Raw genomic sequence first — 118,478 nt, 5'->3', positions numbered from 1 at the left:
GAGGAGCCCCACCAATGCTCCCACAAATATTTCAAGTTCAAGGCAAAACAACTTTGGAGCTACTACTGAATTGTGTCACCTTTGAGGAAGAATTAGCTGCAGACGCCCTTTAAAGTGCTTTACAGGTATTACCTCATTCAATTTTCAAAACAATCTTCTCCGGTAGGCATCAGAATTTCCCCCATGGTACAAATGAAACGGAGACACCAAGGTTAAGTAGCTTGCCCAATGTCACATTAGAAAGTGGCTGAGCTGGGATTTGAATCCAGGAGTCCCTACTTTTATCTACCTGCTCTACTGCTCCTGAAATTACAGTGATAGTGGCAGTAGAAAATAATGACTGTCATTTATCAATCCCTAACTGTGTCCCGGCACCCTACTTAGTTCTTTTTACATATTACCTAATTAAATTCTCACTACAAATTATATGAGGTATGATAGATCCCCATTTCACAGAGGAGGAAACGGAGGCATAGAGAGGTAAGATAATCTGCCTTAGGTCACAAAGGTAGGAAGGATTGCAAGGACCCCCCCCCAAAAAAAAAAAAAATTCCAGGGTCCTGATTCATAAGAGCAAATCCCGAATGCACACCCCGGACTACCACTAAGCTCGCCTATTCCCCATGTCACCGTGAAGGAACCTGGGGAGGGGTGAGAAATTTGCTCCATGTCTTGGGCAGGGTTGGTTCGCAGAACTTGGAAGCCACCAGGGACCTAAGCTGATGCGCGCCCCTGCTGTCGCGCTGCAAGGAGATCCCCTGAGCCTCGGACCCGTCCGGAGCCGCTGCAAATCCTGCCCGCCCTTGCGCGGAGCGACTGGGCGCTGTCCTGTGGCCAAAGCCCCCTCTGTCCCCCGGCTGCTCCAGGACAGCTCAGGCCGAGTCCGCCCGCTCAAGAGAGCAGCCAGCCGGCTTCAAGTGTTTGCTTCTTTCTGCAACAAGAGTCCACCTCCGAAGAAAGCATTCCAGAGCGTAAAAGGAGCAGCCGCGGTCCAGTCCACGCGCTTCACCGAGGCGGGGAAGGGGGATCGGGGGAGGGTAGCCCAGGAATGACCATCGCCCAGCGCTGTGACCCGAGCCACGGCGCGAATAGACTAGAGAGCCGCATCGATCGCCCCGGGAAAGGTGTCCCTGCATCCTGGTCACCGGCTAGCAGCCGCAGTGATGCCGGCCGGGCCACCCACCCACCGGGCGATCCGCGCGTCCGGGAGGCCACCGCGTACCGCGGCACTCTGGTGTCTGAAACCCTGGCCGGTCCGACCCAGCCCGGCTAGCTCACCTCTCGGCTCCGAAGGATGGGGGTTCGCGTGTGCACCATCCGGGTACGCTCCTTTTCTGCTCTCCTCACCAGGCAAGCATCCCCAGTTGGCGCGCCCCAGGGCTCTTGTGGGAGGGCCTGGGCCCCGCCTCTAGAGCCCAGCCCCCTCAGGTTCTGCCCCCTCCTACCTGTCCAGGTGTGTTCCCCAGCCCGCCGAGAACTGGCGACCAGCCCAGAGCGGGCCACAACTCCGCAGCGCCACCTGCCGTCCCGAGGCAAGCTCTGCGCCCCAGCTGGGCTGGTCCTGAGCCGTTCTATGTGGCAAAGCGAGTGCCTGCTGCCGCCCGGAGGCCACCCTGCACCTTGCATTTCCCTGGGTCTCGGTAGCACAAGGCACCTCGCAATTCCTCCTGCTGCTCTGTTACTGACCAGGGGCCTTTCCTTCTGCTCCAGATCACAGGTGCCTTCCTGCCCCAGGCCACCCATCGTTTGGTCTGTTCAAGTGCCTTTTTGTAAGGGACTCAGGCAGATAACCAGCAGAAATGAGTTTGAAAATTGCAACTGGGAGGAACCACATTGAGACCCCTCCGCCACTGTCCCTTTTGAGTCGAGAAGAATTGCAGACCCCAGGAGGGAAAGGGGTCTATTCTCACTCAGAGCTTCTCAGATGCACGGTCACCTACTGACATCTTGTTAAAATGCAGGGGTAGGGTGGTTCTTGAGAGTCTGGGTGTCTGCCTTCCCTGGAGATGCCTCTGTTGATGGCCCAAGATGACACTTGGAGCCGCAAGGGTTACTTACTGGCCCCGGTGGTGGAAACAAGCCCAGCATTACTGGAGGGCAGCTTAAAGAAAATCTTTAAAAAAACTCCACCGTTTTTTCTTACAATATATGCTCATTGTGAAGAATTTAAATGGTAATCACATCCCCCACTAAATAAGCACTGTTAACAGTAAGGTTATTATTTTGTATATATACCTACACACATGTCTACTACATACATATATGAATGTGTGTGTGTGTGTGTGAATGATAGGATTTTGAAATATATGCTGTTCCTAAATTTCTGAAGTGTGTTTTGATGATTATACATCATATTTTTCCTCATTGTAAAATGAAGTCTGTTTTTTCACCTCATGATACATTATAGGCAACTTTTCCTTACTTAAAATATACATTTGCTTGAGTATTCCATTCACATAATTGAATCGATTTATTAATACATGGATTGCCTCCAGTTTTCACTAATATATTCTCTGTATAAAATCTTCATTTATATCTCTAATTATTTTCTTGGGATACATTCTCACGGGTGGGATTTTTTTTCCCCCTGTCAGTATACTTACTCAGTTTGATCGGCAAAACAAAAAAGTACAGTTGAGAAAAAGGCCCAACAGTATATAATCTAGAAAATAATAGATTATGTATGTGGTGTCTTTCTCTATATGCTTACATACAGTTTTTAAAGAGGTCAACTCTTGGGGTGGGTTTACATGGGATTTTTACTGATCTCTGTTGTTTTTGTTGAACACGTTATGTTCTGTACCATAAAAATGATGTTTTGGAAAGGTAACAAGCTAGCTGATACATTATAGGATACAGTGAACTTAGGCTTGACCAATCTCTTTTTAAAAATCCACTTAAAATTGACATAGTGAAATGTTTGAAGGGTACAATCCAATGAGTTCTGGAAATTGTATATTCTTATATGACCATCCCCATAACAGACACAGAGACGGGCAACATCCCAGCACGTTTCCTTAGCCCCTTTCTACTCCGTTCTGGTTCTTGGGTACAGAATGGTGTCGTGTCTACACCACCTCTGCCATCGTAAACCTCTTCTCAGCGCCACATCTTACCAGGATCACCTGAAACACTCCACTTTTGGTACCTAGTTCTAATTCAGGCAGGACCATGTTTATTTCAAGAATGGGAAATAACCTTGAACTAGCTTAGCTAAACTGAAGAATGAAACAGTTCAGCTTACGCATTGGGAAGTTTGACCTCAGGCTCTGCTTTGAGCTGGAGTTCCAAAGGTAACCAGGATCTAATTTCTCTATGCTTGAGTCTCTGCTTTGCTTCCTTGGTGTTTATGTCATTCTCTGACCCATGAAGTCATAAGATGGTTCTGCTGGTTCCAGCCTGTGCATGTACTGAGCTCAGAGTCTAGTAGGACTGATGGATCAAGTGTAGCCTGTAGGATTCAGTCTGAGCAACACTTATTGAGTTTTACTGTGTTGCTCGAGGCTTGTTCTAACCCCTAATTGAATAACACCATGAGAGAGGGGGGATGTGTTGACCTGTATCTTAGCCCATATTTTACTGCTATAAGAAAATACCATATCTGGGTAATTAATACAGAGAATGAATTTACTTCTCACAGTTCTGGAGGTTGGAAAATCTGATAACCAGGAGGTCAAGATCTGCTTTTGTACTCCATCATCCCATGGCAGAAAGGCAAAGCATGCCTGAACAGAGTTTGTCTGACACACATATTTTCATAGGAAGACACATAGTAAGGCAGAGGGGAAAAAGAGATAAAACTCACAGCTTCAAGCCCTTTTATTTAGCATTCTCCATGCATGAGAGCAGAAGCCTCAGGTTCTAATCACCTCTTGCCAGTGTGTTTTGGAGATTTACGTTTTAACATATGCTTTGTGTGTGGCGGGGGGCACATTCTAGTCCTAGCAATTGGCTTCGGTTTGGATTATAGGCTTCACCTCTGGGTAGAATCAGCTTCATTCAACACACGTGGATAAAAATGGGGATGGGGTGGTTCTCCAAAGTCAGAGTCAGAGTAAATTCTGGGTTTCAAAAGCATCCAGTCTACACAATTCCTTTCCTTTCACCTTCTTTGGCACTCAGAACCGGTGATTGTCTTGGTGAAACACCTTCTTCTCTTGGCTTCTCTGATGCATTGCTTTCTCTATAATTTATTTAATACTATTTGGAACTTTTTGCAGCATCTCTCTGTAAAAATCCAGAGTTCTTGTGTTGTCAAGGATTAGTATTGGGGTTCAGGGTCTTAGGAAGCTAATAATAAGAAATAATGGGAGATCTTGAAACTTCTAGAGAGTTAGGAGGAGATCAAAGGTGTCTAAAGTGGATCTGAAGACTTGGTTAAATTGAAATAAGGGCTGAGATCTGAGTTTAGGGGCCAGTGGGAATAAATAGCCTTGCTGTAAGGTTTGATTCTTTCCAGGATTCCTGAAGATCTAGAATGATGTCCTTCGGTTCATGAGATCCTTCTACCAGGATGGGATCAAGGCTGTTATTTCACATTGCTCATTGAGTTAGAAACTTTCTATCCTTGGTCATTGGGGAGTAGGAACCAGGGTGTTTAGATTCACTTGTGTAAATTTCATAATCATTTTTCTGATGCTGCTTCTCTTGCAGGAAGTTGGCTTCAGACGATCAGCACCGTGGACAGCAGCCAAAGATGGTCATGGTTTCTTTCTCCTTCCCTGTAGGTCTCTGGTGGAATGCACATTCCCTCAAAATGTCACTTGCAATTTGGGGATGGATACATTGGAAAGGATGAAGGAATGAAAGTGTTACCCTCACCCAGCCTATTCAGCCCGTACTCGGATAGAGATCACAGTCAGAATGTTGTTACAACTAGAAATGTAAGGTCAGCTCTTGCTATTCATGATAGCTATGTTCTATAGAGTTGCCTTGAACACTGAATCAGCCAGTATTGACTAGCTGTGTCTAGGCAAAATGCAGGGTTAAGTTCTCAAGAGTCTCTGGTCTCATTTTCACGAACCAATATGTACATATCTTTGTCCTTTGTGTGTTTCTGTTTAAAGCCACTTCATTTAAAATAAAGTTGATTTGTTGACATTGAACTCATGGCCAACAGCATTATAAGGCATGCCCGAATAGAGTTTATCTAACACACATATTTTCATAGTGAGGCACACAACTGTGTTTGAGAAGCACTTCAGTATTATACCTGTGGGGTGCTGTTATCAACAGCAAACTCACCAACAAAGTACAGACATGGGTAAACTATGAAAAGGGGCAATTGTTTGTAGTGAGGGCTGAAACAATAAGGCAGTTAGGAATTGAATGTTGAACAGCACATTTTTGTTGTTCTGTGCACGCCCATAAAAACACCTCGAGGAATGATTTTAGAGTTACACATGAATTTTAGTGAGTAGATGAATTTGCAAATATGCAGCTTATGAATAGTGAATGTTGACTATTATTTATTTTTCTTTATGCCAATTTGGGCTGGTTCATTTCCTTGGGTCTCAAATTATAGAATCCAAAGTCCTTACAATGGCCCTCGAGGCCCTACATGATTTAATTTTCTCTTCCTTTTCTTGTGTCTGTATTAGGTTATTCATTTGAGATCAATCTTTCTTTCTTGATTTTCTTTCTTTCTTTCTTATTGGACATTGGACTCTTATCGCCATCTCCTTTCTTGGTTTTATTTTTCTTCCAAGCAGTTAGCAGGAGCTGAAATCATGTTGAATATTTATGTATTTCTTTATTTTCTGTTTGCTGGCCACTAAAATGGAAAACACTTTGTATTTTCCCAGCTGAATCCCCAGAGTCCTGAACGGGTGCCTGTCACACATTGAGCACTCCAATGCTCATGCCGGATTGGACCTCACAAGTTTCCTATTTGGGCAGAAAAATGTTAGCAGTTTGACGATTTCTTTCCACTGAGTTCTGGTGTCTCTCTCTCTCTCTCTCTCTCTATATATATATATATATATATATATAGAGAGAGAGAGAGAGAGAGAGAGATAAGCTAAAGACAAAATATATAATCCCCAAGGCATGCCCCCCATGACCCACTGCCTCCAGCCACACCCTAGTTGCCTACAGTTACCACCCAGAAATCCACTTAAATTATTAATCCATGAAATGCATTGACCCAATGAGTAGGTTATGACTCAAAATCTGATCATTTCACCTCTTGAATTAACACAGGAACTTATGGGGGGAATAGATCATAGTGAAACCCTAACACACTGAGACCTCTGGAATCCCCTCAGATCTTTGGAAGCCATCTTGGGTGGTACCGACGTCTCTTTTCCATCATTCCTGGCTCCTTCTAAGATGGTCTTAGGTTTCCCCCCCAAAAAAATTATGTCCTTGTTGTGGGTTAGATATGAAGTGCTCCACAGAATCTCACCTGTGAGACAACGCAAGAATGTTCAGAGGTGAAATGACCAGATTATGAGAAATATAACCCAGTCGGAGGATTCATCCACTGGAATGTATTAACTGGGTAACTGCAGGCAGGTAGGGTATGGCTGTAGGAAGCAGGTGACTAGGGACATACCTTTGGGGTTTATCTTTTGTCCTTGGTGAGCAGGTTCTCTGCTCTCCTTCCTGATTGACATGTTCTGAGCTGCTTTCCTTGGCCACCTCATTCCGCCATGATGTTCTGCCTCATCTTGGGCCCAGAGCTGTGGAGTTGGCCCATCATGGACTGGACCTCTGAAACCGTGAGCCAAAATAAACCTTTCCTTCTCTAAGTTGTTCTTGCCAGATCTTTTGGTCACAGTACAGAAAGTTGACCAAAAGGGTCTTTGTGACATGAGTGAGGGTCATGGGATTCCCCTCCTCAGAGTCCTGAAAACGGAGACCTGACTGCATGCCCTTGTACCAAATAAGGGGGTCAGTTGATTCTCAAGGTGCCCGAATGTGACGTCTTCCTCACAGGTGTTTTTTTTCACTCATTCTCACGCCATTTTAGTAAAATTTGCCTGATGGTCATACCATATAATTAAATCAGGCAGATTTTCATCACTGTGGTCCAAATAATTTTAGGTAAAACTGGACCCAGGCAATGCCATTTTGAAACATACCCTCTATCTTGGAACTAGAGTCACCTCAAGGTCACCTTGACTCAACCTGACCTAAACCCCAGGCAATACTCCATCATCATGCAGAGCAACCCCAGGCCCTCTAGCATCATAAGAAAGGAAACAGCTGGGTCTAGAATCCTGAAAACACCTCGTTCCTCCGGAAGGTGACACCCCCAGGACCTTTCCCTGACAAACCCCTAGCCACGGCCTGGTTTCCCCTCCCTCATTCCCCTGGGTCTACCCCAGAAGTGGAAGACGGGTGTCAGTCTCCACTGGGCCCCTGTCCGGGTCTGTCCAGGAGAAACCTGGGTGACCATTGAGCCACCTCTTGTCTCTCTTGGTTTCCTCCATTCGATTCTTTCCTTGCAAACACCCGACAAGAACAACGTCGAGGAGGAAAGATACGTCTAGGCTCATGGTTTCAGAGGATTCCGAGTCTGGTCAGCTGGTTCCGTGGCAGAACATGGTGGGAGAAGGGCCTGGTGGAGGAAAGCTGCTCGGCTCCTGCCAGCCAGGGTGATGGGGAGGTAGAAGAAGGGGACGAGCCAGATCCTTCCAGGAAACACCACCAGGAACCTACTCCCTCCAAGTTGGTGCCACCTCTCGGTAGCTCATTCAGCTGCCAAGCCATGAACCCTTTAATGCAGGATTAAAGGACGGAACAGCTCTCCTGAACCATATCCTTCTGCCACGATGTTCTGCCTCACCTTGGGCCCAGAGCGATGGAATCAGCCCACCATGGTCAGAGACCTCTGCTGAGATCAGAACCCTCCTGATCCAGTCATTCCCCCAAAGACCCACCTCTGAACCTTGCTCCACTGGGGACCAGGCTTTCAACACACGAGCTTTTGGGGGACGTTCAAGATCCAAACCATAATACTACCTTTCCTTTAAAAAAAAGTCTTAAATGTATTTTTAATAGACTTTTTTTTTTATGTTGGAATGACTTTAGATCTGCAAAGGAGTTGCAAAAAATAATAAAGAGGGTCCGGGTCTATGCCTATACTTCCTCCAGCTTCCCCTAATGTTAATATCTCACACAACCACGGTACCATGGTACGTTTGTTAAACTAAGAAATCAATGTTCATATAACACTTGTCTTAAGAAAAGAGATTTATTTGGTTCATAATTCTGGTATCTGGGCAGTCCAAACAGCATGGTAGCTGGTGTTGGTCGGAAGCCCCTGGTCACAGCAAAGTGGACAAGAAGAAAGGGAAATAGCAGCAGGGTTAGGAGGGACCAAGTACGTGGTGTGGCCTCACTTTATAACAACCTGCTTTTGTGAGACCCTCCAGACAGATATTAACCCATTCATTAGGGTGGAGCCCCCACAGCTGTTAATCACCTTCCACTAGGCCCCATGGGGTGAGGTGGCAGACACCTGTATTCTAAGTGGCTCAGGAGGCTGAGATAGGAGGATGTCAAGTTCAAAACCAGCTTCAGCAACTTAGGGAGACCCTAAGCAACTCAGTAAGACCGTGTCTCTAAAAAAATATATATATATGAAAAGGGCTGGGGGATGTGGCTCAGTGGTTAAGCATTGCTGAGTTCAATCCCTAGTACCCCCCCCCAAAAAAAAGTTCTACTAACTCAACACCTTTACACTGAGACCAAGCTTCCAGCATATGAACTTGTGGGGGACAAATCATATTCAAAGCATAGCAAGATGAAGAGCTGAAGTCCAGACTTTTTTTTTTTAATCAGGTTTTCACTAATAGTCTTCTTCTGTTGCAGTCCTGGATAATATCTTGATTTAGTCCTTACATATTTCTGGTTTTCTCTGGTGTGTGACACAGTTTTTTTTCAGTCTATGTTTTTTCCTGACCTCAAGAGATTATGAAAAATGTCCCCAAACTTAGGTTTGTCTGATGTCTTTCCTCTGGATTAGACCAGGTTTATGGGTTTGGGTGAAGAATATCACCAAGGTTGAAGCACCATCTTCATTCAATCCTATCAGGGGATGCTTGATATCAATGTGATGTAGAGCTATCAATGTTAAGCTTGATCTCTTGGTTTAGGTACTGAGAGGTCTCTCTCTACTGTGTAATTGTTATTTTCCCTTAGTTCTTAGGAAGAAAGTCACTAAGTCTAGCCCATGTACCAGAAGTAAATGTGTTTTAAAAGAAAACTTCATATGGTTGCAGCAAGTGGAAAATCAGTAATGCTATAAATAGAGGGCAAATGTAACATTGAATAGAGGGGGAAAAAAACAATGCAATTAAAATCTGTGTAGATACTTGTTCTGGTTATCCAATCCCAAGTAACAAATTATCTTAAAACTTAATGGGTTAAAAATTACACAAAATTCTGTCCAAGAATCTGCAATCTGGGCAGGCTCTTGGCAAGGGAGGGCTTATCTCTGCTGCCTGTGGCACCACTAGGGTAAATCCATTCAGAGTGGAAAGATTTACTCCCAGGATTCCTCACTCATGTGGCTGGCCAGTGGGTGCCGGTTGTCAGCCAGTGCTCAGCCAAGACCTATGGCTTGGTTTCTTTCCATATGGGCCTCTCAGTGTGGCCTGAGCTTCCTCACAACATGGCGGCCAGGTTCCAAGGGTGAACATCCTGGAACAGAGAGAGCCAAATGGCCTTTAAGATCTGTTCTCAGAAGTTACATTGTGTCTCTTCTGTAGAATTCTCTTTGTGGAGACAGACACAAAAGTACACCAAGTTTCAAAAAAGAAGGGGACGCAGAGTCCACCTATTCATTGAGGAGCAGCAAGGTTCTTCAAGGGCATCCGTGATGGGAAATACAACGTACCACAGTACTTTTGCCTGCTCTATCTGTGGTTTGAAAAGGAGAGGGAAAAAAAGGGTTGGAAAGTTTTGCCATCCTACTAGCATGGCATGGAGAGTTTTCCTCTTCTGAAGAGATGAATGGAAAGGGCATTCTTTCATGTTATTCTGAGTCTATACAGCCATTTTGAACTCCTCAAGCTTTCTGGACCCAGGGAGCCTTTTCCTATCCCTGGGTTATGGCACATGTTTATTCTCTCTGCTCGACGTTCCCGCACTCCTTTCTCTGCCTACAAAGTTCATTTCACTTGTCCACCCTCAGCTCCACTCTCCAAGTTAATGACAACATCATCTTGTTTTTCCTAGCCCTTGTTTATGCTTTGGGTTTTAATTTCCTGGGGCCCTGTTTGGCTTCCTGGGAGTGCTCACTACATGTTGAATTCCTAAAGCCTAGGAACTACATGTTGTTCATGGTGTTTGTTTTTATTTTAGTGATACTGGAGATTGAACCCTGGGCCTTGTGCATGCTAGGCAAGTGCTCTACATCCCTGGGCCTGGTAAGTTATTTTGTTTTGTTTTGAGATAGGATCTCACTCAATTGTGTAAGCTGGCTTCAAACTTACAATGCTTTCTGCCTCATCCTCTTGAGTAGCTGGGATTAAGATGTGCACCACCGTTCCTAGTTTACATATTATTTTTAATTGTATGTATTTATTTACTTGGTGCCAGGAATTGAACCCAGGGATGCTCAACCACTGAGCCACATCCCTAGTCCTTTTTATATTTTATTTAGAGACAGGTTCTTACTGAATTGCCTAAGGCCTTGATACGTTTTGCTGAGGCTGCCTTTAAACTCAAGATCCTCCTGCCTCAGCCTCCTGAGCCACTGGGATTACAGGTATGCGCCACCACACCCGGCTCTTTGATCTCCATTTGTAACACCCACCTGCACACTACATATCCTACCTGGCCAACTCCTGTTCATTCTTCAAAACCCAGATTGAGTAATCCTTTCTAAATGAAATAGTTGCCATCTCTTCCTATTTTTTAGTCCACTTCGATACTATAAAAATAATATAAACTAGTTATAAATAACATAAATCTATTTTTCATAGTTCTAGAGGCTGGGAAGTCCGAGATCAAGGCCTTCATAGATTCAGTGTCTGGTGAGTGCACCAACTTCCTGGTTCGGAGAGGGTGTCTTCTTGCTTGTACTTGCATGGTAGAAGGAGTGAGGGGTCTCTTTTGGGCCTTTTTTGTTTTATTATAAGAGCATGGTCCCCATGACCTAGTCATCTCCCAAAGACCTACCTCCCAATATCACCACCCAGGGGCTTAGAATTTCAACATATGTATTTCGGGGAAATATAAACTTTCAGGCCACAGCACCTCCCAACTGAGTTATGACCCTCATCTTTGCTTCTCTCATGGGATTTCGTTGGTATCTCTATTACAAGGTCCAGATGTTGTGGTGTGATGTATTAGCTGGTCTGTCCGTCTTCAGAAACACGGGCTAAGTTAAATCCTCTTATGGTGCAGACCCGTTTCCCAGAGCCAGATCCTGAGATAAAAATTCTTGTGTAAGAAGAGTTCTCAGAAGAAATTCCTAAGGGGTGTGTGTGTGAGTCCGTTTTCCATTACTATAAAAACAAAACAAAATGTCGGAGATTATCAGCTGCAAACCAGGCACGCTTTCTTTCGTTGGGCTCACAGTTTTGGAGGTTTCTGTCCTTGGTGAGTTGGCCCCGTGGTGAGGCAGCACATCAGCTGCTTATGGTGCAAAGTCCTAAGGTGGCTGGGCTGGGGGTGGGGTAGAGATGGAATGGCATCCCACGACCCTCTTCCAGGGCCTGCTTCCAGTGACCTACATCCCCCATTAGCCCCCACCATTTAAAATTCCCACCATCTTCCAACAGAAGGAAAGACCATGCTAAGGACCAAGCCTTTGATAGATGGGCCTTTGGTGGGACATTTAAATCCAAACTCTAGAAGGACCAGGTGAAGGAAAAGGAAGAATTCAAGCAAGGATGGAGTTTGGAGGAAAGACTCAGAAAGAGTTCAGCTTCATACTGTGGAAATGTAAGTCACATCTCAGAATCGGTCAGGCCTGGAGGGAAGGAGCTGGCTACCAAACTCCTGCACCCAGAGTCACTGTCTAAGAGCCATGTGGGAGACAACCCCCCAGGCACTTCCCAGGTGTCTATGTCCATGGTGGGGGCAGTTCCAAAAGTACGCAGGCAGGCAGTCTGCAGAGGAGAGCTGTGGCTATCGTCCTTAGAAGCCAACACACAGGCGCTGGAGGCTGGGCACATAAAAAGACAAGGGGTTCTCACAAGGTCTCGGTGGAGCCCCAGTGGTGCTGGCTCCGATGGGGGACAGGGAACGCCAACTCCACACACCTGTGACCATCAAAAGTTGAGGAATTTGCTTAAATCGCTTTGTGGCCCTGAGTTTAAGTAGAGATCATAGAACCTTAAGATTTTGTAAGATTTCACTACTGAGTTGGAAAATGTAAGTGACTTTCAAGAAAAATAAAAGAACTAAAATTAACCTCAGAGAAGAAAGACCATCTAGAAAGACCCATGCTGATAATACAGATAAAAATTTAGAAACCATTTCAAAGAACTGATTCCCACCCTGACACCAGATCCAGAGAATAAATGAGATGCATTCTTATAACCTTTGAAAACAGGTCATTTAGATTATTTCAGCATCCAAAGAAAATAGGGATGTTTCACAGTTGTTTTTTTTAAAAAGGGGGCATGAATGAAACCTCATAAGGATAGTACACACACACACACACACACACACACACACACACACACGAAGATGGTTTCCTCATAAATCCAGATAGAAACTTTTGTATGAAATATCAGCAAAAACTTGGTGCCGTAGTGCAGGCCTGTAATCCCAGGGGCTCAGGAGGCTGAGGCAGGGGGATTTCGAGTTCAAAGCCAGCCTCAGCATTGGAGAGGAGCTATAAGCAGCTCAGTGAGACCCTGTCTCTAAATAAAATACAAAATAGGGCTGGGGACGTGGCTCGGTGGCCCAGTGCTCCTGAGTTCAATCCCTGGTACCCTCCCCCCAAACCAAAAACAACGAAAAAATAAATATTAGCAAATACATAAAGCGATACTTTGAATGCCATCAACACGACACCCCCACATGAACAAGTTGGAATGGACATTTGTCCTTTTTCACCATCCAGTACTGAATAGTCTTCCTTTAGGGAAAATCTCAAGGAAGATGGGAGGCAGCTGTGTCTCTCACTGTGGAAGCTGAACGGAGAAGATGGTTCCCACTTCCCAGGTGCTAGTAACCACACGTGGAACTTATGCCTACCAATGTATGCTCTCTCTTCAGTCTTTGAATGTTGATAGGAAATGTTCAGAGACAATCAGAAGTTATCCAAGAATATGAATAGTGGCTACCATAGAACCAGGAGCCAAAGAGTGTGTGGCTGCACTGTCCAATGTGGTGCCAACCTGGTGGCAGCAGTGAGTGACCAAGTTCACTGGAGGCACCGACGAGGACATCTGAAGCAGCATTTTTCTGGAGCGGAGTCCTGGCTATGTATTGTCTTCCTTGGTTTTCTCAAGTCTGATTCTGAAACTTTCCTGACAGTCCTGGGAGCCGCCCAGTATTACAATGAAATCTTTTGCTGCCCAAATTTGTAACCAAGAACCTCTGATGGGTATACAGCCCAAAGCAGAAGAAAAAAGCAGATGATCATCTTTCTTGATGCCCAGAAGACATCTGATAAAATTCAAGATCCATTTCTGATAATAACGCTTTCCGAAGTAGGAATAAATGGAATCCACTTTCATGCAATAAATAATATATATCTCAAAGCAAAAGCAAATATCAAGCTTAATGGTGCAGTCTTGGAAGCTCTGCTATTAACGTCAGAAACTTTCCCACCCTCACTACTATTACTAACAGAATTCTGGAAAGGCAATTGGGCAAGAGAAAAAAAAACGAGGTATGACTGTAATAAGAGGCAAGATTGTCACCTCATGAATTACTATGAGTTCCTGAAAAACCTAAGAGAATCACCTGAAAATTATGAGAAAGAATTAAAGTTCTTCATGGTGGCAGGTTATAAAAATTATTTTGCCCTGTTGACAAACTGCTGAAAATATGGTAGCATAAAAATATCCCATTCATAATAAGCAACGAATAGGAATAAATTTATGAATGTTGTACAAGATTTACAGAAGAAAACCATAATCCACTGAGGGATCTTAAAAGCCCCTGTATGATTTTTTTAAAAGACATACTTAATCCTCAGATAAGATGAATATTTTGATGATATCAATTTTTCCTAAATTAATCCTATAAATTAAACCCAAAAGGATTAAATTAAATTGAGAGAACAAGCAAATAGCTAATAAAGTACTAGACAGTATTAGCCTATCAAACATTTCAATGTATTGTAAATCTATTTGACTCTGGAATGTAGAGGCATGTCAATGGGATAGAATAATCTATTTTTAAAGTGCCTAAATGTATGTAGAGTTTAAGAAATGATGAAGTAGCGTTCTAAAACAATGAGGAAAGGTTAGATTTTTTTCCACATTTAAAAAAAATATTTTTTAGTTGTCAATGGATATTTTATTTTTTTTTATTTATATGTGATGTTGAGGATTGAACCCAGGGCCTCACACATGCCAGGCAAATGCTCTACCACTGAACCCCTACTGCAGCCCCCTCCCTCCCATTTTTTTATTGGTGCATTATAATTGTACATAATGATGGGATTTTTTGTTACATATTTGTACATGCACACAACATAACAATATAATTTGGCCAGTATTACTCTCCAACGCTTCCCCTTCCACTCCCCTCAGGTTAGATTGTTTTTAAAAATAGTGCTGAGACAGTTGGCTACCCATATAGGGTAGGGAAAAGGCAACATCTTGTCTTAGTCTGTTTTCCGTTGCTATAATGAATACCTAAGATTCAGTGGTTTATAAAGAAAAAAGGTTTTATTTTGGCTTATGGTTCTGAAGGCTGGAAACTCCTAGGTCTGGTGGCAGCATGCGGTGAGGGCCTTGTATTGCTTCAACACATGGTACAAAGCAAGTGGGCCACTGGAAGAGAAGCACAAGAGAGTGAAGGAAGCTAAACTTGCTTTGTAACAGCTTGCTCCTGAGGTAACTAATCCAGCTGTGTTCAAACAAGAAGGAACTCACCTGAGAAGGGCATGAATCCCTTCATGAGGGCTCTGGTCCCTGACCCAAATACCTGCCCCTAGGTTCAGTCTTCAGCACTGCCACATAAGGATCAAACCGCAGCATGGGTTTTGTTGGGGACAGATGACATTCAAGCCATAGTAGATTCTTACTGCATTTCTCACAATAAGTTCCAGTCAAAGCAGGGGCAGGCTGTTTGTCTAACCATGCCAAAAAAATCAGAAGCTTCCATTTGACTATATAAAATAACTAAAATTCTGTATATGATATAGAAACAGTGTAAACACAACCCAGTGAAATGGGTAGACCAAGGAGTAATAGATGTATAAAGTGATTTTTTATCAGGTCACATTTATAAAAAGGAATACAACAAAAGTAAAAATACAAATTGCTAATAAAAAGACATTGCGAGTCATTTTCTTGATTGCAAACAACAGAAACTGACACCAGTTAGCTTCAGCAATAAAGGAATTTATAGGAAGCCTATCAGGTTAGTTCACGGGATAAATAGAGCCGGAGAAACAGGCTTGGGCAGAAATGCAGGAAGGCAGATACTGGTCAGAACTTGCCATGAGAGCAGCTACCTAGAGACTGCTGCCACTGTCCCTGGCCCTGTCCACCACCGCCTGCCACACTGCTGAAAACACTCACTCATTTACTGCTTTATCTCTAAGTCACTTTGTATCAACACTCCCAGAGCCAAAGACCAGGTAGGAGCTTCTGGCTGGTGTTCATGGGGTCACCTTCCTGGTTTCTACCTAACAGGGGGTGACTGGTCAAGTGGGAGGGGAACACCTTCTCTCCATTCTGGCCCAGTTTTTATAACAGGAGTTTGGGTGGTCCTCCCCAATTTGATATCCCTTCTAGACAGGGCGCAGCTTTAAATGTTGGATAGCTCAAAGGCCGGCACACGATATGCAACCTCATTCATTCGAGAAGCCAACCGACATGCCGTCACATGGTTCATCAAATTTGTTCTCGTGTTTAATAAAATCGCACTCTGCCTGCTACTTACCAGCAGGGTACGAGGCACCTGAATATATTATCGGATATACTAATATCCATAAAAACGTGAAGAATGAGGGGTGACTCTTTTTCATAGATGAAAAAAACCGACTCTTGAAGAAATAGGTCATTTTCCTCCCGTCATCTCTCAAGTGTGAAGCAGGGTTAACTTATTCAAACCCAGGCCTTTTGAAGACCCAGGCATAATGCCGACATCTGGGTTATTGGTCGTCAAATTTGCTGATGTGAAAAAGCCTGTAAAACTCAACACTATCTTGGAGGTGGGAAATGTGTGCCCCTTATTCACTGTTGGCTGGATAAAACATTTCTAGAGGTCAGAGTGACAATAGGTGTCTTGTACGAAATGTGTGTACCCTTTGATCTGAGGTTTCCATCGAAGGATTGAGACGCAGGGGTGGACGAAGCATAGGTCATGATAATATTCCTGCCATGTCACTTTTATTTGTGTTGAATCAATGAATAGCTTAAGAATAAGGGGGAACAGTGGAAAGTTTACTACATTGTCCCACCTTCCACTCCACTCCCCACCCCCAGAGAGCTGGGGATGGGACCCAGGGCCTCATGCGTTCTAGGCAAGCACTCGACCACTGAGCTACCGTCCAAGCAGGAGATTTACTACAGAACGCTGTTTGGGGTAAGTCCTACAAGAATGACTGAGTGCTCCAACTAGGGACTCTTTCAAGCCTGTTCTGGCCAATCTCTATGGCTTTGGTGTCCTTGAGGACCATGAAGCCTAGAAGGGTAGGAGAGGCCAGACTGGGAAGGGGGTTCTCAGGTGTCCTTCAAAGAGTTCAGATGTCATTTAGATATTGCTTCATAATAACTATACCTTACAGTATTGGGTATTGAGTAATATGGGTCTCTTCTGGGTTGAAGCCTGTAACTCAAGAGTGAAGGTGACAGATTGCAAGTGGAATTTCAATGTGATCAAGTCAGTGTCATGACTTAGAGGGACCAAGACAGCCTGCAGTAGGGGTTGCACCTTCCTGGAGGGGTTGATGCCTAAGGTGAGACTTTTGAGGATGAGGAGAATTTAGCTAAGTAAAGAATTTCAAGGAGAGATGTCTACAGCAGAGGAAACCCATTGCGCAAAGGCTTGGAACAGCAAATGTGTGCAAACCTTGAAGGTCATTGTGCTTTTCTTTTAGGATGAGTGATCAGACAGATTTCTTGCTGATGTTCTGATGAGCTGAAGGTGCATCGAGGAACGGATGTTTTGACTAAGGGGTGGGAAAAGAGGTGGTTTGGGCCACTGCAGAGAACCCCAGGGGTATCACTATGGAACCCTACTTACCGGGAGGAGGTCAAAGACAACAGCCACTTACTTTGAAATGGACCTAAGATGACCTTCACTTTTTAAAAAGGCAAAGGGTTCTCCGATGATTTTTCTCTTCTTCAGTAACCAGGACTTAGCAAAGAGAATACACACAGAAGAGGTCACAGACCCGTGGCTTTGGGGCTTTGCAGCTTAAATACATACTGTTCTTTCCCCTACCCCCGCACTAATTTTTTTTTTCTTTTTAAATTGAAAACCAACATTTAAAAATAGGATTTCCGCCTTCTCTTTAAAAATCGGATGATCTGGCAACACAGTCATCATTCTTGCATGGAAACAACTAACTAGCGCTGAGCGGACGCCACTCATTTAAAAGGAAAGATGTTGATTTGTAGTTTGCCCCCATCATTTCTTATATTCTCCCCAACATTGAGAGCCAACGCACTTTAATTCAATATTATAGGTCAACAGATGATCCTTCACTCGTTGCTATGAGCTATCTGGTCTGGTCACCGTGACAGCTGTGGTCTGTGACCCCTGGATTAGAGATCAAGTTTAGGGATTTGACTGAAACTTGGGTTTGAATGGGGGGTAATCTCAAAGGCGTTGGATTGAAGATTAAAGATCTACATGCGTGGCATATGGAGGCCATCGTAAGTATTCACCAAGAGTGTAGCTTGCAGGCGGACAGGCAGAAACCATGTTAGTTTCATTCGCTGTCGCATCCCCCCCCCCCCAGTGCCTGGCAGGTGCTCAATAAATATCTGTTGACTGACTAACCGACTGAATGAATGAACGAATGAATGAATGAACGATGGGAGAGCTCAGCGAGGTTTGGAAGGTTGCTCTGAAAAGCAAAGTAATTCTGATAACAGAATTATCGCCAGGACCTCAAGGTACAGTTTGGAAGAAAAGTCCACCGGAATGTGCCCTGCTCCGTGACGGCGTTCGGGTGGTGCGCAGGCAGCAGGCATCTGCAACGTCCCTCGGGAGCCAGGCAGGGCTGCCTTGCCCAGGACTGGACAGAGCCACGTCCACTAGCTCTTCCACGGTCTCGTGAGGGGCAGACGTGGAAATCAGGCTGTTCCGTTCCCTAGACCTCTGCCATCGGATCAGCAACGACTGAGACCCGCCCGCGGAGGTCCCCCACCCAGCTCAAGTCTAGCCTACTCCCCTACGCCTGGACCATGCCCACACTAGACATGGCTTCCCTCAGGCTTCACGCCGCAGGACCGCGCCCGGAGCCGCGAGTCCTAGAGTCCGGCTGGAGAGGCGCTCGGTTCCCACAGTCAACATGGCGGCCGCCGCGGCTTCAGCCCCGGGCGGGCGGCGCTGAGAGGCGGTCACGTGAGCGGCCCAGCTGGGCGGACCGCGCGCGCGCCCGCCCGCCCCGCCGGCCGCTGCTCGCTCGCTGGCTGGCTCGGCGGCGCTCTGAGGTGTGTGGGGCGTCGAGCCCCCGGGCCCGGTGAGGCGCGGCGCGGCGGGATGCGCCGGCGGCCGTGGCGGGGTCCCGGGCCGGGCGGGCGGGCGCGGTGATGAGCGTCGGCGGCCGCCGCCATGTCCAAGGTAACGGCGCCCGGGCCCGGGCCGCCGGTGGCGGCGGCGGGCGGGAAGGAGAAGCGCTCCTTCAGCAAGCGGCTGTTCCGGAGCGGCCGCGCGGGCGGCGGCGGCGCGGGGGGCCCCGGGCCGGCCGCGCCCTCCTCGCCCTCTTCGGCGCGTTCCGTGGGCAGCTTCATGAGCCGCGTCCTCAAGACGCTGTCCACGCTCTCGCACCTCAGCTCCGAGGGCGCCGCCCCGGACCGCGGCGGCCTCCGCAGCTGCTTCCCGCCGGGGCCGGCCGCCGCGCCCACGCCGCCGCCCTGCCCGCCGCCTCCCGCCTCGCCCGCGCCGCCCGCCTGCGCCGCCGAGCCGGTGCCGGGAGTGGCGGGGCTCCGCAACCACGGCAACACGTGCTTCATGAACGCCACGCTGCAGTGCCTCAGCAACACCGAGCTCTTCGCCGAGTACCTGGCGCTGGGCCAGTACCGGGCGGGGCGGCCGGAGCCCTCGCCTGACCCCGAGCAGCCCTCGGGACGCGGCGCGCAGGGCCAGGGCGAGGTCACCGAGCAGCTGGCGCACCTGGTGCGGGCCCTCTGGACCCTGGAGTACACCCCGCAGCACAGCCGCGACTTCAAGGTGAGCCGGAGCATCCGCCGCCCGCGTCTTCCCGGGGCTCCTCCAGCCGGGCCACTTCTGCACCGGGTGCTGAGGGCGGTCGGGGCGCGTGACCGTGACCCGCACCCTGATGGCAAGGGAGATTCTTTGTGCGTTCATCCGTCCATCCCATCATCGCTCCCCCCCACCCATCTGTTCATCTGTCCGTGCATCCATCATGGTGTATTGAGAGCCCACTGCGTGTGTGCCAGGTCCTGAGTTAGGCACTGGGGAGGGATTTTTTTTTGCCCCGAGCAAAGCGCTGCTTTCAGGGAACTGGCATCCTTGTGAGTTGCTAATGGGTCAGGGAGTGTTGAACTGGGTTCAAATCCTGGTTTTGCTATTGACTAGTGGTATGACTCTCAGCAAGTTACTCGCCATCTCTGTGCCACTCACTTATTCCCCCCCCCTCCGTTTGGTTACCAATTTATAGCAAACTAGTTGATGCGTTAGGTTGGACACTTAGAAATTCCCCATTTTTGACTTACAGATTGATATTTAGTAGTAGTCAACCTACCTATGTTAAGTGCTTCAGTTGTTTAGTACCAGGCGTATTTGTTGTTTTTTTTTTAAAGTTATTAAACACTTTAATAAGTTAAGAAGATAATATCAGATAGTGGTTTGAAAGAAAGCAGCACCTGGTGATGTGATTGATGAGCTGGCAGTCTACTTTAAATTGAGGGAGGTGGCTTTGGGTCCTCTTTGCTGTCTGCTGGTGTGGCTACCCGTATAGTGAGGGGGAGATTTTGAGACTTCAGCCATGGGCTTGGCCCATTTGGTGGAGGGCCATTTAGGCTGCATTATGGAATTGGGCTCTTATTTTAAGCAGAAGGGGAAGATGATTTGCAATTGTGTAAGGGACACTTTTAGGTGGGATGTTGTTGTGGTATTAAATAGAATGAAGTCACATTGTGAGGAAGTCAGTTCCTTTTTGTTCTCTTTATATCCTGATCCTGTGGAGGCGAAAGTTGCAGCATGATATTAGCCTGTTTGTAACACCTCTTCCAATCCCCCACGCCCACTCTTTACAGATGGAACAACCTTCAAGTTTAGAGGCTTTGGTGGATAGCAGTAGTTAGATTTAATAAAGTCATGCTTTTATTGGGCTTATTTTTTCATTTGTCTTTTCTATGTATGGCAAGTGGTGCTGGTTTTCCATTGGTTCAATCAAGTTTCTTTCTAAAATACATTTATTAAGTAAATGATTTGATTACAATATAAAATGGTGATCTGGCTGAGGAGTCTGCACTTGGGTAAGATCCTGCTTTCTAGCTGAGAAGCAGTATTGCTGGTGTGCATCCCTTCCCTTTTAATACTTTTTACTTGTATTTTGTTTATGTTGCCCAGTAATGTTTTTCTCAAGAAAAAGTGGTTGCTGTTTGATCTTGAAAATTTGAATGGAAATACTTCAGTGAGCTAAGGGCTGGAAAAAAGAGAGTTCTGTATGAGAGATCTCAGAAGGTAGGAGAATGGCCACCAGCTGGCTATTGTAGTAGGTTCTTTGTGTTTCCTGCTCTTTGCTTAGAGCTGCCTGTAAACAGCCATAGCACTTGAAACTTTTCAAGGCCAGAGTGTGGTGTTAAGTTTGGTTTTCTGGTCTTTTTCAAAATGTGAAAGTCAGTTTCTACAGCATCTTAGCATATGAAGATTTTCATTGCCTTTTATAATACGGTGTTCATTTTTTTTTAAATCCATGAAGCTGTGAGCAGAAGTGGGTTGATAAGTCTGCAAGTGCAGGGGCTGATTGATGGCAATTTTGGCAAAGTTGGATGGATTCTTAGAGGTCATTTCCATTACTTTTTATGAAGTCATGTTCACTTTTTTATCCATTAAGCTATGAACAGAAATGGGTCAATAAATCTAAAAGTGCAGAGACTTCATAGTCATGCTTTGGCAAAGTAGAGCAGATTCTTAGAGGACCTGTATTTTAAAAAAAATGTCATCTTCTGAACCTTTACATTTTACTCGGCATTCATTTATTCACCTCCCATTTACTGAAGTTTTACTCCCTCAGTTGGGAATGCATTCTGCACAAGATAGAACAGTCCCCAGTGAGAGTGCCTTAGCAGTAGAAATGCTCAATTAGCTCACGTGGGAGTTCGGGGTGGATGGTTCTGAGGTGGTTCAATGGACCTGCACCATTTCTGTTTTCCCACCCTGTTGTTCTTAGATATTATTGGCTTTTTAGTCTCATGCCTGTCACCTCATGGTTGCCGGATGATGGCAGCTGCAACACCCTACATTCTACCCAGGAAGGCAGGAAGTCATTAGGGAAATAGAAGTTGTTCCAGAAGCCCCTGCAGCAGGCTTCTGCTGCATCTCACTGATATAACTGTGGCTGCCACGGAGGCTGGAATGTGGGCATTGGAGTTTCCTGCCTTCCTGGAGGAGCTAAGTGGAGGAAGCGCTTGCCTCTTATGCATCCCATGAGAGAGCCTCACCTAATGTATGTCAGGCACCATCTTTTGAGGAAGACACAGTACCTGTCTCTGAGGAGTGCATTCATGAACGCCACACTAAAGTGCCTCAGCAACACTGAGCCCAGGGCTGGCAAATTCCCCGAGATAGCACTTCTTACACTTTAACTTGCACACAACTCACACTCGTAATTTACATGGGGATCTTATTACAAAGCAAATTGGGATTTAGTAGAACTCGAGCGGGGTCTGGGAATCTGCATTTATTTCTAACCAGCCCTGGGGTGATGCGGATACTGATAGTGCTGGCCCAAGGACCATACTTTGAATAGCAGGCTCAAAGGAAAAGTAAAACATACAGAAAAGGTGACTGGAACAGTGTTCTGAAGGATGACTAGAAATTTGCTGGGCAGAGCAGTGATGGGGCTGGCCTAGAAGAGCATGTATTTTTTGGGGAAACATGTTTAATGGCTGGTTGTATCTTGGAGAGCCATGGGGTGCAGAAAGCTCCCTCCATGTTATAAGGGCTTGTGAGTGGCTGTGTAGGCTGGTTTTGAGTTATCATTTGGAAGTTGAGAATCCAGAGCCAATTTTTTTTTAATTAACATTTTTTAGTTCTCGGCGGACACAACATCTTTGTTGGTATGTGGTGCTGAGAGTCGAACCCAGGCCGCACGCATGCCAGGCGAGCGCGCTACTGCTTGAGCCACATCCCCAGCCCTTCAGAGCCAATTTTTAATAAGAGAGTGATATGATCGGATTTTTTTCCTCTCCTTCTCTGTCTCTCTCACTTTTCCATTCAATTATGTAAACCTGGTGGCACTGTGGTGATTTGTGACTTTTATTTTTCCCCTCAAATCTTTTATTTTAGCCAAACTTGATGAGCATTATTTTGAGTATAAAGAACATGGAACCCCAAGGAGATGGACATGAGGCTCCCTGTCACCATATCCCTTGCCTGCTTGTGGCAGATGTTGATAAAGATTCTGATACTCTTGTTCAGAGCTCATATTTGGCCTCAGCATCCTGCTCAGTTCTGGTGTCTAGGCAGCCACCACCAGTTGGTTATTGTTGGCAGAGGAGATAAAACCAATTTGCCATTTTGAGGTAGTTTGCCTTTAGGTCCAGAAGAGCATTCACGTCTTTGAATGTGCTTTAATCATCTGAAAATGTTCCTAAGTTTCTAATGCTTCTCTCTGCAAGGTTTTCAAGTAGAATTCCTACTTGCTTTCTAACCACATTGATTTGAGCGTGAGGAGCTTGCCAGGTTAATGGTGTTTTGGTCTGATCTGGGCTAGGTGGTGGTAAAGTTGGATTTTCATATCCCAGAATGAAACAAGTTGAGTGGCCCCGCCTTGATATGCTTTAAGAAACTTCTGTAGCTGTCACTTATATCGTCTCTCTCTCTCTCTCTCTCTCTCTCTCTTTTTTTTTTTTAAAAAACAGGTGTTTTTTTCTGCTCTTAAAGCACTCATTTTCAGCCAGGGCACTTTTGCTTCCCTCCACACCTCTCCCTCCCTACCCCTTGGGACACTTGCCTGTCTTTGGAGACATACTTGGTTGTCACAGCTAGGGTGGAGATGCTGCTGGCATCTTGTGGAATTCCAGGGATGTCACAGAACATTTCAGGGCAACCCCTCTGGTAAAGAATTATCCATCCCCAAATATAAATAGTGCTGAGGTTGAGAAAGTGTTGGAGGAATGTTTCCAGCCTCTTCTGCAGTTTTCCTTCCTTTTTCCCTCTCCATCCAGGGTTGTCTTGCTACTCTGGCCTTTGCCTGTGCACGTGTTTGCAGCAGCACGAGGGGAAAACTTGGATTTGACCCTATGTCAGTCGTTTTCTTGGTAAAACAGTGAAAGTAAACATATAGTGTTTAACCTCTATACTAGTCTGTGCCATTTTAAGGGGAAATCTACTTACTGCTCTCACTTTAATAGGGGCATGGGTGCTCCAGATTCTTGCAGATCCTCTTTGATTTCTAGTTCTCAGTGCCCTTTTGCAACAAGTAAAAAAAAGAAGGCTAGGCATCTTTCAAGCAAGAAAGGTGAGTTTTATATCAGCAATTTTCAAAGCATGTTCTCAAAGAACAGCTAGAAACAGAGTGATCTACTGATAAAAGAACTATGGGGACTTCTTCCAAATTTGCAATAAACAAGAAGTAATTGATTAAAAGACTTTTTTTCTCCCATATGTGTTCCCGTGCACCTTAATGCCTGGTTCTTATTAATCAGACTTTTGAAGCAGAAGTGCATAAATGAGTTAAGTCCAACAGCCTAGCAATCAAGATTACACTTGCTTAGTGTCATACCCTATTTTTCCATGGACTCATGCTGGGGAGCTCTGATGATATGCTATAAACAAATGATGTTAAATTTCCTGGTTTGTGTAAAGCTTTTTTTTTTTTTTAGATGTAGATGGACACAATACCTTTGTTTTGTTTATTTACTTTTTTTATGTGGTGCTGAGGATCAAACCCAGTGCCCGACACAACGACACAACGTTAGGCGAGCGCTCTACCACTGAGCCCCAGCCCCAGCCCCTGTGTAAAGCTTTTTAGTATGCTGTTATATCAGTGTTTCCCCCAAAGCAGTCTGACATCAGGGTGTCCCCTGAATTCATTTGAAATGTAGGGAAAAATGAAATTTTGTAGGTCACATTTAGATTTGTGACAGAATGGACATCTCTTCCCGATCAGTTCCCTTGTCTGTCACACGTTGTCACTTGAGTTTTAGTAAAGTTCCAGATTTCCGAAGGAGAAAGGAACGTGGTGGCATCCTAAGGTTGCAGACTTGGAAGCAGCCTTGGATGTGGTATGACTAGGCCCCGGCCTTTCCAGATGAGGGGACCAAGGCTCACCCCCAGACTTAGGCGGAGGAGCAGAATCAGAGTTCCGATCTCCACTCACTGCCCTGCTGAGGTTCACACTGAATCCTGGGCCTGGGGTGGCCTCATCAGTACAACCATTGAAAAGATAGCTCTTAACATAAAACTTCAGCAAGCAGAGTGGACGTGCCAAAACGTGTAGCATCTTCCCCCTCTGAGATTGTGGTTCTGAACTGTAGGAAAATAAGATCATCCCGCAGCTAGATTCAAATGTGTGCCATGGCTTCTCAAGCTCAGGTACTTTTAAAAGTCTTCTTAAAAACAGTGTAAATGCATATGTAAATGTATGGATCTCTCGCCAGTAAGGTTTGAGTTGATAAATGCACCTTAGTAAAGGAGAAATATAAGCATTATAAGAAATATTCCAAGAGGACTACTTGGGGGATAGAAATACACGGGACAACTATAGAACTCCGTATTTGCTGACGTTTTAGTTCATTCTCTGCTGCTGTGACAATTCCACTAACTGGGTAACTTAACACATTTTTATTTCTTAATAGTTCCGGACGCTGGCAAGTCTGAAGTCCCACCTCTGGTGAGGGCCTTCTTGTTTCATTATCCATGTCAGAAGATGGAAGGACAGAGAGTGAGAGCGCTTGTCTTGTGAGAGAGGTAGAAGGAAGAGAGTAAGATCAGGGGGAGGCCAAACCCATACTTTTGTCTCTTGATAACAAACCCACTTGTGTGATGATGACATTCACCCCTCTACCAGGACAGAAGCCTTATGATCTAAGCACCTCCTAAAGGTCTCGACACCTGCATTGAAGATGAAATTTCTAGCACATGGAAACATATTCCCAGCACATGAGACACATTGAAGACATTGCAGCTAACTTAAGCCCTGTTAAATGCAGTTATTGTGTTTAGGTGAGGGATTGGGAATAAAGGATTAAGTGTGAAGATTTAGGACCAGGTTCTTGCCCTCAGAATTTACCTTATTTTAAGGAAGCTATTTTTAGGTATACTGAGAGACAGTTCAGTGGGAGTTCAGAGAGGGACAAGAAGCAGAAGATTCATTCATTCATCCTTTTCATTCATTATCAGCAATTCAGCATCTACAAATTTGAGTTCCAGCTGCATGTTCTCTGAACACACGGTGCTAGTCACTGTGTGGTGTTAGTGGTAAACAAAAGTTATGGGGATGGTTAAAAGGTAAAAAGGAAAAGGCTGCATGGTTCCTTCCCTCATGCACCTTGCCACGGAGGAGGCTGACATTAACCAGTGAACACTGATAAATGTGAAATTAAAAATGATAAGAGCGGGCTGAGGTTCTGGCTCAGAGGTAGAGCGCTCGCCTACCATGCATGAGGCATTGGGTTCGATCCTCAGCACCACATAAAAATAAAATAAAAAAGATATTGTGTCCACCTATAACTAAAAAATAAATATAAAAAAAGGATAAGAGCAAAGAAGAAAAAGATAAGGTGTATGAGAACACCTTATCTGGTGTGACTGGGCAGGAGAAATAAAAGATCAGTGTGAAAAGTTCTATAGTTGGAAAGAACTGGGGGTGCTTTTAAAAGTCTGACAGGCCTTGTTTGCAGCTCAGAGAGCCAGTAGAGGGGACAGAGGCAGTAAGGAGGCAGGCATCAGGACAGGTCATATGGCACCTGGAGGCCGACCTGGGGGGTTTAGATTTTATTCTAAGAGCAAAGGGGTGGCTGTTGCTGGTTTTAGATAGAGCTCTGGCATGATCTCATTAAAATGCAAAGTGGACATTCTGGGTGCTGAACAGGTGTGTAGAATGGGAGCAGGGAGGCCGTCTGTCACCGGTGAGTCATTTGTGACCTTCTAGGTAGGAAGCGGTGGTGGGTGGAGATGGAGAAGTAGACAGTTGATATTTGTCTGCAGTAGCCTCTTTTTTTTTTTTTGTGGGGGCGGGGTTTACCGAGGATTGAGCCCAGGGGCCCTAGACCACTGAGCCACACCCCCAGCCCTATTTTGTATTTTATTTAGAGACAGGGTCTCACTGAGTTGCTTAGTGCCTCATTTTTGCTGAGGTTGGCTTTGAACTCGTGATCCTTCAGCCTCAGCCCCCAGATCTCCGAGTCCTAGTCCGGCTCCGGCTCCGGCTGCGGCAGCCTCTTTAGATTTGCTGAGTCTTGATTTGGGGGAGGGCACGGAGGCAATGGGGATTCAAGAATATCTCCCAGCTGCATGTTCTGAGCAGCTCAGAGATTGCTGGTGCTGGATACTCATTTGAGGAGAAACAGGTTTTTTTTTTTTTTTTGGTGGTGGGGGGGAACCAGCAGATCAGATTTGGATGTATTAAATAGGACACTACTGGAATGTCCAGAGGCAGTTGAAATAAGGGAATCTAGAGCTCAGATTGATTCTGGCTGGAGAATCAATCAGCCTGTAGATGGTATTGAAAGCCATGAGCTGGAGACTTAGAAAGTGCTTTGAGGATAAATAAGGCGTGGATAGTAAGTAGGAAAAGAGAACATTCCGGGTTCTGGTGAAAAATTCTGAGGAGAGGTAGAGAGGTGGCACAGCCTAGGAACAGGAAGCCTGGAATCGAACAGGGAGTTGGCACTGTGGGTGCCAAAAGCCCTGTCCCTTACCCACTGGGAAAGTGGTATTCCTCAAAAAAGGTCTCCAGATGTTGCTAAGTGTCCCCAGGGGGTCAGAATTGCCCCTGCTTGGGAACTGCTGTTATGGAGAAAAGGGGAAATAAATGAAGATGACTGGGGAGAGGTGGGGGCAAATTATGGCTGGTTTTGAAAGTTTGTCACAACAGTTTAGTCTTGAAGCTGCAATTAGTAGTGATTCAAATTGAGGCTTCCTGAGAGTGCAGAGAGGGATTTGGTGAAACCGAGGTTTTAGGAGAATGGGTCTGACTGTGAGCCAAACTGTAAAAGCAGGAGAGGGGTGAAGTGAGGAAAAGGAGGAGAGGCGGGCGCAGGAGATGTTTCGAGGCCATTGTGACATTGAGAGAACTCCAGAGGTGGAGTGGTAAAGGGAACACCAGGTTTCAGGCCTGGGTGGACGGAGGGGAACTAAATGGGGACATGTGGTAGAAACTGAGCAGTTGGAACAGGAAGTGGTGTGTGGGTGCCAGGGGAAGAGAAGACCGTCCTTTGAATTTGGATATCTGGGCTGGGGTCATGGGACCCCCACACAGCGCCAAAGGGTAGTCTTCATAGTTGGAAATAGGGCGTTATTTCAGACCTGGATTCTGTACAGACAGGTGATAATTCCAGTGCCTAGTGGCCAGAGGCCGAAGGCCAGGCCCTTGGGGGAAACTAAACTGAGAGGAGGAGAGAGAGGAACTGTTGAAGGGGGAGACCGAGGTAGGAGGGAAAGGCAGAAGGCAGAGTCGGGAGACCTGGATCACCTCACAGTGTGACTACATGCTTTTAGGCCTGAATACGGTGTGGAGCTGCAGAAATGTCAGTTTATACCTGTTAAGAATCAAAATTCATGTTGGTGTCATAGCCAAGAAAATCATTGCCAAATCCAGCCAAATCCAATGTCATGAAGTTTTCCCTGTCTCAAGAATTTTATAGTTTGTTTCTTATGTTTAGGCTTTCAGGTTTTTTTTTTTTTTTTGGTAGGGCTGGGGATCAAACCCAGGACTTGGTGTATGCTGGCAAGTGTTCTACTATTGAGCTATATTCCCAGCCTCCTTTTGATCCATTTCGAATAAATTTTTGTAGGTAGTATAATGATCCAACCTAATCCTTTTGCCTGTGGCTATTAGGTTTTTCCCAAGACCTTGGATAAAAAGTCTTTCCTATCTTTATACAATGATCTTGGCACCCTTGTTGAAAATCAGTTGATTATGTGAGGCTTCACTTCTGAGCTCCCTGTTCTATTCTGTTAGTCTGTATGTCTGTCTTAATGCCAGCACTGCCCTGTTTTGATTACCAAAGTTATTTGTGTAGTAAGTTTTGATATCAGGTATGACTCCTCAAACTTTTTCTTTTTTCAAGATCATTTTGGCTTCAGAATCTCTTGAGATTCTACAGGAATTTAATGATGGATTTTCTAAGAAAATGCTGTTAGGATTTTGATGGGAATTGCATTCAGTCTTAGATTTCTTTGGGTCGTAGGTCATAGTGTCATCTTGACACTATTAAGTCTTCCAGCCCGGGAACAGGGGGTGCCTCTCTTTATGTCTTTAATTTCTTTCAGCTCTGTTTTGTAGTTTTCTGTGTATTGTTGTCCCCCCCCACTTCTTGATTAAATTTATTTCTAAGTAATTCATTCTTGATGCTATGTAAATGAATAGGGGTGTGTGTGTGTGTGTGTGTGTGTGTGTGCGCGCGTGCGTGTGTGTGTGTGTGTGTGCGCGCACGCTGCACGGATGTGAGCATGCTTAAGCAAGCTCTCTAACACTGAGCTACACCTTCATCCCTATAAATGGAATTGTTAATTTTCTTTTTGGATTGTTCATTGCTAGTGTATAAATGAAAGTGATTTTGCATGTTGATTCTGTACCCTCAGCTTTGTTAAATTCATTTATTAGCTCAAACAGAATTTTCTGAAATCTTTGGGGTTTTCTGTAAACAGGATCATGTCATTTTTAAACAGAAATAATCTTAACATTTTTCTTTCCAGTTTTCATGCTTTTTGTTCCCTTTTCTTGCCTGATTGCTTTGGCTAGAACTTTCAGTGTTATGTGAATAGAAGAGGCAAAGTGGGCATCCTGGAGGACAGGCCTTCTGCCTTTCCCCATAGTGTTTGGTGTTGGCTGAGGATTTCTGCATATGGGCGTTATCATGTTGAGGAAGTTTCCGTCTGTTCCTAGTTTGTTGAATGTGTGTGTGGTTTTTGTGTGTGTGTGTTTAAGTTATGAAAGAATATAGAGTTTTGTCAGATGTTTTTTTCTGCATCAACTGAGATGATCATGTATTTAGCTTTTTCCCAGTTCATTCTGTTAATGTATGCTTATTACATTGCTTGATTTTTGTATGTTGAACTGTTTTTTATTCCAGGAATAAATCCTACTTGGTCATGGTGTCTCTTGAGATGTTGAAACCTCCTCACTTTCTTTCTGTCTTCTCCATTTCATCTTTGTATAGTGTATGTGTAAGTAACAACTTCATTAAACATTTGATACATTTGATATGAATTTCTAAGCCAGGTTCCATAGCGCATATACCCATTTTCCAACCCAGCAAATGTGAGGCTAAGGCATGAGGATTACACATTTGAAGCCAGCCAGTTTAGCCATTCCTAACTAACCTAAAGAGACCCTGTTTCAAAATAGAAAAAGGGAGGTAGCTCATTGGTAAAGCACCCAAGGGTTTGGTCCCCAGTACCCAAAACAAAACAACAACAAAAAATATGTGTCTATTTCCTACAGTCTCCTATTTTTCAATTTTAGATTGGTATATTTGTATATTATAGAAAGTCTTAGTTTATATTTTTCAACCTGCCCCTTTTCCATAATTGCTTTTATTACTATATAGCTGAAAATGTTACTCTTGCATATAGAATAATTTTTTTTCCCCTTTTTTGTTCTATTATGTTCTAAATTTTCTCTCTCTCTAGTACTTTGAAGTTGACTTTGGTGCTTGTGTAAAGTGGGTGTTTATCCTAAGGTTTGGCATTTCCTATCTTGTATGAATGGTGAGTGGTTGAGAGCTAGGCCACACTGCCCATGTGTGAATCACACTGCACTGCTTCCTTGGAACCGTGGAGCTGAACTCTCTGGGCTCCCTTTCCTCATCTTAAAAACAGAGAGAAGAGTATATCTACTTCATAAGCCTGTTTTGAAAACAAACAAGAGAAGGACTTGGCCAGGGCCTGGCTCAGATGATGATGTTACGATTACTACCCAACCTTATTATCACCTTGCTATACACAAAAAGTTTCTCCCTGTTTAGGATTTCTGAATTTTGTATCGCTTCAATCTTTTTGTTGGTACCATGTAGTATTATTATTGCTTCTTACTCTTTCTCATGTTGTTCTTTAAAAGTTCTCCAAATTTTAGGTCATTTTGCTAAGTTTCAAAAAAAAACCCGAAGTATAATGTGTGAATTTTAATGTTAGATACCTTTAATTTGAGACAGATAACCATGTCTACTGAATGCCTGCCGCCATTGATAAAATCAGTATCTACCAACAAAACATTAATAATGTTACAGTGAGAAAATCTGAATCAACTGATAACTGAGAAAGGAATTCAGAGTGAATAAATAAATGCTTGTTCCCCAAAGGAACAGGGTTGTGTGAATTTACTCATATACTCCTCCAAGGATCAGACAGTCCCCATGTTGTGTGAACTGTTTGAAAAAGAAACACTTACTCTCAGAATCAAGAGGATTAGGTTTCTTAAACCTGCTCTGTTTCCCTTCCCCTTGCTGGTGACTGTTGTCTTCTTCAGCCTGAGTCTCTGTACTTGGTTTGTGGGAAGTGCACAGCACTTGGCTAATCTGTCTGAAGAGGCCACATCCAAGGACAGCTTCACTCCAGCCTCCTTGTAAAGGGGAGGTCTGGTGAGGGGTGTTCTGACGTACACTTTGGTCAGATCTTAAGAACTGGCCTGATGACTCTTATTGGACTTTAAGCTTTCAGAGAGGAAGGGAGAAATTGGAAGAGGGCGTGGCAGGCCTCAGGCTATGGGATTTTATGAGCATGTTGTCTGAAAATCAAATGATCCACCTTCCCTTAAGGGTAGAGTACCTGTCACTGGACTCCTGCAGGCAGTCTTGGTGACTTGTGCCCTATTGTGGGTTGGGCTGGATTCCGCTCCTTTTCCTTTGCTTGTCTCTTGCTCCTTTCTTCTGACTTTTGAACACCTATAAAATGCCTGCTGGAAGTTGATGGTGTTGGCAGCTTGATGGGTGGGAAAGAACAAAGAGGAGGAGAAGCCAGGAGATTGAGGTTTTGGAGTAGGAGTCCAGGGGTGATGCTCCTCAGGACTGGAAAACAAAGTGATTAGTGGTTATGTGGGGGGTGGAGTTCAGTTGGAAAGGCTCCTATGGTAACTGAGCATTAGAATCCCAGAGAAGCTCTTGGTGGAGCTGTACTTGTTGAATGCTACATTTTCAGGTGCTGCGCAAAGTGAAGCTGAAGTGGTCTAGACAGAGAAGTATCTTCTAAGTCAGGACACAGCTGTGGTAATATAGAGGCTGGTCCTCAGCCAGTTTTAAATTTTCCTTTGGCCTAAAGTTTTTGGTTTGACTCTGCCACTTTTGTTTTGTTACTAGTGTGTGGTTTGATGGATTTTTCCTGTCCCCTTCTATACACTGGTCACAATGAGGGGCTATTAAATGGGGCAGTGTTCTCTGTGTAGTTCTCCACAGCTGTTTCCTATAGTAAAGACTCTGGAAAACAATGACCTCATAGTTTCCATAAAAAAAAAAATCCTTTTATATATAGTAGTGGAAAAGAAATCATTCAAAATTGAGTAATTTAAAGTTCTGCCCTCTGTTGCTTCTTCCTTCAAAAATATTCTTGTTTGCTCTGCTCATTAATTGTTCATTGGCTGTTCCTCAAATGACCTTCTGTGTTAACAAACAACAGTTTTGCAGTGGAGCCTATCAGGATGTCTTGTCTTTCATGAAACCGTGATTGTTCATTGTCTGTTTAGCAGCCATTGTCTTATGTCATGGACTGTGGAGTTCCTAGAGGAATTGGCCAGTCACTGAACATCTGTTGCTTCTTCCCTCCAGTTGTCCAGCTTGGATGGCAGTAAACAGTGTATCCACAAACAAACATTCACGTGGTGGAAGATTTCATGGTGCTGTTGGATCTGCTCCTGCTGGGAGGACTTTTAAGCTCATTACCAGATCAGCACATCTTTTTACCTTTAACTTTTGGCATTTTTCTAATCTTTTAAGAGCAGGACAAAGCTCTCTGATCTTTTCAGGAGATTTTAAAAACATTATTATTCATAATTCTGAAAGCCCCATTCATTTATGTAGAGCCAGATTATTTACAAGATAACTTCAAATTCATATGAAGTTTCAAAATTTAATCTTCACAACAACTCTGTGAAGAAGCACTGATAACTCTCTAATTTTTTTCCTTTAAGGGTACCTAGGATTTAACCCTGGGGGCAATTTACCAATGAATCACATTCCCAGTTTTTTTAAAAAAATTAATTTGTTTTAGTTAGTTATACATGACAGTTGAATGCATTTATGCACTTTTGATATACATAGATGGGATATAATTCCTCATTTTTTCTGAGAATACATGTTGCAGAATCATATTGGTCATGCAGTCACATATATACATAAAATAATAATGTCTGTTTCATTCTATCTTTTTTTTTTTAATTTTGAGAAAGGATTTTCACTAAATTGCTTTTAAAGTTTGGAAGTTAGAATTCACTGCAAGTAAGTAGCAGAGGTAGGACCGAAATCCTGCATGTTTTTTGTGAGCACGAAATGAGAAGATGTAATTAAGGGTTCATTGTTGAAACTAGTAAGATGGATGGGCCACATGCAGGCACGTGTTCTCAATTTAAGGCCATCTGATTATCCTTACCTTTTCCTCAAGTAACCAAAGCCCTGAAAAACAAGTCGATGATGTGATTCTTCATACTCTGTATGGTTCTGGGGCCACTCATTATGACACTTGTTTTCCTGACCTGCTCCTTTCAGCGCTATGGTTCTCTATTGATATTGCAGATTTTCATGTATCATCCTATTTGTAAAAATATTTTTGCTATCGAATTGCATGAGGACCTAACAGGTGCATTACTTCAATTTGTAAATGTTCTACAACATACAGTTTATATTCAGAGTTACACGGTACATGAAAATCTTTAATGAAAATTAATAACTGACATAGAATGCCATATCTTGCATTGGGGTTAACAAATGCGCTACCCATAGTTCCTTTACATAGGGTCTGTTTTCAGTTCTTAATCTCCTTTCAAAGAAGTGTCATGATCTGGGGAGGTGATAGTGCTATTCTAGTCAGACCACACCTTAGATTTTAAGTTTCATGCTGGGACATTACAGTGTTGTCTAATTCTGGGAGTGACAGCTGCATTGTGTCTGGATGGTGGTGCAGGAGCAGGGAAGTAGAGCTCCTGTTTGCCTCCCAGGGGGGTGTCCTCTAGTGGTGAGAGAGCTTCCTGGCACATAATTCCAACTCTCCTAGTTCCAGCCATCATGTCTCAGGTATACATCGCATTAGCCTTCCAGCCTCTCCCTGTTTCTAAACTTTCTGTTCCACCTGATGGTTTTTATTGCTGCCAGGTTAATCTTCTTAAAGCTTACTTGTAGTTATATTGTTTTTCTTCTTAAAAATTGCCAGTACTTTTCCTTTTATATACAAAAGGTAGTGTGAGTGTGTTAGCTTGCCATTTAAACTTCCCATGATGTGGCCCACCTTCTGCCTACCCAGAGAGGCAGCGGACATGGGGAGAGCTGAAGACTCAGACTTGGGTCCAGATCCTGAGATCTGAGGCAAATAACTTCCTTCTCTTAGCTGTTTCCTCTTTTATATGTTGCTTTCTTCATAGGATTGATATCAGGAATAGGAGAAATACAGTGCTAGGCACAGAGGAATCTGTTAGTATTGTTATTTGTGGCCACCTGACCATCCTGCAGCTTTTTAAATGCTTCATTCTTCTCTGTCTTGCTTTCTCTCTTTCTTCTTCCTGGGCCCAGGGTACAAACATTCTTCAAGACCTACTTTAAAAACCACTCCTGTGCAAAAGTTCCCTTTAACTCTCGTGGTTGGAAGTAATAGCTGCCTCATTTGTTGTGTGGGTAGCATTTTTTATGAAATTTCTAGTGATACTAGTACGTCTATCTCTCATATACTTATGTTTAAACAATAACAGTAATAGCTAGGTATTCAGAAAACTATGAAAATTTCATGTCCCTCTCAACCAGTGTCAACAATTACTTATTTGTAGGTAACCTTACTCCATTTGTTTAACTGTTGCCTTTCTTCCCAAAAACCTTTGAAGCAAATTTCAAATGTGTTTCATCCATAAATATTTCAGTATATCTCTTTAACGGCTAAGGATGCTTTAAAAAATCATCTATTTTCCACCTAAGGAAAGCTAACATTAATTTCTTATTATCAGTTATCCACTATTGTTCACATTTTTCTGATTGTCTCACATTCATTTAGTCATGCACAATAGAGATTGTATGTGTGTGTGTGTGTGTGTGTATTACAGTTTGTGTATATTAGGACTCAAGTCAAATTTTCAATGGATTGATAAATCATTTAAGACTCTCATAATCTGTCCTTTTTTATTTTAGTTTTTTTTCTCTTGTAATTTATTTGTTGAATGAATTGGGTGTTTGTCTTAAAATTTCCAATCTCTTGTAAACTGATCATAAAATCCAATGTAAATGATTACGTAAAAAGTAAAATAAAAAGGCATATGTAAGACCAGCTCCATTAAAAAAATTGTCAGGTTCATTAGATATAAAGGTACTGTTTAATCTGTAGATGTTTTAAAATGCATAGTCCCCTTTTCTATATGTATCTTGTCATGGACCAGTGACAAAGAGTTCACCTGTTGCTGGGTCATATTTTGAAAAGCTCTGACAGACATTGTATGATTTTTTGTGCAGCTTCATTTAAAATGTGGTAGTTATATATAAAGTGGTAGTTATATCTCAAAAGTTTAACAAAATTAAAGTTGAAAGTTTTCCCTCCTTTTTTTGGGGTGAAACTGTGTTGTGTGGGTGGCATTGAAAATTTCCATCAGGAACCTATTCTGTCAGGTTGTACCTCTTGTAATGTCACTAGTCATTGATGATTATTCTCTAATCTGTTAATTCATTAAGGGTCAGAAAGTGGTAACATTATAATTCTAAAATTCACTCTTCATTAGCTAGAATACTGAAGATATTCTTGCCCTCATCAATTATTTGGTTACCTTAAAGCAAATTTGTAGAAAGTCTAGATAAATGTTTGGGTCCCTCTCTTTATTTTCCAGTTTTCAGATGTGGCTAGTTTTGGTAACCTATGAACTCAAGAGTTTAAGTGTATTTGATTGTTCAGTCAATTATAGTTATTAACCTTTTTTTGGGGGGGTGGTGGTGTAGTTCTTGTTATGTTGTCTCAGACTGATCTGATACTCCTGGGGTCAAGGACCTCCTGCCTTGGATCTGCTCAGTGCTGGGGCTGCGGGCTAGTACCAGCATACTTTGCTGTTAACCTTTTTTTTTTGGTGGTGGTGGTGCTGGGGATTGAACCCAGGGCCTTGTGCATGCAAGGCAAGCACTCTGCCAACTGAGCTATATCCCTAGCCCTTCGCTGTTAACCTTTTTGTTGCTCCAAATTTTGATCATTTGGAACAGGTTGCCTTCCAAGTCCTTTTGACACAATACCTGTATTCTGTGCTGTTAAACCAGAGTGGAAGGAAGCCAAGGCATTCTAAGCAATCTTACATGTCTTGTACCAGGTTTGGAATCTCTTTAAGGAGCTCTGGTTCTTTGGTGGTAAATGGTATTGAGAGACCAAATCTGGGCATTAGGATTATGCATAGTTTCCAAGAAATGGTTAATTTCTTTTAAAGTTAAATCATGATTTCATATTCACAATTCCAGTTCTGGGTTTCAGAGGTTTTATTTACCTCATTGGTCTTATATCTGTGTCTCCTTTCTCCCAAGCTGAAAATCCTATTTGTAACTCCCATTTAAATTCTTACTTGCCTTATGTCATCATTCACTGACAAGTCACAACACTACCACAAATAATATGAATATTAAAAAGTGGTTTAAGATTATTTGTAAGTTTTTTTTCTTTTTTGTCTATAATAGGGTATATCCTACTAAGTTTGTACAAGTTACAGTGTCTTAAAGCCACTGTGGTTCTGTCATCAACTGGATATAAAATTAAAAAAATTTGTTTCTCTTGATTTTGAGGGATTGCTGTTTAAAATTTAACTTTGTTGCATAATTGTGCAAAAAATAGAATATGTGGCCCAGAGACAACTCTGCAAAGCAAAATCTGTTCAAAAGTCTAGCTTTGTCTGATTTTTGTACCCTATTTCTATTCTTCCCAAATTTTGTGATTTAGTCTTTGTTTAAATGTAAGCAGATATGTATGAGTATATGTGTGTGTGTATGGTGTGTATTCATATTCTCCCTTTTATTTGCATAAATAGTAGCAGACTATGCATGTTTTTCTCCATCTCTTTCCTGTAACTAACATAGGAGTGCTTACCATATGCTGTGCACAGTGGATTATTGTATTTAATCTTTATAGTGTTGCAAGGTAGACACACAGATTGTTATTTGTTTTCAGATGAAGAAAGGGACATCTCTGCACAGACTTTTAATTCCAGGATTCTCTTTATCCCCTGTAGTAACTAGTCCTGTTCTTTGTGTGCATATTCATGAGTACACAAGCAAGGAACTCCCTATTCTGCTTTGAGTAGTGATTGGGGCTGGGGGGCAGCAAAGACAGGCTTTGTTTAAACTGTAGGGAAAGACATTCAACCCTGTCTTTATTTGAGGGCCTTGGTTTTCCATAGCTGGAGAAGAATAATAGTTAAGGTCCTCTTGTCTGACCAGAGTTGCCCCCAGCTGTTAAAAGATGCATTAAGTTGAAATGTACTTTAATCTTACCCTAACGAAAGAGTCCCTTTTTAACAGTTTAGTGACTCCTTGGTAAATCTCCCTTGTGTTAGTCTTTAATTCATGGAAGTTATAATAAACTAGAGTAATTAAAGAAAGGACAACTCCTCCAACAGCAGCTGCCCATGGCAGATAGCTACTCGTTAGTGATATCAGGATTATACAGAGGACACGGGCAGCTTTTTATCCTGCATTCTGCAGTAGGAGGGTTACTTACCCTTCTGGCTCTACTGTGATATGGCAGCTTGGTTGGGCTGCTGTGACCGATGCCATCTCTGGCCATATGGATCTCCTAGGCTTCAGGCTGTCAGCATCAGAGGACAGTGTTGGGAGGAAGTGAGGGTTGGGGCCAGCAAGGTTTGGGGTCTCCTCATTTCCTTTTGAAAATCTGTGAACCCAGGAATTTTGAATTTAGTCAGAATTCTGGTGCGGCTGTGTTGGCTGCACTGTTTCCTTATTTTTCTTTTCATTGCCATATAACATAGCCTTATAGATCCTGACATTGAACAGCTGTGGGTTCCTTTACATCTGAGTGATGAAAACATTTTAGCAGGAAAAACCAGCCTATGAGAGCAAGCCTGTGACACACGAAAGGGACTCTGGCAGGACAAAGGTGTGGAGATTCCTGCAAAAGGCCACTGTATGAAATGCTGAAGAGGAATAATGCTCTGCCTCAGAGTCTTCTCCAGGTCTGGCCTGGCAGCCATAAGGGATGGCTTCCCTTGGGGCAGCTGTGCTCAGGGCTCTGGCCCTCGGATTGCAGACAGTAATGGCCCCATGCTACAGTGCTGGGTGACTCACGGCGGCGGGGTAATCCTCAGCAGGGTATGTTCTGTGCCATTGTACTGTCATTGTATCATCTTTTGAAAAAACATGGTGATACTCCATTCATCTGACCTTTTGGGAAGTTCATTTTTTACATTTTATTTTTCAGATAAATTTTTTGAACATCAGATCTTAAAATTTTCACTTTTTTTTGAGTGGGTTTTAGATGTATAAGCCACACGCTGTACACTCCCCCAGGGAGAGAATCCTTGACACACGTACGCTTTCCTTTATTTGAGTCTCTGATGTGACCATGCTCTCTGAGTTCCATTCTGTTTTATGGAGTTTTCTTTTGGGGCCAGTTGGACAACACAGGGCCTTGTAGGTGTTGGATCTGGATCGCTGCGTTGTTTGGGTTCTTGTTTGGCTTTGTGTGTTCTCCTCCACGGCTTCCCGCGTCTTCCTCTGTGTCATGTTCTCTTGCTTCATCCTCCTCCTGGGAGCCTACACCTTCTTCCTCACTTCTCTGTATTACAGTTTCTAATCTGCTTTTAGTTAAGTAACTAGATAAGTAGAATTGGCTCTAAATAAGATGGAATTGTGGTCTAAGAGTCTGGCTAGATTTTAGTGTGTTTCTTTTTAGAAGACAACATTTTCTTTCAAATTTCTAACTAAAGTATGCCATATACATACTGAAAAGTGCATAAGCCATTAGTGTACAGCTTGATGAATTGTCCTAAAGTAATAATTTATCACCTCAATCAAGAAATAGGGCATCATCAACACTCCAGAGGCTCTGTGCACTCTCCCTTCCCCACGCCACCCTCCTTGTCCTGCCCAGAGGAGACTACTCTCCTGGCTTCCAGCACCATCAGTCAGTTTTGTCTATTTTTGAACTTTGTTATATGTTAAATAATAAGTGTTTATTTTAAAAAACAGCTTTATTGAGATAGTTTACTTAGCATATAATTCACCTATCAAAGTGTACATTTCAGTGGTTTTCAGTTTATTCTCAGGTTGTGCAACCATCACTGCGATTTTAGAAAAATTATATTATTCCCTAAAGATACCAGTGCTCATTAGCAGTCACTCTCCGTTCCACCCTCCCTGCCCTGGGCTACTACTAATCTACATTTCATATAAATGGAATCTTACAGTAAGTGGCCTTTTGTTTCTGGCTCCATTCACTTGGCATTGGGGTTCAAGGCTTATCATATTGTGGCATGCATCATGCTTCAATCCTTTTTGCAGCCAAAAAATCCATTTTATGAATATTTACATTTTGCTTATCCATTGATGGACATGTGAGTTGTTTCTGTTCTTGGCTGTTATGAATAATTCTGTGGGACACCTGAGTATAAATTTTTGTGTGGGCACAATTTTTTCATTTCCCTTGGGTATAGGAATAGAATTGCTGGGTCATATAATAATTATGATTAATTGTTTGAGGAGCTGTCAGACTCTTTGCCAACATGCCTGTACCATTTTATACTCTCACCATCAGTGTGTGAGGATTCTAATTCTTCCTTATCCTTATCAATACTTGTTAATTTTTTATTATTATAACCATCGTAGTGTGAAGTGTTATCTCATCGTGGTTTTGTATTTATGCATCAAGTATGTATTTTTTTGTGTCTGGTTTCTTTCCTAAGATTTGTTATAACATCCATTTCACTAAGGGTAGTATTCAAATTATTGTAGAAAACTTAGAAAGTATATAAAAGTTAAATGAATAAAATGAAAAAAATATAAGTTATTTGGCGTGTTGCTTTCTTGCCCTCCCCCGCTGTATTTAACCTAGTTTAGACCACACACTGTATGTGTATATAGTTTTGCATTTATTTCATATTGTATTTTGAGAGATTTTTGTCATAAAAATTTTCAAATTATTGCATGAGATAGTACAGTTTATTTTTGAGCACTTAGATGACTTCTGGTTATGATGAACCTTTTTTTTTTTTCCTACATAAATCTTTTACTTTTGATCATTTCTTTAGGCTGTAGGAGTGAAATTCCTGATTAGTAGGTGCCTGTTTTGAAGGCTAATTAAATCATATTCTTACCTTATTTTACAGAAGGATTGACTACTAGCAGTGAGTAAGGATAACTATAGTATACCACTATTGGAATAATAAAAAAAAAAGAAATCTTCTAATTAATCTCTACGTGAAACATAGCATTCTGCTGGTTTAACAGATTCCTAGTGCATTTCTTTGATGAGTAGTAGGTAGGAAAGTTTGATCTGATCTTTAAAGGGGAAGTATACCTACAGGATAGTAACATGTTGCTTAGGGAATGACACTGTTCTGATTTCACAGACTTTCTCTTGGCTTGCTACCTATGTATTTGGACATTCTTGCATTTAGCATTCCCCTAAGGGAGATGATCCAGGCCTCCACTGACTGGAATTTGGTCAAGGTGGGGCCAGGTCAGGCCTAGGCTGGGAAAGTTCTAAATTGTACTTTGCTAGGAAAATACTGGAGCCAGGAGGAGCTGGAGACTCCACGTTGGTGCTGGTTTTTATGGAATTTCATTCTTGTGGCAAAGGCTGAAGGAATAGGTGGAAGCTGTGAGGGATTTGAGGACCAGGCCTGTCTAGCTGAGGGTCAGCCTGGCTTGACTGGAGCCTGGACCTAGCACTGGGCGTGGAGAGCGGGTGCAGGGCCCGGGGTTGAAAAGCATCTCCAGCCAATTAAGATTTACTGGGGATGTGGCTCAAGCGGTAGCGCGCTCGCCTGGCATGCGTGCGGCCCGGGTTCGATCCTCAGCACCACATACCAACAAAGATGTTGTGTCCGCCGAGAACTAAAAAATAAATATTAAAAAAAAAAATTCTCTCTCTCTCTCTCTCTCTCCTCTCTCACTCTCTCTTTAAAAAAAAAAAAAAAGATTTTATATTTACTTTAGGATGACCTTTTAGTTGTATAAGTCCTGGGTGTTTGCTTTGTGATTGTAAACCAAAATCTCACCTCCCTTCCCTTCTTCCTTTCACAAAGAAAAAAAGAAAAGGCATTGTTTTACCATAACTGGGAAGAACTGTAGATTGTGCTGGGAAATGACAAGGAGACTGAAAAGAAGATAATTTTGAGTTACTTAATTGGATACATAAACACGCTTTGGTGACCTGGGCTGACTTTACACTTGTAATTAGCTAGTGGCTGCCCTCAGAGTGTGCTGGGAAGGAGGGCAGACGTGATCTCCACCAGAGGGGGTGGGCACCCCAAGGTGAAGAGCACAGCCCTTCACCTTAGGGGATGAGACACCGAGTTGCACAGAGCCAGAGCTCTGTCTCCTCTGTTGGCTTTCTCTAGCAAACTCCAGCTGGCCGGTTCTTCACAGGCTGTAATATGACCTTTCTACATAGTCTGCATTCCTCCTTGTTCCTCAAATAATAACATCTCAAAGAGATAAGCGGCATTTTTGTTTCTAGGCCATATTTTAGTCATAGGAAAAATGCAAATTACAACAAAACAAAAACTAATTAACAAGGATTTGTTTAAGAGCAAATAAACTCTTAGAAGCCTGGGGTTGGAGCAGCTGTAGTTGAGTCTCCAACATGTGTTTTATATCCACGTTGAGAATTGATACTTGGAATGAAAAACCTCACGCTCTGCGTGATCTTGAGTTGTATTAGGGGGAAAACATTGTGAGTTCCTTTGTTTCTTGAAGGAGGATTATGGACAAAAATGTTTTAAGGCTTTTGTAAACAGTCGAGGTTGAGGAGTAGTGTAGTGGTAACTTTGGACAAATTATATCCCTTCCGAGTCCAAGTTTTTTTTTCTACTGTAAACAATAATGTAGCATGGAGAATTTCCTAAGGGTGAATTTTGTAGGAAATAAGACCGGTAACCACTTAGTATGATGTTTGATACAGTACAAGCACTCAGTCATAACTTAGTATTGTTACTCTTTGTGCCAAATATTCTATTTGGAAGGAGCCAGGGAAATAATAATGAATGAAGAATCACTCCTGATCCCTGTCCGGAGGTGAAGATGCACACCGGGTTATCTGTCTTGGTAGTCCCAGGGCCATCAGTAAGACCCAGGGTCACCAGTAACTCAGTGCAGGTGTGGCTGAGGACCCTTTTAATGCTTTTGGAAGTGAAACTCTAGAGCTTTTCCAGGGTGGCCAGGTTTTTTCTGCCTTCACATTAGAAATACGATCATTTCAAAAGAAAATCATAGGGCTGAGGTTGTGGCTCAGCGGTGGAGCACTTGCCTAGCATGTGCGAGGCCTGGGTTCCACATAAAAATAAATAAATAAAATAAAGATCCCGTGTTCAATTACAATTAAAAAAAAAAGGAAAAAAAAAAAGAAAATCACACTTTTTTTCTTTTAATTTATTTCTTACATAATGACAATAGTGGAATGCATTACATTCATAATTATCCATTCATAGCACCATTTTTCGTAACTCTGTATATAAAGTATGTTCATCAGTGCTCAAATCCTGTCCATAGATTTGAGTCAGCATCTTTGGGCTCTTGTCAGGACATGGTTTTTATTTGTTTGTTTGTTTGTTTTTAAGGTTTCCCAGGTGATTCTGATGTGCAGCCAGAGGGAAGAACCAGTGCTTTCAATATTTTCTCCTTTTCTTTCTCTTTGACATTTTCCAGGATTATTCCTTTCTCTTTTCTTGATTTTTTAAAACTTACATAATAGCATTTGTGTAGAGTTTTGGAGTTTATAAGAGCATTTATGTTCTCTCTAAAGCCTCACATTAATCTTTTTATTATCATCCCCATTTTGTAGAAAAGATAGTTGAGGCTCAGAAAATTTGCTTTAAGTAAAGCTATTACAATGAAGACGTGGATCCGGGTATTCATAATCCTGACTTTTTGCTTCTGCATTTGTAGCAGAAAGGGTCAACTGCTATTTCAGTACTTGAGGGCTTCTCTTGCTGCTGTATTTTCTACCTGTGTAGCTTTCTGATCTCTTGGGAAAGCTTTGCTCATTGTTCATCTGGCCACACCATTGTAGGATATCTTTTTGGTATTTGCCTCTTTTATCCTGGCCCTTGACTGTACTTTGACCCTTAGTTTTGTGGTTTCACGTACTCGTTATAATTTCTTGAAATTCAAGACTTATTTTCAGGTAAGCCCTCTTTTGTATCTTTTTCCTTTGGTAAGGTATAATTCCTTCTCTAGTTTTAATTTCAACAATGGGTTCCTGTTACCATGGTTTGTGGTGCATATCTGTTTGTTGACCTTTTCAAACATTATTATAATTGGTGGCACATATTAACTTCATAGATTAATGGGATTCACTGTGATATTTCCATATGTCGTGCGTTGATCATGTCCACCTACCCTTCCTCTGCCCTCTTTGTCCTCCTTTCCTTCCTTCTACCTCCTAGCATATTTCTCAGTCTCTAGAAGTCCCTTTTAATTTTTATCTGTCCCCTCTTCCTCCTTTCCCTGTCTCTAGCAACCATCAATCCATTTAGTAATTCTACCAGGCTGACATTGTTTCCCATAAATGAGTAAGGATGTGGTATTTGTCTTTATGTCTGGCATGTTTTATGCCACATAATCTCTAGTTCCGTCCATGTTGCTTCAGATGACAGGATTTCATTCTTTGTTTTATGCCTGAGTAGTACTTCATTGTGTAAATATACACGTTTTTGTTTATCCATGCATCCACTGGAGGGCATATGAATCGATTCCCTAATTGAGCTGTTGTGAGTGGTGCTGCAAACGTGGTGGTGTAGTGTCTCTTTGGTAAGGAGTTTTCTTCTCCTTTGGGTATATGCCCAGTACAGGGGAATTATTCTTAAAATAGTGCAAGTATCTTTTGCAATCCATATCTGTTTGGTTCCTGAATTTGGAACCTGGGAATTCGGGGGGGTGGGGGAGGGACACCTGCACTTGAATTGCCCTGTGTTAGGCCATTGTGTCTGGAAGGATGAAGGAGCTGTGCACCTTCTCTGTGGCCAGGCAGGAGCACGGAGTGCTGCAGGTGGCGTTCCCTCGCATTCTCATGTGGTTGTCTTTCCATCCTTGATAGAAGCTTCCTCCCTTTTCTCTCTCCTCTCTCCCGCCAGGGCTCTGCTTCATCCTGCTGAGGAAGGGGAGTGACAGTGGCTTGGTGGCTGGTGGAGGTCAGTCCAGTCCTAGGGAAAGAATGTGTGAAAGTTGAGGAGAGGAGCCTGTTGTTGCCATGACCAGCTGATGCCAGGGCCTCTCAGCTGAATTTGTGCTGTCAGGTTAAAAGGCCTCCCCACCAGAGTGAAGAGGGGAGAAGCCCTCCAAGGGCACAGAGCCTGTCTGCTGGGGCTGCTTTCTGTACCTGGGCTGGCATAGCGCCGCATAGATACTTTGTCTCTATTATTATCTTTTTCCATGGGTCATATTGTTTTTATAGTATTCATCCATTTGTACAGATTTCATCCCTTAAATTTTAGTTAATTATTCTTTGTCAACCTAGTAGGTAGCCTAAAAATCAGATTCATAAATGAAACTTTTCTCAAAACAAGTACTTACCACTCTTTCTAACAGGAGTCTGAGAATCAGATTTTACTTTTAGATAGCAGCAATGAACGTAGTTGTTGACATTTCATCTTTCTATTTCTTTCTCTAAAATTGTAAATATAAAAAATACATTTTTTCCTTTAAGGGAAAATAAATAAATAAATAAAAGTTCTCTGTTTGAAGTATAAGGTGAAATGTTATGAAACTTAAAAACCCTGCAAGCATTTTGACTTTTTACTTTATTATTTAGTAAGTGATTGCTAAGGATCATCAACTGAGGGGACTGGCATAATGGCCAAATTTATTTATGGTAGAATGTATAGGATTCAAGCCACATGACTCAATATATTTTCTCGGACAGAAGCATTATGTCCAAATTCTCTAAAACAGACCCAAATATGGAAAGTTAATTTTAACAAGGTTCACAAAGAAGCAACATATTTGAATAATTTCAATTCTTGAATATTTGAATAATAGCATTGCTGCTATTTACAGATGACAGTGACAATCAACTTTTTAAAAACTGCAAAAAAATACAGAATGATTAATTTCAGGACATCAAATAAACTGAAGTTTAATTATGAAAAAAATCATAAAAGGTAAACCAAAGCAGCATTAGTTATGACTCAAAAGATGAACCAAGGTAAAGGTTTGGAATGCCAGGGGTCTCCATGAACCAGGAATCCCAATGGCTGGTGGCAGAGCTGGGGCTTCCTGACTCCCACTGTTCTTTTCTGTGACATCAGCTAAAGGATTGACCATGAGATTATTCTCTGATTTGTTTTGTCTGGGGAAGAAGTAAAAATAAACAGACCCCTGGTTATCTGCACTGGGAAGAAGCCACCTCTGTGAAGGGTTAAAAGAGGCGGAAGGAGGAGCATTTGTGTTTGTGTGTGAGTGCTGAGATTTTCTTTTCCTTAAGTTTCCCAGGTAGTGATTTAGGGTGGGGCTGACCCAGAGCGGTTTGTGCCCTGTTAGGTAGTGGAAGCCTTTCTGCTTGTCCAGTCGTGCCCAACAAAAATCTTGTTGAGCAGCCTTTTCACAGCACCTTAGCACGTGGTGATTGGTGAATTGCTCTGGACGAGTGGTGTGGAACCTAGATACATTTAATTCAGCCCTGATAAAGAATGAAATATTGGTCTACCCTGAATTTGAATGGATGCTGTGAATAAAATATGTTTTGCCGGGTACAGTGGCACATGTCTGTAATCCCAGCTCCCTGGGAGGCTGAGGTAAGAGGATGGCAAGCTTAAGGCCAGTCTGGGCATCTGAGCAAGAACCTGTCTCAAAATAAAAAATGAAAAAAGGACTGGGGATGTAGTTTAGTGGGAGAGTGCCCCTGTGTTCCATACCCAGGACTGCAAAAAAAATTAATAATAGTGAAAATAACAGTCTGTTTTGATGCATACTGAAGGTTTGATTTCAGTTAATTTGTTTTTTGGGGATGCATAGGCTGATAATCTTCTTTCACTTTTTTCCTTTGGGAGAACATAAGAGCATTTGAAACCAAGTTTGCTGTGCCTCTGACAGTTTTTGGCGGCCAGCTAACATGTCAAGAGATTTATTGTCACCCTGCTATACCTAGGACTTCCTCTGGGCAGTTGTCCCTTGCTTCCTCCACAAAGCGCAGAAGCACAGGACACAAAACAAGTTCAGGAAAACAGGTTCCCTGCCTTCCTGTAGTCTGAGGCCTCTCCTATGCCCTTATCTCCCTTATCTTCCCTGGCCCACTCTGTTTAAGGTGGATTCCTCTAGTTTTTCCAGCCCTTTCTTTGTCAGGTTTCTTCTTCCCCGGGGCTGCTTCTGGCAGCGTGTCCTTAGGGCAGTCCTAGCACCTTTCCTCCTTCCTTGCAAGCCCCGGCTGCTTGGACATGGCCGTCACTCAATCTCCGTACCTTTTCTTCTCTTCTAACCCTCTCTGACCAACATTCTGCTTCCCTGAGCGCGCACAGGCAGGAGGCCTCTGCTGTGCCCCAGAGCCCTGTGCCTGTCCTCACTCCTGAGCAGTGGCATTGTTGCCTCATCCCCGGGGCTTCCCCTCCCTCAGCTGCTGCCTGTTGTTTTCTTCCTGGGCTCCTTTTCTGTGACTTGTCTCAGGATTCCTTAGTATTCTGTCCTGGTTGCCTCCTTTTCTCACTAGGTGTCCCCTGGGTCACCTTTCTCCTTCCATAAGATAGGCATACGCCTCAGATTTAAATTCCTGCCTCATTCTCTTTCCCGAGTAGCAGACTTAATTTCACTTGGTTTTGTGTAGGTGCCTCAAACTCAGCTTATTCAAAACTCTGTAGTTCCCACTCCCTTCCTCTGTTCCTGATTTCATTATTCACCTAAGTGAGAAACAGAAAATTTTTGTGTCATCCCTGGTTTTCTCTTTTGCTCTGGTGACAATATAATAGTGTCACCACTCACCTGTTTCTCTTCTATTCTGAGTTAGCCACAGGGTTAATTGCTAATGCTAATGTATGTGTGTGTGTTTGTGTGTGTGTGTGTGTATGTATATGAGCGTGCGCGTGCAAGTGTGTAGCATATAGCTAATGATGTATATGAATATATGTATATATGTGTTCTTTTTATTTATTGATCCATTTTTTAAAACTAGGAAATCTTTTCTGTAGCTCTCATTCTTCCAGTATATTTACCAATGGCTTAGGTTTTGATGCTCTTAAATAAGGGAAACATAAGACCACAAGCCAAACTATTTCAAAATGGAAAAATAAGTCTAGTGTATAAAATGTGACAGGGAAATTCAAGAAATCAGACTGAGAAGGAGAAGATTTGATTTTCATTCAGATGGCATCTCCCTGTGTCTGGGGGAGGTTGTGGAGTAAAGACCTTCCCACATCTGCTCCTCTTGCATGCCTGGTCTGAGTTGGGACCCCGTGGCATCTTTCCAGCATTTGAAACCTCGTTTATTATCAGGGTCCTTCTTCTCCCTTGTTCAGTTTATTAAGTTAGAGAATTTTGCCAGTGTCACCTCCATTTCTAATATTCCTTTATCCCGAATCCAAATCTCAGGATGTGTAATGAATCAGCTTGTCATTCCCATCTGATTGACTATTGAGCTGCGATGGTTCTCCCTCAAATTACAAGTCTGTTCCTTTCATCTCCATTATCATTATCTGAATTGGAAATATAGCCCACAGTTTTTGTTTGGCCTGCTTTATTATTCTTCAACTTTAATGCTGTTTTCCAACCTTTCCTTTGTACAACTCTCTTTACTTGACTCTTGGGTCTCCATTTTCCATTGTCTTGTCACATCTTTGAACTCCTTTTAGCCCCCCCCCCCCCAAAAAAAAAATATAGGTGTCCTCTGGATTCTGCCCTCTGGATGCTGCCCTCTGGATGCTGCCCTCTGGCTTGGTCTCTCAGGATTCTGTCTGGGCACTCTCAGCCACACTCATGATTTCAGCTTCCACCATCTGTTGACTCCAGAATCCTTGTCCTTGGTGCAGACTCTCTTGCTGAGCCCGAGATCTGCCATTCAGTTGTCTACCAGGACATTTTCTGGAGGTCTTCAGAACTTCAAATAGAGTAGATTTGAAAGATAACACATCACCTTCTGTCCCAGACTTCATCCTTCTTTGTTTTGTCTTGATGTAGTTCATCACCAGTTGTCCATCATCCAGCGGAGACACCGGGGGTCACATTAAGGCCTGCTTCCTCACCCTCCACTTTCACTGTGTCACACAGAAATTCTATTGATTTTTTTTAAATCATCTTTTAATTTTTTTTTATTTTTGTGGTACTGGGATTGAACCCACTGGGCACTCTACCCCCAAGCTACATCACCAGCTATATTCATCTATTTATTTATTTATTTTTATTTTGAGAAAATATCTCACTAAATTGTCAAGACTGACTTTGAACTTGTGATCATCCTGCCTCGGCATCCCGAGTTGCTAGGATTCCAGGCATTTGCTGAGATTCCAGGAATGTGCTTGTGCATTGGACTCCTGAATTCTATTGATTCTACTGCTTAAATCCTGAACTCTCAAATCTGCCTTTCCATTTTGGTCTCACTGCTAAGTCTGGATCTTTGTTGTTCCTTGTCTCATCATTTTACTGTTTCCTAGTTACTCTCCTATTGTGTAGATGCCCTCCGCTTTTCTCCCTGCTTCCTAATATAACACCCACAGCTACAATTGGAGTGCTTACTATGTCTCAAATTTTACATGTAAAACATTTTGGATACATTCCCATCTCACAACCACAGGGAATAATTATAATCCTTGTACACTGGCCTCACAAATAGCAAGTGGGGGAACAGTTTCTTGGTCAGCTTTTTTGTCACTGTGACCAAAAGACTTGACAAAAACAATTAGAGGAGGAAAAGTTTATCTGGGGGCTTTCAGTTTCATCTCAGTCCATCGGAGGCTGGCTCCATTCCTTGAGGCTTGAGATGATGCAGAACTCATGGTGGAAGGGCGTGGCAGAGGAAAGAGGCTCAGGACATCCCATCAGGAAGCGGAGAGCTAGCTCCACTCAACAAGGAAGGACACCCCTGTGATCCCCCTCCTCCAGCCACACCTTACCAGCCTGCAGTCACCACTCAGTTAAGCTCTTTTGGGGATTAATTCACTAATTGGGTAAAGGCTCTCATAAGCGAATCCTTTCACCTCTAAACCTTCTTACATTGTCTCACATGAGCCTTTGGGGGCACCTCACATCTAAGACATAACGAGCAGGGACTTAGGTCGGCGGTGTGCTGCAGAACCCCATAGCTCACTCACAACCTCTGTGTGGCCTCTACCGTACTTTTTCATTGCCTCCTACTCTGCCTGAGTGGACCTAAAATTTGGGTCCTTTGGAACTTCTTGGTCTTCCTTAAAGGTGTCATACTTTCTTATACCTTTGTGTGTTGGGACATGTTGCTTCCTCTGCCTTGAGATCCTGCCTTTATCCTTCAAGGCCCAGCTTAAGTGACATTTCCTTTTGGAATGTCATCACTGTCCTGTTCCTTAGTTTGCTCCTGTTTTGTTCCCATGACACCCAGTATGCACAACTGCCATCTTTATATTTATAAAAAATATATATAATCATATTTAAGTAAAAGTTTAAATTTTAGGATAGTTTTAAAGTTAAAGGAAAACTGGCAAAGATGGCATAAAGAGTACCCGGAAAGTCCACACACCCAGTGTCCTTGTTGTTAATGGCCTGTGTCATTGTAGTGCAACTAGAAAACGAATATTGGCATGTTGCTCTTGACTAAATTTCATACTTCAGTGGGATTTCACCAGTTGTTCCCTTGGCCCAAGACCCCATGTGTGCAAGCACACTGCATTTGGTTGTAGTGTCTCTAGTTTCTTCTCATCTGTGACAATTTTTCAGATTTGCCTTTTCCTTAATGACCCTGGTAGTTTTGAGAAGCACCAGTTAATTTTATTTTCATATATCCCTCAATTTGGGTTTTGTCTGATTTTATTTAATTTTTTTATGATTAGATGAGGCTGTGGGTTTCTGGAAAGAAGCCACAAGGGTGAAGTGCTCTCCCATTACATCATATCAAGGGCGCACACAGCAGCAGGACCCGCCACTGATGATGCCAACCTTGCGCAGGGCTAGCTGGGTCCTGACTTTCAGCTTCTTTCCTACCCCTCTTTCCATACTCAAGTCTTTGGAGGCAAGTCACAGTTACAGCCCACCCCTAGTAGGGGGTGGTAAACTCCACCTGTGGAGGAGAGATTATCAACATAAATTAATTGCAGTTCCTTTGTTAGGAGGAATTATTTATTTATTCATTTAATTATATCAGTATAGATTCACTTATGTTATGCTTTGGATTATAATCGCTGTTATTTATTTTGTTGCTCAAATGGTTCCAACTTTGGCCATTGGGGGCTCTTTGGGTTGGTTCCTGCATCCCTGTAACATGCCCATCTCAGCCCTAGAAGCAACCATTTCTCCAAGAAACCCTAGTATTTTTTTTTTTTTTTTTAAATTAGAGAATGACATTGGGAGGCAGTCTAGGTGCTGGTTGTACAGGTGTTGTGAGGGCATAGCTGCTCCTGTGCCCTTCCAGTGACAGAGCTAGGAAGTACACACGGAGACCCATTCAAGCGTAGAGCGTGAGTTCACGTAGCACCTCTGACAGCCTTGCCCCCTCCTCGCTGCGCCAGCACGTGCATGTCATGCTGTACTTTAAGCGTTGACTTTGCCCTGGCTCCCTCACCAGGCTGTAGGTACCTTGGCCACTTATTAAATCTGTGTTGAATGAGTGATGAATCTTGAAAATGTAATATCTTACAAAAAAGTTTATTTAGCATTTTAGAAAAGTCAATTTAAATACATCTTACTCTAAAGTTTGAAACAAAAAAGTGATATCTGTAAACATTGGCTATCCTAAACCCTGATGAAAGTCTGCATAGTTTTGGCATGCTGTTTCAGTTGTTTCCTTTAAATGTATTCTAAAAGTAGAATTGCTGGTTAAGGTGCATTTTAAAGTTCTTGGTTATATTTCTGGGATGAGGTTTTTACATTTAAGCATCTGATTTTACAGTGCTGCCCTTCTGGGATGTAATCTTCAGCATCTTTGGGCTCTTGCATTCCTCTTTTGAAATTATGATAAATAGTTTTCTCTTTAAAGCCAGGAGCTTACACCTGTTCATGCTGATTTATTTACTTGTGTAGAGTATTGTGTCAAAGAACGCGCTGCAGTATCGGGGGAATTCCCAGCATGATGCCCAGGAGTTTCTGCTGTGGCTTTTGGACCGAGTTCATGAAGACCTCAATCATGCTGTGAAGCAGAGCGGCCAGCCTCCTCTGAAGGTGAGGACCTGCGCTCCCCTGCTTCAGTCAGGGAGCATTGCAACCTTTTCTCCCCAGCCTCCACTGAGGACTTGTTGCATTTAGTTAATAAAATGAAATTGACTAAACGCTGGGTGAGTATAAAATTAAGTGGATCCTTTCATGAATATTCCATCTTATTTGCTACTGTGTGGCAGTGTAAGGCACAAGAGAAGTGGTCTCTGCTCACATCCTTGTTTAATGAGAGTGGAAACATTTGCTCTCCAATAAAACATACTCGGCATCATTAGAACAAACACACAATCCAAAAGGAAATTATGGAAGCTGTTGGAATTGGCTTTGAGCATAGGAACTGATCCTCCAGAATGGTCTTACTGAGAAACATGACGGTCGTACTCCTTTTTTTTAATACACGTAGCCTTAATATGATAGGTACTATGATGTATATAATGAAAACAGTTTAAGACTAAAGAGATACTTTCCAAAGCAACTTTTAAAAGTTTTTGCTAATTTTGCTCTGTTTCAAATTTCAGATTTCTAGTTTTGGTAGGTTATTAAATTATTCTGATCAAGATCCCTTTGTGCCTACACACTCTACGCTGTCATATGACTTTATGCATGTTGCTGTCTCTCCCACCAAATTGAGACCTCTTCAAGGTCACTGTGTCTTATTTACATTTGTGTTCTGAGGTTCTGTACAGTGCTCTGCATGTGGTAGTAAATGCTCAATAGCTAGTCCTTAGGTGGAGGGACATGAAAAGTAGAATGTGATTAGGCTTCAGAATGAATAGCCCAGCTAATAGCTGCACTAGAATTTAGGCATGGGGAGAACGGTCCTTTCAAAGTGGTTGAGCTTTTTTTCTTGGAAGAGGTTGCGGGTTGGGGTGCTTTGAGAGTTGGAGGGAGATTGGAGCATACTGGGGAAGAAGAGCTGCCCCATCCCTGAATGGGCTGGAGGTAGAGAAACCTGGTCTGTCTAAGGAGATGGGTCCATGTGACCTACACGCTGTTTGCTATGCTTTGGCTCCTTTAACAGGTGCCTGTCACTGAAGTATCTGGACATGATATGTAGCTTATAAAAGAAATTAAGGTAATTATGACTTTTTAGATTAATCTTCAATAAAAACTTGGTACTTCTAGTCTGTGAATTGTACTTTTCTTTTTTAGCCTCCATCAGAGACTGATGGCATGCCCGAGGGACCATCTTTTCCTGTGTGTAGCACTTTTGTACAAGAACTTTTTCAAGCCCAGTACAGGTATGAACAAAGCAAATGTTCCCTCATATTTTGACATAGTTCAAGGTGATCTTAATGTGAATATCTTACGTTTTTGTTTTCAAAGATCTTCTTTGACATGTCCTCATTGTCAGAAACAGAGCAACACTTTTGATCCTTTCCTCTGCATTTCTTTGCCAATTCCTCTACCCCATACAAGGTAAGAATAGATTTGTAAAATTAAGACTGTACACTCTGATAGTATACCTTTTCCTCTATAAACTGCTATTACATCTTTTACTTATTTAGGCAAATAATAAATTTAATGATAATTTTAATACATGCTTTATTAATTCCTTAAAGAAATAAGTACCTAAGTTTTCAGGTGAGCCTCAGGTTCAGCTGGTCATTCACAGACAGTATGGGGAAGGAGGAGGAATGTTGATTGACTTCTAAATTCTCTGGAGACTTTGCATTGTCCTTGTAATTAGGACAATGTTCCTCAAAACTTCCAGGAGTTAGGTTGTTTCAAAGGAAATACAAAAGACAGAATCAAGCATTGTTCAGTTTTGTTTTATGAATATTGCTTTTTCCAAATTGCCAATATTGCCTTTTCTCTCTCTCTTTTTAAGGTACTGGGGATTGAACCCAGGGACGCTTAACCACTGAGCCACATTCTCAGCCCTTTTTTAATACTTTATTTAGAGACAAGGTCTTGCTGAATTGCTTAGGGCCTCACTAAGTTGCTGAGACTAGCTTTGAACATGCAGTCCTCCTGTCTCAGCCTCCCAAGCTGCTGGGATTGCAGGCATGTGCCACTGCTCCTGGCTCTCCAAAGATCTCTTGATTGTTGTTTTGATAGTTCTACTTAGGTCCAAATGAACTTTTTAAATTCAGTTTCTAAAAAGAGGTAGGGATTGCTTCAGTTTTTGGGTAGATTTCAGATCAGGTCTATTTTATTTCTATATTTAGTTAAAATAAGTGACTAATGAGAAGATCTGACTTTGATCTGTACAGGCCTCTCTATGTCACTGTAGTGTATCAAGGGAAATGTTCTCACTGCATGAGGATTGGTGTGGCTGTGCCTCTGTCTGGGACTGTTGCCAGACTTCGGGAAGCAGTGTCTGTGGAAACAAAGATCCCCACTGATCAGGTAATAATGCTGCCAAGACCCACTGCATGTGAGCCACAAAGGTGCTGATTCTGTTTCTCTGAAATTTTTTATAATTCTTTGCCAAATATGGTCACTTAGATATTTAAAACCAGTTACATGTAGTCTGAGGGGGAAAAAGAAATCAAGACCCATAAGAATAAAATGTATAGAAAACTTTTCATCCTTCATTTAATCACACACACACACACACACACACATATGTGTATGTATATGTATATTTGTGTGTTTGTATATTTGAAAGGAAAGGCTTATATTTTACATCAAGACCTTCTTTAGCTTTGTTCATATAGTATAATTACTTAATCCCTCCTAAATTCTTACGGTTGTGTATGTGAACAATAGAAGAACATTACTGTGATGTTTGATAATCAAATAGGCTTAGAGAACTCTAGAACACCTCTTCCCATTATGGTGATGATAATGGACATCTTGCTGGTATCATGTCCTGCTCACAGTACATACTCAGTGTGTTTCACCCCCACCCCCTGCCAAATCCTGGGGTTGAACCCGGGGCCTCCTGCATGCTAGACAAAGTGCTTTACCAATGAGCTACTCCTTCAACCCTATTTTGTTTTCTTATTATAACTGGACCAGGGTCTCTTACTTGTTGAGATAAGGGAAAGTTGTGATTCTGTTTTTGGGGGAGTGTATCTTTGATAAGTAGTTAAAGTTTAAATGACCTAAAATGTTTTGGCCTCTTTATGACTTGACATGTTTTTACATACAGTTTTTATTCAGTTCACTATTATTATTTCATTTGGAAAAACATCCCTTATTTAAGATTTGACTTCATAGCTAAACAACTTTTCCCTAGATAGCTTCTGGAAGCCACTATGTAATCACTTGAACAATAAAGGTGTTTTGTAGTCTGGCCTCATGTGGCCTTGGTTGGGAAGTTACCACAGTAAAACAAACACAACCAGCAGTGTGGCCCCAATATAGCAAATCTCTCATATTTTCATAGGCCTCGAACTGGCACATTGATAAAATGTTCATATTCTTCCTTACTCTGAAGAGCTCATTGATTCTTTTTTCCCCTCCAGGATGAGGGAAAGAGGGAGAGGGAGGGAGAGAGACTTTGGTGGGGTCCAGAGAAAATCTGGTTGCATCTTTAAAGCTTCAGTGCTGTCTGGCTCTTTGTACATGTGGTTCAAATTGGTGAAATAATTACAGTTTGCGTTGACCTCGGCTTGCTGGGGAGAGGAAATTATATTTGCGTGTTCACCAGCAGAAAAACAGCATGGCCAATGAATTCATTAGAAGGAAACCCGCCAGGAACATTTTCCCTGGGCTATTTGTAGAGTAGGTCACCAGCTCCTTTCACCTCATAGACTGAAGAACGTTAATGCTGATGGGGGACCTTAGGGGTGCAGTGCAACCTCCCCCTTGCCCCATTTGAAGGAGGCCAAGAGAAACCATGTGATTTCTGCAAAGTCACAGGGCTGGTTGGTGGCAGGCTGGGACAGGAACCTTCTCTTGCCCAACCCAGTGCTTTTTTACCAGACAATGATGCCGAGCCTGTAAAGAGGCATTAAATGTCTTCATTGTTTTCCCCTTATCTTTTGTTTTTCTCTTTCACTGTAAAATACTTAACCATTTCAGAAGTACAACTTAGAAAGTGGAAGTATCCCAATACTAAATATTTTCCTGTACTGTACTAACTTTAGTACTGTTACATAGTGTTCTTTCAGATTTTTTATGTGCATACGCTACATTATTTTATAAAAACATTGTTTATACATAACTTTTTTTTAACCTTACTTTTTTCCTTGATAGTGCAAATATATGTGCTCATTCTTTTTCTAGTAGCTTTATAATTCTAGTAGAACTATAATATATTTCATTAGTGACTGTTATTGGACATTTGAGTTGATTTCATTTTCCCCCTGATGTCCGGGATTATTTGACATTTTCAATCTGAAAAGGGGGAAATTTAATGATGAGGGAGCAGATGCTACAGTCAGTTGTGAACTCTGTTCTTGGCATGAGATGGAATAGTTGTGCATCCTTAAGTGGGTTTCTCAGCCTCTCTTTCCTCTGTAAAACCAGAGGGTTAGACATAGAGTCTCCTGGCTCTCTTTTGCACCAAAACCTAAAGGAACTCTGGGTTAATGCCATAGATTTCTGAAACAGTCTGCATTGTCACACAGTCATAGGTGATATTGTGCTTCTAAGATGCTCTCACTGAAAGCAACAATGAGGGCCTGCGGGATATTTCAGAGCCTTTTCAGAGCGCTGCCAAGTCTTGATGGTCCAGAGAAGTTCATGGTGGAATTAGAAGATCATTTTGTATTGAATTTCCAGCCACCCAACTATTTTTATTTTCCCCACATTTCAGATTGTGTTGACAGAAATGTACTATGATGGGTTCCACCGTTCCTTTTGTGATACAGACGACCTGGAGACAGTCCATGAGAGTGACTGCATTTTTGCCTTTGAGACTCCAGAAATATTTCGGCCTGAAGGAATTCTCAGTCAAAGAGGTAAAGGAGCACCTGTTTCCATGCCGTTACCTGAGCTCTCAGGCCTGACAACTGTCTCCCCTTTCAGATATAATATCATGTTATAAATATTTTTTAATTGTGAGAAAGTGCACACAGTGCTGTCCACTCAGATTTTCTTTAAGTTTTGCCTGACAGTTGTTTTTCTTGCTTTCAGTCAAATCCCTATTTCTCTGCCAATAATCTTTCTGAACCCCAGACCTTATTCCTCTTTATTGAGCATCTGACTGCTCAACTGCCTGTTGCACACAGTTCTCCACACTCCTCCATGGTGCCTGCCGCACCAGCTTTCTCTCCCCACTGGGGAGATTTACTTTAAGCTACTTGTAGTCTCCAGTTGTCTGTGCATGAGTGTTCTAATATTTCTGTTCTATTTAAAGGCTATGTTATGCACCTTTTAAAAATTTGTTTTCTTAATTTACTCAGAGAACATAGGTGCACCATGTTACACACCTTTTTAAGATTTGTCTTCATACTTATTCAGAAATCACTTCTTGTGTTACCACCAGACCTACTGTTGTTCTGTATCTCATTGCAACAGGAATTTGTGTTCCTCAGTGATACATAAGAGTATTAATAAGTGGTGGTTCTGAGTATTAGGTGGTAAGCTCTTTCCACTGCCAGCTTCGTATTTAATTTTGTCTGGCCCACTGATGTTTATATCTCTCTCTATATCTATCTATCTATCTATCTATATTTATTTTTTAGTTTTAGTGGGGCACAATACCTTTATTTATTTATTTATTTTTATGTGGTGCTGAGGATAGAACCCAGTGCCTTACACGTGCCAGATGAGTGCACTTCCACTGAGCCACAACCCCAGCCCCTGCTTATTTTATTTTCAGGTACTCTGTTATTTCAGTTTTCATTCTTCTTTGACGCAGGAACTTTCTTTTCTTCCAGTTGTTGCATTTTCATTCATATGCTTTCGTTTACTTAAATTATTTTCTAATTTTATTACATTACAGTAAAAACACCCAGTCATCACCTGTTCAGAAAGCCTTCTGAAAGTTCTGTCCTCTGACACCAAGGCTGGCTAACTCCCGCTTTTCTGTGTTCCCATTGCTTCTGCTATCTCTTAAGCTAGCGTGTGTGTGGAAATGATCTGTTTTCTCCTCTCTTTTCTAGTATGATGAATTATAAGAATTCTTACAAAGAATTCTTATAATTTAACCCCAAAACTACAATGTGACTTACAAGAGTTGTGACCACTCTTTGCTTCATTTTTTTATACACAGCAATTCCTAATATGCAGCAAAAGCCCAGCTAATGATTGTTCAACTGAACATTTTCCCAAATTCCCTTTCCCATCCCCAGTTGTTTAGGATTAACACTATGTGTCTATTCTGAAGTGAATTTGTTAAGTCCAAATTTATCACGTGTGTTTTGGCTTCTGAAGACCTTACGAATGTTTGGCCCAGCACATGTGAGGCATCTGCTTTCCTCACTCTGCTTAGGAGGGGGCTGTGGCTGAGAGCAGTGAAGTAACTGGCCCCAGGTCACATGGCTGTAGGAGATGGGTCCATAATTTGAACACCTAGTTTGATTTCTGTTTAGTTGAGTGGCATTCTCTTATCTCATTATGGTTCTGACCGCTTCTAGTGACCTAAGTCTTCCCACCCTGACCTCTGCCAAGAACCTGGAAAGGAGGTCATTCATTGTTTCAAATTCAGATTTCTAATATCTTTTATTCTCATACCAAAGTTCACAATGGTTATGAAGTGAAATCAACTCTTGTTCCTTTTGTGATTTCTTTATGGTGTTATGTTCAGAAAGCAATGGGAGCACAGAAAAGCAAGAGTTAGCCAGCCTTGGGGTCAGAGGACAGAACTTTCAGAAGCCTAAAAAGTTTTCTTCCCTCTAATAGCTTGATAAAGATTCAATTTTTTTTATTTCTAGTGTCTGTAATTTTTTTTGTCATCCTGTTATTTTGGTATTAATTATGTAGTCATAATTTCAAATTGCTATCATGCTAATATATCTTCAACAACATCTTGTATTGCTGGATATTTAAGTTACTATCAGAATTCTGCTGTGAATAATTTTGTGCAGCCATTTGAATTTTATTCTTCTGATGGTAGTGTTATTATTTATGATGGTGGTGGGAGTGGCTTCTTTCTTCTCCATCATTTTACTAGACTCTATACTTCCAACGGATTAAAGAAATGAACTATATTTAGGCAGTATTTATTGACCTGCTGCAGGGCCTTGTGCAGGCTAGCTCTAATTGACAGGGAGGTCTGCTTTAGGACCTTGTGGAGACTAGTACTATGTCTGCCATACATCTATTTTTGTTAACTTTAATGTGAGTTGATTCAGTCCAGTTGATTTTGTTAAAGTTGGCATGTTCTCATCATTATGAGAGTCTTGTTTCTTGTAATAATCAGGAACGACTTTGGGTCTTGTTTCTTGTACTAATCAGGGATGAGAAACTGCTGTTGGGCTGGGCACAGTGGCACGTGCCTGTAATCCCAGAGGCTTGGGAGGCTGAGGCAGGAGGATCTCGAGTTCAAAGCCAGTCTCAGCAATGGAGAGGAACTACCAGTGAGACCCTGTCTGTAAATAAAATACAAAATAGGGCTGGGGATGTAGCTTACAAAATAGTGGTTCAGTGCCCTTGAATTCAATCCCCAGTACCTTGCCCCCCACCAAATAAAAGAAACTGATATTGGAACGTTATAGACCATTTCAAATGTTCTTGTCTTTATTATTAGTTTTTAAAATTTATTTGGTTGCTGGGGCTCATTTTAAATTTTATTGCTGGATTATCTCTGCAAATTTATTCTTCTGAAATTGTATCTAACATTCATTGAAGTGGAGAATTTTGATTTTCAGTTTTTAAGATAGGTAAGGCTAATTTAAAGAAAGTAATAGATGCTAAATTTTTTTCCTTAAAGTCTACCAGAGTAATTTCACAGGAGAGTATTTGTTCCTATTTTCAATTGTAGTTTAAATTAGTTTTTTTGAAAGTATTAGGGATTGAACCCAGGGGCACTGAGTTCATCCTTTAGCCTTTTTAATTTAATTTTATTTTTTTGAGACAGGGTCTCACTAAGCTGCTTAGGACTTCACTAAGTTACTGAGGTTGACCTTGAACTTGCAATTTAAAATGACATTTTTTTTTTCTGTTGGGTAAATGTCTTTGTAATGCATGAATGAATGAAAATAATTTTGAAGAGGTAAAAAGAGTAGTTTTTATTCTATTTCAGGAATTCACTTAAACAACAATCTCAATCACTTGAAGTTTGGCTTGGATCATCATAGACTGTCTTCCTCTACACAAACAGCAGCAAAGCAAGGGGAAATGGACCTGCCCACCACCAGAGCAGGCAGTGACAAGATTGTTGTGCTGGTGTGTAACCGAGCCTGCACCGGGCAGCAGGGGAGGAGGTGAGGCCAGCTTAATTTCCAATAAGTGCTGAAGCTTTCAAGTTTGCTGCTTTTAAGTGTTTTAAAAAAGCAGGGTGAGAAGCCTTACATTTAGCAGGAATATTTGTGTAAGTTGACCTGATTCAGTGGGAGGGGGAGTAAAAGATTATGATGTGAGTTAGGAAGCCTGTTACAGCTCATCTGGTTTTGAAGGCTTATATGAATATTTTAGTTCAGACTCTCTTAGGATGCTGGACCTGTATCCAGATTGTCCTTTCCTTTTTAATTGGTACATGATAATTGTAGAAAACAGTACGGTTCATTATGATGTATCTGTGCACGCACATAACAGAATTTGGTCAGTTTCATTGCCCAGCACCTCCCTTTCCCTCTCCTCCCTCCCTTGATCCCCACCTTCTAGTCCACTGGTTTCCTTTCTATTTTCATAAAATTTTTTCCTTCCTTTTTTTCTAGCTTCCACATATGAGAGAAAACACATGATCCTGACTTTCTGAGTCTGGCTTATTTCGTGTCCAATTCTATTAATTTTCCTGAAAATAACATAATTTTGTTCTTTTATGGCTGCATAAAACTTCATATATATATACACACACACCATATTTTCTTTATTTATTGATAGGCACACAGTCTGGTTCCGAAACTTGGCCATTGTGAATTGTGCTGCTAGACAAGGGTGTGCATATGTTATTATAGTTACTGACTTTAATTCCTTTGGATAAATACTGAGGGGTGGGATAGCTGGGTCTATGGTGGTTCCATTCCTAGTTTTTTGAGAAACCTCTGTGCTCAATTGCATAGTGGTTTATAATCTACCAGCAGTGTGTGAGTGCTCCTTTCCCATCTCATCCTCACCAGCATTTGTTATTATTTATATTCCTGATGACTGTCATTCTCACTAGAGTGAAATGAAATCTCAGTGTAGTTTTGATTCACATTTCCCTGATTGCTAAGGATGTTGAACATTATTTCATAGCTTTACTGGCCAGTTGCAGTTCTGCTTTCTTAATAGCTTTTTAAAAACCAACCCTTAATTTATCTACTTTGGTAGTGCCTGCCCCCCAGTCTTAGGTCTCAAGCTGAGCATTTTATCTTTCCCCATGATACCGGTCCTCCAGTATCTCCTGTTGTGGCAGATGGCACAATTGTTCACTCAGCTTTGCAAATCAGAAATTTGGAACTCAGAAATCTCCCTCAGATTTCTTTTGCTGCCCTAAGGATTTATGGGAACTTTAGACTATCTTTTAAAGTAGCTTTGTCCCAGAAAGGTAAGTACCTTGGATGGTAAATACCACTGATATGAAATGTGCTAATGTGTATATTGATCGTATTCATTAACAAAGGTGTTAGTGTTAGTGTCAGGCACTGTTCCAAACCCTAGGAATCCAGCGGAGAGCAACACAGACAGGGCTGTGTCCTCAGGGGGCTTGCACTCCCAGGGCCAGGCTGGCTTTAAGCAAGTGAACAACACATTAAGCTTGAGACAGTTAGCACCGTGTTGAAGACATCAGCGCAGGTTAGAGTGAGAGGGTGTGAGTGAGGAGAGGCCGCAGCTCTGCACTGGAAAGGCAGCCGGGAGGTGGCCCCAGGAGGCCATAGCTGAGCCCAGTCCCTGTGAGAAGGAGCAGGCTGTGTGAAGATCCTGTGTGGCAGGAACACCTCGAGTGGACACTGTAGGAGGCTGTTTAAAGCTTGGGAGAAAAGGCAGCTCCTCATAATGGAGTTTCTTGGAGCCCATTTCACACCACAGTTGTTTTCAGGAGGGTAGGTTCACTGTTAAGTAGTACTGCGGGTAAACAGCTCCATGACTGTTAGGAATGAGTTTCCCAGTGATCTTTTATCTCTGCTTCAGCCTTGGCCTTAGAGCTCCCCTGGTAACTAGGTTGATTGATCATTCCTTCATTCATCATCTACTATTTTTAGGCATGGTTGGTTTAGGTTACTAAGGCAAATCAATAACAGTTCTTGTTGTCAGATAACTCAGTCCATTGGTGGAGGCGGAAACACAGTATTTACAGCATGGTGTAGTTAGTGCTATGGCACACATAGGGAGAAAATAACCAGGTGCTACCTGGAGAAGGGTGTGTTCATGGGTATGAGTAGAAGACAGCCTAGAGAAGGGTGGGAAGGGTGTTCTAAGCTGGGGAGTGGCCTGCACAGAGACCTGGACATGTGGAGCTGGACACAGTCAGGGATCAGCACATAGGTTTGAATGACTCTGGATGTAGGTGAAAGTTGAGGCTGGGTCAGTGACCTTCAACTTCAGCTGCATACTAGAACCACCTGGGAAACTTCTGAGAAAATCTCAGTGTTTGGGGCCACATTCCAGACTGATGTCATCAGAATCTCTGTGGACTGGACTTAGGCATCGTTATTTTTTGATAGTCCTTTGGTGATTTCACTGTGCATCTGAGGCTGAGAACCACAGAGCTGCCTTTGATTCTCCAGGACACAGAACCTGGCAGAGGCCAAGTGGTGTCTAGCCTAAGGTGGGTGCTGACTTTCAGTGTGGCTTGCTGGCCAGTGCCTCTCTTGTTGTCAGAGGCTACCAGGACACGGCTGCCTGCCTGTTGGGCCTTCCAGCCCTGCCTGCTCCTCTGGCACCTCCTTGTAGGCTTGACCCACACTGTTTGCCAGATTCTTGTTCATTCCCATCCCCTTTCTCACCATCCCTGCCAACCCTGTCCCTGGATGCCTGGTAGCCCAGCATCATGCTTCCCTGGAGTCACTTGGCATGGAGGCTGTTGAGTTTTCTTAGAAATCGAGGCTGCACTTCTGACTTTGTCATCTTCTCTTTATGACAGTTACTGTTGACTTGTCTGTTCTGATTTGAGAACTGTCCTAAAACCAATTATGTTGTCATTCCATTTTAAAAGATGAAGAATAAGGAGTTAGGCCATTAAAGGAATTGCCATACTTTTAAGGTGATGCCAGTGTTTCTGTTTGGTAGATTTGGACTGCCTTTTGTGCTGCACTTAGAGAAGACGATAGCATGGGACCTTCTGCAGAAGGAAATCCTGGAGAAGATGAAGTATTTCCTGAGGCCTACTGTTTGCATTCAGGTTTGTAGGCATTTTGATATTCTAGCAGAGTGTGCATGTCTACACAGTGAAGAAACAGTCATTACAATGGAATTTGAATTTGTTTTGTTCAGATTTTTAAGACTGAGAACTTATTTCTCATTTTATGAATGGAGTTGGTCATTGCAAGCTTTCCTGAACTGCTGTATATTCCTTTATAAAATTTATTTAATAAAGTTTGGAGAAGTTGCATAACCATCTGTATATTTTAAAAATGATTACTATGTTCAGGCACCCATGGAAGACCATTAAGTTAATGTTCAGCGAGAGCAGTGTATTATTTGTCTTGTATGACATTTGGTATATAAATTGCATTTGGTTAAATCATATTTAATAGTGTATTTGAGTGGCTCAACAGCCTAACAGAATGTCATAGAGAAGCATTTTGCAAAACAGTTTGCTGTACCTCTAACCTGTTTGGAAATGCCACTGTAAAACATGCCTATGAAGAGAAAGTCATCCTAATTTTCATTTAATATTTGACGCAGGTGTGTCCGTTCAGTTTGCGAGTGGTCAGTGTTGTGGGAATTACATACTTGCTGCCCCAGGAGGAGCAGCCCCTGTGCCACCCAACAGTAGAAAGGTAAAGAGGAAAAAAAAATTCACCTTCCATAATTTCACCTATGCTCACATGTGATGTTTGGTATAATCCCATGTTATGTTCTTTAAGCTCACTAAGAAACTGTACTTATTTCAGTTCTGATTCACACGTGAGTATGAAACATTTTATGGATCTTCCTTAAAATCAGAAAAGCCACAGAATATTCATGTTAGGAAAACAAATTACAGTTTCCTATTCACCAAGACTGAAGTTTTCCAAAATAGTGTGCTAGTCACACCTCGCTCCTCCTTGAAGCCCTTCAGTGGTGACTTGTGGCCTACGAGGTGAAGGCTGGCTTTCACCGGATGCCAGATTCTCCACAGCCAGGACTCTGAGGACCTCTGTTTTGTGGGTCCTGCTCTTCCTTTCCCTTCCACCCCAAGCCTTCCTCAGTACCAGAGTACCAAGGAGCATTTGCGCACGCAGCACCATGCTGTGTGTGTCCCTTCTCAAGTGTCTTCCGCTGTCCATAGTGCCTTTTCTTTAAAGTTTCTTTATGCTGTTCCTCTTTCTCTTAGTTAGTCGCTGTTCCATGCTGTTTCTGTACTTTCTACATCCTTCTATTATGTTTACAGTAGTCTACTAATAAAATAATGGATATGTGAATACATCATATACATATGGATATATAAATATCAAAACTCACATTGTCTTTATTATCATTTCTTTTAACAAAGAAATTGTGCCTACATTTCAAGATTTTCAAAAGGTACATAACATTGCTATTTGAAGGCTCCCTGTTGGTTTTAGAGAATGGGAACTAATAGATAAGATAATAATAAAAAATATTGAACAATATAAAAAAAGATTTGTTGAGTGATTTAACAGTGACTGCTGAAAGAGTTTCTCAGAAGGTGAACGAGTCCAGTGAACTGGGGTAGTGGCTTTATGAAGGAGGGAAGAAGAAGGCACAGGGTAGGCGCATGGTGTGGAACAGGTGGAGAGGTGCGAGGTCAGCTCTCCCCAGGTTGGTGGGGAGTCGGGCAAGAGCTGGAAAGGTCACATAGAATGTCCGAGAGTAACTGCAGACAGCCTTATAGTGCGTTACTAAATTTCTTCTAATCTATTTCTTCCATTATTTCTGTATTGGATATTTTAAAGATTTTTTTTTAGCCCACTTGTAAACTATTTACTAAACCTATGGTTGTAATGGAGTCACTAAAATCTTTTTCTTCTGGGGGAACTATGAAGATTTTTAGCAATTTTATGATTGTAGATAGGCCATAATCATATTTAAGTAAAATAATTTTTTTTTTTAAAGATAGCAACTTGGAGCTTCTTCTCTCCCCCATTCTATAGGGCATTAAAATCTTGTGGACCAGGTGGCACTGCTCATGTGAAGTTAGTGGTAGAATGGGACAAGGAGACAAAAGATTTGTGAGTATTCTTTTACTTAATATTTATAGAATAGTTTTATTTTAGGAGCACCCCATTGATCTTCCAAATTAGCTAAAATACAGAGCTTTCGTCTCTTCAGTATCTAAGCATATCGTTAATCCTTTATTTAAGCAGCTTAATATTTCTTTCTTATACATTTTTCCCAACCTTAAAGCCTTTGAACATTTATTTACTACTGAGAGAGAAACCATATATTCATTAACTACTGTATAGGTCCAATTTGATTTTTATTAGAAGTCCCTCTTCTCTAATAAGCTTTATCGAATGCTTGCCCTTAGAGATGAAGGACAAGAATACATGATTTAATGGCACAAGTCATGGACAGCCCCAGAAAAACTAACTCCAACTTAGTTCTTAAAATAACTTGCAGATGGAAAACTTTTTCAAGAACACTTTGGGACATAGAAGAGTTAGATGACCTCCTTTGCTTTCTTACACCTCCATCTTCATGGTTATGAATTCATAGCCACTTTGTAAAACTGTAATAATTGTACTTTTGTGTCCGTGTTTTAAGACATTCTGTGATAATGTCTTTCCCTTTAATTGTAGCTTATTTGTAAACACTGAAGATGAGTATATCCCAGATGCAGAAAGTGTCCGCCTGCAGAGGGAGCGGCATCATCAACCTCAGACCTGCACTTTATCCCAGTGTTTCCAACTCTACACCAAAGAGGAACGAGTAAGAGCCAGGCAGCATTTCTTGGGTACTGAGTTGGTAGGGAAGGGGGAATGGCAAGATAACAGTAAAGAAACAGTTTCTGCCCCTCAAAATCCCTAGGATTTTACATTTTCCTAGTTTTGAACATGCATTGAGTATTCTGTTCCTTTTAGGACTTCAACAAAAAGAAGTTTAAATTTTCAATTAATTGGAATGCTCTTGAAATGAACCTTTATAATTCTTTTTTTTTTTTTTTTAAATCGGGCTCATTTTTTTGGGTTGTTTTTGTTTTACTTTAGAAGTTTTAAGTTGTTTTCCTTTGTAATGAAAACGGTGTTTCTCATCGTAGTACCTGTATGCTAAGAATGTAGTATCAGGACCTATTTAAATTAATTAAAGTAAAATGAAAAATTCAGTTCTTTTGTTGCACAAGCATCATTTTAGGTACTCTGCCATAGTCTGGCTGGGCATAAAATAACTGAGCCGCCATGAGGCACTTGTAGGTTCAAACAGGAACTCCTTTATTGCCCGAACTCCACCAGCACTCCACGTGCACTCCCCGGGAATCCCCTGTTCTCCATGGGGCTCAGTGCAAACTTAGCAGGGAACCCCCTGAGAACTCAACGAGAACTCCAAAGTAGTGGGGGTGGGGGCGGCAGGCAGCAGGAGCCCTCCTGTTGCCGAATTGCAGGGTCCATATACAACTCAATACATAGCCTGTTTCAATCCAGCATCATCCAGTCACAGCACTCCTTCTGGCAAAATGCCATGGTCCAACCCGACTCGGCTATGGCTCTCAACAGTGCTCAACAGACCCACATGGATGGCGCCTCCTGTACTGAACAGAGCAGATGTAGAGTTCTGTTGGGCAGCAGTGCTTTGGACTGTTTAGCACAGTGTTCTGCAGATAGTAGGACTCAATAAATATTGAAACAAATGGATGGACAGATAAGACTCTGTGGGAGGGAGCCAGCCTTGTGTGGTTTCTATGTGACTTTGGAAACCTAGACCAGAGCACATGGAGTTCATTTGATCTTATGTTGATACTTAGGATCATAATTTTGATCATTAGTTTCTAGTCTTTACTCCTGTACTTAGGGAATATTGCAATTTCAGGCTCAGAGGAAACTTTAAAGCTCCTTTTTTCTAATGGTTTAATTATTCCATGTACTTTAAAATGGGTGACTGTCCAGCCTGTGTTTGAATGCTTTCTGTAATGAGGGGTTTGCCTGCTGAAGACTTGACATATCATTTCCTCTCTGGATAGCTCAAATGGTGACCCCATTGATCTTCCTAATTAGCTAAAATATGCTTTCATGAAATATGCCCCCATCTTAGTACCACCAAAAGAGGTGTTCTCTCTCTTGAGTTTAAGACTCGAAAGTCATAACTTTCTTCTACTTTTCTTCAAATATTTGAAAATAGTTTTCATCTTCTCACAAGTAGTTCATAGCTAGTTCCTTTAACAATAGTTTTTCACAAGACATGTTTTATCGGTTTTGGGCTTAATTATAAAATAGCTTTGAAACTGTTGATTGCAGATTCTATGTGACACACTGTTCTATTTAGTTCTTTTTATAAACAATTGAGCTGAGAGCTGGGAGTGGTGGTACACACCTGTAATCCTAGCAGCTCAGGAGCCTGAGGCAGGAGGATGGTGAGTTCAAAGCCAGCCTTAGCAATTAGGGAGTGAGGCCCTAAGCAACTTAGCAAGACACTGTCTCTAAATAAAATATAAAAAGGGATGGGGACATGGCTTAGTGGTTAAGTGTCCCTAGGTTCAATCCTTTGTCTCCCCCCACCCCCCCAAATAAAAAGGTTTATCTGAGAGATGTTTGAGAATGGCACAAAGCTTAGGGGTGAGCAGATCTGCTAGATGATAGTATTGGTATCTACAAAACATTGTACATACCTACAGTGATGAGTTCATACTAGCAAGATGTTTTTCTTGGGGTTTGTTCATTTAGATGTATTGAATATACCTGCTATGTGCTGGCTGCTGCGCTAGTCAGGGGATACACATGTCAAGACAGACATCCTGCTATCATGCTGAGGGGATAATTAATTAATAAAGGAAGCAAAGGTCCTGGGGTAGGAGGGAGATTGGCATGGTAGAAAAACAGAAATAAGACCAGTGTAGCTGGAGTACAAGAGGTAAGGGAGAGAGAATTAAGACAGTGAGCTCTATCTGGCTTTCACTAAATAATTTTGGTATCTAGAACAGTGCTTGGCACGTAAGAAGTGTTCGATAAATACATCTTTGAATATATGAGTGGTACTTGGACCCCAGAATCCAGTACAAATACAGAAGTAAAGGCAGTGGGACTTAGAAGTAGGCTGTGTGGTGGTAGCTGTGGGGTCCAGTTGTCTGCAGCTCAGATCGATCAGCAGCACCACATAGGCATAGGCCACTGTCGTGCTGCCGAGTGGATACCCAGAACTCTGATAGGGACAGTGCTGCTCTCTTCCTCATATTAAATGTTCCCTGGTAGGAGGATGGCAAACTGGGACACATCCAGAGAGAGCTGGTGGGCTAGCACTAGGGGTCTTGTCGTGGCTGAGCACATCCTCCTTAAGGACCTGATAGTCATTTTCAGGCACTTGAAGGACTATCCTGTGCATGAGGGAGTGGACTTCCCTTTATATAAACAGCAGAATCTAAAGATTGGGAAGGGAACTTAGAGAGTGATGTTATTTTCATGTCAGGAAGACTGAAAGTAGACTTGCTGCCTGCTGCCCTGTCCCCTCCCCACTGCCAGGCAGTGTCAACTGGATCAGTGATGCTCAGAATGTTGTCTGCAGGTCGGGAGCTCTTCAGCCACGTGCAGTGAGATCATTACAGAACCAGAGAAAGATCAGGAACTCTCAGAGCAATTAGATGGTGTCATGCCGTTCTCACTGTGTTTTACAAAAGTATGTTTGTAATATACTGTGATTTAAACAAAGAAAACCCTGTTTACTTACTACCAACATTGGGCTGGATGGCCAGGTATGGGGAGTCTAAAATGTCACAGAGAAATGCAGGCTTTCCGGATGACACTGGGTCTGATTTTCTGATTTACTTTCAACTCTCCAAACTTCTGTCCCTTCCCAGTTTTCTTACAACCATGTCTCCTTGTCATGGAAAAAACCTTCCTTCATTCTGCTTCCTTCTCAGGTTCGCCCCAGTCTTCCTCCCGCTGTGTTCTGCTGAATTTATCACCAGTGGTTTCCCTCTCCCCATTCACTTGCTCCTTCCCTCCTCCCTCCCTCCCTGCCAAGACTCTCTTTTGTCCGACTTGCATTTTGGACCTGGGCCTGGGTGTTCTTGTGGCTCCTTGTGTGCCTCACTCAGAAGCCTCAGCTCAGGCTTCCTTTGACCCCTGCGTAGTTCATGCCCCTTATGACCACCTGTTCTCCCATTCTCTTTTCATGGAATGTGTAGAGGAAATGCTTCTGACTTGCCTGGTTTTTTTTTTGTTTTTTTTTTAACTGCATCTTCAGGCCTGGTGGCTTCTGAGTTTGAGTACTTCCTTTAAAAATATGCATCCCCTGGGCTGGGGATGTGGCTCAAGCGGCAGCGCGCTCGCCTGGCATGTGTGCGGCCCGGGTTCGATCCTCAGCACCACATACCAACAAAGATGTTGTGTCCGCCGAGAACTAAAAAATAAATATTAAAAATTCTCTCTCTCTCTCTCTCTCTCTCTCTCTCTCTCTCTCTCTCTCCCCCCTCTCTTACTCTCTCTTAAAAAAAAAAAAATATGCATCCCCCAAGATTCTGACCTTGGCACCTTTATCTTCCAAACCCATGGGAATGTCATCCATTCCCAAGGCTTCCCGTACCTCACACATTGATGACACCAGATCTATCTTCTGAACTCCAGAGCATATTACAATTTCTCACATTATGGCACCTATAAATGAATGTCCTCATTGTGAAATTTTTCCGTACAGAGATGACATGTGGATTTGGGGCCTCAGGTTGATGTTTAGAAGGATCTTGCTGGTAGCAGGAGGGGTGGCTTGTTTGGAGCAAGTCAGAGGTTGTGGGAGAGAACAGGAGACATGAAGAAGTCTAGGTGAGAGTAGGTGAGGACTTGGAACCAAGGTGGTTCCAGTGGGTGTGGAGAGGAGGAGGCACGAGAAATGGCAGAGAGAGAATTACTTTGGATGGACATGGACAAGAGGAGGAGGAGGGAAGTAGGAAGGTTCTAGAGTTTGGAATGAACCCATGTTCCATCTTTGGTGGGTAGTACTGGTGTTGCTGAAGTAGGACATACAGGAGCAGGAGGAAAGGTCCATGTTCATCATAAGATGAAGAGTTGAGTTTGGAGCTCTGCTTAGTTGGGGTGCGTTTGTGACATCTACAACCTCTCTGTGGCATTTACTAGTTTGATTATTTCTCCTTGAAGGATAATCTCAGCACTTGTTTGGGTGCCAACTCTTGCCAGGTACCAGCTGTGATTGTGTTACTCCATTGTGCAGTGTCTAGAGAGATTGTGCGACGTGCCGTGCGCTGGACAAGCAGTTAGTACTTCTGTCTCCATAACAAAGCCACGCGATAAGGGGTCTGGAACTGAAGTCATGCTCCTTGTTTTCAGCTGGCCCCAGATGATGCCTGGCGTTGCCCACATTGCAAGCAGCTGCAGCAGGGGAGCATCACGCTGAGCCTGTGGACTCTGCCTGACGTGCTTATCATACACCTCAAGAGGTTTCGACAGGTAAGGGAAATGCAGCTGGACCAAGTTTCTTACACCCCCTTTGGGTGTTGTGGGTGGGTTCTTTGGTGTTCCTGTTGATCCCCTGACCCTGTCTGGATGGTAGACATATATTTACCCCTATCTGGGTTTGTGTTCTTTCTCAAAGCAAAATTTGAGCATCCTGTGACCCTTTAAATCTTGAATATTTTAGTTCATATTGCAGATCCTTTACTTTGTTCTCGAGGTTTGCTTTAGACTTGTGAATGTTATGCTTAAATGTTGTTATGTTTTCTTTAGTATTTAAGGGGAAAAAAACGTAAGTCGAGATCTCTTCTGGGAGAGGTAGGATTGTGCATCGTGCCGTGCACTGGACAACCCTTCCCACTTCCCTCCTCTTCTTGTCCATGTCCTTCCAAAGTAACTTGTCCTGCTCCCAAGGAGCTATTGTATAGTTGGGGAGATGAGTCAAAAATATAAATATATACAAAGAAGCTCTGCTGTTTATTGTATTACTTCGTGATTAATCTTTTCCAAAAAGGTTATTCCCTGAGTCCAGGATTGCTCTAGACAGCCCCACTGTAAGAGAGGCAAATGGGAGGTGAGCATTGGCAGAATCTGTGAGGCCGGCTTTAAGGTTTGTCCCTGAGAGATGAGCAGGTGTCTTCCAGGTGAGAGGAAAGCAGGGGTTCACACTGGTAGTGGCAGAGGGAGCAGTGTGTTCAGAGCCTGGGCCCAAAGGAGCGCAGCACTTGGAGAGGCTGAAAGTGAGCCAGTGGGGCTGCGCTGCGGAGCGTCGGATGGTGGTGAGAACTGGGATAGGAGCAGGGCTTCTTGTCCAAGCAGACCCTTAGAGGCAATGTCCCATTCTGGCGAGGTCTTTGAGCAGAGAAGCAGCACTACTCCGTGTTTGTTTTTAAGAGATCAAGAGAGGCCGCAAGAATGAGGGCAGGGAGGCCTGGAGGAGGCCCCTGCAGTCATCCCGGAAGGCCATTGCTGGCTTCAGGTGGAGTCTTGGCCTGGAGATGGGAGGTGTGAATAGATGGAGAGGTGTTGGGCTCCAAGGAGGCAGAGAGGAAGAGGTGACATGCGCTCGGTCCCCATGGCTGGGGTTTTCCCCCCAAGGCTCAGAGTTGAATTCCTGTGGTAGAGAAGGATGGCATTTCCCTGCTTACTACTGGGCTCTGCAGGTGGAACCCTGGTTGAGGGTTTGGACCCCAGCCTTTCTGACTCCCTGCTCCTTTGCTGTTGGTTCCCTTGACGGCATATCTACATCCCTTTCAGAAACCCAGACCCAGAAAAGCAGCAGCGCCTTTCACTGTTTTCTGGGCCTTCTCCTCTAGGCAGGCACTTCTGTGTGGCTGTGGTTGTCTCCCCCTGACTCCTGATGTGTCTCCTTGTACCAGCTGTCACCCTGCCAGCGTAGGTGCTTTGCTACTCTCCAGTGGTCTCAGTTGCAGTGTCTTTGGGTTGATTTCTTGATGTCGCCACTCTGCCCCTGTAACTTGTTCTGTGTGCTGCTCACACAGTTCTTCACCCATGAGTCGGGAGACATCACCTCCCTCATAAAAGCCTCAGCATGTCCCCTTAGCTACAGAATAAGGCCCACATTCCTCAGCCTGGCCTTCCTGGCTCTCAGGACCCTCTCTCCCTTTCGCTTGTGAGTGCTTTCCTTTCCTTGGTAGAGTCGAGCTCCTTGGGAGAGGCGTATCTAGGCCTGGTTAGTTTTAAAATTCCTATGGACACAGGACACATGCAGTAAATGTCTGTTCAACTAGTGGTTGGTGTCGGGGATTTTCCATGGGCTTAATGGAAAGTGCAGGTTGACCAGCTGTCAACTAACTGAACATGTCAAACTAAGTCAGCATGAACTTTTAATGCACTTGTTGGAGGAGGTGTGGAGGAAAGGGATGCTGCTTATTGACTCTTCTGTGCAAGGTCCTGGGTCTTATCCTTCAAGTGGTTGTCACTGTTGATTTTCATGCCTCTGACAGGTATTAGGGTGAATCTTGTGAAATTATCAATTTTTTGTAAGGAAAAAAACCTAAAAATCCTTAGTAGATAAGGAAATGAAGACTCACGGAGGCTCATTTACCCCCAGTGGTTAGGCCACTTTTAGTTGTGTTAAAACTGGTTCTTCCAACTGCTTAAAACTGTTCATCTATTGTCCTGTTTTATCCGTGTCTTGGGAACTACTTCAGTGATTAGGGTCCACATTCCATGCTCACCTGATTTGCCATCTGCTTACATTAAAATATCATCAGAACTTGTTTTTCTTCTTGCAACAGGAAGGAGACAGGCGTGTGAAACTTCAGAACATGGTCAAGTTCCCCTTGACTGGCCTGGACATGACTCCTCATGTGGTCAAGAGAAGCCAGAGCAGCTGGAGTTTGCCATCCCACTGGTCCCCGTGGAGGCGGCCCTATGGACTCGGGAGGGACCCTGAGGACTACATCTATGACCTGTATGCTGTGTGCAATCACCATGGCACCATGCAAGGGGGGCACTACACAGGTCTGCAGTGCGAGAGGCCCGCGTGTCTGTGCTCACGGCTCCTTCAGGCGGGTGTTGCTTGTGACAGGGTGACGTGGCTTTAGAACCTCCCTTTCTTTTCCCGTGGGCAGGGTGCCCCTGTGAGGGCAGTTTCATGCCACAGGTCTCTACCAGAACTCTTCCTCTTCCTCCTGAGCTGGAAGGCGCAGCAGCTACCAGGCCTGAATGGCAAGCATGTGTCCCAGCACTGTCCGCTGTGCCGAGGAACTGCCCTCGCGCCCTGGCTCGCACTCCCCAGTTTAGGTTTTGCTCTTCTTCTGAGGCCCTAGCTTCTCCCTCACTTAGGGTGACTGTGAACTGCTCTTACAGTGTCTTCATTTACTTACCTTTCATTTATAAAAGCAGCCGTGTTCATCATGTGAAATTTAGAAACTAGAAAGAACACCATCATCTGTGGGTTGATCCCTTAAGCAACCTTTGCTAACATTTTAAAAAATTGTGAAATGTGCATAACAAAATTTATTTTGTGTTAGCCATTTTCAGCATACAGTTGGGTGGCATTAAATACACCCACATTGTTGTACAGCCATCGTCACTGTCCCTCTCCAGGACTTGTTTTATCTTTCCAGCTGAAACTCTTGTCCTGTTATATAGTACTTTCCATTCCCCCCTCCCTGGCCCTGACAGCCCCCACACTCACTTGTCTCTTGAATTTGACAGTCATAACTGCCTCCCACAAGTGGATTTATACAGTGTTTGTCCTTTTGTAGACTGGTTCATCTGTGTTGTAGCCTGTATCAAAATTTCCCTCCTTTTTCACATTGATTAGTGTTCTAGTGTGAGCAGGAGCCCTCTCACGCATGGCAGCTATGTTTTCCAGGGAGTTGGTGTTGTTATTCTACACTGGTGTGTGCGGTTCAGTCGAACGTTTATTAAACACCGCATATTTAGCTTGCAGTGAGCTCTATTACACCAGAGTGGTACATGCTTGTAATTCCAGTGGTTTCAAGAGGCTAAGGCAGGAGGATTTCAAGTTCAAAGATAGCCTCAGCCATTTAGTGAGTCCTGAACAACTTGGTTAGATGCTGTCTCAAAATAAAAATAAAAAAGGATGTGGCTCAGTGGTTAAGCACCCCTGGGTTCAATCCCTGGTACCCACCACCAACCCCCTCACTTCCCGCAAAGAAAAGGAGCCATCACGTATAGTAGGTTCTGTGGTAAAGGTATGTTCTGTGGTGAGCAGTGGGCTGAGGTGGGGTGCAGGGGCTGCCCGTACCACAGTGGCCCCATATGTTTGTATCATTTAATGATGTCAGAGTTGTCTTTGTGGAACTAGGTTTCCAGGATGTTCAGACAGAATTGCCTAGTGTGTTTCTTGGAACATATTCCTGTCGTTCAGCAACACGTGACTGTATGGTCATCCCCCATTGCTGAGCATCTATATTATTTCTGGCTTTTAACCTTTAATCTAATAAGATGGACATCTTTCTGTATATGCACTTTTTCTGAATTTTAATTCTGTGTTTCCTTGAGATTGAGTCTCAGAAGTGGAAGTGCTGGGCTAAAAGCATGCATGTGGAGGCCAGGCAGACTGTAGGGCTTCTTGTTTGGACATCTGTTTGTGTGAAGGTTGAAATGAGGGTGATTTGTTCATTTGGTATAGCTGGATATGGTTTCCAAGACTCAGATTTCTGCATTCTTTATACTCGTTGTATTTCACCTATACTTCTCAGGGATTTTATTTCTTCATCAACTCCATCGTTTATGTTACAGTTGCCTACCTTGATTTTTAAAGGTAGTGGAGATGAAGGCAGGTTGGTCTCTTCCAATTGGTATTTTAAATCCCCGAGACTCTCCATAGCAGGTAGCCGCAGCCCGCCCTCCCTCCCATCAGCATGGTGGAAGCAGGTCCTCTCATGCTCCTTTCTTCAGCCTGCTTTTCCCCCCAGCGGGAGGGTAGGAGGTCAGGAGAATGACTGGATGCAAGAGACTTCTTGTTTTTTGATTTTACTTTTTTGGGGGTACTGGAGATTGAACCCAGGCTTCGCACATGATGAGCAAGTGCTGTGCTACTGAGCTCCATCCTCAGCCCTGCAGTCTCTTGTTCTTGAAACCTGTTTAGTTCAAGTTCTTTAACTATTTCAATATTGTAAGCAGCAGTTGTTTGTGAAAGGACTGTTCCCAACTTAGTGAGATGCTGTCTCATGATGGAGTGGTTTGAATTGCCTTGAACCACTTGCAGGGAGAAACAGAAGGTAGGGAAGTTCCAGTCAAGCAAAATGTTAGTTAAATGCTTAAATGTATTTTACCTTTGTATTTTGGCTTAAGCCCAATTTAAATTGTGATGTTTTATTTGGTGTCTTGCATGTTTTGGGTTTCTGTTTCATGGGGGCCCCCTCTGTTAAGGTTGTGTTGAGTTGAATCGTTTCTCTTGTGGCATTACTAGTAATATCTGTGTTCTTGGACACTGAGCTGTGGAATCATAGATTCATGGATCTTAGAACAGAGAGGGACTTAGAGGTGATTTAACTTCACTAATTACCTAATGTAGTCATGTCTTTGCCAACATCCCTGATTGCTGTTCATCCAACTTCAGCTTTGGTAAAGATGCCATCTTCCATTTAGATCACTGTTTATCAGGAAAATGTCGACTGGCTTGTTAGCATGCTTTCTAGCAAGAAATTATTGGGAAAAATAGGACAGTGATATATTTTATCACATCGTGTTGCTCTTTACATAGAACAGACTTTGGAAAATGCCTGAAAAACCTAGAGGCAGTGTAGTTTAATGAAAGCAGTTCTGGTTGGAAGCTGGACCCATCTTCCCAGCTCTGTGGCCTTGGCTATGTAGCCTACTCCGACTTGGGGACCACGGTGGGACCACGGTAGTGTGCAGGAAGCAGGCCTGCCTTTCTCACAGGACGTGTTCCCTGGGAGGTGCTCAGATATTTTTGTTATTTCCCCTTTCCCATGCGTAAGCCACATTGTTGCTCTCCTGGTATACAGAATGTTAGAGTACATCTTAAATACCCCAGCACTGTGGGTTAAAGGGATTCTCTTGTTAAGTGTCTGTTCTGATGTGTTTTTGGTTTTGCACTGGGTCTAGCTGTAATTATGTGGTTTGTGTATGGCTAACTTGTGCAAGGATCTAGAACAGAGCTTCTCAAATCATCTGCGATAAAGACCTTGTTTTTTCTATTTTAAAATTCCAATCCTTCACAAGCCAGCTCTTTTTGTAAAAATGTAGCAAAACACTATGGCAGCACTGGATTGCTATGAGTTTTTGAATGCTTCTGCATTTTGGGGACAGCACCAATCTCCTGCTACAATTTGAGTAGCACTGGCCTAGGAAACACCTCAGAAGGTAGGGCTAGGAAGAAAAGCAAATAGAATTATTTTGCTAATAACATTGTTTTCTCGTTAGTGAGTTACTGTGCTACCTTAGTTTCCACACCGTGATGCAGAGTAGACCAAAATTAGAGCACAATTATCTGTCCCCTTCTCTTGGATGTCTCCCCACTCCTTACAGTTCTAACTCCCACTTCTCACCACCTCACCAGTGGCTGGTGTGTACAGCAGGCCTGACCTGGCACCACTTGAGTGCTGCTTTTATAGCTGTTTGCTGCTTGTATCTTCATTTCTTTTTTTTTTAACAATTTTTTTTTTTTTTTAATATTTATTTTTTTTTAGTTCTCGGCGGACACAACATCTTTGTTGGTATGTGGTGCTGAGGATCGAACCCAGCGCCCCGCGCATGCCAGGCGAGCGCGTTACCGCTTGAGCCACATCCCCAGCCCTTGTATCTTCATTTCTCTCCTCTTCTGGGTCTTGATGAGTTCACAGCTGCAGAGGACTTTCTTCCCCACATTTGTAGATTCTTCCTCTGCCCTTCATTTGAGGACCTGTTTGGTATAGTAACCCTTCCCTCTCTGGGTTTCATCTCTTATAGTGCCATACTTAGAAAAGTGTGTGGCCTGTTAAGGGTTTACTCCTGGCACCTCTCAGGACCTTAGGTGCCCTGTCCTTGGGTATACTAAGTCTGTTTCAGCATCCAGCTAAATGTTCTAGCACTCATTTATTCTCGCTCCAGTAAACGGATATTTTTAGGAAATGTGATAACAACGTGCCTTTTTGGATCAAGCTTATAAGACCCTTTGATATATCCTTTCAGGATAATTTGGTTTTGAGAATTTATTTTATTTTTTTTGGTGCAGGGGTTGGAACCCAAGCCTTGTGCATGCTATGCATGCACTCTACCTCTGAGCTACAGCCCCGACACCAAACTTTCAAGTTTTTGTTTTTTCTTGCTGGTTCTTGAACGCGCTTTATTTCTACCTGAGCTTGGGATTTGAGCTGGGAGAGGGCCTTGTGCCTTCATGAGCTTGTGTATTCTCAATTTGCCAGGGACGCTGTTGTGTTGCCCCCTGGGGAGGCAAGGCAGGGCAGGGGCTGAAGCTCAGGCTCAAGTATCATATAAACCTGAACTGAAGTTGGCTCTGTACTTCAGCAAATGCATGTGGGTGGATGTGCTGGGTAGTCTTTTTAAGCCTCTATAAAATTGGGAGTAATAATAAAACAAATCTCAGGATTAAATGAAATTCTTGGTATACAAATGTTGAATATTAGATACTGGGTTAGTAGTAGTATTTCTCTTAATATTATTTTATATCTCTCATAAACACGAAATATTGTAATATGCTTATGTCAAGATTTTTTTAAAATATTTGTTTAGTTATACATGGACACAATATATTTATTTTGTTTATTTTTATGTGGTACTGAGGATCAAACCCAGGGTCTCATATGTGCGAGGTGAGCGCTCTACCGCTGAGCCACAACCCCAGCCCCTTTTGTCAGGATTTTTAACCCTGGAACTATTGACATTTTGGCTGGGTACTTCTGTGGTGGGGTGCTATCCTGTACATTGTTGATAATTAGCAGCATCCCCAGGTGCTGGGCACTTCCCCCATCCCTCTTCAGTTATGACAGTCAGAATGTCTCCATTCTTGGCTAAATGTCTCCTGTAGGACAAAATTGTTCCTGGTTGAGACCCAGTAGTTTAAATAAATAAGTATATTGTGTTTTCTAAGGTGAAATAGAACTATATGAAATAATTTGGAATTTCTTTAAACACATTGTTTGAGTGTGATATGGAATTTGGATTTATTAAAAAGTTTCTTTCTGTGTTACTACGTGCAGACTTAAAAAGTTCTTGAATTAGTTGTATAAGCCAAAGTAATGGTTTCTGGATGGAATGGAACAGCTGGCGTGGTCTCCTCTGGTACTGACCATGGTCTCTTTTTGGCAGCATACTGTAAGAACTCTGTGGATGGCCTCTGGTATTGCTTCGATGACAGTGATGTGCAGCAGCTGTCGGAGGATGAGGTGTGCACGCAGACAGCCTATATCCTCTTCTACCAAAGGCGGACAGCCATCCCGTCGTGGTCAGCTAACAGCTCAGTAGCCGGTAAGGCTGATTGTTGTTCTTGGGCAGGTTTTTCTAGAGCAGAAGATTGTAGTTCATGGTCTAGGGGATGACTTAGAGGCTTCTTGACTGTCAGTTTGATCAGGTTAATCTTCACATTTCTGTTAGTCTGGAAACCAGCTTGATTGCAATTAAGGAAGTGGGGTGGACTGTGTGGCAGCCATGGACCAGCACAGTCCACGCAGTGGTGGGCAGAGCCTGGCTCAGACAGCCTGCGCCTGTGCCTGTGGGATAAATGCACGGGGGAGTGGGTCAGTAGCCTGGCTGCTGCTCTCAGACCTTCTCCTGGGTTACCTTGGAGCATGGTCCACCTGAGCCACATGGTCATCACCCAGCATGGGTGTAATAGTCATAGTCCTCCCTCATTGGATCATTGCTTACATTAAATTAGGTAATGGATGTGAGAACACTTTGTAAAGGGTCGATGAGTACCATTAGAAATAGTTCTTTTTTCCAATAAGATTGACTTGTTCTCTTTGGGAAGGAATTGATGACTGTAACAGATGGCTTGCATTTAGCCCGTAGGATCTAGCCTGTTATGTTAATAAGCATAGGAACCAGCACCCACCCACAAGACACATGCAGACACAAGACATAATCCAAACAAGGGCACATGTGCTTCCTGCTGTAAAGTTTGACTTTAAGAGAATGTGGCAGAGGACAAAACATGGTACTGTGTTGACAGGGTAGGGTAAGGAATGGTGACCACTGATTGTCTCCAAGCCTGGGAGAGGTGAGTTCAAAGAGGCTGAAAAGATGCCTTCCTCAAGTGCAATGAGCCCTGCTGAGCCAAACTCCACGCAGTGTGTAGCTGCTCACTTCCTTGACGGGAAGTGGGAACTCAGTTGCTCTGAGGCTTCCCTGGGTGTTCTACCAGAGTCAGAGATGCTCAGAAATGACATGCTCTTGTCTGCTGAGCCAGTAGTGCTGCTTCATGTAGTCAACCTCAAGAGCACTTTCTGTTGCACTATTGTATATTGAAGGGCATTTCTGGAACAAATAGGAGATAGGACTGATGGACCTGAAAGGAGGTGTGTGTGTAGTGAAGCTAAGAATAGTGCACATTGCTCCTTTCTTCTCGAGTCAAATCTTTCTACAGGTGCTCAGAATAGTTGCATGCTCTGTAGATGCTTAATCCATATTTGTAGAATGAACAGACATGAATTATTGTCTACATCCCGTCTTTTTGCCAACTTTTATGGGTCACATACTGCGTTCTGAAGTGGTCATCCCTGTGCTTGCATTTCATTCCTGCCTGTGTGCAGGAGCTGACTTCTGTTCTTCATCTTCACTGGGGTAATCAGCTCTGGGAGTTCACGGTGTCCTTAGGACATCAGATGTCCCCAGCTTGGCTTGCAGCACGTCCGTGAGGGCATGGGCAGTGCAGGCTGGCCACAGGACCTGGCTGACCTCAGCTCCCATCTCCTTTTCTACAGGCTCCACGAGTTCCTCCCTGTGCGAGCACTGGGTGAGCCGGCTTCCAGGGAGCAAGCAAGCCAGTGTGACTTCAGCGGCCTCCTCCAGACGCACCTCCCTGGCCTCGCTCTCCGAGTCCGTGGAGATGACCGGGGAAAGGAGTGAAGATGATGGTGGGTGTGGGTTTTGCTGATGGGTTTTCAAAACAGCAACATACAGACACAGTGCAGGGGGCCTCAGGGTTAGGAACAAAGTCCCACGGAGGTCGCGGGAGAACTCAAAGTGGGTAGGAGTGGGGCTGCCTAGCTGCAGTTATGATTGTAAGAAGTAACATTGTTTATGGACATGGTCACTGGCTTTTCCTCTATGACCCAAGACTTTATCCACATCATTATTTTCCACTTTTATGGTCTAGTGTGAGGCTGAAGCTTTAACTATATGATAATGTACACATTTTTTTTTTTCAAAGTGCTTTTATAATTTTCAGAGTGGCTGTAAGGGCTCAGTGAAGTTGTGCTTGCTCAGGGCCACCTGGTGAGTCCCAGCCTGGCAGTGAGGCCCCTGACAACTTCAGCTCCAGATTTCTTACTCTGAGCGTAATCACAATATAAAAATTGGGCAAATCTGATTAAAAATTGAACTCTGAAGCCTTCACTTACCACTAGAGTAATGGCAGGATAGACCTTGGTCCTAACAGGGACCCCAGGTGGTGTGGGAAAGATCAGGCAGCCACTGCCCTGAGAGCTGGAAGGAGCAGAGGGTGAGCTCAGCCTCTGTAATGAGGGCGGTGACTCATCCTCCAGCGAGTCTCACTCTGTGGCCAGCATTTCGATCGCCATAATCTGTCTCTAGTGATGATGGATAATTCTGAGAAAATGAAATGGAGCTCAAAGTGCAGGAGGTTGGAAGAAGGTGGCAGACTAGGAGATCTGTGTCAGGGTTTCAGCTCTGCCACTTGTCTGGCTTACCGCTGTTTTATTTGTAAAATAAGAATATTGGACTATAATTGCTAAGCTCTTTCTAGCTCCTGACATTTTGTGAAAAGCCAACTAGTAAGCCTTTGCATGTTTAGGTGGAGGTTATATTCAACATAACTTGTAAACTTAGAATTCACTGTCACTTTAATGATAAGTCTAGATATGGGTTGCCTCGATCTATGTTTAAACAGTGTAGTTGGTGGAATCAATATCCTCTTAAGCATTATCGTCATTTAATGGTTCTGGATAGTGCCCACAGAACAGAGGCTGCCTCTTAGGAATTTATGCAGAGTTTCTTAAATGCCACAGCTACAGTATCAAGTATGTATAAAATTCAATTTAGATTATTTTCTTTAGAAGTTTTAAGACACTACAAACTAACATATTGTTCTAATTATGAGGGTTTTCTTTGAAAGTGTTAGGTCCCTTAGGTTTGGTGCGGATTGTATCCAAGTTTCTAGTTCTTTCCGTTGAAATCTCTAGCTCTTCTCCACTTTACTAGTCAACGATTGCAGACTAACTTACAGGTGGTATTTGAGCCAAGGGGTGACGGGTTCTGGTATTAGCTCTGCCTTTAATTATTTGTGTAATCTTGGCAGGACTTGCCTCTGTGAGCCCCAGATGTGCTTCAGGAGGAGGAGGAAGCTGGATGAGCAGCTTCCATTTCATGAGCATCTGAAGTGCCAGGTCTTCTGCTGGGCACAGGACTTCTGAGATTTTCTTTAATCCTTATAGTAGACCAGTGGTCAGCACACAGCATCCTGCAGCCGACAGGCCCTGCAGCCTGCTGCCTTTTTTCTGTAAAGTTTTTTTAGAACGCAGCCACGCCATTTTTTTGTTACCTATGTGGTTGCTTTTGTGCTGTGGTGGCAGAGTTGAGCGGTCATCCATGCAACCTAACATACTTCTGGTGGGCCTTTACAGGAAGTATGCTGACCTGGAGGGAGAGCCAGGAGGTACAGAGAATGGTTTGCTTACCCCTGAGCTAGAAGGTTCCTCTTTTATAGACAAGGGAACTGGGCTTCAGAAGGTTGAAGTCACATGGCTGTGACCTCAGACAGGTGACACTGAGAGTCATACTCCCGTCATTACATGTGGCCTGCTTTGGGTCCACCTTTACCATCTTAAGATGCTACAGGAATGTTTTTGTGGGTTTAGCTTAACAGAATTCTCTCTGCCATGTTTAGGTGGCTTTTCAACTAGGCCATTTGTGAGGAGTGTCCAGCGCCAGAGCTTGTCCTCCAGATCGTCTGTGACCAGCCCCTTGGCTGTTAATGAAAATTGCATGAGACCTTCTTGGTCCCTGTCTGCGAAGCTGCAGATGCGCTCCAATTCTCCTTCCCGCTTCTCAGGGGACTCTCCAATTCACAGCTCTGCCTCCACCTTAGAGAAGATCGGGGAGGCAGTAGATGACAAGGTCTCCATCTCTTGCTTTGGCAGCTTGAGGAACCTTTCCAGCAGTTATCAGGAAGTAAGTGATAGTCACAGTCGACGAGAACACAAGGCTGTGGGCCGAGCCCCCCTGGCTGTCATGGAGGGCGTGTTCAGAGACGAGTCAGATACCCGAAAATTGAACTCCAGTGTTGTAGATACACAGAGCAAAAACTTAGCACAAGGGGATCGCTTACCTCCTGTCTCCGATGCATTTGATAACAATAACCAGATTGCTTACGTGGATCAGAGTGATTCCGTGGACAGCTCTCCAGTCAAAGAAGTGAAACCCCCAGGCCACCCAGGCTCGCTCACAAAGAAACCAGAGAGCACAACCAAGAGGTCCCCCAGTTCCAAAGGCACTTCTGAGCCAGATAAAACCTTGCGGAAGGGGAGAGCAGCCTTGGCAAGCCAAGAATCATCTCTTTCAAGTACATCTCCTTCTTCTCCTGTTCCTGTCAAAGTTTCTCTAAAGCCTTCTCGCTCTCGAAGCAAAGCGGATTCTTCCAGGGCCAGTGGAAGGCATTCATCCCCTGTTCCTGCCCAGCCCAAAAAGGAGTCGGTCCCCAAGTCCCATGATTCCGCATCGTCTCCCTCGCCACAGAAGCAGAAGTCGGCTTCTGCCCTCGCTTACACTGCTTCCTCTACATCTGCCAAAAAAGCCTCAGGCTCTGCCACCAGGGGCCCCTTCCCTCCTGGGAAGAACAGGACTTCAGACCGGACCTTGAGTAGGGAGGGCTCCAGACAAAGCCTGGGATCCGACAGAGCCAGTGTCACCTCCATTTCCAAACCCAGCTCCCCTCGGGTGAGCCAGGCCAGAGCTGGGGAGGGCAGAGGTGACGGCAAGCACGTGCGCAGCTCCTCCATGGCCAGCCTGCGCTCCCCCAGCACGAGCGTGCGCTCTGGTCTGAAGAGGGACAGCAAGTCTGAGGATAAGGGGCTGTCCTTCTTCAAGTCAGCCTTGAGACAGAAGGAAACTAGGCGGTCGACGGACCTCGGCAAGACAACCTTGCTGTCCAAAAAGACAGGGGGCAGCTCCGTCAAGTCAGACAGTAAGAGTGCCAGGGATGACAAGGCCGAGAAAGGCCCCCAGCCTCCGGGCCCCCAGCAGCCAAATGCCCATGCAGTTGGAAAGGAGCAGCTTGTCTCTAAGGACCCTGCCTCCGCTAAACATTCCCTGCTCTCTGCTCACAAGTCCAAGTCTTCCCAGCTGGATTCCGGACTTCCCTCATCTCCCAGCGGCAAGCAGCCTGCTGAGAAAGCCTCCAAAAAGTTACCTTCTAGCATGCAGACCTCTGCACGGCCTTCTCAGAAACCTCAGTGACGTTCCGCAGCCTAAGTGTTCTGTCTGTAAAGATGTTTATTTATTTAGCACCCCTCCTCTCCCACCAAAGCCCTCTATGCTTTTGTTTTGTTATTTTTTGGGTCATGTGCCTGATTGTGTGTGCGTGCGCGTGCGTGAGTGTGTGTTTGTATGCAAGGAGAAGTCAGTTGTAAATTGTTAAAAGCGTCGCCTTATTCTGCCATTGAACCAAATAACAGCCATAGGCAAAGCATTGATACCAGGCTAACTGGAGTAATTATAGACAATACCCGGACAGTCCCTTTAGCAATTGTATATATTTCTTTCTAGAGAACTCTAATGACTTTCATTGGACACTAGGGTCTTGAAACCTGTGAACCAGTTAAGCTATCATTAGTGTGTGGAAGGGTGAATTATTTGACTTGGGTTTCATCTGAGCAGGATTTGTCCACACTGCGGATTGTCAAGTGGCACCAGAAGCTCTAAAAACTGTGACAATAACATATGAAACAAACCGAGATAAAACTGTTGCTTTCTGCACTTGTGCCCCATTTACCAGTCTTTGTAAAGGGCAATATTTTAACACTAATGTTTCTCAGGTATCTATACTCAGCTAGTCCAGGATGGATGTGCATCAGTAAATGGATTAAAGAGGAAGGTGACATGTGGGTGACTGTGTCATTTCTCCTACTGCCACAGAGACATTACAGAGGTAGAAGCAAAGTCTTAGACTACCTTTATCTCTGCAGAGGTGTGCAGCACCCTCACCTGTCTTAACTCTTGAGATGTGTTCCAAGAGGTAGCAAATTGGATAGCCAGGATCCAGTCACTAATTAAATTTTTTTCCTTCTATGTTTGCTAGCTAAGTCCATTTGGATTTTGAACTGTAGCAGAGCAGTTAACACCTTTGAAAGATTCCTGGAAAAAAATGCATTCTAAACTGGAGGCATGAATCCTACCATTCTCCTCTGGTATTGCTTTTTCTGTTAGAAGCTGAAGGCTCCATGCTGCCCCCATCTGCATGCTTGTGTCCCCTCATCTCATAGCTTGAAAAGGAAAGAAGTCGCTTCCTGCCAACAGTCAGTGATGGTGTGTGGAAGCAGTGTGTGACACAGTATTACAGATGCACTTTGGATCCTGCTTGTCAGTTTTCGTTCTGACTGCTTTTCAGTAACTCATTTATATCTTCTTTGTGCTGAAGATGTAATCGCACTCCCAGACCTCACAAGCGGGGTTTGGAGTGTGTTCCATCTGGCAGTGTCAGTGCAAACTGCATTTCTTATATAGAAAAAGGAGCACCTCATAGAAATAGCACAGAAAAGCAAATCTATAGTTTTTCAAGCTCTCTGGAGGTCTCCTGGTAATCATTTCCTGCTTCAATTTTAGCTTTTGTTTTATTTGCTTTTTAAATATAAGGAGAATCATAGTCCTGATTCTCCTTGAATAGCATTTGTCACTTTGCCATAAAATATAGAATGCTAAGTTTATGTTGCTTTTTATTATTATTATTATTATTGTTATTATTTTGGTCATAGACTATTCAGGTTCTTCCTGAACTCATGGTGCACAGATTCGTTGATAGCCTTCCTTTTCAGTATTGCTGTGTATGAAGTAACGACAACACATATGCATGCATAGCTGTGAATTCTGCCCTCTTTTTTCTTTCTCTTATTTTTTTCCATGAATACCTCTTGGGAACTGTTTCCAGTAGGTTACTTAACTTTATTTTGCTGCTAATTTGAGCATTAGGTGGTAACTTGCAAGGAGCCATTATGTTGAGGGTAGCTGGAATTTTCGACCCTTGCAGTGGTGAAGACTTGCTTATTCCACTCGTGAAGGTTACTGTAGTGCTCCATGTAACTCATTCAGCATGAGCCATCACCCTGGCACCGGGCCCTGTACTAGACACTTCACTAGGTGTTGTCCTTGTGCTGTGTGGATTCGGTGGTTTCCCGAGCAGCGTTGTCCTGTGCTGTGGCCTGACTGCGGGGCTGGCTGCCTTTGATACCACCTCACCAACAGCCCCGCCCGAGTCAGCCACTGCTCTGGTTTTCCTGTATTGCTTTTATTTCCTGAAAAAGATGCACAAATGTGGGATCATCAATATCAGGAATTGAATGTTTGTCTAATTTGAACCTGTTGTCTTTGTTAGGTAGATTTCATTTGAAATCTATCAGAAGCTCTAAAGCAGTCTTAGAATTATATTTTGATTAGGCAGAGGGTTTTAATAACACTTTTTTTCCATAGTCAGTTAAGCATTAATAGAAACTAGTTTGATTCTTACAATGGTAAATATTTTTATTCGTGAGTCCTATAGGAATGGATTTTCCATTATGTGTAATGCCTTTAAAAAAAAAAAACTCTACAAATCTCTTTAATTTTCCATGGGATCTAGAAATAAAATTTCTATGATATAATAAAATCTATAAACTCTATGTCTATGGAATTTAGTCCTTGCTTCAGGTTTAATTAAATAGAAAACATGCCAGGAAGCATTGTGGCATTGGCCAGGCATCGTGGAGCTTTCTATTTCCAGGGTTGGTAAACAACGAAAATGTCATTATTCCTAACGACTAGTTACAACTTTAAGCCACAGAAAAGGAAATTCTTCCCCAAAGTTTGAAGGTGCTCTTTCAGGTGGGAGTATTGTTACTTGGTTCAATTTAGTTCTTTGTTAGGGTCAAGGACTTAGTATTTCTTTCTTTCTTTCTTTAATTCTCAGTGATATTTGGCACAGTGATCATTATGTGCTTTGGGGTTAAAATCATCTGCTAAGGGTGGTGGGTCTGGGTTTCTGGTTGACACCTCAATGGGCCTGATGACAGAAGTCCTTTCCTTGTAGGCACCACGTAGTCACCAACAGTAGGGCTGCATTGGGAATGTTTGCCTATTTAAAAAAATTACTCTTGATTTCTCTTTCTGTAAACATCCAGTGCACTGGGCTGTCTCAATCCTTAAGACAGCCCTGTGCCTCACCTTTGTTAACCCCCTAGAGAATATGGAAGCACAAGGAAACTGAGGAGCCCTTCCTGGTAGGCCCTCTCCTGCCTTTTGTATTTTCTCATCCTAAAAGCAGCCAAACTGAAAGTACGCCATAGCACGCTGGCCTGGTAGCAGTGGAATTGGTTGTTTGTGGTGTGCTGAAATGCTGTAATTGTCTGTGAGGCTGCCCGAGCTCTTTTGTAATCCTCCTTTCCAGCCTTCATTCATTCTGCAAATGTTCACTGAGGGCCTGTTTTGTGTTTAATGACCTGCTGAAGTTTCAGGAATTTGCTGTAGCCAAAGAGCCCTGCCAGCACAGCTCATGAGGCTGGGAAGGCTGGCGGTGGGCTGGACGGAATGGCAGTCCTCTCGACAAAAAGATACGTTGGATTCTGGCTCTGGCTAAGGCTCATGGTTCTCTTGAGCATGTTTGTTTTGTCTGGAAACCAAAAGTGCCCTTCATCTCTGCAGACATCCTGCTCTTTGATTTGCTGGTTCAGGCTGAGCTGCCTCTGCTATTGGAGGACTTGAAAATCCAAGTCACTTTGCATTAGAATTTGGTCATCCATTTGTCTTGAGGTGGATATTGGGATTTTTCTCTGGGTTTGGGGAATTGTCATCCCTCTAAATGAACTATCATGAAAACGTCAGGAACAGTAGTGGCACCTTAGGGCAATCGGAGCAGAGAACAGTGAACAAAGCTTATTTATTTCAGAGAAACACGTTTTTAGAAGTAGATGGACATCTGATGTTACATTTCATTCTGACAAATTCCTGAACAGTTGAAGTTATTGTTTCCTAGGTAAGTTGTTTTGGATACGAAGATAGTGTTTCTGGGTTGAATTTTTGAAATAGTATGCAAATCATAAGCACAGTTTAAAATGTATTCTGAAGGCACATTGAAGCTTATATTATTTGGAATTGAGAAGGGTGAAATTTATTGACAAACCAGTGCCTGTCGTAAACACAAAACACAGACAGACATGGCTGTGAGTGTGCACGCTGTCTTTGTCTTTAATTTCATGAAGGCAACATTATTGTTAAACCTGACTGCCTTTTTTTTTTTTTTTTTTGGGGGGGCAGGGGAGTCCAATGCCTTTATTTAACAGAACGCCCAGTGTCGCCCAGTGTCTCATGCTGTCTTTGGATCAACTCCCCAAGTGTTTGTTTTTGCAGCCACATTTTGGGCATGACCACTCATGATTCCCTCAGTAATGGAAAAGGTCTTGCATGCCCTCCATCTAATCCAGAAAGCATGCTCTTAGTACCTATGCAAGCAACCAATAAAGAAAAGACTATACTAAATGTTAAGCATTAAAAAAAAAAAAAGCAACTCTTAGATTATGGAGCTCTATTTTTGAATTTGTAATTTTTCAAATGTGGCTTAATCCTCAGTGTAGATGAGCATGAATGTGATCTCTTGGTTTGCTTCGCATCTATTTCTCTTTGCCAATTTTTTTATTATTGGTGAGGTTGTATGTAAAATATTAAGTATTTTGGAAGCAGGAGTGGAATTGGAGATACTGAACATACACTGGTGTATATACTGTATTTAGCCTGAAGACTTTCCTAAAGTATTTTGTTCTAAAAATAACCTGCCATTTTCTATAGATTTTAATTTTTTATATCTTCTAGGGTTCTATCGTGGTCACAAGGAAAGAATGTGGCTTCAAATAGTGCTAACAATTTTAAACTGCTTTTGTAGAGACTTAGAGCTGTTTTGGAAAGCTGTGGAGCTTCCCACCCATTGGTCCCAGTGAGAACAAGGCTGTGGAATTTATGATAGTGTTGTGCAGTGGATTCTGATCTAGATCCATCTCATATTCATTTAAAAGCAGTGTTTCCCAGTGTGGAGGAGAAAGGGGTTTATGGCAGACTTGAGAGCCACTTCTGAATGACTCATCTGAGATTGTAATACCCAGTGTTTACTAGAATCATCTAAAGAACTTTTAAGCCTGGGACTCCTCCCGAGCTTTTGATCTAGGTAGTGTAGGGGCCTGTCCCAGGAACCACCATTTCAGCTCGTAGGTGTTTCTGATTTTTAGTTGGAATTGAGAACCACTGCGATACACACCCTCCGTTTGCCGAGAATTATGGTGATAATCACTGCCATATGAAGTCTCAGGAGTGATACCAGTTGCTCAGTTGTGTTAGGGAGGAAAATATCAACCTCCTGTTTGGAATATGAGGCCTTTCTGATTCCAGGCCTGATTAGGAAGGTGGACGGCTTGGCATTTCCCAGCCTGGTGGGAATTGGTGGTCTTGGGGTCTGCATCTTTCTCCAAAGTCTCCCCACCAGATTTCATGGTGGATCAGAAACCAACCCACTGAGGAGAAGGGAAGTTCCTCCAAGTGAGAATATTTGGGAGAATTAAAAAACACACACACACAAAAACAACCTTTCTAGCCTTGGAAGACCTTCCCTGCTTTTGATAGAATGGTTGCCTTTTTGTAGTAATTGAAATAGCAAACCCTAGGCTGCTGTACTCAGCTCATTCTCTACTGTAGCTCTTACTTACCCAGAACGTAGTTTCAGGAATTCTTTTTAGTTTGAAATGAATGTGAAACATTTTACTTGGAATATTTTTTTTTGTAACCCTCATTGCAATTTTTTTCATGTAACTCAAGAAATACCCATCCAAAAACTTGGCAGTATGTTACCTATGGAGGCATATGACATTTAGTTTTAATCTGTGGTGAGCTGAATGCACTACAACATCTTCAACATAATCTGCTGGGCTCTGGTGGTTTCATCCTGTCAAGCATCATACTGCCTACAAAACGAAAAGAAACGTAATTTACCTGGTATTTTCAACATTTCAAGGAGTAAAGATAACAAGGAAATGTTTCTTTAGAAAGGCCTCCCAGAGGAGTGAGCTCTGTGGCAATTGGTAAGACGCAATATGAAATTTCCTAGGTGCTATTCTACACGGTGAGGTTTCATTAAACCAAGGGGAAAGGCAATTACGGTATTACTCAAGTTGAAGTTCTCTTTGAAGGCCTTTCAGGTATGCATTTGTGTTCAGGTATGGATTTGCCCACCAACTGTGCCTCTCACCACTGGTTAAAACTGAATTCAAGTCTCATTACCAGAGTAGTTTCTTGGTTGAACTTTTCCGTATTTACGCTGTAAAATCTGCATGTATATCACTGTACACAAAATGCTTCGGTATTGTTCACGCACCGTCCATAGTTCTGTGTAATTTTCTTTAGTTATACAGAAAAATGTAAGGCAGGATGTCTTTCCTAGAGGCTGGAAGAAAAGTGTATCATACATTTTAAATTATTTTAGGCCAGTGCATGAGATGTGTCACTGACTTCTGTTATTTATTTGTATGTTTTATTATTCAAGGTGTATGCACTTTTAAGAAGCAAAATTTATATTTTTATGTTTAAAACGTTTTATTTCTGAAACAGCAGTTGATTATATAGTATACAGTTGGAATTAAGAGAAAAGTGGAAAATGTAACAAAATATAATAAATTTATTACGTGATGCCCTCTTCAAGCCACATTCCTCTTTTCTCCCCCTTGCTAACCAGTATCTATTTGGTGTTGACTAATGATATTTGTACTACATCAATCTATACAAAATGCCTCAAAATTGCCATGTTGAATGTCAAAAAGCAAATTACAGCATACATACAAAGACCCTCTAAGTAAAGTTACAACAAAAGGCGCACATTCATGAGTATATAATCTGCACAGTTATTGTTATTCCCATTTCCTCCCCGATGATCTGAGTTGTTTTGTCCTGGGCCAGGGAGTTGGACGAGAAGGAACTCACCTTCTGACTCTGTTCCAACAGACTTTTCAAAGTTTCCTATTGTTTTTCCTCTCCTACCAGATGTTTATGATAGGAAGAAATGGCGGCATAAAAGGGACCATCCATTTCTTGGTCCTCTCCTACTCCCATGTATTTAGTATCTTGGTTTTTTGACTCTCCTGCTCTGAGGATGTGACTTTCCAGCCGTCTTTCCTGTCCTTGCCGACAGAACTCGTTGCTGAGGATGTCACATCACTTATGACCACTTGGGGGCAGTAGAGATCGCCATTGTCAAATGTATTTAAAAACCCCAGTCTGCAGGTGCTTAGCCTCTGTTCTCCGAGTGTGGCAATGCTCATTCCGTATGAAATGAGAAAAGCAGCATCAGTGAGCAGGATTTCCCTTCAGGTGAGTACCAGCCATCCCACGTTCCTAGAAACTGGTGAATACAGATCATAGAGCAGATCTTGTTTTCCTAAAGACGTTATTATGGTTTAGGGTAGGAACGGGGAGATGGTATTTCTAACCAAGGACTAGTGTGAGCCACGTATGAAAACCAGAGGTATAGAAGGCACTTACAGCTTGTATTGTTTTAAATGAGGCAATTTTACTTTAGGTTTTGTTAGTTTAACCCCACAGTACAATGATTATTCAAGAGGCTTCACTATGCCTAAAAGTGTTCACATGTCACAAAATATATAGACTTGATAGTTATACAGATATTCGAGGATCACTTTGTATGTCCCCTTAGAACTTGGAGGGTTGCTTTCAAATACTTGGTGTCTCTGAACACTTCTGTGCCTTTCAATTCTTCAAGAAAGTTGTGACAAAGCCCCTTGCCCTGGACCCAAGTTTCTGTGTGTTCAAGTGCCCCAGGAGTGATCTGAGGCCTGACTCGGCTGGAATGGCTGGAGGTCTGTCCCCAGCCCCGGCACCTGCTCCCTGTTCCTAGGCAGACTCCACGGATCTCGGGATGGGGGGTTATCTTGCCTTTCCTCTGTGGCCCGTTCCTCTCAGCATCTCCACATGGCCCTGATGGTTGGCCTCTGGGTAGGTTGCACCCCTTCAGCAGAATCCTTTGGGATTCAGTCTTGATTTGGTCTGGTCTTGGCCATCCATGTTTTTCACACTCTGCCAACATTTGCTGCACAAAGTGGGGACAAGGGTTCTTTTTACCCAACATGATAAAATTTGGCACATGTAACCCAGTGGCTTGCACCCCGTTTTCAGGGGTACGTTAGGCCTGCTCTTTGGGTTTATAGCAGCCCTGTTTTTCTTGAGTGTGGGAAGGGGGTATAAACGAGACCACAGTGATTAGTCCAAGTCAGGCCTCCCTGCCTCTGGTGGAACCTTGGCCATGTGACATCCTCTCTCTCTTGTGCCTTCACTTTGTTTAGGAAGGACCCATAGCGCCTGCAGTATACATATCCAGTTCCAGGGACACGGTGACAGGGTGTGCGTTATGTCTGTCCTCTTGAGGGGCATGGAAGGCATTGGGGATGGAGCAGTGTGATTGAAGATGGACTGTATCAGCCTCAGATTCTGAGTCCACAAAAGTTTGCATAGAGAAGGTGCCGATTTGCTCTCACACCCAGAATTGAGTCCAGGCCCAGAGTGGTTCCTTAGTAAATGTTCACGTTTGCTCAGTCAGTGGGTTGACTGCTTAACCCTTCTGCGCTGACCTTCCTGTCTGGAAGATGGAGAGTAAAGGTACTTGCATCATCCGGTTGTGAAAAGCTTCAGTGGGAACGAGGCTTAAAGGATGGAGCACGGTGCTGGGCTCTGAGGCAGGGCTGGGGAGTGGAGGAGAGGGCAGTGGAGAATAACTCATATTCCAGGCAGGAAAAAGTGCTGTGCTTTCTGGCAACCTGCTAGAATGCAGGGCAGGAAGCAGCGAATGAAATGGGTGCAGGAGGGACATTTTATGACCTCCTCCATTTGTTCTGAAGTAAATGACAATCCAGGGTGAGATTTTAACTTAGGAGAGAGACGATATCCATTTTGTGCCATAGCATGGTTACCATGACAACAACGTGGCATCACCAGAGAGCCTGGTTAGCAGTGTGTGCCAGAAATCTGGGTGCAGGGTAGGAAGGCAGACCTAGAGCCTGTTTCTCAAACATTGGGCCCACTGCTGCTAGAGCAGTGGACAGGCGATGTGCTCACCTAACGTGCACACCGCTGGTCACCAGGCCTGTGACCTTGACTTGCCGGCTGGACAATCAGGACAGGTTACTCAACTTCTCTGTGCCTCAAAACCTACACCTGTAAAAGGATATCTTTGTGACCATTGTGCAGCTTAATTGGGGAGGTTGGTTTATTTATATTTAACGTAGTTTTGAATGTATTTGGTTTTATGTACTGTATTTATCCATACTATATAAGAATTGTTATTATTTTAATGGTACTTCTCAGCCTCTGAAATTCATCCTTGGGTTCGTCATCCCTCTCCCCCAGTGGAAGGTAGTAGTTCCCATGACAGCAGAGTCTTTGGTCTGTCTTTCCTCCCAATGTGAGTCTAGTTCTGAGGGCTTTCAGCTCTGCCTAACAGAATGTCCAACCAGAGCTGGTGCCCTGTTTCAGTTTTGCACGTATGTATACCAAGGCCCGGAGAGTAAATAACTTACCTCCAAATTGCTCAGTATTGAATGGAAATCTTGGGTAGGGACTATGAACTTGGGCCTATTTTACTTCACAGCTTGTATTTTGGTGACTTATTCCTCCAACACCCTACACTAGATTAAACAGGAAAATTTAATAATGAACACAGCCAACTGCACTTGGTAATACACTTACAGGAAGGGGGCCCCCTTGGATTGGCTATAATCTTTTTCTTTGCAGTCCCTGAGTAAGGTGTACTGCTGCAATTCAGAAAGTGATGAAATTTCTACATTTTGGTAATGGAATTTCAAAGCGCCTCCTTGGCTCGAATTTTTTTTAAAAAATGTACAGAAGGGCTGGGGTTGTGGCTCAGTGTAGAGTGCTTGCCTAGCATGCATGAGGCACTGGGTTTGATCCTTGGCACCACATACAAATAAACAAATAAAATAAAGGTATCGTGTCCATCTGCAACTAAAAAAAATTTTTTTAAATGTACAGAAAATTCGCAAAAACAATTTCAGTGAATTCCCATACACCCTTCAGCCACCTTCCCCGAGTAACAGCAGCTTATAGCACAGTGATCAAAACCAGAAACTAAGTCAGAACAGTACAGATGATGTGGATCTCACCCATTTCTCCATTTAGGTCTTTTCTGTCTCAGAATCCAACCTCAGATCCCACACTGCATTTAGTTGTCTTCATAACTCCTCCAGCTCCTCCGTCGTTTGTGACCTTGACACTTCCAAAGAGTACCAGCCGCTTACATAGGACATCCTTCCATTTTGGGTCTGTCTCATGTATTCTCATGAATTGATTGAGGTTTTGCTTTTTTTTTTTTTTTTTCTGGGCAAGAGTGCCACAAAAGCAATGTGCCCTTCTTGGTGCTTCAGGGGGAAGGAGGCATCGATAATGACTCTACTGGTGATCTTGACCTTGATTGCTTGGCTAAGGTAGGTTTCACCGCTGTGGAAAGTTGCTCTTTTTATCATCATTATACAATTTGGCGGAGATCCTTTTTTTAGGCCATGCAAATATCCTGTTTCTCAAACACTGGGCCCACTAATTTTAGCATCTATCAATGTGGACCTCACCTGCAACAATTTTTATTACTGTGGCTTTCTCATAGTGAAAGATATTTTAAAATACCCACTTGGTGAGAAGTCCAGAGTCAGGGTAGGTGCAGGGGTCAGCTCAGTCCTTCAGGGGTGTCATCTAGGACCATGGCTCTTTCCCTTCTCTCCACCATCCTTGGCACACTGATTGTCCTCAGATTTGGCCTTCCGTGACCGATAAAGTTCTGCAAACGTGACAACATCCAATTGAAGAAGATGGGACCTTTCTCTGCCCAGGTCTTTTTTCACCAGAAAACAAACTGTTTCCCAGAAGCACCTCTGCTCTCTGAAAACCTTCCTGCAGATCCCACGGAGCAGGATCTGGGTCGCCAGCCCATGGCCAAGGGCAAGGAAGGTGAAGGAGGTATCTGGCACTCCCAACTGGGGTGGGGGAGGGGACCCCGGCACAGATGACCCACGGGACAGTGAGTCTTGTGGAGGCAGCCACATGACGGGCGCCATCCTGGCTCCTAGGGCAGTATCTGCCTCCGCCAGGGCTCAGCAAATCTTGGTGGAGTAAATGGGGTTCTTCTCTGCTGCCTGGAGTTTGGGGATCTACGGGTACCCAGGAGCATCAGAGCTCTTGACCGTGGAATCAGAAGACATCAAGTAGGAGAGTGGATCAGGCGAATGGAGAGGAAAGAGCGACAGCCCTGGTGGCCAGGGTGGGTCCCTGGAGGGACAGTTCCCAGCTCCACAGTGCCCTGGGTTTCATGGTGCCTGGGTCTCCAGCACAGTACTGTGCCTCTGGTCTTTCAGTGCTTCTACCAAAGCCCTAGAGAGATCTCAGGTGGCATTTTGGAAGGAAGGAAAGCAGAGGAACCCGTGTTCTCTGCCCAACCACCCTGCTCCCAAGGTTGACCAGAGGGAGCGGGCGACGGGAGGGCTGTGCCCCCTGCACTGAGTCTTGCTCTGGGGGCCTCCAACACAGCCTGGTAGCTTGTTTGGTAAATAATGACATTGTTATAAATATTTAATAAGTCAAGGGACTGCAGTGCATGAAAAATTGATGAGGTCCCTGGGTGGGAAACGCAGGCTTTTCTCTACGTATGCTCTAGAGGAGGTAGTTAGAGTCTGACGTCCGCCCGAGCTGACACCTGTATTTGTGGTAGGGCTGATGAATGGCCAGAGAAATAGTCTCCATGTTTAGGAAGCATCAATCCATCATGCTGGAGTTTAGGCTGAGGGAGGAATTCGCAGCCATCCATATTCCCCATGTTTATTAAGCACCGCGTGCTGCGGGAGACAGCGGGCCCGCACTGGTCCTGGGAGCAGCGCCTGCGGAAAGGGCACGGTGCTCGTTGATGAATGACTTTAATAAGCAGCAGATTGGAAGTACCTTCAAGTAAGAAACTAATAACAATAATTAGATGTTTCTTAATCATTTATTTATTTTATAATGTATGCCCTGCCTGCTTCTGGATAAAAGAATGGAAGTGGCTTGCCATGGAGACACATCTACCCGGGACGGTTCAAATGAAGATAAACAAGAGATCAGAAACCGTATGGAGGGAGTGAATTTTTCTTAATCAGCTTTCCTGCGACCAGCTGAGAATATGCTATTCCTTTTCCATCTGCAGCCACAGAAGCAGACGTAGAGCAGAGGCGCGGCTGTGTCACGGGGCCAGGAGGACGAGGCGGAGTACGATGTGACCTGCAGCCTCGGCATCTTGATGCTGGGGCTTCAAGCCACATTTGCACTTCATTTGTCATCGCTCCAAACCAGTCTGTGTGTCTGCAGCACAACGGCATGAAAAATTAACGCCCCTGTGTCAGGCACAGCTTGTCGGGGACGGTGCAGAAGGAAAGAGCAGAAGGTACTTTCTACTTGACAACCACTCTTGTGTTCCTGAGTGCCTTCTCCTGAGCCTGCGTGTTGGGACTGATGGACTTCAGCAGAGAGCCCATCTCTGGGGGCAGTGGCTCTGTCTGTGTGTCAGGAGCTTGCCTTCCTGCCGCCCAGTGAGATCACAAGTACCTGTGGTCAGAGCTGAGTGACCTGAACCATCCTGGGCACAGAGGAGGTGAGGGATCATCAGAGCCTCCTCAGAAAGCAGTCTAGGGCAGAGACGTCCCCAAGGCTCCCGTGTAGAATTACCTGGGGGAGGGTGTGGAAGACTGAGCTTCTATCTGTTGCTTTACACCCCTCTTGAGAGGTGTGTAAAGACTTCCCAGCACATTTAGATGCTCAACAAATCCTTGTTCCATGTGACCCAGTATTGGCTTCTTTCTGGCTCAGGGTCATAAAAGTAGAAATCACTCCCTCTTCCCTGCCTCGAATGCTGTGCTGTGGCGGGGTGATCAGAGACACAGATCCTGGGGCCAATCTGCCTGGGTTCAGATCCCAACTTTGCCACTTTGTGACCTGGGGCAAATTGTTTGACAATTTTGTGCTTTGTTTTCATCTATGTAAAGTACATAGAAAAATGTGATGTGCTTATTATTATGTATTATGGGTCTATGGTATTATGGTATTGTATTATGGTATTTAAGGTATTAGGGGTTTACTATTAGTCCCCTTGGTCTTCATCCAAGGTGAATGGACCAGGAAGGGCTATGGGACACAGTGACCCAGCCTTGCACCTGACCAAAGAAATGAGCTGACGGGAGCTTTGGAACCGGAGTTGGGGTTTTGCCGACTTGCTGAGTGGCTTGGGAAAAGTCTACATCTTCTGTCTTGTTGAGCCACTGAAAAAAAGAAGTCCCTCTTGCCTCTCTTCTCCAAATACAAGCAAACAATGAGAGAAACCACCCCCACCCGCCAGTGCCCAGCAAGACACTCTTTTACACAGTAGAAAGAGACAACCCTTTTCTGCCCTTTGTGGAGACTGAGTGGTATTTCTGAATGTGAGGGCACTGGGTTTCTTTGTTCTTACACATTAGATTCGCCTTGGGAATTGATTTTGAAAAATCCCAGAACCCTTACCTAGAGATTCTGATCCAATCAGTTTCCAGTGGGGGCTGGATAACCGGGTGTTATGGTTCCTGGCTGAGAGCCTTTAGTTTTCTCTGATAATTGCAATATTTAATTCTGGAATATATTTCCCTGTTAAACAGAGAATGAAATGATGAACGAGCCAAGAGTATCTGCTGGAGGCGCGTAGGATGATAAGGTCCTGAAGAGGCTCTAGACCTCTGATCTAAGGGCTGCAACCTGATTTTGCATGGGACATGGATGATAAATACGGTAAAAATGGTAACAGTGGGGGCTGGGGTTGTGGCTCAGTGGTAGAGCGCTTTCCTAGTGTGTGTGAGGCACTGGGTTCGATCCTCAGCACTGCATAAAAAAGTAAACTAATTATTTTATTGGTTTAAACAAGTTTTAAAACAAAAATGGTAAAAGTGGTTCTGAAGTGGCTGGTCAAACGCTGTGGCTGGGGCTGATTTGGCCGTCAGAGGCTGACTCCCACCGTGTAATAGAAACTTCCATCCATGCTTAGCAGGTGCTGAGGCATTGAGAGATACATTGATCTCTCTGGATTAATGATCTTGTCTCTGCAGTAGAACCTGCTAATTGTCCACTATCATCATTCTTCTCTGTTTGGCTAGAGGGTACATTTCCCAGACTCCCATTTAGTCAGTATGATCACATGAATAAACGCTGGCCAGTAGGGCCTAAGGGGGATTGATATGTGCAGCTTGCAGATTGCATCTTTAAAAAGAAAGCAAGTGCACCTCCACTTTCTGTCTTTCCGTCTCCTTGCTGGCTGGGAAATTGGCAATGCCTGGGACCTAGAAATGGAGGGCATGGAGGGCGACACAGTTCTGCAGCTCTGCACTGTCATCCTGGGGTGTGTGAGGGGAAAGTCAAGGCAGCTGTTTTATCTAAGTTAACATGTTATTGTTTCAGTAGCATAGACTATACCCTAGTTAATACATGCTTCATTTGGTGCTAATTTTGTCGCCTTCCAGAATTCCAGGAAGAAGACTGGGAAAGAAGAGGGACAAGAAGAAGAGGGGGCAGAAGGAATGAGTAGGAGATTTTTGTCACCTACTGGATCTGCTATTTGTCTCTCGAGTACCAGAAAATCTTTCCTGATTCTGTGACTAGGTCTGTCACCCTCTGAGTCCCTTATCATAATGCGGCTTTAATCCCATCATCTCCTGATCTGCAGCCTGTTTCACAACTGTGATTTTTACACACTCCTTTGGCTCTTGTGCCACCTGCAGATTTGCTCTCCCCTGGCACAGGTTCTAAGTAGTTGTCCAAGCCTTGCCAGGGCAGGAGGAAGAGTACATTAATCTTTGACCCCTTGAGCCATGTGCTGTGGGGACTCCCTGCCCTGTTCCTGTGGTCGAAACATGGATCTGCTGTTCCAGCCAAAGCCCGACATTTCAACGTAGATTCTGCCCAGCTGTCCAGGGTTTTGTTCAAGATTTGCTCATTTATTCAAGAGAGGCTGACTGGATGCCCACGCTGTCAGCCAGGGCCCACTGGACACTGGGGATATGGTGCTGAGCAGATGTGACATGTTCTCTGCTTTAATGTAGTTTACAGTTAAGTGGAGAGAAAGGGAAGTTAATTGAATAACCCCATTGACCCACATTATCCACAGAGAAATGTTTGTGTTTTTCTACCTTGTTTAGTTCTATCGGAAAAATAAGAATAATAGCCATCAGTAATCATTCTTTTGGTAAAGGGGAAGAACTCTAGTGTCATTTTGATTCTTAGGATTTAGGTTTTTTTCCCCTCTGATGGGACAGAAAATAAATAAGCCGGAGAAAAGGCTTTTACGGTTCACACGACAATTTAAAGCCACAGTTCTAGCTCTTTCTCTCTTTCACTATCCCATTGAAGTGGCCCAGCTTAAGCAAAAGGGAAGCTCTAGTCAGCTGCTGGAGGTCTGGTGTAGTCTGTCCACACCTAGAACCTCAGAAGAAGCCGGTGGAATGCTTATAGTCAGGGGAGGCAGCGGCCTGCTGAAGCTCATTGCCTTCAGAAGATAACTTGCTGCTATGTTTGGATTCGAGGTGTCACCCTAAAGCTCCTGTTAATGCAGAAATTCCCAGGTGAAATGATTGGATTACAAGGGCTGGAACCTCATCAGCCCATCCTAGTTTGAATGGACCGACTGGGTGGTAACTGTAGGCAGGTGGGGCGTGGCTCCAGGAGGTGGGTCACAGGGGCGTGTCCTGGAAGGGTACATCTTTCCCTGTGCCTCTCCACCTCCTTGGCCCACCAGCTCTCTGACTCCACCATGAGCTGAGCAGCTTCCCTCTCCTAGGCTGCTAAACCTTGGGCCCAGAGCAATGGAGTCCGCTGTCTATGGACTGAGAACTCTGAGAGCCCCAGATAAACTTCCCCTCCTCTAAGTTGTTCTTGTCAGGTATTTTGATTACAGTGATGAAAAACTGGCCAAACCCCCCCCCCAAAAAAAAAAGTGGTAAATGGATTCTCAGTTTCAACCTCCCTAAACCCCATAGCATCTGACAAATCAGTGAAGGAAGGAGACAAGGAGCAGAAGTGCAGAACAACTGGGGGACACGTCCTGCGTGTCCGCCATGGAGGAAGGTTCCAGGGAATGGGGGTTCCCAGCATTGCCTAGAGGCTTACAGAGGGGGGACCCTGATGGAGGGGAGAGTCACCAAGTCGATGCCCACATAAAACAAGAGAAGGCTTTCATAGACGGAGGATGAGACTGTGCCAGACTAGGAACACATGGTCACCCCAGCGTTCTGTGACTGAGGTCAGTTAGGTATATAACTCAGTGATCAAAAACAGAATTTCCTTCTCTCTTGGTCTCGCAATCCACCAATAAATGAAGCTCACTCTCAGCTACTGGCATCAAGCTACTGTCTTGGCCTTATTTTGTGAAAATCTGCAGGAGCACGTAGAAATTTATCAGAGTGAAATAGGGAAAGTGCTCTGAGGACTCATAATATGTTGTGAAGCCAGGCTGCTCCAGTGGGATTTAGGAGGAGGAGGTCTTGGAAAGAGCAAAGGCAAGGGGCTATGAAACCGTGCCGTCAGAGAAGCAGGGGTTTGCAAAGTGTAATGGGAAAATAATTGAATAGTACAATCAGTTTGAAGGAATGAAAAGGTTTTGTCAAGAAACTCCTAGAACTTAGGGGAAAAAAGACAAAGAAATAAAAATCATGAAAGACAAAGATATGAGACTAGATCAAATGAAATACACACACACACATATAAACTTTTTTATAAATATATATAAAACTTTATAATATAAATATAAATATATATATATATATATAACTATTGATCTGAATATTTGAATCTTTATGCCAAAGGGGCTCCCTGATTGATGTTTCAGGATTAATGGAAAGAAGGTCTGTACTTGGAAATATTTTGTAGATTTTTATAAATTCTGAGTTGAGAAAATATTAAAATCAGGGGGAAAAAACAGTGAAAGTTAGTTGGCTAAGTAATGTTAGCGTGGTTGTTAAATCTATTACAACTGATAAAAATTTGGTAGAAATGTGGGTTATTTTAAAAAGGAACAAAACTAGAGTAGGACTGTATAATATGGCATTAATATGCAATGCTGTTAGAAAGTAATGGTAAGAGTTCTCAGGAGAAAGGATTGTGACCCCAGAATTCTGTACTCTCCAAAATTATTGTGTTTGTGTAAGGATAAAAGGAAAATTGTTTCAGATGTTCAAGAGCTAATAAAAGACAGCAAACACATACAAGAAATAAGTTGGAAGTAAAAGGTTGGCAAAATATGTAGCATGCAAATGGCAACCATTAGGAAGCTGGAGTGACTAGACTAATAGATGAAATAGACTTTCAAACTAAAACAGATACTGAAGAACACTTATGATGTTAAAAGGATTACTACATCAGGAAGATGCACCAATTATATATTCACCTGACAGCAGCACCCCAAAATACATGAAAGAGAAAAGGCCAAAACTGAGGGTAGAATTGATAATCCAATAAAAAATAGGGGGAGACTTTAAATAATCTCACTTTCTTTTTTAAGTTTTATTTTATTTTGATTGTCACATAATTGTATAAGAGTACCCGGTGAAGTTCCAGTATAATGTCTATACATTGTGTGCTGCTCAAATGAAAGTAATAGGCATATCATCAATACCCATTTTGATGGTAGACGAAACAAGTAGGTAAAAGATCAAAAAGGAAACAGAAGATCTTAAAATCAAAAATATAATCTTCCAATGGATGTGGTGACACATACCTGTAATCCCAGTGACTTGGGAGGCCGAGACAGGAGGATTGCAAGTTTGACACCAGCCTCAGCAACTTAGGGAGACCTTTTCACAATATAAAACAAGGGGAGAGGGGCTTGGGGCTGTAGCTCAGTGAAAGCACTTGTGGGTTTGGTCCCCAGTACCCAAAACAAAGAAAATCCTCATAACCCTCCTCCTTGATACATGGGGAAAAGAAGAACAAACAAAACCTTAAGCAAACAGAGGGGAATAATAAAGATTTAATCAGAAATTACTGAAATAGAGACTGGAAAGACAATAAAGAAAAATCAACAGAACAAAGTTGGTGCTTTGAATAGTTCATCAAAATTGACAAATATTTTCCTAGAACCACCAAGAAAAAAGACCCCTTGAATTATTAAAATAAGTAGTGAAAGAGAACACATTACCATTGATCTTACAGAAATAAAAAGGTTCATAAGAGAATGCTATAAATACTGTGTGCCAAAAAGTAGGATAACTTAAGTTGAATGGGCAAATATTTAGAAGACATTAACAAAACTGACTCTAGAAGAAGTCGAACATCTAAATAGACTTTTAAAAAGTAGAGACTGATCCAAATCAAGCTGATCTAAAACAAAGCAAAAGAACAATAAAAAACCCTAAGTTGCCCACAAAGTAAAGCCTGGGCACAGATGATTTCATTGATAAATTCTACCAAAATTTTAAGATTTAATATCATTTTCTTCATAAGCTCTTTCAAAAAGTAGTAGAGGAGGGATTTGTTTCTAACTCATTTTATGAAGCTGGTTTACCCTGATGTCATAACAACATAAGGTCAGCACTAGAAAAATAAACTACAGACCAATATTTCTTATGAACATGGATGCAAAAAAAAAAATCCTCATCAAAAACTAGTAAAGTGAATCCAGCACATCCAGGGTTACACATAGCCTAGGAATGCAAGGTTGGTTTAACAACAACAACAATTAGTTAATTTAAAATCTCTTATGAATAGAATAAAGAACAAAAATCAATAGATAAAGAAAAGGTATTGGCTAACGTTCAATGCCCCTTGATTATAAAATTACTCAACAAACTAAGAGTAGAAGGAAATATCTTCAACCTGATAAATGCCACCTGTTTAAAAATCGTGAAAGACTGAAGACTTCTAAGATCAGGAACAGGAAGGATATCTGTTCTCATCACTTCTACATTTAGTGGAGGTTTAAGCCAGCCCAATTAGTCTAGAGAATGAAATAAAAGGAATCCAGATTGGCAAGGAAGCAATCAATTCATCTCTGTTTGCATAATACATGATCTTAAACCTAGAAAATCCTATGGAAACTATGATTAGAATTCATGAAGGAGTCCAGCAAAGTTGCAGGATATAGGGCCAATATACAAGAAAAAAATGATAATTTTTATGACCTTATTATAGGCAATGGTTTCTCAGATAGGACACCAAAAGGACAAACAACAGAAGAAAAATAGAAATCTGAAATCATCAAGATTGAAAACGTTTGTTTCAAAGGGAACATCAGAATTAGAAGACAACATGAAAAATGGGCTATAATTTTTGCAAACCATTTATCTGATAAGGAACTTGAATTAATCTAAGTAAAGAACTTACAACGTGACAACGCAGAGATGAATGACCCAATTTAAAAATGAGTAAGGAATCTGAATAGACAATTCCCTAAAGAAGATAAATCTATGGCCAATAAAGCTCATGAGAAGAGGTCAACATTATTAACCATCAGGTGAGTACAAATTGAGCCTATAAGGAGACACTGCTTCCCACTCATTACACTCAATGGTGTAATGAAAACGGCAGATGATAATAAGGATTGTGGAGGATATGTAGCAATTGGAACCCTCATAGAGTGTTGGTGGGTGGTAAATGGGTGTTATGGTTTAGATAGGAGGTGTCTCCCAAAAGCTCATGTGTGAGACAATGCAAGAACCCTCTCTGCCTCCTGGTTTCCATGTTCTGAGCTGCTTCCCTCTGCTATGCTTCTCTGCCATGATGTTCTGCCTCACCTCAGGGCCCAGAGCTATGCAGTTGGTTGACCATGGACTGAACCTCTGAAACCGTGAGATAAAATAAACTTCTCCTCCTCTAAGTGGTTCTCATTGGGTGTTTAGAAGAGCAACAAAAACCTGCCTACAACAATGGGGTCTGGAGAACAGGCTGGTTCTTCCTCAAAAGTTGAACTTGGAGTAACCACACCACCCAGCCAAGAATTGAAAAATAAGCATTTAAAAAACTTAATCACAGATATTCATAACAGCATTATTCATAAAAGCAAAAGATGAAATCAATCCAACTGTCTCTCTACTAAAAAAATTATAATATTCAGAAATAAAAAATGAGGCACTGGGGCTGAGATTGTGGCTCAGTGGTAGAGCGTTTGCCTAGCATGCATGAGGCACTGGGTCCGATCCTTGGTACCACATAAAAAAATAAATAAATAAAATAAAGTTATTTTAAATAGATAATTAAAAAAAGAAATGAGGCACTGATGCTGAAGCATGGACATATTCTGAAAACATATTAAGGAAGCTAGTCATAAAAGGCATATAGTAAGGTTGTGCTATGTGATTCCATTATATGATTCTATTTTTATTATTTATTTATTTATTTTGGTGCTTGGGGATTTGAACCCAGGGGCCTCATGCATGGCAGGCAGTCACTTTATCACTGGGCCACATCCCCAGCCCTACAATTCCATTTATATAACATGTCCAGAATATGCAGATCCATAGACACATAAGATACATGAGTGGTTGCTGAATGCTGTGGGCAGGGGGAAGGGCACTGGAATCCTTTAATAAGTACAGAGTTCTTGTTAGGGAGGTAAAAATATTCTAAAATAAATTGTCGTGATGGTTGCACAACTTTGTGTATATATTAAAAATTATTGAATTGTATACTTTTAGCATGTAAATTACATCTCGAATTTTTACAAAAAAAAGAACAACAGTGAATCAATAACTTCAGTCAGAGTTAAAGTTGGCTAAGTAATGCTGGTATAGTTGATAAGACTATAATAGTTGACAAAAAATATATTTTATTGCAAAAATAGATTCTTTGTAAAGAAAATGAATAATGTAGTCTTATTACAGAATTTTCATATATAAAATGGAAAAAAAATGGGTCCCTATTTACCCATCACTCAGCTTCAACAATTATCAAAATTTTGGCAATCTTCTTTCATCTCATAGTATGTTTTTAATACATCACTGATAATCTGGAAACATAAACCCTTTTCCATATTTAGAGATGTGTGTTTAGCATTCTTTTCATTTTTGTCTGCTGAATATTTTCAAAGCATTATTATTCCCTGAAGATGGGAATTGTCTGTCTTGTTTACATGCTGAATTCTTTTATCACTCAGAAATACTTTCAAATGAAAGTAACAAGAAACTCAACCACAGTGGCTTGTACAAACATGAGCCTATTTTTTCTTCATACTAAAAAAACCGGAGGTAGACACCTCTAGTGTTGGTTCAGAAGCTCAGGCAAATAGCTCTGAGATTTTTTTGGATTTTCTACCATGAATAGTTAAGACAGGAAGGGAGACAGGCAGCATCAATATCAGAAAAGTTAAAGTGTTCCCAGGAATCTCACCCATATCTGCTTAAATCTGGGCCACTTCTGGCTGGAAAGTTCGTGAGAAATAGGGGATTGGAAATAGGAATGGGAAGTGGGTCACCAACTGACAATATCTTGCAGACAGTCCTAACATATAGTAGGAGGTATCTTCATAGACCCTTATAAACATCTGTTGAGTGCCTATGGTGGAATGTTTATTCATGAATACCCAGGGCTCCTCCCTTCATGGGATAAGACCTCCATGCTCCACTGAACTCAGGCATCTGAATTATCTTTGGTGAATGAAATGGACATAGAAGTGGCTACAAGAGAGAGACTTTCTTATGTCTGCAACATGGAAGCATGGCTTGAGATGTCCCTTCCATCAGTTGGGGTCCTTTATTAACTATGATGAGAATTTCCAGCTTATCCATCATGAATGTGTTGTATGAACAAGGATTAACCTCTATTATGTAAGCCAATGAGATTTTTTTGGTTGTTACTGCAGCCTCATTTATCCTATACTGACTAATGCAATGCTGGTACCAGGTTACAAAGAAATCCATAACAAATTTTCCAGATTAATATTTAAAAACTTATATTTCTGATCACATTACACATTAATACCAAGAGTGTGCCTAAATTAAGATAAATGATAGCTACTTGAAAATTAAACAACATAAAAAATAACTTCTATCAATGTGAAAATCAATGCTTTTGGGGGGTAGGCTAGTCATTTAAGATAATGGGACCATTGTATAAAAATACATGTAGGATATGATAGCATTGTTCTTAGCAAAATCTATACTCTAAAGCTGTTATTACTAAAAATAAATATGTTCAACTGGCTAAAGATAAAAATTAAGAATTCAAAAATAAGAAGTAGAAAATGAACTGCAAAATAAAAGTATAGTCAGAGGAAGCAATTCATACAGATAAGAGCATGCATTAATCACAAAGAAAAACATTAGTGAGATTGATTACTCAGATCAAGACTCAGTTGGTAAAACAGGAAAATCTTTGGAAAGTTTGATTCTCCCTAAAACCAGAGAAAACACAGATATTTGGCACAGGATATGAGGAAAGGGCAGGATCCATTGATCCAGCACCTCTGGTGGGTGGTTTGATATGACCGTCAAAATGTGACATGAGCATACCTTGAAAATTTGAGGAATTTGTAATGTTAGATTGAACCAAAGGAGGTTCTCAAATATGAAGTCTCATGAAAAAAATGTTACTTTTCTTTTTGTAAGCAATTTGGGTCCCTGGACCTGCTGACCAGGGCGTGAAGAGGAACCCCCTCTCCAACAGACTTTGGGGCAGAAGACATGTCAGTCATTCTGGTCCTGCAGATAGGTCACCGGACCTGGTCCCCATGATCCTTTAAATCCTGTGCAAGGGGGATAATCTCTGTTATCTCACTTCTGTTCTTTCTTCCCCTTCTAGAAATTTCTCCTGGATGATCCTCAAGCTCAAAAAAGATGAAATCACCCTCAGGATCCCTCCAAACTACAGGGGTGGTCCCAGCCATGCCTTATCTACCCACCAAGTCAGCTCCTGTCTCTGATGCCTTCAGAGAAGCCCCTGGGGTCAACTTGCTTCTTCTTGCGCTATAAGGCAGGGCTCTTTCTGAGCTCAGGAGCAAACACCCTCCTCTTCTACCATTTTTTTCTGCTAGGCTTAGAAGAATGAGCAATTAAGAATGGAAGCCTGAGGACCATTCTGACCTCTAGATCTTTGTCTGCCCTTATCAGCTCCCTCTCCAATGGGAGGATTTCTTCCTGACTGTCCAGGATCCTTGGATGTAAAGGACAAATGCATCCAGGCTCTTCATCTAGAGTAGACCCTGGCCATTGGCACTGGTGGCCAGCACTGAATGACAGGCCATTTATTGGTGCATATCCACATTTATTCATTTACTTATTCATTCACTCAAAAGTATTTCTCTGCATACCTGCTTGGTGCTGGATCATTTGCTAGACCCCGAGGATTCCACAGTGAAATCAGTAGTAGCTCTTGGAGCCAAGATTTGGAAGTGCAGAGGAAACAATAAGCCAAATAAATCGGTCAACTAAAATGCACGCCTGATAGTAGTAAGATCTGTGGAGGAAAAAAATAAAAACAGGAACGGAGGCTGGGGCCTGAGGGCGGCTGCAGTTTTAAAGGCAGACATTCGAGACCTCACTGACGGGTGACCTTGGAATGAAGGCAGGACGGAGGAGTGAGTGGACCATGCAGGTTCCTGGGAGAGAGAAATTCCAGGTAGAAGGGTTGACCAGGGATTAGTCCTGAAGAGGAGGCCTGGGAAGAGCATCGGAGGAAACAGCAGAGAGATCAGGAGCTGAGGTGGAGGTGACTGCAGGGTGGAGGGCAGACGTTGGCTGTTGCCCGAGTGAACTGGGAGCTACTGAAGGATCCTGAGGGAGGGTGGGGATCATGGTGGGGATGCTCTGCGGGGAACAGACCCTGGTGCAGCTCAGTGGGTTAAGAGGCGCCTGTCGTAACCTGGGTGAGAGGCGGCGGTGGTTAGACCCTGCAGGATCACAGGAGGAGATGAAAGTGGCTGGGAGCTGGGGATCCTGCAGGTGGCATGGTGGAGAGGCCGTCTGGAGAGGAAGACGGGAATCAGCAATGGCTCCCACCCCAGCTTTGAATCCCCAGACCCACAAGGCGGCATGATCTCTCAGATCTCCTCTTTCATCCACCTCCTTCCCCTCTCAGGACCTGCTGAGATTCCCCTCTGCACGCTGTTCTCTGGAGCTCAGTGACTCTCTCTCTCCAGAGGGCTCTGTGCTTGGACCTGGGGGTGGGGGCAGGCGGGAGAGAAGAAGGGAACCTCAGCTCATCGGAATTCTGCCTCAGTCTCCTTGCTCTCTTCAGTGACAGTGGAAAAAAAACCTCCCTGTGTCACCTGTTCAATGAAAAGCAATATTTAATTAGGGCTGAGAGAGTTAGACAAGCAAACAATTAAATGTTCTATTACCATCAGTCGTGAGCCATTGAAGCTTCAGTCCCATAAAGAATCATGATAAAGTTCTCATGGAAATGGAAATAAAAATAGTGCAGCCTGGGGTTGCATTCCCACGTCCTTGGGCTGCGAGGCCCTGAAGGCAGTTTTGGGGGCGGATGAAGGCTCCCAGCCCCAAGGGGACTCCGCACAGTCCGGAAGGAGGTGCAAGGCAGGCGCATCCTCCCGGGGAGGGAGAGACAAGGGCAGGAGAGGAGCCGTCAGCGGAGCTGGTTTGCACCAGGGCCACAGGGACTTTTTCATCTTGTTTTTAGAGAAGCAACACGAGTATTTTGCCTGGGAGGGAGAAGCAGCTTAAAAGAAATTTCGGGATGTCTTGTGAGATGTTGGATTATAGAGTAAATATGTCTAATAAAATCCCCCTGGTTGCTCAGCTTTGAGGATCTGAAAGTAACCTCAGACTGTTCGGGAAGGTGTTGCTTGGCTGCAGCTGGAAAAATGCCTGCTGGGGGCTTTGAGATGAAGCGATCATCCAGGACTCCTGCCCAGGCTGCTGGGGATGCGCAGGGGCAAACTCAGGCTCTCCTTCTGGTTTCCTCTCAGCATCCCCTGCTCCACTCCAGGAGCCCCTGTCCCCTCTTTGGAATGGCCAGTGCATCATGGGAACAGGCTTTAGATAAAGCCCTAGTGCAAGTCAGGTCTTTGGGGTTGCAAGTAACAGAAAACACACTCAAACTGGTTTAAGCAAAAATGAGAAACCTGTGGCTCAGGTACCTGCAAAAAGTTCAGGGCTAGATCTAGCCACAGGCTGGACTGGATCAAAGTGCTGTTAGGTCCACAGGAATCCAGCTCCCTCCCCTTGACTCCGTTGGCATCACTCATGGATACAGGCTCTGCGGCCGGTGGCCGCGTGGCTTCTGGAGGCCACGTAGAAGAATTTGCTTCTTTTTCCTCTTGGCTCTGTTCAAGCACCGCTTGCGTAATGTGCACATTCTCAATCTGATTCCAGGGGCCAGAAAGGTGGGACAACTTAATTGGCCAGACTAAGGTTACAAGCTTACCCCTGGATCCAAGGTGCGATGGACCCTTACATAAAACACAGGATGAATGGGAAAGGGTTCTGGTAACCAAATCGGTAAGTGCCTGGTATGGACCAAATCTGATTAGTCCTAATTCTTGCCTCCTGATTTTCCCATCACGGTCAAAGGCTTATTTGAGACCCGTTATGAACCAGGGAGGAACGTCCGTGAAATGAGGAGCAACATGTCTGTCTCAAGTCCATGGGTTGAGACCTTGGGAAGAGACCCCTGTTTGCAGGGTGTTAATACTTGCTTTCCTTAAGCACTGTGTTGTCTAGAGTGGGGTGGGCAGCCTTGTTCTCTCAAGGGCCATATGTTAAAATTTTAGCTGCAGATGATCCTTGACTCATAATGGTTCCACTTAACAAAGTCTCAGGGATTTTCGATCTTGCAAAGGCAATATGTATTTGGTAGAGACTCTGTTTCAAATTTTGAATCTTGATCTTTTTCAGGCTAGCCCAGTGTGACAGGAAGCATCTGGCTGTAGCCACAGGATCATTAGAGTGCATGATCGATGGTCTACAGGGGTCTGCTGCCAGGCTAGGGTGTTCGGAGGCTAAGGGTGTAAGAGCATTTTCAACTGTCGGTGGGTTTTCCGAGACTGCAGAGGACCTTCTGCATTCATGAGCGTAGTCTCTGCCCCAGTACTTCACTCTGCCATTGTGGCTGAGAGACCAGCCACAGACACTCAGGAAACAAAGAGGCGTGGTGGAGTTCCAATGAAACTTTATTTTTAAAAACTAAGGCTCAGGCCAGGACGGGGCCCGATTTGCTGGCTTCGACGTCAGGCTGGGCTTCTGGGGGTGCTGCATTGGAGTTAGAGGGGGGGGGGCACAAGGTTTGTGGCGGGTGGGGTGGGTGAGATGTGGGAAAAGAAAAACGAGAGACAGGATTGGGCTGGAGGGGCCGTGAGACCACATTGCAGACCTCACAAGGTCCCTGCCACCCCTTGGGAGCTGTTCTGGAGCAAAGGTGCCCATGGAAGGAGGCCTGCAGGGAGCAGAAACCGTCAGACCCTGGTTCACTACCTTGCTTCATCCTTAGCCAGGGACCACCCCAAAAGAGTTTGTGCAACAGCTGAGGAGGCTGAAGTTGCTGCTGGGTGGAGAGTGTTGGCCACTCCCACTCCTTACCACTGGGGGGCGCGTTCTCTCTGAGGGTGGATTGAGCTCCACATCTCCAAGTCCTCTGCAAGAGTGAGGGGTCAGCTCAGAGGGAAGGGACCAGGGAGGAAGATTCGCTTTGGAGTAATACTTTGACCTGCCCCTAGAATGTGGGCCCAAAGCTTTCCATCTGTGCTTTTCCATAAAAAAAAGTGTGATTTAGTTTAGTGCATCCTTTCTCTTGGGCACAGGTGGCATTGAGCATCAGAGCAAGAAGCCAGAGGCTCTGGGTCCTGCCCAAACTCATCACGGCTGCCACGTTTGAAGTGGGTCAAACTTGTCTTGTTCAGTTTTATTTTCAAATGACAAACTTCTGATTATCGTTTGGCTTTGCACGTGGCTTTCTACAGCAAAGAATGTACTGCTCTTTTCACTGAGAAGGGAGGTCTTGGAATTATAGCTTCTTACCAGCCTTCATTTCCCGTGAGTCTACCTCAGAGTCATGAATCTGGGCGACAGTCCTACTGGATCAGCGGAGAGTGGGCTGGAACCCTGGGAGAGCCACCAAAGCCAGGGCCCCGGTTAGCGTTTTTGGAACTCAGGAAGGTTGGCTTTCTTAGAAACCTCCTGATCTTGCGAATCTCGTCTTCAGACCTTTGGCACTGCACCTGTAAGAAGAGAGTTTTCAGGTGCATGACAGCCACTAAGTCTTTTTATTTTTTTTTGCTTACATTTTATTCAGTGATCTTTTTAATTGACACATCACAATTGTACATATTTATGGGATGCTATGTGATGTTTTGCCACATAGAGACATTATGTAATGTTCAAATCACGGTGAGCATGTCTGTCTCCTCCAACGTAGTTTCCTTATGGTGAGAAAATTGAGCATTTATAGACTGATCTTGACCATCGTGAAAAGGAAGATTGGGAAATGTTAAGTAAACATTGTGACCTTTGCCGGTGAAGGGATGGAACTGGAGACTATCATGCTAAATGAAATAGTCCCCAAAGGTCAAAGGTTTTCTCTGCTATGTGGACACTAATCCAAAAGAAGGTGGAGGGGGATTAAAAAAATAATAGAAGAAATATCCGTGGAGTAGACCAAGGGAAATGAAGGGAAGTGAGGAGGGTTGGGGTCGGGAAAGAGTGTGGGATGAATCTGACCTACCTTTCCTATGTGTATATATATGAAAATATCCCAGCGAACCTCACCATCATGTACATCCACAAGACACTGATTTTTTTTTAAAGTAAATAAATAGCAGAAAGATCAATAGAGAGAAGGAAACACGGGGAGGGAGGTGGAGAAGGGAAGGGGAAATACCGGGGACCGAATTAGAGCAAATTATATTCTGTGCTTTTGTAAGGATGTCAAAATAAATTCTCTTGTCATGTATAACTACAAAGAACCAATAAAAATTAAAAAAAAAGAAATGCTAAGTAACTTTCCTAAGGTTGTACAGATGGCAAACTAAACCAGGATCCAGAAGGCAGATGTGTGTCACAGAGTTTGGGCTCCTTTCTCATCTTGAGTGTCATCTCTTTGGTAGGACAGACTTCTCTGGTTACATAGCCAGAAAAGCAGTTCTTCCCCCCTGGACCTATGTTGTTCTGACAGCTAGTATGAAATTCTGCTTTGTAGTGGCTTTGGATTTCCTTAGGTGTCTGTGTCTACAGGCAACAGGGAGGCTGAGGCCATTGTGAAAATCCAGGGTACGGGTGAGCCCCCTGGGAGTGGGGGAGCACGGGTCAGCATGGAATGGACCTCAGCACCTAGGTCTAAGACAGTTGTCACATGTGGAAAAAATGCCACCAGAAACGTTTTTTGGGAACATGAAGCCCACCTTCCGATTCTTTGCACACATGCAGTAACCACAGGTCTACGGGGGCTGTTGGTGATGGAAATCAGCCTGATCTATTCAAAGAGCCGACAAAAGGCATGAATCACCAGGTGTCTGAGAGAACAGACCAAGTCGCCAGCAGATTTTTATTGTTTTTGTTTGGCCCCGAAGGAGGGGGATTCAAAGCATTTGACAGCATTTCAATCGTGGAAGAGCTCGTTTGAAAATTCCATTTCTAGTTCTTCCTCTCATTTGAAAATTCCACTTTTAGTTCTTCCTCTGGAGACCCTGGGCCAGCTGCCCTTGTCGGTGTCACTCCTCTGGCTCTCGGTTCTTCCTGTGTTTGTGACCCCTCTGTTTTAGGGAACAGAGAAAGCTGGGATTTCCAGAGGACCGTGGGCATCTTCCCCAGTAGGATGGATCCCGGGTACCAACTTGCAGGATGGACAACCGGGAGGAGCATACGCAATGCAGGGTCATGACATGGGTCAGGGGCCACACAAGGCCACGTGGAATGGAATCTTCCCGAGGGGTTGGGTGGATGTTCCCAGAGCTGCAGAATTTCCCATGATCCAGTTAGGCCAAGATGGCCAGCCACTGGTCTATGTGCAGCTCGGAGGTGGGTGAACGAGTGGACGTGGGTGCAGGTGGCATTTCTGGGTGGCCTCTGGGGGGAATGAGATGCATGCTGAGGATGTGTTGCAGTGAATGACAGAATTGTGTCTTGACTGCGTGCCTTGAACCCAGGGTGTTCAAGATGGCGGCTCACACTGGAGTGAACGTGCTTAAATTTTATCACGTAGCCCTTTTATCAGCATATTATTTCAGTTTAATTGTCCCTCCTCCAGTCCCTGGGGTTTGACACTGACAGCAGAAGTAAGAGCCATCCATCTTGGTTCCACATGGTGTCAGGACTCATCTCCTGGCCCTGGTTTGCCTGTCTGACTAGTTGTCTAGCTAGCGGTCCAGTGGGTCAGATTTCAAGTTACCTTTGTGGATTTCCTCTCTTTTCCCAGCCTCATTTTTGGCTTGTTCCGTGGAGTCATGAAACCCCAGTTCTCTTGGTAAGTCCATGCTGCAGAATTCTTTTTTAAAAAAATATTTAAATGAGTTTGAATCCTTTCAGAATATATTAGATGACCCTCTCCCTTGGGTTGGATATTTGCAGGGATGAAAGTGAACTGAACATTTATCAGACATCTTTTCTTTCTCCTTTTAATTGAACGGGAGCCTGGCTGCTGGGAGGATTGGTATTCTGCCTAAGGGTCTCCCTGAGCATCCACAGCCGGACTCCTGATGGCTAGGCCAGGGCAAAGGTGCCCCAGCATGGAGAATCAGAACCTCCACTTGTGGGTCAACTCCATTTAAAGCCCTCCTGAATCTGTGATGGCCGAGTCCCTTCTTAATTGGCAGCCCATCTGTCTCCTCGAGGGACTCAGAGAGACCTCATACCAGCATTAGTAACTTTGTATTTTGCAAATGATTTATGGTTTATGGTTTACGATGAACCAAAGATCTGCCTTTCAGACGACCTGTCAAGTCTGACCTGGGGCTGGAGTCCACAGTGGGGGACCCCATCCTGTATGTCCACAGGGTTAGCCAAGGCCAGAAAGACCAAAATATCACCAGGACAATCCTGATCAACCTTTGCTGGGAGCCCCCAGAGTGTGAATTTGCAAACTGTGCCCCTCTGGGGAGACAGCCCACTGCCACACAGTTGGGCAACACAAGAGCTCGTCCTTCTAGAAGAAAGCATGACCTTATCCCTTCAGCCATGCAGAGACTGTAGCTCCCGCTGGCCCCTGGAGTCCTGAAGTGAATGTTATTCATTCTTTTGTGACAGTTGAGCAAACCTCTCCAGGTGCTGGTTCTTTCCAGAGAAAGAAAGATCTACCTCCTCCGTGTCCAGTCTTCTTTGCGTCCTCCTTGTGACCTAGCCATGGGCTGTGATGTGAGTGTTGTTGGTCTCATTTTAGAGATGAGAACTTTGGGGGCTCAGATGATCACTGTGCAGTTTTGAAGGGATCAGACTGGGATGATCAGAGCTCGGGTTTGCCCATCCCAAAGCCCATGATTCTTCAACGACGTCTCCCTGTGCCATCATGGGAGAGGGTCTGGTTTTGTATGGACGGTGGTTCTGTGTACCTCTCTGTCCCTCCCCAACCCTGATAATGCCTGAAGTTCAAATCCGGCTGCCAACGCCTTGCCTAGCTCCGTGATCAATGCCTAAGAGGTAAAGAGCAAGAGGAACATCCTGTTGAGTTTGGAGAGATTGACAAGTCAATCAACATCCCTCTCCGTTTCTGTTTCTCCATGAGAAATATCTGGGGGAGAAGGGGAGCCCTGACCTGGGATCTCCCCTCAGGCTGGCCGCTAATTTGCTGTGTATAGCCCTGAACACGTCACTCAACTAGGTGACCACCTCATTGGGGTTTGCTTGGGACTTTCTCAGTTTTAGCACTGAATGTCCTGGGAGACCCCTTTGTTCCTGAGCAAATCTCACAGGACTGTGGTCATCCCTCATGTGGTCCTAAAACTTCTGCCTGGCTCAGAGCTTCATTTCACATAAAACAGGGAGTCAGCTTTTTTTCTTCCTTTCTTTCTTTGTAAAACAATTATACAAGTCATGCATTTGATTGCTGAAAACAGAGATAACCCCAAAGCATGATGCTCAAACTAATTAAGGGAAGAAAAGATGCTCAATGGTGATTTTAAAGAAACAAGAATCAAAACACGCTATCATCTTCACCTTTCAGATTGGAAAGAAAATGAAAATATTGAGAAGGCTTAGTTTCAGCTGGAAAGGATGACGGTGTTGGGGGAGAGGGAACGTAGCCTCTCATTTTCTGTTCTGCGAGTGCAAATTGGGGCAACCTTTTAGGAAGCCCATTCGGTACATTTATTAACATTTGAGTGTGAACATCATTTATTGTAGCAGATCCATTTCTAAGAATGTGTCCTCTAGAAATATGTGTCTGGGTCTATGAAGATGTGTATGAAAGAAGGTTCAATACAGATTTATTTTTTATTATTGTAAGAAAAAAATGGAACTCATCTAGGAATCCACCCACTTGGACGAACAGTGGAACAATTCCATCTGGTGGACGTTTGGGTATTTCTCTTTCTGTTCTTCCTGTAGAAAGAGTTCTCAAACTTTAGCGTGCATCCGAATCACCTGGAGGGTTTGTTCGAACGGATGCCAGGTCCTCCTCTCCAGAGTTCTTGTTTTAGTAAGTCTGGGATGGAGCCCAAGAATTTGCATTTCTAAATACGCTCCCAGATGATGCTTCTGGTCCCAGGACCATATTTTGAAAAAAAACATTGATATAGAGAAAAAGGAGAAGACCTTTTTAAAATGGGATCTAGTCCAGATCTGGGAGCAACACATTAGAGAGAGAGAGAGAGAGAGAGAGAGAGAGAGAGAGAGAGAGAGAGAAAGAGAGAGAGAGAGAGAGAGAGAGAGAGAGAGAGAGAGAGAGAGAGAGAGAGAGAGAGAGAGGGAGGGAGGGAGGGAGGGAGAGAACGCCTTGGACAGAAGTCCAGGCATGGGGCAGAGGGACCCTCTGATTTACCCTCCACTGGCCTGGACCTCCCACCTTATCACTTAGAGAATGAGCCAAGTAAAATGGGGCTGGATTACTCAGCAAACTTAAAAAAAAATAGCGATTCTTATAGAGCAAGTCTCAGGTGTGGGCAGAAGGAGGACTTGGCTTGTGAGCTGTCCCTCTCCAGCACAGACACAGGGTGAGGAGGAGGAGGAGGGGGAGGGGGGGGAGGAGGAGGAGGAGGAGGAGGAGGAGGAGGAGGAGGAGGGCCAGTGGGGACTCCTGCCAGCTGTGTTTGTTGGTGTCTCTGCTCCTCCCTGGGAAGCTGGCATTCTGGTTTCGAGGACAACATCAGATGCTCAGGGACTAAAGGAGCAGGTGTTCCCAGGAACTGAGCCTTGCAAACAAATTAACAGGTGTTGACTGCCGCCGGGCAGAGGTGGGTTGCGTGTGGATATGGTTTCCTGCCTTCTTCTCCCGTTCGGTCCCAGGCTCGCATCACCACGTCCGTCCCCTGCTTCCATCAAGCTTCTCTTGAGCCCTTCCCGTTGCATCCTATGACTTAATTTGGGACTTCTCCCCAGGCGCAGGGTTCTGCCCCCTTCTTCCCCAGCCTCGACTGTGAGGTTTGCTCTGTGAGGAGGAAGAGGAGGATGGAGTGAGGGAAAAACCCCTCCTCTTTCCCTCCATCATGTCCACCATTACCACCACCTTTGCTAGAATTTTCTTCCATGTCCCAGGTAAGATCAAGGAAGGGAAAGGAAACACAAATCACTGTTGCTGTGTGACTCCTCATCCACCAATCTGAGCTTTGCTCTGTTTCTGGACACACAATCCGCATTTTGTGTCTCACCCTCTGTTCAGGCTCACTTTTAAAATGACATAACTTCTCCTGCATATTCTATGCGCCACCTAGAAAAAGCACACTGGTATGCACTCACCGTCCATGGTCGGTCTCTGTCTCTGTCTCTGTCTTTCTCTCTCTGTAACCCTTTTTATTTCCAGACTGGGTCTCACTAAGTTGCTGAGGCTGGCCTCGAACTTGGGATTCTCCTGCCTCAGCCTCCCAAGCTACTGGGATCACAGGTGTGCAGCACCACACCTGGCTTCGCGATCTTATTTTTAAACAACTTTGATTCATTCATTGCAGCTTGCTTCATTCTGGATTTGACTTTCCTGACTATTGAATTTGCTACTCCTTCTCCCGTTCGTCTCCTTTCCTCAGCCTTCAGATTGGTACCAACTTGGCCGCACTCAGAAATGATTTGAATTCTCCACCCAAGAATCCCTTTCCTAGGCTACCATGGGCAGTTCCTAATTTTAGTTCTCTCTAGTAACCTTTACCTGACCCTTCCTGTTCCAACACCACACCTACAGACAGAGCAACCTCCAAGGGAAAGACTCGGGATTTCTTCTAGCGGAATCCCTGGCCTGAACCGGAGGAGAGAAATATGAACTTGGAAGTAAACTGGAAGTCAGTGACCCCCATGGAGGAAGATCAGAACTGTAAAACTGCAGACTAAAGCCGAATCAATGCTGAGCTGACTAGAAGGTGTTACAAGGCGCTGGTCATTGAACAGAACTCTGTGAGGATCCTGGTGGGCAGCGCATCTGCTGTCCATGGTGCTAAATTGCCCGTGGGAGAAGAACAGGAGTGGGTCCACAGGAAGGAGAATAGGCACAATTGTGCTACTGCCCCCATCAAGAAGGTGCACACAACTAAATTAGGCTCTAGTTAAGCTGTAGTTATTTGAGGCTGTCTGATTGGACTTGTGATCTATGACCACGGAGAAAGGAAATATCATTGAATCTTTGGCTAGGCATTGTGCTTGACACTGAAGCTACATAATTTTTTTTTTTTTTTTTTTTTTTTTAGTAGCAGGGATTAAACTCAGGGGTGCTTGACCACTGAGCCACACCCCCAGCCCTATTTTGTATTTTTATTTAAGGAGAGACAGGGTCTCACTGAGTTGCTTAGGGCCTCGTTAAGTTGCTGAGGCTGGCTTTGAACTCATGATCCTCCTGTCTCAGCCTCCTGAGCCACTGGGATTCCTGGCTAAGTTACATAAATTATTTTAAGCTTTAGAATAACTAAAGGTAATTATTAGTATCTTCCTTTTTTGATAATGAAATAGAGGCCCAAGAAAAGTTGCTCATACTTTGGTCAAATTCCTACAGCTATGAAGTGGTGACCAGGGCTCAAACCACAGAGGATTCCATTCCCAAAGCCACCACTGGTGACATTAGAGCCACATGAATAGAAGGTGTTACAAGGTGCTGGTCATTGAACAGAACTCTGTGACGATCCTGGTGGGCAGCCAGTGCCAGTGATTCTTTTTTAGGTAGTTACTCGAGAACTGTGGACACCTTGGTAGGTTACCAGATTGCATGTTTTTTGCACCAGGACGGTTCAGATTTCAAATCTTGGAGATTCCGAAATGATTTCACCCGCTTTCTTTGTCTTCCAACAACACACACCACGCTTCCACCAATGAACACTCTTCATTGACTTTTTCTTTTCCTAGGACAGGGATGTGAATGTAAGCAAGACATTCAAATTAAAGTGGACTGTTTCATTTTAATTGACCTTTGATTCCCCATTCACGATCTCCCTCCCTGCCCTCCCCGGCCTCCTCGGTCCCTTGCTGGGCTCTGAGATTCATCAGCGCCCGAGGCTCAGCAGCTGTAATTGGTTTGTAACTTCCTGGAATGTCAAAGCCAAGATGGAAATTTTACGTATCACTCCACCAATTCCATCCTGGCTTTAATAATAAGTTGGCAGAAGGGAAGGCAGATTTACAGCGGGAGAGAAATGTAATCAAATTTGGAGGTGAAATGCAATAAGTACAAATGCTAGTTTTCATTTGGAAGCTTCTTAGATAAATGTGATTTCACTCGGCTCCCCAGCCGAATCCTTTGTTTCTTCCCTGGGAACAGCGGAGGGCCTGGGCACAGTAATAACCCTGGAAGGGAGAGTCTGTATCCGGGGTTCCCCACCCTGGCTCCGGCAAGTGACCCTGGCCACTGGGAGGTGCTGCTGGGAGATCATAAAAGGTCAGCTGGCGGGATAAGGTTTAATTGGGAGCCTCTGACATGCTGAATACCAGAGGGAAAAGCAGTGTATTAAGTCCTTTGAATGCCTTATCTATTTCAGGTTCACAGCAGTGGTGTAAAGTAATATTCTTTCCATTTCATAGGGGAATAAAGTTAGGCTTAGGGAGAGGATTTTCAACAATAGCAGAGTGGGATTCTGTTAGTCTCTGGGGCCTTTCTTTTTTATCCTCTCTTGCAGAAATAACAACAGTTAACGTTTCTTACTAGAATAAATAACAGTTAATGTTTCTTGAATATTGGTGTGCTGGGTTCTTCTGGAGAACTGTCACAACATCTCTGTGTGGTTGTCCACACATCCATAGGATGTTGTCCTATTTTAATATCTGGGTATCAGATGAGAATGCTCTCTCAAGATTGATCTCCTTATAAGAGTCGGCAAGAGCCCCGTGGAAAGATGTTCACGATCATTAGCTGTTGGGGAAATGCAAATTAAACCACAATAAGACACCATTCGACATCCATTGGCAGAGTGAAAAAAAAAATTTGGGGGAGGGTAACCAGGGATTGAACTCAGGGACCCTCAATCACTGAGCCC

The 118,478-nt window shown here is 43.4% G+C and overlaps 1 protein-coding gene across 1 annotated transcript; it reads left to right on the top strand.

Annotated features, from left to right (window-relative positions):
- Nucleotides 1-18,876: 18,876 nt before the first annotated feature.
- Nucleotides 18,877-87,149, top strand: Usp31 (ubiquitin specific peptidase 31). Its single transcript, XM_026392128.2, has 16 exons — nt 18,877-19,494; nt 51,192-51,329; nt 52,476-52,564; nt 52,650-52,742; nt 53,540-53,675; nt 56,035-56,179; nt 59,407-59,587; nt 62,535-62,646; nt 63,153-63,247; nt 64,565-64,642; nt 65,213-65,342; nt 69,902-70,021; nt 72,286-72,511; nt 77,798-77,956; nt 79,411-79,563; nt 81,555-87,149. The coding sequence occupies exons 1-16, from the start codon at nt 18,877-18,879 to the stop codon at nt 83,120-83,122; spliced, it is 4,041 nt and encodes a 1,346-aa protein (XP_026247913.2). The 3' UTR covers nt 83,123-87,149.
- The last annotated feature ends 31,329 nt before the right edge of the window (nt 87,150-118,478 follow it).

The sequence above is a fragment of the Urocitellus parryii genome, chromosome 9 (assembly GCF_045843805.1).
Source record: "Urocitellus parryii isolate mUroPar1 chromosome 9, mUroPar1.hap1, whole genome shotgun sequence".
Taxonomy (NCBI): Eukaryota; Metazoa; Chordata; class Mammalia; order Rodentia; family Sciuridae; genus Urocitellus; species Urocitellus parryii.
The sequence above is the reverse complement of the archived record's forward strand: the minus strand, read 5'-3'. Positions and strand labels throughout refer to the sequence as shown.

Coding starts and splice junctions, on each gene's coding strand:
- Usp31 (XM_026392128.2), top strand. CDS start 18,877: ATGTCCAAGGTAACGGCGCCCGGGCCCGGGCCGCCGGTGGCGGCGGCG. Junction 59,588..62,534: donor ACCGGGCAGCAGGGGAGGAG/GTGAGGCCAGCT, acceptor TCTGTTTGGTAG/ATTTGGACTGCCTTTTGTGC. Junction 79,564..81,554: donor GGAAAGGAGTGAAGATGATG/GTGGGTGTGGGT, acceptor TGCCATGTTTAG/GTGGCTTTTCAACTAGGCCA.